The sequence below is a fragment of the Molossus molossus genome, unplaced genomic scaffold (genome assembly GCF_014108415.1).
Source record: "Molossus molossus isolate mMolMol1 unplaced genomic scaffold, mMolMol1.p scaffold_m16_p_22, whole genome shotgun sequence".
Classification (NCBI taxonomy): Eukaryota; Metazoa; Chordata; class Mammalia; order Chiroptera; family Molossidae; genus Molossus; species Molossus molossus.
Window position 1 is genome coordinate 27,308,341 of NW_023425358.1, and position 120,999 is coordinate 27,429,339.

A 120,999-nucleotide genomic window follows, 5' to 3' on the forward strand; every position below is an offset into this window, starting at 1 on the left:
TTGTACAACTGTATGTAATTTATTTTAACCAGTCTCCCATTGATGGACATTTGGGTTGTTTCCAGTTCTTTGCTCTTAAAAACAGCACTATAGCTAAGAACCCTGTACTTGAGTCTTGTCATCTTAGAAAGCTCTGTGAATGGCCTGCGATAAAAGAAAGAGGATTGGGCTGGGTGCCAGGATGCTGGGGTTCTCATCCTGACCCTCCGGCTCATTCCACAGCCCAGGCCACTCGTCTCTGTGTACCTTGGTGTCCCCAGCCTTTCATTCCTTCAAACAATATATATATATTTAAACTTTTAAAAAGAAAAACTGATTTTAGAGAGAAAGATGGAGAGAAAGAGAGAGAGAGATCAATTTTTTAAAAATACACATTTTATTTCTTTATTGATTTTAGAGAGAGAGGAAGGGAGAGGAAGAGAGAGTTAGAAACATCGATGAGCCCTGGCCGGTTTGGCTCAGTGGTTAGAGCGTCGGCCTGCGGCCCAGAGAGATCCGGGTTCGGTTCCCGCTAAGGGCATGTACCTCAGTTGCAGTTTGTCCCTGGCCCTGGTTAGTCATGCGGGTGGCGGCCACTCGATGTGTCCCTTTCACGTTGATGTTTCTCTCTCTCTCTTTCTCTCCCTCCCAGTCTATCTGAACAAAAAATGGAAAAATGTCCTTGGGTGAGTATAAAAAAAAAAGAAAAAAGAAACATCAATGAGAGAGGCCATCGATTGGCTGCTTCCTGCATGCCCCCCACTGGGGATCGGGCCTACAACCTAGTCCGGAATCAAACTGGTGACCTCTTGGTGCATGGGTCGATGCTCAATGACTGAGCCACACCAGCCGGGTGAGATAAATTTGTTGTTTCACTTATTTATGCATTCATGCTTGATTCTTTTTTTTTCTTTCTTTCCATTGGTTGATTCTTGTGTGTCCTGACCCACCCCACAGCTTTGGTGTATCAGGACAATGCTCTGGCCAGCTGAGAGCTCCCCGGCCAGGGCCGTCAAACAATATTTACTGAATGCCCTCCATTCACTGGTGAAAAGCACTGAACAAGGTAGGCAGTCTCTCACCTCAGAGTGCTGACATTGAATGGAGGAGGGAGAGACAAATAACAAATAATAATAGACTGGTAAATAAATACCAAATATAATGTCAGAAGGTGAAATTAATTTAAAAACTCAGGATAAGAGGATAGGGTCTGATGGGGGACGCGAAGAGTTTAGAGAAAATGTTCAGGACCTGCAGGGATGAAGTGTGAACTGAGACCTCAGTGATGAGCAGGAACAGCTGTGCCAAGACCTGAGCAGAGCATTTCAGAAAGGGGCTCACAGCTGCGAAGGCTCCAAAGTCAGACCGACATTGCTGTGCTCGAGGGACATGTAATGACCAGGGGAGGTTGGAAAAAGACAAAGTCCGAGGTGTGGCCTCAGAGACCCTGTGAAGAGTCTGGATTTTATTCCAAGGGCAACAGGAAACCACTGGAATGTTTAAGCAGGGGAATGAGGATGAGACTTAATATACATTTTTAAAGCATTACACATGACTCTGTCATTCTACTCCTATGTATCTAAGAGAAATGAAAGCATATGCCCAGCCAAAGACTTATATATGAATGTTCATGGCAACTTCATTCATAGTGGCCAATCCTGGAGAAATAACCTAAATATCCATCAACAGGACAATGGAGAAACAAATGGTGGTACATCCATACAAGGGAGTACTACTCATTCATGAAAAGGAGAAAATTCTTGAAACACACAACACTGATGGACCTTATGAACACACCAAGCCAAAAAAGCCATACCTCCTCATGCCCTGCAAAAAAAAAAAAAAAAGCCCTGGCCGGTTTGGCTCAGCGGTTGGAGCGTCGGCCTGCGGTACAGAGAGACCCGGGTTCGGTTCCCGCTAAGGGCACGTACCTCGGTTGTAGTTTGTCCCCGGCCCTGGTTGGTCGTGCGGGTGGCAGCCACTTGATGTGTCCCTTCACATCGATGTTTCTCCCTCTCTCTCTTCCTCTCCCTCCCTCCCGCTCTGTCTGAACAAAAAATGGAAAAATGTCCTCGGGTGAGGATAAAAAAAAAAAAAAAAGAAAAAAAAATACATGTATAATTCCATTTATATAAATGCAAACTAATCTATAGTGACAGAAAGCAAATCAGTGGTTACCTGGGCCAATGGATGGGGAGATCAACTCAAAGGGGCATGGAGGAGTGATGGAATGTTCTGGATCTTGATTAAAGTTGTAGTTATATGTGTGTATACATCTGTCAAATCTCATGGAACTAGTCTATTTGAATGGTGCATTTTACTGGGTATAAATTATACATCAATAAAGTTGATTTTTAAAAAGGATAACATTGCAGCCCTGGCCAGTTTGGCTCAGTGGTTAAAGCGTCAGCCTGCAGACCAGAGAGTCCCGGGTTCGGTTCCTGCTAAGGGCACATACCTCGGTTGCAGTTTGTCCCTGGCCCAAGTTGGGGTCGTGTGGGTGGCAATCAGTTGATGTGTCTCTCTCATGTCGATGTTTCTCTCTCTCTTCCTCCAGCTCCATCTGAAGATAAATGCAAAAATGTCCTTGGTGAGGATATAAATAAATAAATAAATAAATAAATAAATAAATAAATAAAAAAAAAAAATAACAGTGCTCCTTAGTTGATGAGATTGTTTTATCTCCCTGTAAAACTTTACCCATCCAGAATGGTCTATCATTGGCTGCCTTTAAAATCTTTTTTCTTCCTCTTTTCTTTAAATAATGGGGCTAAGTTATACCCAAAACTCGTTCTACAGACTATTTCCTCAGTACCTTGCAAAAACACCAAACAAATACCATTTCAAAAGAGGTGTATTTTTTTTCTTTTAAAATGTAAGTTTCTCAAGAGCAGGGACAATGTTTTCTTATACTGTATGTTCTATCGTGCCTAGTATACTGTGAATGATCAATAAATACGGATGATGGGAAAAAAAAAAAGGATAGCATTGGCTTCTGGTGGCAAATAGAGTCTGGGGGCCTAGTTTGGAGGTTAGTTCAGTAGTCCAGGTGGCTTGGCTGCCACTATAGAGATGACAGGAATGGTGAGCAGGACAGGCCGTGGAGGGTGAGAATAGGGAGGACTCAGAGATGACATCCAGGTGTGCACCTGGTCAACATGTGAGGGACCCTTAACTGGCCTGGGGGAGACTGAAGGGAGAGTAGCTTTGGAGGGATATCCAGCTCCCTTCACCCCCATTAGGGCTGGGTAATCTCTTGGGATCCCTTCTGACCCAACAATTCTTTATGCATAAGCTCTCCCTTACCCAGTAGGTATGGAATGTCAGTTATTGAAAAAAAATCCTCAGCATTCTCACCTCATGGACGAGAAAGCTGGGACTTCGAGGGTTCATTTATTTTCCTGGAGTCCTCTGACTGGTACCTGAGGATAGCAGGGTTCCAGCTCAGCTCTCATTTTCTGCTACATTCTTTCGTTTTTCCTGCTCCAGCTCAACTTCTTTGACTACACAATACTTTGGAGGACTGCACACATCAAGAAGTGTCGCAGAATCCAGTCATGATTTTTGCTGTAACTGAGAATCCACTGTATTATAACTTACTTAATGTTTTTCCATAAACAACCTTTTTTTTTTTTTTTTACTTAATCTCATCCTAAACTATATATTGGTTTATGTGCTGATTAAGTATTTTTCTAATATACATAAATACCAGCTATTAAAGTAAGAAATCTTTGTCTATATACCATTTACATGTCTCTCATTTCACTGGTGGCCCTTGTACCACATTTGGGGGAATTCTTCATGGGGTCACCCTAAAGTATTATATGTAAGTCAGTGTGCATGAAATGTCTAGTATATATTTATATGGATACAGTTGTTATGGACAGTGCTTTGTCAGCACCCAGCAAAAGGACCAACGACAGTGCACTTAACCTCTGATGTAGTTCTGCTTCTAGGAATTGATCTTCAGGAAACAACTAAGGATGTGCTCCAAGATTTAACTACAAGGATGTTCTTCTCAGCATTACTAATTATAGCGAAATCTTGGAAATAACTAAATTTAACAAGGAAGCTGGTAAACGCCGGTACAGTTATACAATTATTTTGCCCCCAAAAATGATGTTTTAGAAAAATATTGAATGCCCTGGTTTCAGCAGTGTGCACAAATATAAAAAGGCATATGTAAACATTTTATGTATATGGTATATTTATATGTGTGTGTATGTGTGTAAAGAAATGATCTAGAAGACTGTATAACTGAGCATTCAGTGTTTTGGATTATGGACAGTTTTAATTTTCATCTCTTAGTTCATTTATTTATTTATTTATTTTTCCTTTCTAAATATCTTCCTACAAGGAACAAGTATTGCTTTTGTAAAGAAAATTTCCTGCATGTACGCATAACCAATGGACCTGGACAACAAAGCCGGGGATGGGCCGGGGGGATGGGGAGGAAGGTGTCAATGGGGTAAAAAAGGAGAAACATCTGTAACAAAAATAAAATTAAAAAATAAAATAAAATCTGAAAAATTATTTATTAAAAAAAAAAGAGAAAATTTCCACATTTATATTCTAAGCTCTGGAATTTATTCTTCTAAATCCTTTATTTTAATATTTTTTTCTTTATTGATTTTCTTTTAGAGAGAGAGGAAGGGAGAGGGAGAAAGAGAGAGAAATATCTATGAGAGAGACATTAACTGGCCGCCTCCTGCATGCCCCCCACTGGGGATTTGGCCCACAACCTGGGCATTTGCCCTGACCGGGTATGGAACCGCTACCTTTTGGTGCATGGGTCCATGCTCTACCACTGAGCCACACTGGACTGTAGTTTTCCTTTTAATATCTACAGTGGAGTCCCTTCTGCCCCATGCAGAGTTTAGGAAGTCTCTGCTGGGGAGAGTGGACACGTGGAAGATGAGGGGATTTATAACTTCCAAAGTACTGAATCTGGCCCCAAAGGCTGGGCTGCGAGTTACACTGCCATAGGCTCACAGGGCCAGCTGAGGAGTTCCTCCAAAGGGTGCTGGCCTTGCTGGATACTGATTTAGTGTTCTCCTGGGAGGTGACGTACTGGGAGACAGGAGGACCAATCTGACTCTCCGCGGGACAGACATGTGATGAGTAAGTGACTGAGGTACGGACAGACACAGGTCAGACTGGGCTAGCAAGACAGGCGGATGGATCTGTCAGCCCGCTGGTCAGGCATGTGACTTTGAGATGGACAGAAAGACTGACAGAAGGGCCTGGAGGCCGGGGAGCCACCCACCTGCCCGCTGGGCCGCGAGGGGGCGCCGCCGCCCCGCCCAACGTCGCCCACCGTCCGGGCTGAGAGTGCGCTCGCGGGCAGCGGAGGGGGCGGGGCTGGCGTGCGCACGGGGTGGGACCAAGATGCTCGCGGGGGCGACCGTGGGCGGGGCGCGCGTGCTCGCGGGTCGGCCGGGGGCGGGGCGCGCGGCGGGCGCGGGCGCGCGCGGCGGCGGCGCGTTCCGTTCCGGGCCAAGGCTCGCGGCGGAAAAGTTGCGGGGCGGAGAGGAGCGGCCCCGGGACGGGCAGCGAGCGCGACGTCGAGCCGGTTCCCGGAGCCCACGGCCCCGCCATGGACGACCTCGGTGAGTGAGCAGGAGGCCGAGGGGGGAGGCAGCGAAGGGCGCGCGGCCCTGAGCCCGGCGGGCGCGAGCTAGCGGCGGGGGCCGCGGGATCCCACCCTTGGTGGCCGGGGTTCCCGCTCCGTCCCTGCTGGCTGGGGCTCCGCGGGGCTGGGATCTCGGGCCGGGCCTGAGTCCCGGACCAGGCGGGCCTCGTCGCTGTCCTTACAGCCGCCACCCCCAGCCTCGGGGACAACCCCTCCTCTGGACCCCGGACCTCGGGGACCCACCCCCATCTCCCAGTCCAGCCCCGGGGACCAGCGTGCACCTAAAGCACCCGCCCCGTCCACTTCAGGGGCAGAACCCTCGCTGCCTGGATCAGACCACCTCCCCAGCTGTGGGACCCTCACTTCACAGACTGCTCCCCCACCTCCACCTCACAAATCGACCACCCAATTCGTGGAGCAGCTAGTCCCTCAATTCCAGGACATGCTCTCACCCCTCCGAGGACCGCTCCCACTTCAGGGATACCCTCTGGGAGCCCACCCCTTTCATGTCACTAGCCAGATTCACAAGTTAGAGATGGGCCTCACCTCTACAAAGCCAAGCTCCCCATGTGCCTCACCAGCCCCCACTTCAGGTCTGGTCACCGTGTTTCATGGACTGGCCACTCCATTTCACTGACTGCCCTCTCTCCTCTGTGTACCAGCGGTCCCCTTGTGTCATAGACCAGCCTAATCTTAGAAGAGTAAGCGGGGGAGACAGGATTCTCACCCCACTCCCAGACGCTGGTGAAATGCCAGGGGAATAAGGAGGGAAGTGGGCCTCAAGGTATGGCCGTCTTTGAACTTGTCCTAGCTGGCAGAGTCCCTCCACCCCGCCCAGCATCAGACCTTGCTGGAAGCCACACAGGAAAGGAGGACAAGATGCCTGGAACAGAGTTGTACTGTTTTCATGTTATTGGAGCTCCCAAACTACTCTTTTCACTCCAGGCTTGATTTGCTGTTAGGGCAGGAGAAAGTGTCTCCTGGAACCAGACACTAACCCAAGGGGGTTGGTGCCAGGGTTCTAGGAATACCTTGAGTGGCCTGAATCCTGCGGTGGGAGGATTCACTCTTCTTCCCCTTCATGCCTGTAGCTGGAGGGCCTCTGAGCTGGGGAGGTGAGGAGGGGGGAAAAGTTTCTTCTCTGTAGGAGCCTTGTCTTGCCTCTGTGGACTGTGGGTGCCTTGTATGACCATTGATGCTTTCTCTGTCCCAGGCTCTGAGGAGTGGATTCATCCACTCCTGAACTGATGAGCCTCCCCAAGTGCACGGGGCACTAAGTTAAGACTGGCTGTTTGTAGGCACTGGACTTCCAAAGGGACAGGGAGGACTGGGACTTCACTGCTTCCTGGCAGCTTCTTTTGGGATCATTATCCCCCACCCCCATCCTGAAGCTGGGGGTGGTGTACAATCCTGCCTGTTTTGCGGAGTGCGATGGCTGCCAAGCATAGTTCTGCCTTTGGGTCAGGCTTGGCACCCATTTTTCCAACACACTCAAGGTTGGCATGGCTTCCAGGCAGGTATTTTTTTTTCACATAAAAATAAGTAAGCTTAAAGGAGGCTGGGGGATAGTTTTAAAATCAGGATCTGAAAGTCTCAAGGCTTTCCCAATGGGCACTGAGGAGCAGTTACAGTTTCTAAAATGCTGATGTGCTTCTGTTGCTTCTACACAGTCCTGGTGCTGTTTGAAGGACTGAGAAAGTCTGTAGAGTTTGCAGTCGAAGTCCTGAATTCCTGTCTTCTGACAGTCTTCCATGTAGGGCCAGGAAACTGAGGTAGTCTCTGAAAGGAAAGAGAGTGTACTGGCAGAAGGGATTATAGGACTTTAAATTTGCTGTTTATGGGGTTCTTCCCCATACTTCAACTTCCCATTCTCACAGCAGCCCTTTATAAGAACCCCTTAGAGCCACTGCTGTCATTACAGGTTGAGAAAATTGAGACTAAGAGAGGTTGATTCACTTGCCCAAGGCTGCACAGCCACAAAGTGACAAAACCAGGACTAGGAGCCCAGGCCTTAGCTTGTAAATCTGCAGCTCTCGTGTACCCAGAGGCCTTTCTTTCTGAGGAGGGGGTGAGCTGTCCTCGAAGGGTAGCAACAGGGTGATGGCTGCCACCTGTAACTTCTGCTGCTTTCCACCCCAGACTCCCCAGTTGTTTGGATCCTGACTGCCTGACTTCCTTGGCCTAAGCTCCCAGGGGGCCAGCCACGCCTGGCTGACCAGAGCCTGGGGTGGGAGGAATGGGGAGTGCAGGAGGGGAGAGGAATTTGCCTCTGTGCTCAGGCCCCATCAGCTGTCTGGCTGACTGCTCAGCACCCTGCCCTTCAGCTGTTTTCCTTAGTTAGGGTAGACACAAAGGCCAGGCTTCTTGTTTTTATTTTTCTTCCGAGTGCCCTCAGCTGTGAACCTCCTAGTCCCTGAAACAGGGAAGAGCTTATAGTCCATCCTGTGGCAAGCTTTGAGGGGACAAGAGTCTGTGCTGTGACTTTGTTTTTCAGTCTTAAAAAAATTGGGGAACTCTTCCTTCCCCATAGCTGCTAGCGACAGACTCTCCATGTGCTATTTAATAAGTTACAAATTTATAGCTCTTTGGGCAGAAAAACATAAACACAGCCTTTCCCTGTGTGTTCTCTCTGCTTTGTGCTTTGGGGTGGCTGCTGGTGGCTTTTCTCATTACTGTTTAGACGCTGGTTTGGCCGGGAGTTCGCCCTGTTCTCTGGCCGGAGTTTCCTGGACAGAGTTCCCACAGCACCGAGGTGCACTCTGATTACGTTTTCTGACCTGACTCCTTGCTCTCCCCTGGTTCCCATTCATAGTGTGCTTAGGGGGGAGGAGGGGGCTGTGACCACAGTTGTGGTAACCTAAGTTGATGGGAGACAGGCACCGAACTCAGCACTTTATGAGTTTCATCACAGCCATTCCGAGAGAGAGGTGTTTTATCTCTGCTTTACAGATGTGGAAACCTGAGCTCCGGGGAAAAGGTCACTGGGGGAGCTGGGATTGGAACCTAGACTGATCCGATTCTGGTCATTTTAATCATAATGAGGTAATAGTGACTGGTGACTGACCAGGGGGATGAGCCCTGGGGCCTGTTGGATGACTGCTAGTTACCTTTACAATTTCTGCCCTGGAGGCCGTCCCCAGGACATGGCCTCTATGGCAGAGGGTGGGTCTAGTTCAGGTCTTGATAGCTTTGCCTTCCCCCTCTCCCAGGGGGAGCAGCCAGCTGTTGGCAATGCCCAGTTGCCACTGGAATCTGGACATGTCTTTCAGCTTCTCAGCAGTCTTGACCCTCTGGAAAACAGTGCCTCATTGTCCTTGGAGGGGTACTGGGGGGTGGGGCAGGGGAGTTGCCTGGGGCATTTGGGGCTATGGAGCCTCCCTGTTTCCATGGAAAGTCTGGACTTTGGGCTTGCCTGTCTGTAGTGCCTCTCTGTGTTAGGCCAGGGTCAGGGCACCCAGCTGCTGGGCCTGTGGCAGAGGTACTCCTGGAGTGATGTGTGCTCCTCGTGGGCTCTGCATCAGTGCCAGAGCTGGGCCTGGGCTGTATGCTAGTGAGGGGCACGGCTGGGATTCAAACCCTGGTGTGTCTGATTCGTAGCAGGTGCCCTTTCTGCTGTGCTGTCTGTGGCCTGGGCACCTGTGGTTGGGCTTCTGGCGGCCGTAGCCCCACGACTATAGATTTGAGGTCTTCTGAGGGAACATCTCAGTCTTTCTGCCTTCCAGCCTCCCCAGTGTTCACCATGCATTGATGAGGCTGGGTGGGCCCTTAGCTAGAGGGGCCGATGGAAGGCCAGAGTTACTGCTGCTGTGCTGCGCACCCTCTTCCTCCATTGAGTCATCATGCATGGAGCATGTTAGCCCTCCAGAGATTCCCTTAGGCCTTTACCTGATTCCAAGGTCAGAGGTGTCGGAAGGACTTCCTCTCAGCTTCACTCTCATTCCAGCTCTCCCCTGGCTTGTTCTGAGCTCCTTGCCTCCATTAATGATAACAAACCCCTGCAGAACACTTCTCTTTTTTTTACAGTTTTTAAAAAATCCTCACTGGAGGATATTTTTCCATTGACTTTTTTTCAGATAGAGTGAGAGGGAGGGATGGGCATGGGAGGGGGGAGAGACAGTGACATCGATTGGTTGCCCCCGAATGACCCTGACCAGGGTGGGGGACTGAATCTGCAACCGAAGTATGTGCCCTTGACCGGGAATCAAACCTGAGACCCCTCAGTCCATGGGCCGATGCTCCAACCACTAAGTCAAAGTGGTTAGGGCTCTTTTTACAGTGTTCACAGAATTCTTTTCTATAATGTTTACTGAGCATTTACTATGTGCAAGCACTATGCTGGGCACCTTACATACATTGTTTTATTGAATCACATGGGCCACAAGAGGTGCAGATTCTATTGTTATTACTACTATCCATCTTATAGATTATGAAATAGACACAGAGAGGATGGCCCACTGCCAGGTGAGTGCCGGGGCTGGGATTAAACCCAGGCTTGGGATTTTAATGCAGAGTCGAGTTTATAACCATTCTTTACACTTCAGTTCATGGTACTGGATCTGATCATGGTTGCCTGCTGATCTGCTTGCTTTCCAGTCTCTGTTCAGTCTCCCACATCTGTCCTTTTCCTCTTCTCTGTGGCTTCTTCCTTCTCCTCCTTTGTTTGTTCTTGGGAACCCCGGATGTGACGCTGGGCCCCTGTAGCAGTGTCTCCTGCTCAGTGGAGGGCCCCACTTCTCTACCTGTCGCCAGTCCAGTCACCTGTTACCCTCAGGACAGAGCTGCGCGCTCACTGCAGAGATGTGCAGGAGAACCTGGGACTGTCCTCCAAGGAAGTTGTTGACAACTATTTCAGGTGGAGAACTGACCAAGTCCTGTGGGAAGAAGAGAGGGAGAGGAAGAATTAGGAAGCCGAGTTTTCCCAGAAATCTGGAGAAAGCAACTGAATGAAAGGGGCATCCAGGATCATCTCCTCACCTGGATGGGCCCAGAACCTCCATAGCGTCCCAGGCCTACTTTGCCTTTTTAGCTGTGGTCTTGTTGGGAGTCTTACATCTGGCCTCAAGCGTGCATTGGCGTCTCGATAAGTCTTCAGCTAACAGCGAATTGATTGCCTAACCAGTAGGGCTCAGGGATGGCCTCTCCAGGGAGGCCTGGGATGCCGGGCTAGTGTCAGGAAAACTGTGTGGTTGGCCAGGCCGGGTAGAGCCCCGGTGGCCAATTTTTCCCTTAAAGATGGCCTCTTAATGCTTATTTCTTGTGTGATTGTGGTATTGTGGTTTTATGGGAGAACATTGTTATTGTTAGGTGCATGCTGAAGTATTTGGGAGTAAAATGTCATGATGTCTACAATTTGGTTTTAAATAATGTAGTAACAAAAAGGAAGTGTGATGTGTAAAGTATATATGGGGGGGTGCACACATATTTTTTATACAAAATGGCAAAATGATAACAATTGAATCTAGATGAAGGGTATATCTGTACTTATTGTTATGTCTTTCAACTTCTGTATGTGTTTAGCTATTTCCATGATAAAAAATTGGATAAAGCAAGAAAACCTTTCTTTTCCATAGGGGGCCTAGAGTCATTTGACCAAGGGTGCCCCTAAGTGTCTACCTGTGGTTGACTTGAGCAACCCTCGGCCTGCTGTGACTCTGCTGGGGGGTGTAAAGACTGGGTGGGCAGAGACAGGAGCCAGGTGCGCCTGGTATGATAGTGACTGGTGACTGTCAGCTGGAGATAGGGCCACACAGCCACCATGACCTATGAAGCCAGAGAACTCCCAGTGTGTGGAGGCAGGCTCCGGGTTATTTGGAGTGTGGTGACCAGGATCTGAGCAGGAGAGATGCTGGGGTTTGGAAGGGGTTGCCTGGGTGGGACGTAGAACAAGGCTTGACAAAAGGCAGAGAACAGCCTCTGGGCAGCTGGAGCCTGGGGGAGGGGATGAAATGCCATTCAGTCTACGTCATGAACCTCTTATCTGTGGCCGGGGAGCACCACTGGGCTATGGGCAGAGTGGGCCAGAGTGGCCTCAGGCTCTTGCTTACAGCTGAGATCTAGCCTCCAGTTCTCCAGACTTCAGGCTGCCTCTCCTGGAATCCCCACTCCTAGGTCCCTCTTGTCTTGTTTTGTGCTGACTCAAAGCCAGGTCACTTGGGTCTCCCATCTGTTTGAGAGAAATAGCTGGATTCTGACACCAGTGGCCCCCTTGGCTCTGAGGACCCTGGTGTCTACTGGAAACATTTTGGGCAGCCAGCAGGCCCTTATCGGGAGAGTATTTCATGCAAAGGTCTCTGAGCCACACATCTGTCCGTCAGCATGCCAGGACGCAGAGGCTGGTCACTGGTAGGGATCACGGGAATCTCCTGGTATGATCTTGGAGTGGTGTGTCAGGGCCTTACTCTGCCTGTTAGAAAAGCAGCATGATGTGTGTTTCATGGGGGGAGGGGTGGTGCTGGGAGGAAGCTTTATGTAATTCTTGGCTGGGACTCAGGTAATTGTTTTAATGAAATGGAATGCAGCTTATTCAGAACTCACTTGGCAGAAGCAGCCATGTTCTGTTCTGTTTTCTCATTGGGGAGAACGAGGCACACATTTCCAGCTGTTTCAAATAGTAGAACCCTGGGTGAGCCAGAGCAAGGTGGGCGGAAGCCTCCGGGGAGCTCCTTTCAGTTAGCTCAGGGACCTCAGGCTCTCCATTCTCCTCTGGCCCTAGGTCTGTGTGTCTTTTTGAATGAGCCGTGGAGAATTGGGCCTCTTGCGACGATAGGGAAACCCTGATGAAAACAGGCAGTAACATGGGCCCAAATCCTGCTGTGTCTAGCACACAGCAGACAGACCCTCCACGAGGCCCTGTAAGTTTTTTTTTTTTTTTTCTTTATTGATTTTAGAGACAGAGGAAGGGAGAGAGAGATAGAAACATCCATGAGAGAGAACATCAATTGGCCACCTCCTGCGTGCCCCCCACTGGGGATCGGGCTCACAACCTGGGCATGTGTCCTGACCAGGAATCGAACCAGCAACCTCTTGGTGCATAGGTTGAGGCTCAACCACTCATACCGGCCGGGCTGTTCATTCCCTCTTTACTCTACCCTCACATGTCTTTGTCCACCTCAACACCTTTTATGAGTCCCAGTGCCCTCCTACCCCATATCTCCCATCCCAGCTTCTGCAGCTTTCCCTGACCCCTTTCCTTCTGGTTCTCTCTTTTTACCTTTCTGCTCTTCCTGACTTTTTTTTTTTTTTTAATATTTTTCTTTGATTTTTAGAGAGGAAGGGAGAGGGAGAGAGAGATAGAAACATCGATAAGAGAGAACATCGATCCGCTGCCTCCCGCATGCCCCCCACTGGGGATCAGCCCGAAACCTGGGCATGTGCCCTGACCGGGAATCAAACAGGGACCTCCTGGTGCATGGGTCGACGCTCAACCACCGAGCCACACTCACTGGCTGGGCTTAACTTCTTTTGTTTGCTCCTTTTCTGTTTTTAACACAGCCTGGGTTATTCTTTTTCTTTGCTGTGCAGGTAAACCACCCACTCTTTAGTGGTCATATTTCCCCCTCTCTTCCTTAAGATCTGCTTCTTTTGCATTTTCCCAAAACTTTTGCTGGGCTCCCTGTTTTTCTCCCAGATAGCTAGGTCAGTTTATCTACTCGAGTGACCTCTTCTCTCACTGTGTGTTGGCAACTCCTAAGTTTATGTTTCCACCTCTGACGTGGATGCTATTGTCCAGAGTCTTCCGGTCTGCACGCCAGCAGAGACCCAACTCATTTCCTTCTCACTCTCTCTTCATGGCCTCCTCTATTGTCTGCGCCCTCTGTCGCTGTCCCCGCTCTTCCTTGGCCTGTGTGAAATCATGGGCACTTCTAGGTTTAAGCAACATTTTCATGTGCTTTGTAATTTATTTATTTATTTTTTATTTATTTTTTAGAGAGAGAGAGAGAGAAATGTCGATGTGAGAGAGATACATCCATCGGCTGCCCCCTGCACACCCCGTACTGGGGATCAAGCCTGCAACCAGGGCTCGTGCCCTGAACAGAAATGGAACTGAGACCTCTTAGTCCATGGGACGACACTCAGTCCACTGAGCCACACAGGTTAGGCTGCTTTGTCACTTTTTATATGTTTGTGACAACAACCCTTTGGGGCAGTTGGTAGTTTTACAGATGAGGAAGGAAAACTGAAACCCAGGGACCCAGGGGAAGAGGACACACCCGCTACCACCACAGATAATGTTTCGAGAACTTGCTCTTAGATCTTGTCGCACCCAACCCATTCTCTTTGGTTCTTCATACAGGACATCTTTAGGCAGAGATGAGAAATTATAGGTTGGGTTTGGCCTGCAAGACTTGTGTTGCTTGGCCTTCATGGTATTTATAAATATTCTGAATCCATTGTCAACATTTAAAGCATCAGGAGATCGCACCTACAAAATCCATATGTCTTCTCTTTTGAAAAGCCAGAGTTGGCTGCACGGGACGCCTTTCTTCCGTGCACCACTTGGTTGACCTCATGGTTCCAGCCCTCACATTGACTGTTGCCTGCAGAGGGCCCAGCTCCCTGGAGCATATTCCTACCTGGCCCTGATAAGGGAGGTGCTAAGAATGCTCTCTTTCTGCCCTATATTTACAGCAAACACACAGTTGCCAAGTCTGGGGGTTTCTTGAACTATATCCTCTGAGTTAGACCTGACTTTTTTTTTGCATTTATCTTCAGATAGAGTGGGAGGGAGGGAGGGAAGGGGAGAGAGAGAGAGAGAGAGAGAGAGAGAGCGCGAGAAACATCAATGTGAGAGAAACACATCAAGTGGCTGCCACTCACATGACCCCAAATGGAGTTGGTGACAAACTGCAACCGAGGTATGTGCCCTTAGCGGGAACTGAACCCGGAACTCTGTGGTCCATGGGCCGACACTCTAACCACTTAGCAAACCGGCCAGGGCTAGACCTGACTTCTGACTGCTCCAGACGCTTACCTCTGCCTGGGGTCTGGGTTTCTGTCCATGTTGCAGACAGTAGCCTCCTTCCCTATCCATTTCCCCACCTCCCCTCACCCTCCACCTTTATGATCTCAGCTGCAGCCTCCTTCTGCAGAACACCCCCAACCTCTTGACTCTCTCACTTCAGTAAAACTTCACGGATTGATATAAATTGGGCTTCTTCCCTTTTTCTCTCCCTAGCGCTGTAAGCCCTTTGAAGACAGGGATCTTATCTGCTTTTCAAGTGTCTCTCTTTTTGTGTGTGTGTGTGGTATGCACCCCTAGCGGGAACCAAACCTGGGACTCTGGTCCACAGGCCGACACTCAACCGCTGAGCCAAACTGGCCAGGGCTCAAGTGTCTCTTTTTTTAAATCTTTACCTGAGGATATTTTTCCATTGCTTTTTAGATAGAGTGGAAGGGAGAGAGGGAGAAAGAAAGAGAAACATCGATTTGAGAGAGACATATCAGTTGGTTGCCTCCTGCGCAACCCCTACCAGGGCCAGGGATCAAACCTGCAACTCAGATACATGCCCTTGACCAGGAATGGAATCTTTGATCCTTCAGTCTGTGGGCTCTAGTGTCTCTTACCACCAAATATGGCTCCGTTCTCTCTGCAGTTGCTTAATAATATTTGATGGTGGTTGATGATGAAATGGGTATGAACTAGGGACTTCCACTATAATGCCTAACCTCCAGCAAACCACTTCCTCCACTGGAGAATCTGAACGAGAAACTCTCTGGGTTCCAGGTAGGGGGGGAGGCAGCATGGTGCCCCGGACAGAACACAGGCTCCGCTATCAGCCACTCCTGGGTCTGTGTCAGTGCTGCCCCTTGATGACTGTGACCTCGGCAGATCGATCACCTTACACCCTGAGACTCAGTCCCTTGATCTGTGAAACAGGTGCATTTCCTGAAATGCTCTAAGGTGCTCAGTGAAGGGTAACGGTTGTCATTATTATTCATCCTTGGAATAATCTAGATACTGCTCTGGGAGTGGGCTTTCTCTGTCACCTCTCCACTTCAGGAACCTGCTGTTTGCTGTGGCCTTGGTGGCGGCACTTAGTGCATATGAACCTGGTTGGCTGTTCAGCTGGGCCTGGGGAAGGAATCTGACCTTGGTTATCTCCAGGGAGAGTGTGGTCTGGGACTCTGCATGGTCCTGTGGGGCAGAGTGTTGGGGTTCTGCTCTGCAGGTGAAATGGTCATACCCCAGGGCCTGGGGTGTCAGTTGGGTTTTGGTTTTGTGATGTTTCATTTCCCTTGAGCCTCTTTGGTGGCTTTGAGGAGGAAGTGGCTGGGGGGGCGGTGAGGTTATTCGGTGGCTTGGTTTATAGTAATTGCTCATCGAATACTAACATGAGAGCTGCCACAGAGGACCACTCCGGACGGCTTCCAGGGCAGCTCCAGCCTCTCCAGAGCCTTGGGCCTCCTGGGGTCGAGGCAGCTTGTGAGGGCATCTGTGAAGCCTCACGGGTGGGTCTAGGCCAGTGGGGCTCCTCATAGCAGTAGGAAAAGGGAGAGACTGGTTTTCTGAACCATGAACTGTGGTTTTGTCAGTTGAGTGGGCACAGCCATTAGCTAAAAGCCCACCCAGTGATGGGCTGCCCTGACACCTCTGTACCCTTTTAGGCACAGTCAATCTGTTGGGTCGACCCTGCGCCCCGTTGGGGATTTGAAGTGGCTCAGAGTCCTGGCCAGGCTTTTCCTCGCTGTGTCCAGGAACGTTCCTCGTCCTTAGGTGGAGGTGGAAGTGGGAGTGTCCTATGGCCTGCCCTTGGCTTCCTCTGGATTTGCCATCTCCCCTTGAGTACTCCTGGCTCCGCCGTCCATCTGGGGTGCTTTCTCATCACGGGTGAGCTGCAGGATGTTGGAGTTGGGCTGGCTCCTTGAGGTGGGTGTGAAGGAGTGGCGGGCACCTGGGACACTACTGTGCCTCGGACACCCAACCTGGTTGCCCTCCCGGGCTCACTTGGCCATCTGCTGCCCATCTTGGAAAGTCCTCTGTGCTCACAAGTGGCTGTGCCGTTTCCTCATCCTCCTCACAGTGTCAGCGTGGCTGCGTCTTCGGGGCGAGGTAGCTGTTGGGACAATGGGTGGCCTCGTCTCCTCACTGCCTTACCACCTCCGATGGCCTCTTCTGCTGTGTCTTGAAGTTTCCATGAATTCCTCCTGCCCCTTCTCTCTCTTTGGAAGTCGGCCCTTGAAGCCTTTTTAGAGCCTGGTCTGCTGAGTTAGCCACACCGGAAACCAGCTGGGGGGACGAGGAGTATTACCTGGAGGTGGTTGTCATGGCTTCCTGTGGTCACTTCTGGTCATCTGCTTCCAAACATCCTGTTTGTGCCTCTAGAGCAGCAGGAACACTGACCTGGGGACAGCTATCTGTCTGAGCTCACCAGAGGTGTGGGGGCCCGGGCTGTCAGAGTCTACCTGCCCTCGGGACCCTTGGCTTCCCGGTCACTGGCTATTGATGGCATTGCTGGCAGCAGCTCCTTTTGGTGTCGCTGGTTGGGCTTCTCCCCAGCTCTGCCCTTTCTCTTCTCCCTGCTTCTACTGCCAGGGAGATGTTTCCTCCGAATATTCTGTTTAGTGTGATCAGTCAACACTTCCTTCTCTGTGGTTCTGGTCTTGCTCAGTCTTTCTTAGATTCCTACACTTGTAGAGCTTGAAGGAGCTTTAGGGTGTCCCTGCTCCTGTAATTGGGGTGGGAAGTCCAACCATCACCTTCCTCGGTCTGAGTTGCTCATGTTTTATCTGTGTGTATATTGGGCTTCCGTTGAAGATTACAGTGGCAAAAGGGGTTTTGTGGCTTTTTAAAAATCTGAAAATAAAAAATGTAAAAACGTTTGGAAATCACTTATGAGGTTCAGTTCACCTGTTTTCACCCATTTTACAGATGGACAAACTAAGGCCCTCTAAGGTGAAAGCACTTGCTCAGGACACTGAGTAGCAGAACAGGCCTGTTCTTTTCCTCTTTCTAGCCCTTTCTGGGGCATATCTGGGTCCTAGTTTTCCTCGTTTCTAGAACCTACACATCTGCCACAGTGTAGCCTCGAGCCTTATTCCCCCTCCCCCCCCCGCCTTTTTTATGTCATTTTGTATCTGATATTATTTACTTTTGTAACGTCTTTATGTCAAAGAAGATACATGCTTAGTTTAAGAAAAGAAAAAGGCACAGAAGTGAAAGTCCTTTCTTCCTTCCCCCACCAGGGGTAACTATTGTTAATTGTTCGGTGTGTATCTTTTCCAACCATTTGTTACACACTTATAAACAAAGAAGCATGCCTATGATATCCATATCCTTCATTATTTTAACTAAGATGAAATTCACATAACATACAGTGAACCATGTTAAAGTGTACAGTTCAGTGGCATTTAGTACATTCACAGTTTGTGCGGCCATCACCTCTATCTAGTTCCAGGACATTTTCATCACCACCTAAGGAGACCCTGTACCCAGTAAGCAGTCTCTTCCCCTTCCTCCTTCCCCCAGCCCCTGGCAACCACGAATCAGCTTTCTGTCTCTATGGATTTGTCTATTTTGGACATTTTATATAAATGGAATCATACAATTTGTGGACTTTTGTGACTGGCTTTCAGTTAGCATGTTTTCAAGGTTCATCCATGTTGTAGCATGTCAGTACTTCATTCCTTTTTATGGCCACATAATATTTCATTGTAGAGCTAGATCACATTTTGTTTATTCATTTATCTATTGATGGGCATTTGGGTGGTTTCTACCTTTTGGCTATTGGGACCAGTGCTACTGTGAATGTTCATGTTCAAACATTTGAGAGCCTTTTTTCAGTCCTTTTGAGTTTATCTTTTCATTGTTTATAAAGTTTATTTTTCTATATTATAAATGTCTGTTAAAAGGACTAATTGTAGTCTGGCCAGTGTGGCTCAGTGGTTGAATGTCGACTCATACACCAAGAGGTTGCCGGTTCAATTCCCGGTCAGGGCACATGCCCAGGTTGTGGGCCAAATCCTCAGTGGGGGGCATGCAGGAGGCAGCCAGTCAATGTTCTCTCTCGTCGATGTTTCTCGCTCTCTCTCCCCCTCATTTCCTCTCTCTCTAAAATCAATACAGGGAAAAAATTTTTTTTAAAAAAAAGTAACTTAAGCCCTGGCCGGTTTGGCTCAGCGGTCAGAGTGTCGGCCCATGGACCAGAGAGACCTGGGTTCGGTTCCTGCTAATGGCATGTACCTCGGTTGCAGTTTGTCCCTGGGCCTGGTTGGTCGTGTGGGTGGCAGCAACTTGATGTGTCCCTTTCATGTTGATGCCCCCCCCCCTTCCTCCTGCTCCATCTAAAGATAAATGCAAAAATGTCCTTGGGTGAGGATTAAAAAAAAAAAAGTAACTTTAAAAACAACAACACTGTTAAAAAAAAAAAAGGACTAATTATATTCATGTTCCTTTTAATATTTAACTTTTTTTTTGATTATCAATGTTAAACATGTTCATTGTAGATAATTTGAAAACTGCAGAGGTGCCCAAAGAAGGACATAATAAAAAACTCTCAGAGCTAATCACCAGTCATAGCCACAGTGAATATTTTAATGTATTTCTGTAAAATCTTTTTTGTACATATATATTTATGTAATTGGAATAATAATTACCAGCATTGTATAGTTTCCTCTGTGCTGGGCACTGTGCTAGGTGCCTCACTTGCATTATCTTTTTTAAAAAGTTAATTAATTTTACATGCAGGGAGAGAGGGAGGGAAAGAGAGAGAGAGAAAGAAACACTAGTGTGAGAGAGAAACATCTATTGGTTGCCTTCCATGTGCTCCCCGACTGGAGAGCAAACCCGCAACCCAGGTATGTGACCTGATGGGGAATTGAACTGGCAACCCTTTGGTGCATGGGATGATGCTTAATTTACTGAGCCACTCTGGCTGGGCTGCTGGGCACATTACCTTATTTTTTCCTCACAACAATCCTATGAAGTAGGTGATTTTTTTTTTTTTTATTGATTTGTGAGAGAGAAAGGCAGAGACAGAGAGACATCCATTTGTTGTTCCACTCATTTAGTTTAGTTTTTGTTTTTTTTTAAATCCTTACCAGAGGATATTTTTCTATTTATCTGCAGTTAGAGTGGGAGGGAGATAGAGGGAGAAAGGGAGAGAGAGAAAAAAACATCAAGCCCTGGCCAGTTTGGCTCAGCGGTAGAGCGTCGGCCTGTGGTCCAGAGAGACCCGGGTTCGGTTCCCGCTAAGGGCATGTACCTTGGTTACAGTTTGTCCCTGGGCCTGGTTGGTCGTGTGGGTGGCAGCCACTCGATGTGTCCCTTTCACGTCGATGTTTCTCTCTCTCTCTCTCTGTCTCTCTGTCTCTCTCTCTGTCTCTCTCTCTCTCTCTCTCTCTCTCTCCCCCCCTCCCTCCCACTCTATCTGAACAAAAAATGGAAAAAAATGTCCTTGGGTGAGGATAAAAAAATAAAAATAAAAAAAGAGAGAAACATCGACATAAGAGGGACACATTGACTGGTTGCCGCCCACATGACCCGGACCAGGGCCAGGGACGAACTGCAACCGAGGTTCATGTCCTTGGTTGGAATCAAACCCGAGACGCATTAGTCTACAGGCTGATGCTCTAACCGCTGAGCCAAACTGGCCAGGATAATGTTCCACTCTTTTATACATTCATCAGTTGATTCTTGTATGTGCCCTGATCAGGGATTGAGCCACAGCCTTGGCGTATCAGGCAACACTCTAACCAACTGAGCTGCCCGTCCAGGATCGTCTTGACCTTTTTATCATTATGAAATGTTCCTCTTTATCTCCAGTAATACTCCTGTCTAGAAGTCTACCTTGTCTGATATTAACACAATCACTCCAACTTTCTTGATATTAGTGTTAGTGTGGTCTATTTTTCTCCATCGTTTTACACATATCAAACCAGTAGGTACTCTCTTTCTGTGTCGTGATATTTAAAGTGTTTCTTATAGACAGTATTTATTGTATCTTACATTTTTATCCAGTCTGGCAATCTCTTTTTATTGGAGTATATAGACCTTCTAACATCTAGAGTCATTATCAGTATGATTGGGTGTATCTACCATCTTAAAATTTGTTTTCTATTTGTACTATATGTTCTTTATTCTTTTTTCTTTTCCTACCTTCTTTTGGATTCATTCAATATTTTTTTAGGATTCCATTTTATCTCTACTATTGGCTTATTTAGTTATACTTCATTGGTTTATCTTTTTTAGTGATTGCTATATGGTGTTTTTTTTTAAATTATTGAATTTATTGGGATGACATTGGTTAGTAAAATTATTTAGGTTTCACGTATACAATTCTATAATACATCTTCTATATACTGTATTGTGTGTTCACCACCCTGAGTGGTTGATGTATGGTTTACAGGTTTAACTTATCATTGTCTGTCTTCAAATCATATACTATTTCATGTATAACCTAAGAACCTTGCAACAGTGTACAGTCAAACCTTGATTCTCAAACGTCTTCTATCTTGAACAGTTTGGTTCTCGATCAAGTAGGTCACCAGCAAAAAATGTCTTGTTTGTTGAATGAAACTTTGGTTCTTGACCCGAAAGCCCATTTGTGCAGATACCTGTATAATCAGTCACATGTCTCTTAGGTGACAAAGGAGAGAATGTACATGTGAGTAGGAGTCAGTTTACCGCTAAACCTCGCATTGTTAACATCTCAGGAAATTGTGCTGTGAATATTTTTGTGGTTTTTTTTTTGCTGCTTATTATTATTAAATACGTACAGTAAGTCACCATGGGTCCTAAGAAGGTTAGTGATAGTAGCAAAGTGAAAAGGAAAGTTGTGAGAACAATGATAGAGCTTAAAAAGGAAATAATTACAAAGTGTGATAGAGATGTTTGTATGTCTGATCTGGCTACTAGGTATGGCATGGTCAAATCAATGATTAGCACAATTTTTAATTTTTTTTTTCTTTATTGATTTTAGAGAGAGTAAGGGGAGGGGGGAGAGAGAGAGAGAGAAAGGGAAACATCGATGTGAGAGAGAGGCATCAATTGGTTGCCTTCCACACAACCCCCTATCAGGCCTGGGGATTGATCTGCAACCAAAGTACATGCCCTTGACTGGAACTGAACCCGAGACTCTTTGGTCTGTGGGCCGAGGCTCTAACCGCTGAGCAAAACCGGCCAGGGCAATTAGCACTATTTATAAACATAAAGGGGCCATCAAGAGCGCTGATGTTGCTAAGGGTGTGAAAACAATGATCACAGGCGATTGAGAAAGGTTAAAATAGTGAATCATTTGGGGGTCTGGAACAGAATAATTCAGTTTACATTATTCCTAATGGGAAAAAATGATTCAGTTTTCGAACAAATCGCTTCTCGAACAGCCTTCCGGAATGAATTAAGTTCAAGAACCGAGGTCCCACTATATTTGCATTTACCCCTCCTGTCCTCTGTCATGTGGTCATAAATTTTATGTCTACATTTATTATAAAACCACACTACAGTTTTAGTCTTTTATATTTACCCACAAATTTACTATTTCTGGTATTCTTTGTTCCTTTGTCAAATGAGCCTTCTTAAAGTCTAAATAAATGAACAAAAAAGTTTGCAAAACATTATTTTCCCCTCTTCCTTTCCCTCTTCAGTTTCTCTTCCAAAATCTCGTTTTCCTCTTTTGTTTCATGGCTAGTTTTCCCTGCCCATGAGCTTCCCTCAGCATCACTAATCTTCAGTGCATGCCTTGTGGTTCGGTTTGTCTCATCCTCGGCTTAGTCATGATAATCAATGATGCCATCAGCCACTCCCAGCTACAGAGCCCATGGCTGGTGTTGCTAACACATTCCAGTGACGCAGCGTTCAAAAAAGTCTGCACGTTCCAGCTCATGTCTCCTGCCTCCGCTGCCCCATGTGGAGAGGTGTGACAAAACGAGATGGCAAGACTCCGGGCTTGCCATTCTCCCTGCTCTTGTTAATGCCCTGCCTCTGCCTCCTCCTCCAGCACCGAGTGAAAGTGCCGTCCAGTCCCAGGTCCTGACTCTGCCTGGGACCCAGACTCCCTCCTAGCCGCCTCACACCTGTGAGCCTAGCCCCCCCTCCCCCCATCCACAGAGGAAGCCAGACAGGCCACACAGTGAGTTTAAACCTTAAGTACCCACAAGGGGCTGCTGTGCTGTGGCCACAAAGTCTTGTGGAGTGTTCCTTTGATTTTCTTTTAAAGGCTAGGAGTGCTGCAGGCTGGGGAGGGGTGGCGGTGACTGGATCACAGCAGAGGGGAATTTCCTGGTTAGAAGAGTAGGGAGGGCTTGGGCCCTGTTCCCTCACATGTGTTGCTGTCTCCCATTGTGCTTTGCATGTGGTGAGCACTTATGGAGACCAGAGGTGACATGGGCTGGAGTGGTGGGGCAGATCTCTGCAGCACATGGGCTGGGCTGAGTCAGGTATTCAGTAGTGACCCACGGAGCACCTTTTATGTGCTAGGCACTGCCCTATGCGAAGAGGTGAAGATAGATAATAAAGCCACACTCCCTGCCCTTGCTGAGTTGTCACAGACTGGTGGGACAGACACTTAGGCAGACAATTCCTACCAGTTTGATTTGTGCTCTCAGAGGAAGTGCAGAATACTTTGCGAACTCACAGGAGAGGTGTTTTAAACCCTGTTCAGGGAATGTGGCCAGGGAGGGCTTCCTGGAGGAAATGGTACCCTAAACTGACTCTGTTGTGCATCTGTTTTTGTTTTTAAAATTTTTATCTTTCTGTATTGATTTTAGAGAGAGGTGGAAACATCAATTGGCTACTTCTTGCATGCCCCCCACTGGGGATTTGGCCCACAACCTGGGCATGTGCCCTGACCGGAAATTGAACCGATGACCTCTTAGTGCATGGGTCGATGCTCTGTTGTGCATCTTTTTTTTTTTTATCCTCACCCGAGGACATTATTCTATTTTTTGTTCAGGTAGAGTGGGAGGGAGAGAGAGGAAGAGAGAGAGAGAGAAACATCGATGTGAAAGGGACACATCGAGTGGCTGCCACCTGCATGACCAACCATGGCGGGGGACAAACTGCAACCGAGGTACATGCCCTTAGCGGGAACCGAATCCGGGTCTCTCAGGACCGCAGGTCGATGCTCTGACCGCTGAGCCAAATCGGCCAGGGCTCTGTTGTGCATCTTAATTGGAATCTTGACATTTAGAAAAAGCCCTAAACCTTCATCCTTTATATACTTAATAAGAATTTCCATACTAAGATTTGGGACTCTTACAGAAGAGGCCCCCAGCATAAAAATGACACATCCCCCTTTTTTAAGTAGGCAAAGCAGATCTTTTTATCCTTATGTTGCAGAAGAGGAGGCTGAACTGTGATGAGTCTCAAGGGATAAGAAAGGATTTGGACTGGTAAAGAGACAAGAGGGTGGTTTAGGCAAACTGGCATGTGCAAAGGCCCTGAGGGAGGAGGCTTTTGTGTGTGTTTGCTAAAAGTTCATTGGCTATGATTTGTTACCTTGTGTCTTCCTAATTGAATTTTACAGTACAGCTCAGCCTGAGCTCCAAGGCCAAGGACAGTTGCTAGCCTTTGCTTCCTCTGTGGAATGACCTTTTGAGGTGGCCTTGGTGTGACAGCTGAGGTAAAGCCAGCCTCTGGGGCTTCTGTTATCCCCCAATAGGATGTTGAGCTCTGTCTGTGCAAACTCTTCCTGGGCCCAGTGGGGCTGGGGCCCTGGGCCAGGGCATTTCCATGAGTCTGGGGCCTGAGATTGTGTCCTGGCCCTGTGGTGAGCCCTGCAGGATAATGGGCTTGGCCTAACTCCTCTTCTGGAAGGGGGTGGACTTTAGCACCTCGCTGGAGAGGGCAGAGGGAGGGAATTCATGAGAATTCCTGGAGCTGGCAGCATGCAGTATACAGCACCCCAGGGCTGGGCTGGAAGAACTTGTTTTTAGAGAAAGAGCAGACTGGAGTGGCAACCTTGTATTATTTCCCAAACCGCTGCTTTCTGGGCCCCTGAGAAATTCACAGGTGATGTGGCCAGGGGAAAAGGGAAGCATGCTCCAGCTTGTGTAGCCCGGTGGCACTCTGCCTGACCTCATTCGCTGCCCTTGCCACCCTGACCCTCCCATACACCTTCTTTCCTGTTCCCTCCACCCTCTCACAGGAAGCAGATGTGGGAGGCACCTCCCTCGTTCTCGATAGCCACTCAATTACCACGTCTTGTTGATTTTACCTGGTTTTATTTAGAGCATTGTGACTTAAAAAAATTTTTTTTCCTTTATTGATTTTAGAGAGAGAGGAAGTGAGAGGTAGAGAGAGATAGAAACATCGATGAGAGAGAACATTGATTGGCTGCCTCCCGCACGCTCCCCATTGGAGATTGGGCCCACAACCACTGAGCCACCCTGGCCGGACGAGCATTGTGACTCTTATTTTTATTTTAATCCTCACCGGAGGATATTTTCCATTGATTTTTAGATAGACATAGAGTAGAAGGGAGGGGGTGAGGTAGGGAGAGAGAGAGAGAAACATTGGCATGAGAGAGACACATTGACTGGCTGCCTTCTGCATGACCCTTACCGGGGCTGGGCATCAAACTTCAACCCTGGCCAGTTTTGCTCAGCAGTTAGACCATCGGCCTGTGGACCAGAGAGTCCTGGGTTCGATTCCTGCTAAGGGCACATACCTCGGTTGCAGTTTGTCCCCAGCCCTGGATGGGGTTATGTGGCTGGCAACCAGTCGATGTGTCTCTCTCACATCAATGTCTCTCTCTCCCTCTTTCCCCCTCTTTCCCGCTCTATCTGAGGGTAAATGCAAGAAAATGTCTTGGGTGAGGATAAAAAAAAAAACCCCAAAAACTTCAACCCAGGTACGTGCTCTTGACTGGGAATTGAACCCACTACCCTTCAGTCTGCATGCCAATGCTCTAACCACTGAGCCAGATGGGCCAGGGCGTGACTCTTGGTGTTCCTCTGGCCGAGCCCCGCCTCCCTCCAGTCTCCGGCACAAACTGCCTGAGTGATCTAACACAAGCCTGCTCCTTCCGGCTGGCCTGCCGCCCTCTGGGGCTTGCCCTTGTAAGTGCAGACTGTGCAGCAGGCCCTGGGTCCTTGACTCCTCTTCCACCAAGCTGGAACTTGTTCCCTGACTCCAGCCCCTTCTGTCTGAAGGCTACTTCTCACCTCTGCCTCTGCTCCTTCCTCTGCCCAGAAAGCCCTCCTTCCCTCCCGCTGCCCAGTTTATGACGGTCTCCCTAGTTAGTGCTTCCCAGGGAAGACACTGCTTTTGTCTCCCCCGGCCGCCACTGGCAAAGATGATGCAGCCCTAGAGAGAGAGGGCTGGAAGGACTGGAGGAGGCAGGTAGGCAGGGACAGGGACAGATATGCAGCACTTGCCCTCTTCATCAGGATTGGCCTTGGATACCCAAGTGAGGCAGTGCCCACTCGTGTGCATTCTGAGTGGTGGAGCCTTGCTGCAGAGGCGTGTGTGCTGCCTGGGTCAGTGCCCCGCAGGGCCCATTCCAGAAATTTCCATCACCGGGGATTGAGGCAGAGGTGAAGCTGCTTCAGCCCCAAGTGATCAGACTTGTCTCCAGTGGACCCAACAGTGAAATGAGAGGTGCAGGGCGGCCGCTTTAGCTGTTACCCCGGGCAGGAGTTTCATCTTTGCAGATTCCCAGTCCCTCTGGACCGTGAGTAGTATGGACTCTCCCCGCAGAGCAATGTTGGAGGGATATGTGCACACTGTTTGTTTTTTTAATATTTATTCTTTATTGATTTTTAGAGAGAGGGGAAGGGAGCAAGAGAAAGAGAGATAGAAACATGGATGAGAGATCATCAATTGGCCACCTCCTGCACACCCCCCACTGGGGACTGGGCCCACAACCTGGGCATGTGCCCTGACCGGGAATTGAGCCAGCGACCTCTTGGTGCATGGGTTGATGCTCAACCACAGAGCCACACCAGCTGGGCTACACTATTTTGTGTGACCTGTCAGGTGGCCCACACAGTCCCCAGAGGGTCATCTGTGGATGCAAGGTTGAATTCCTTTGCTCTCCGCCTCTCTTGCTCTGGAAAGGGGGATGAGGAATCCTTTTGCCCATGGGTGGGGAGCTCAACTGAGTCAGCAGAGGGAGGGGGATTGCTTGACCAGGTGCAAGTGGGAGCTTGTGTCTGACACTCAGGGTCTCTGGAGTAAGTCCAAGGTGGCCGTGCCACTGCTGCCCCGAAGGCTGAACCCTCTGGCAGAGTTTGGAGTTAGACACCTCAGACGGGCAGGTGCAGCAAGGACTACCCTGGCCACTTGCCGGACTCTATCCTTGGAGCTGGGATTGTCAGAGCAGATGGCATTGTGGGCTGGGAGGTTGGCCTTTGGACCGGACTCCCGGGAGGATCAGCAGTGCCCTTCCTCCCACTGGCTTTGTGTACTGAGCTTCCCACACCCTGAGCACAGGGGCCTCCGGATGCTTCTGCTTGGCAAGTCTTTGAACTTGGGGAAGGCTTTGAGGCAAGAGAGAGGGTTGGGTCCTGCACAAGCCTGTCAGCTTGTTACCCACAGATTCCTGCTGGGCAAAGACCAGTGATCCAGTCCTGGTACATTAACAAATGGAGCTGGGGGGCAGAGTGGCAGAGTCGGGCTGCTCGCCTGATACCTTTCAGAGTGCTCTCTGCAGTTTCTCATGGCTTATCCTGGGTACTCTTTTACACCTGCTCAGGTGGGGCAGTCAGGGAAGTCACCTGACGAGGTAGGCCCCAGTGATATGTACGGACCGTGTGCTTGTGCTATGCCAGGCCCGCTTTATGTTCATCATCTTACTTGTTCCTCTAGATGGCCTGAGCGAGGCTTGGGAATCCCACCGTCCCTTTGATGTCAGGGGCTGCTATTACACTGTTCTGAGCTCAGAGAGGTGCAGCGTCAGCAAGTTCAACTACCAAGTCCACGTTACATTTGGTTGCAAACTCTTGGACCTGCTGAGGCCAGGCTGGTGTTGTGAATAGATGAGGTGGGCCAAAAAAGAAAGGGGCCTCGATATTCTGCTACAGTCAGTGGTTGCCCTGCAGGGATTTACACCAGTATTGCTAGCTCTTCTGGCTGGTCCTGGGAAGCTAGAAATCCTGGCTTTCATGTGAAATCCCTTGATTTCTTTTTTTTTTTTTATCTTCACCCGAGGACATTTTTCCATTTTTTGTTCAGATAGAGCGGGAGGGAGAGAGAGGAAGAGAGAGAGAGAAACATCGATGTGAAGGGACACATCGAGTGGCTGCCACCCGCACAACCAACCAGGGCCGGGGACAAACTGCAACCGAGGTACGTGCCCTTAGCGGGAACCGAACCTGGGTCTCTCTGTACCGCAGGCCGACGCTCCAACCGCTGAGCCAACCAGCCAGGGCTCCCTTGATTTCTTAAGACAAACTCAGACATGTTCATGTGGGGATGGGGTTCCATCTGCAGGGCCCAGGCTGGTGACCTCTGCTTGGTGACTTCTTTCTATTGCCTCCCTTACCCTCCTCCTCTGGTCCTGCTGCCTATAGAATCAGAGTTCATTGCTGAAAGAGCTGCTGGAAGATTTATCTGGGCCAACCCATAACCATTTCAATTCCTATTTCACCAAAAAGATAGGTAGGGTGGGAAGTTAAGGAACTTTAGAACCAGGCAGAAGGGAAGATAGAAGGTGCGCTTGGCTATCGCTGCTCACGGGCCTGAGCAGTCTGGGCTCTGCCACCAGCTCCCCAGGGGCACCTCCAGAGGCCACTGGCACTTGCTTCCTGCTGTCTGCCACCCCACACTGAGCTGCCCTTGGCTCTAAGAGTGGCAAGCAGCCCCTGGGCTCTTCCCTCAGAGGACCTGGACACTAGGGGACAGTGCCGTGACCGCTCTTGTGCCTGTGTTTTGAAACTTGTCCCCAGGAGTCATTGTTCGCAGTCAGTGAGGTTTGACTCAGATTATCCCAGATCCTACCTCACCTGGGTGTGGGGTAACACAGTGGAGGGGGTCAGACATCCCGTTTGCTTGCAGGCAACCCCTCTCAAGGGACAGTGCCCTGCCCCGCCCCCGGAAGAAGACATCAGAGTTTGGGGCACAGCAGGAAGTGGTGGACAGGGACAGAGACGTCCACTTTTAAAAAGGAGAAAGAGTGGTGTCCGAGGGGGCAGTAGCTGGTGGGGTTCAATCTGACTTCTTGGTGACCACTTCCTGTCTGGATGTAGAGATAGGCAGGAGGAGAGGCAGCAGCCCCAGCTGGTACTTTTGTTCAGATCACAGATTGCCGAGGTGACCACGAGGCTCCCTGATTTTCTGTAAAGTTGTTCGGGGACAGAAGCACAGGATTTCTGGTCCTGTCCATCCTTGGGAAGTTTGGACCAGCGGTGTCCAGGGCAGCTATACCCATCAGTGCACAGCACGCTGCCAGGCACAGAGCAGGCGCTGAGTGCGGAGTGATGGGGATCAATGCTCAATGCTCCTGGCTTTGCTGGCCTGCCCCTGCCCTGGATGGCTTTCCTTGGCCCCTCAGAGAGAGAAAGCATTCCATGCGAACACTACAGAACCTAGGGTCCAGTGGAAGTCACCCAAATCTACCCCTCTGAGCACTGCTTCTATTAGAAGAGAGTCCCCACTATTCAAAATCTAACTTCCTAACAGATTTTTGGAATATTTTGTGTGTGTACATTGGGGGCTTCCTCTGATGTTTTTGGCGTTATGGCTGGGCACTGCTCTTGCCATCTGTCCTGGCTCTGCTCCGGTGAGTTCCCAGAGCTCCAGTGATTCCTCCAATAAAATGCAAACCAGGACTGAGGTGGATGCCTCCCCCCCAATCAGTCTCCTGGTGAAACCGGCAGGCTGCAGTGGAGGGAGCCTGGGGAGCCTCTGCCGCCTGAGTCCCAGGGCGGAGGCCACCCATTCATTTCCCATGGGGCTTGCCATCTGCCTGTTGCTATGCCTCAGCTCCGGGATTGCTGGGCTTCTTGCAGGTAGACCACAGGTCTTACTTCGGTTCTGGTCCCACCCTGTCTTCTGCACTGTGAGCCCCGCCAGCGACACCGACAGCTCAGGTCTCTAGATGCTTTTGTTTTAGGAAAGTCTGTCTTTCCTCCTTTTTTTTCTCTTGTGGTTTTTCCTAGTGTGACTCTGGTTAGCCAAGACCACGAGGACGGCGGCCTCCATCTGCTCCCTCCCTGTCCAGCAAGAGGCCGGCTTCCCTCTGTGGAGAATGGGCAAGGATCTGGGCTTTGGGAAAAATGTGTCCTCAGGCCCTGGCTGGTTTGGCTCAGCGGTTGGAGCATCAGCCTGTGGAACATAGAGCTCCGGGTTCAGTTCCCGCTAGGGGCATGTACCCCCCCAAAAAAATGTGTCCTCAGAACAGTGGCTATAGGCGTCCCTCCTTTGTAGGTAAGCGACACCATCCTACAGGGCCGCGGTTCAGTCAGGCCTGCCGCCTGCCAGCACAGGGAATGAACCTGGGGAGCTCGGGAGGAACTGAGAGAAGGCTTGGGCCTCTTGTCACACAACGGCCCTTCCTAGACCAGCCCCGCCCCAGGAGGTGCTGACAGTCAGTCCTGACAGCAGCCGTCATGTGGCCCAGGAGAACGGTCTTGTCCAGGACCGCGCAGACTGCTTCCAAACTGGTGAGGCCGAGAAGACCGGGGCTGGGTGGTGCCGGTGCCTTTCAGGAAACAGAAGTGTCGCTGAGCGTCAGATGCGGGGTGCAGAGGGCAGCCGGTTCCAACTTGTGGTCCATAGTGACAGACCCCACAGATGGTACTCAGGACAGGTGGGGTCATCGCTGCCCATCCTTCTTCCTGAGGGCACACCTGGGGTTCTGGACACTTCCGAGCTGTTTCTCTCACACAAAGCATGTTGGAGCACTCGTGTGGGGCTGATGGTCTTGGGGTACTCTTGAACCTGCTTCAGTCCATTTTCTAAAATTAAAAGCAAATGAATTGCAGCCTGGACGGTGTGGCTCAGTGGTTGAGCATTGACCCAAGCACCAAGAGGTCACCGGTTCGTGGTCAGGGCACATGCCCAGGTTGTGGGCCCAGTCCCCAATGGGGGGCATGCAGGAGGCAGCCGGTCGATGTTCTCTCTCATCGATGTTTCTTTTTTTCTCTCCCTCTCCCTTCCTCTCTCTCTAAAATCAAAAAAGAAAAAAAAAAAGCAAATGAATTGCAGATGTCAATACTTGTGACTGTTAGCCGAGGACGGGCGGTGGCGTACCTCACGGCTGATTGAAGGCACATGAAGGCACACCAGGCTCAGGATTCTCTGTCCCTCCCTTAGCTGGCTGTTTGGTGCTTTCATTTTTTTTTTTTTAGCAGGAGGGAGAGAGGGAGGAAGAGAGAGAGAAACATCAAAGTGAGAGAGACACATCGAGTGGTTGCCACCTACATGACCCCAGCCAGGGCGGTACATGCCCTTAGCAGGAACCGAACCTGGGACTCTCCAGTCTGCGGGCCGACGCTCTAACCGCTGAACCAAACTGGCCAGGGCTGTTTGGTGCTTTCAGTGGAGCCTTGACCTCCTGTCACCTCTGCTGGTTTCTGAGAGGGCCAAGGAGCCACTGATCTCTCTATGCCCAGGCCCCTCCCTCATCCACATTAGAAGGGTGCCTGGTAGTAAGAGGGGGTGAAGGTCAGTGCCTGCAACAGCCTCCTCTTGCATCATGCTGCCCCGATGAAGCCACTGGCCATATGACACAGGAAGGAAACACTCCTGCAAATTGACCTGCACAGCAGCGGGTTAGCCTAGAACATGGAGCTCCAGCCCTCTCTGAACTCTTGAGCTCTGCGTACCACCACTAGGGGGCTCCCCAGTGGGTCAGGGCCCTGCCTCAGGCTGAGGGTGAAGAAGAGGAGGAGGGAGAAGAGAAAAGGGCCCCTGAGGCAGGGGTGGAAAGGCCCTTTTTGGATTGCTGCAGGGACTCCGGGGACTGGTGCTTTGAAAGCTAGAGAGTGGTGACAGACAGAATGAGGGATGGCTGTTGATAGCCTCTCCCTGTGGGGTGTCATGGAGGAGACTGGATGGGCTCTGCAGCCAGGCAGGAGGACGTCCTCGAGGGGGACATCGCCTGCCTGCAGAGCGCACTCATGGGACATCCTCGAGCCTTCGTCCTTATCTATAAAGTGGAGCTGTGCGGCCAGGACCCTGTCCTGGCTGATGCTCAGTAAGGACCATTCACTGTTCTCCCCGTTACCCTGTCCGAGCTTCCTGGCCATGCAGCCCTGTCTTTGGGGCCCTTTGCAGCACTCTCCTGGGCTCTGAGCCTCCACGGCAGGAGCAGAGGCTGTTTTCTCCTGCGTTTGCTCCTCTGGGAGGCCAGAGGCTGAGAGCGCTTGTGGAACTTGGGCAACTCCTTTTATTGTTCTGATTCCAGGTTCAAAGCCACAGGGCTGTCAGACAGCCGTGACTTCCCAGAGGCAGGCAGAGAGCTGAGGTGGTGGTTGGGGCGCGCTGGGGCCCTGACACTCCTCTCTTGCCTCTGTCCTTACTCGGGAATGAGTTGGAAGCTTCTGGGCTTAGCTGATGTTCTCCGAGAAGGACTTGGAATGAACCCGAGGCAGGGAAGGGTGAGGTCAGTGGTGTGCTCAGCAAGGAGGCCTGAGTTAGTGACAGGCCTGTCACAGCTCCCAAGATTTTTGGCCTCAGTCCCTGGCTCCACTTCCTCCTGCTCCTGTCCTTAAGGGAGATGAAAACCAGTGACAGAATTTATTTACCCAGAGTCTCCTCTGTCACAGTGGGGGGCAGAGGAGGCTCTCCCCAGTTTTCTTGGTGGCTTTCAAACACCTTTTTTTTTTAATCCTCACCTGAGGACATTGTTTTTGCATTTATCTTCAGATAGAGCTGGAGGGAGAGAGGGAGGGAGAGAGAGAGAGAAACATCAGATGTGAGAGAGAGACATCAACTGGTTGCCACCCACATGACCCCAACTGGGGCTGGGGACAAACTGCAACGGAGGTACGTACCCTCAATGGGAACTGAACCTGGGACTCTCTGGTCTGCGGGCCAACACTGACCGCTGTGCCAAACCGGCCAGGGCTCAGACACCTTTTCATCGATTGCTCATTGTGTGCTCTATGAGGTGTCTGATAACGAAAGCCCAGAATGGTCTAGTAAATTGCCACCCAGGCTAGTGAGCGGTGGACTTGAACCTGTTTGCCTCACTACTGGAGGCTGGTTCTTTCCACTCTACCACACTGCCATGCAGGATGGGGGCCAGAAGGGAATACAGCTGTGTTGCTGTCCCGTTCCCAGTGCCACCAAAGCAGCCAAGTCTGTGGTATGGGTGAGGTGGCTTTTTGTGTGGGCAGTGGTGGCTTTGTGGTGCCGCTTAGAATTGTTCACCGAAGTCCCCAAGTACCTGTGCAAAAGGTTTCTTGGAAACCTCACTTCTTATCTTACAATCCATTTGCATTTTGCATTTGACTCTATAACCTTGCTTGTCTTAATTTAACAAATTTAGCCTTGCTTTAATTTAAGGCAATGGTTTAAATTACTCCTGAGTAAATTTGATCCTCAGAAGGTATTCTGGGTTTATCCTGAGGTGGTTCCTGGCCCCTGGCCTTCATCTGTCCCCTGGGGGAATGGATATGCTGGGGAGGGGGCACACTCAGTGTTGTGAATAAAGGCACACAGCTGGGAAAGGGAAAAGGAAGCCCAGTGTGGTTGGAGAGGCAGGTTGCAATGAGGGGCCCGGAGGAAGAGGTAAAGGCTAGTTTGGGGCCATATTCTGAGAAGCTCCAGACTAGAATGCCAACCCCGGGATTCCTTTCTTATCCTGTAGGCATCCAGGGCCAACAGTGGCTGAGTCTGTGCCTCCTTGCTCGGCACACGCCCATTTGCTGAATGAGAGGTCTGCGAGGGTGTTTGAGCTGGGGGGTACAGTGAAGGGGAAGGAGGTCCCGGCCGCAGAGGGCATGCAGTCTAGTGGGAGAGGCAAGAGTGATGTGTGGATGCCTGCAAGAGTTGGGCTTCCAAGACGTTCAAACTGCAGGAGTCTGCTCAAAAGGATCGAAGTGGGAGAACCCAGAGTGTGGTGCGCGGGCGATGCGAGGAAGGGCTGAGCGGGGTTCTGATGCCGGTCCAAGTTGTCAGCTGCCTGTTATGAAAAGAAAGGGAGGACAGTAATGAGGAGAGGCCTCATGAAGGAAGAATTGATGCAACTTGGTGACCAGTGAAATGTGGGAGCTATCAGGGGTGCTATAGGGGAACTGGGAAAGTTAGACAAGAAAAAGCTGAATTAGGGAAAGGACCCAGCCGCCTGAGGCTGGGGGCACTGACCTGTTGTGGCCACCTTGGGCTGTGTTCATTGGTCAGAACCTGACTGGCAGAGTGGGTGACTAGCGCCGTGAAACACAAATATCCTGAAAAGACTTCAGCTCATTTCTGGAACAGGCACTTTTGAACTCTCTTTTCCTGTCTCTGTAGGGCGATGACTCACTTCTGAGCCCCTCCAAACCTCTGTTGGTGATTAGCTGGGGTGAGAGGCCCAAGGAGCCACCCGCTTGCTCTGTAACAGACTGACTTGCTCTGAAGAGCCCAGATTGCAGGAGTGGATTGATTTGCAGGAGCTGAGAAAATTTTCAGCGCTTGAGCCTTCCGGGTTCCCGGCTGTCTATCTTTTTGTATGCAAATCTGTGCTTTACCCATTGAAGGAACTGTAGGCCGGGCCTGGAGATGCGCCCTAGACTTGACCTTAAAAAGTCTGGAGTCTCATGTGTGACCTGAAGAGGTAGAGGAAATTTGACCAATGAAATGCGTTCGTGGTGTTCTGGGACCTCAGGGGGAGGGCGGGGCCCACTGATCTTAGACTGAGAGATGAGTTATTTACAATAGAAAAGAGACTGCCGTGTGCCAGCCTGGACCTGCTCCTGTGCCTCTGGGTGGGGGAGGTGTACAGGGTAACCTCTGGAACCCCAACAGATTGGGAAGCCTGATCAGTGGGGGGCCCTGGGTGGGTGCCTGGCATGGTCGGACTTCTTCACTCAGGGTGACCTCTGGAGTTGCCTTTCTGCCTTTATTGTCGTGAGCTTGGTTACTTGTGCTCTGTGATCTTGGGTACAAGCCAGGCACCCAGTAGAGAAAGCCAACTTGCGGGCACACTCATGTGTCAGCCCTGCAAGGAAGGCTCCTGAGCAACAGGAAACCACCTTCCCGTGGCCTGTGGGAAGCCCAGGGAAGACAAGGGCCACCTCCCACCTCTCCTGGCAGCAAGTGGCAGACTTCAGCCTTCCCTGCTGGTTTCCTGTGTGTCACCGGCCCACACTTCCTTCAGGGCTGAGAGTAGAATGGCAGTTCCTGTTGAGGGAGGCATGAGTCAGCCAAGGAGAGTGGTGGCTGAGCCTTCACAATCTGCAGGCACGGCTGTTAAACATTTAGATGGCACTGCACCATCGACCGGTTCTTACCCAGCCCCGCAGGGAGAGCATTTCTGTCTGGGACAGCAGTATATTTGATTTGGGCAAACTCTGAAGAGCTCAGAGGTGCTGTCTGCAGGGGTTGGCAAAAGTAGGTTTACAGTTGTGAGTACAGGAAGCACAGAGTTTATTATTTTAAAAAAAAATTTTATTATTTAATTTTTTGGGGGTACGTGCCCCTAGCCGCTAGCGCCTAGCGGGAACTGAACCCGGGACTCTGGTCTGCAGGCCGGCGCTCCAACTGCTGAGCCAAACCAGCCAGGGCAGAGTTTATTCTTGTATTATTATTTATTTATTGTTTGTATTACAGCTGTAAACCTACTTTTGCCCACCGCTGTAAATCTCACCCAGAATTGTATTATCTCCTCCTCAGAGTTTGCTGCCAGCCATGGGGACAAATTGGGTTCTGCCCTTTTTACATATGAAGAAGGTGACCCAGAGAGGCGGTAGGACCTCTTGACAGGCACCCAGCAGGCTGGGCCTGGGCTCCTCGCCTCCTGGCCGTGGCTTGCACTGGCTGCGTGGTCAGCTCCCTGCTCCTTCCCTGTCCTCCTCCTCGTGGTCCCGGTCAGTCTGGCTCCTGGGGATATGGCATGGAGCAAGGCCCCTGCTCTCTAGAGCTGAATTCTTAGAGAGGAGACAGTTGACAAGAACCCAAATTGGCAGGCAAGGCCCCTCCAGGAGATTGAGTTCCTAGTCAGTGTCCAGGCCCTGGGTCCCCGGGCTGGGTCACGGAGAACAGAACTGGCCTAATTGTGGATTGGCCCTTGCTGGTCACAGATCTGCCTTTCCCTCCTAGGACGGTTCTAAGGATAAATATACCCAGCTCCCCATTCCTGGGGAGTTACTCACTGAGCAAAAGTACCCCACTGCTGCGGATTAGATTACCTCTGCTCTAACTGCTCTTGTGCTCAGGACTGGGGGAGGGGAGACCCGCCTTTTTGTTCTGCTCTCCTTCCTAATCTGGAAGAGTTTCAGGAAAGGGGCCGAGATGAGACTATCCGCAGGCTCTGGTCCCGCTGTTTACATAGCTCCTTCCTTAGGAAGGGCCCGGCCCTGCTCACTGCTTATCCGCAAGGAGGCTGGGCAGCTTCTCCTCTGACACTTGAGGCCACCAAGGCCCAACAGGTGCTCAGCAGGGGGACCCCAAACCTCCCTGGCCCAGAGTTCTGAGCAGAGCAAGACAGGCTATGAGGCTCGGCCTCTCCAGGACCTGTGGGGAAGGGACTTGCTGAGCTGATGCTGCCTCTCAGAGTCCAGGCCTTATACTAAATGGCAGGGATAGACAGCTGGGCCTGGGCTGTGGGAAGGCCCTGCTCTGGCAGCCCCTTGCTGTCTGCGCTGCAGCTCTCAGGACGCCGTTGCTGCTGCTTCCTTCTGCTTGTCAGCCCCTGAGGAAGCCTTGCCAACCCCTGCCTGGGGCGATGAGAGCTATGTTAAACTGGCCTGCAGAAAGAAGGTGAGTGACCGAGTCTTGAAAATATCTTGTTTTCTGCTCTGGTTGGTTTGGTTTAGCGGTTAGAGTGTCAGCCTGCAGATCAAAGAGTATCGGGTTCGATTCCCGTCAAGGGCACGTACCTCAGTTGCGGTCCGGTCCCTGGCCCTGGTCAGTTGATGTCTCTCTCATGTCGATGTTTCTCTCTCTCCCTCCCTCCCTACCTCCCACTATATCTGAAGATAAATGGAAAAATAACTTTGGGTGAGGATTAAAAAAAAAAATCTTGTTCTCACTGTGGGCAGACCTGTTGAGGTGGGGTCTTCCTCCTGGCCAGAGGACCCCATCTCTTCTAGTTCTGCCTGGGGCTGCTGGAGGGAGAAGTGCCGGGGGTCCCAGCCCTGGGGCAGGTATGGCTCTGTGGACTCTCGTACCCTGTGATGCCCCACATTTACCTGTCCCATCTGTGGAGACCTTCGGGGAGGATTCTCCAGGGTGACTTTGGTTTCCCCAGAATGGTGTCCCTAAGTACTGACCCAGGGTTGCAGCATCCTTCGCCCCCAGGAGTGGGATGAGATGGAGAGGCGTGTCCCCCCCACCCCAGGGCTAACCACCTCTCTGGGAGGGAGCTCCTGTCTGCTTACAACTCCCCAATACTGAGTGTGCACCCTAGCCCAGGACTGCGCTAAGTAAGCCAGCACTGCTTGGTCTCTTGTGACCCTCATTCATCTGAGTAAGGGGGTGCAGTTCCCATCGGACAGACAAGAAAACCAAGGCACAAGAACAGTTAAGCAGCCTGGCTGGGCACCTCAGCCACTAAGAGTCTGTGTGACTCAGAATCCATCCCCCCTCCCCGTGCTAGCTCTAACAGCTAGTGTGCTTAGAGCCTGGGAGGACAGAATGGCTCAGAGCCCCTCCACCCCCAACACACACACACTCTCGAGGGATCCTGGAGAGACCTTTATCTCACTCTCCTGTTGTCTGTTCAGCTCTAGGCCTCTTGATGGTCTTATCACATGCTGAGAGTGGCTGGGGCTCGGGTAGGAGGAAGCAGCTAGTTTTGTGAAAGAGCCCTGACTTGTTTTTATACACTAGTTGGGGTTAAAGGTGGAAAGAGTTAATTAATTCTCTAACTTTATTGGGTGCCATGTGTCAGTGGGTCAGCAGCCTAAGTCCCCAGAGCCACAGTCTGGGGGGCATCCCCTACCTTGGGAGGATGAAGGGGTTCCTGGACTCCCTCCTCTGCCCTGCACCCCTGGGCTGGTAGGCCCTGGAATGTGGGCAGACCGGCCCCTGGGTCCCCTCCCTCCAGGGGCAGCAAGCAGGGAAGGGAATCTTGTGTTTTTACTTAACCCTCTCGGGGCTGCAGATCCAGCAGCTCCCAATAGGTCCTCAGGATTATGCTCTATGGCTCAGTGGCTGGGGCTGACATTAAGGCCTCTTCCTCTCGGCCTGGTTCAGGTGCTTCATGCCACCCAGCCACCTGCCCTGGGGCAGCCTCCCAGCCCTAAGATGCTGCTGTTGTGAACATTGCTGGAGCCCAGGCACGGCCCGGGGCACCTGCCCATGGGGCGGCATCTGCAGAGGGGGCGCTGGCAGCCAAGGTGGCGTCCTGTGGATTTCCAGAGCCCCCCTGGGCTGTGTCACTCTTGGGTCGCACCTTCAAATGATAGTGTTCCTCAGGCACAGGCCCACAGGCCGGAGGGGTAGCACCCAGACCACCTCATGCTTTTCCTCGGAGCCTGCTCTGTTCCTCTAGCTCAGCCGAGCTTCCCAGGTTAGCGCTGGTTACTACTCCTGGCGGGCGGGGAGCTGGTGGGCCAATAGCGCCCTCTGGCGGGAAGCGGTGGACAGTCTGCACCCCTTCATTGCCAGGGTGTAGCTGAGTGGCCTTTGCTGGCGGGAGACTTGGCACTCAGCGCCCTTGCCCCTCTTAGCCCCCAGTTTGGAGAGGAGAACCTCCTCTTCCACACACACATTGGAAAGGAAGAGCTCCAGCTGGCCCAGAGAAGCAAAACGCTTTCAGAATCTAAGGTGGTTTCCTCCAGAAAGGGGCTGGGAAGCCCCAGGGAGAGCTTCCCTCTGCAGCGTGACTGGGGCAGTCCTGGCGGCGCTGACTTGTTGGGAGGGTCTCAGGCCCGGAGGGAGGCCTTCCTTAGCCTGAATGAGCGAGCCCCGACTCTGCACCACTGCCCCTGTGTTCCAGTCAGCCCCCTCTTCTCTGCCACCTCCTTTGGGGCATGCGTAGAAGGAATCTCTGAGCCTGTCTCTAGGTATTTAGAGCTGGGTGCCAGGACTAGCTGTAGCTGAAAACTGGGGACCCCTCCCTCTGGGGCACTGCCTGCAAGTGGACTCCTCTGTGCAGTCCTCCCTCGGCCACCTCTGTGTATTCAAGCAGGGGAGGAGTTTGCTGAACTTGCAAGGAAACTTTGGCCTGTAACCACTGTGCAGCCGGGAGAGAGCAGGCGCCTGCACCACAGGATCCACGGCGGGGTCAGAGTACTGCCGCCTGCGTTCCTGGCTCTCTTTCCTGAGGTGTTTGTAGAAAGTTTTGGGGGACAGCGACACTAAGCCCTGTCTAGTCACTGGACAAAGACGAAGGGTGGAGAGAGAGGAGGAAGCTACATGCACCACAGACCCTGTGACTATGTTTGGAAAATGATGTGCCTTCTCCCGGACATCCACACATTTCACTTTGAATGTCACTTTATTACTTTGCCTTTCTCTTCAAGGTCATCCTTTCCTTGTCTTGCCCAGATTCTACCCATAGAAGACTTGGGAGAAGTCAGTACTTTGCATCCCACCCTTATTTCCTTGCAGGAAGATGTTTTTCTGAATTTCACAAAGCAAATAAGATCCGATGTTTGCAGCTTTCCACGCGCACTGTAGCATCTGTCTGTGCCACGTAAACCACCCCCGAAGACTGGGGAAACTGAGGCTCAGGGAAGCTAAGTAATTCTGCTGTGTGGCCATGGATAATGGAAAGAGCAGCTGGGAATTGAACTCAGCTCTGGCTCAACTCCAGAACTTAAGATCTTTTGTCTCTGTACTCCGGGACCGTGCCTTCCGACCAACAGATGTATCCTTGTTGAAAGAGCCCATTGAAATAATAAACCAGAATCCAGTCCATAAACAGTAAGCCAGACTTAGAGTCGTAGCCTGAGTGACAGGGGAGGGTGTTTGATGCAGAGGGCCGTGGCATCCCTGACTCAAGGTTTGATAGGAAAGATGAACCATCTGTCTTCTTTTGAGTGTTTGGGGCTCAAGAAACCCAAGTTCACATCCCAGCTGTGTCATTTCAGTTTGGCTTTGGCAGTGTGAGGTTGTGATTCCGCCTCTGAGCCTGTTTTATCACCTGAACTAGTGTGAGGGGGGTGACACAGGTGAAGCTCCTGGCACGTAGTGGGTGTTCAGGCATGGCAGCTGCTCCTGTCACCCCGATGGGGTTGCTCTTGTCGCCTGCTGGGGGGAGCCCTGTGGGGTTTCCTGGCTGGCTCTGCCCAGGTTGAAGGAGAAACCCCACTCTTGCTGGAGTGGGCCCAGAGGAAATGGGGACTCTGGATGAAGCCAGTGCAGCAGGTGTGGCTGCGGAGAGGCCGCTGGGATTGGCCCTGGACACTGGTTTCTTTTCTGCTGTTACCTAGACACACACTGACTTGGTCTAGTTCCGGTTTGCTAGAGACAGGAAGCCAGATCTCTTCCAAAGGACCTGGAGTGGGAGGAGGCTGCAGGAACTGACCTTTCTCAGAAGTCAGGAGACCTGTCCTGGGCTTTGGAGCCTGGGATCCTGGGCCTTGGAACAAGCTTCCCCTCTGAATCACTGGGAGGGAGACAGGGGTAGGTGTGGCTGGTCTTGGGGGAAGGAGAGCAGGGCAGGCGCCTGGGAGAAGGTGTGGGCCCACAGAGGAGAGGGCCTTCCTTCCCTCTTACTTTCTCTGAGCTGGGGTGGGGTTGAGGACAGGGCCACAAGGAGGGATCAGACTGGCAGCCCTGGGAGCGTGGGCCTGTCCGGCAGGAAGTTGTACCGTTTAAGTGTGGCATTGTCTAGTGATTAGAGCAGCTTCTTGCCAGGTTTTGGGGCTTTGGGGCTTCTCAGGAGTCAGATTGTCCTGTCCCTGGCTCTGATCTGGAGCGGGTCCCACCATCTCTGGAAGCTGGTTTTCCTGTCTGCACAGGAAGAATCAGAATTCTACCTCCTGGGGTAGTAGGAGGATTAATTGTGAATGCAAAGTGCCCAGCACTGTGCCTGTCACTAGTAAATGGCAATAAATGCAGCCACTGCTTTCTCGTGATTTTACTCCAAGGGCCAGGGACTGTGTCCCCAGCAGGTCAGCAGAGAGGTGAGTGAGCAAGTCCCTGAGTGTGGCAGGAATGAGGGTGTGGCATGTGGGGCCAGGCTCTCTGGGTTGTGGGGCTGGTGAAGGTCCCTGAAGGGGAGGGATGAGGTAGGGGGAGGTCAGCAGTTCCTCCTCCTGCTTCTCCTACTGTACCCTTCTTGTCTGGGGACTGGGGAGATCCAGGGCCCCGCTGTTGTCTGCCTGGTGCCAGAGTAATGGAAGCTTGCACTCGAGGGCCAGTTCAGCTCCCTTGCTGCTGGTAAAAGCAGAATAGTGGGGCCCTGGAGCCTCTAGCGCCAGGCTGCTTGCCAGGCTTCCGCAGAAACAGCCTACGGGAGTAGTTCTGCCACCCCCCCACCCCCCACCTCGGCTTGGCCAAGGAGGTAGGGAACACCGCACCACCCTAGTCCCAGCCCCCACCTCCCCACACACCGCTCCCCATAGCCTGAAAGGAGCTCAGAGCCTGGGGTTCTGCTTCTAGCCGGTCAAGAAGACAGGTACCACCCCAGGGGCCCCTCCAATGTAGGGGCTGAGAAAGCTTTAAACTCTTGAAAATTAAGTGGGACCTGGCCCTGCCCCGGCCCCTCCCCATGACGTGGGGCCCCTCCCACTCATTCTCGCCGCCTTGCCCTGCGGAGTCAGAGCACAGAGTTCCAGGCAGGCACTTCTGACTCCCGGCCAGCCAGCAGCTCAGCCCTGCCCAGAGGGAAGGAAGGTGCTGACTCCCAGAGGTAGGAGAGCCTCAAGGGCAGCCCCAGGAGCCGCCAGAGCACTTCACTCTGGGGCTGGGATGAAGAGATCAGCTTTGAGAGCTGGTTCCTAGCCAGGCTGCGCTGAGCTGGTAACTTCCTGACCTGAGGCTAGTCACTTCTCCCATGGGTGGGGCAGGTGCTCATATCATTAACTCCTGGGTGCCGGCAGGTCACTGCTGTTGGAGAGTTAGTTCCCAGAATCCCTGCTTCCTACCCACTCCCCACGCTTCTCTCTGCAGACGCCCTGCTGGAGGACTTGGAGTCTACCACCTCTCACATCTCTAAGCGGCCTGTGTTCTTGTCGGAGGAGACTCCCTACTCCTACCCAACTGGAAACCACACATACCAGGAGATTGCTGTGCCACCCCCTGTCCCTCCACCCCCGTCCAGCGAGGCCCTCAATGGCGCACTCCTTGACCCCTTAGACCAGTGGCAGCCCAGTGCCTCCCGATTCATCCACCAGCAGGTAAGTGAAGACGGGCTGAAGCTCCCAGAGGCTTTGGGGCGAACAGAGCTCTCTGGCAGCGGCTTCTGGAGCCAGGGGAGGACTGGGCTCAGGGAAAGGGAGAGGGGCCAAGAAACGTCCCCCTCTCCCCACCAGACCCCACGTGAGGGGGGCAGTGACCAAGTGTTAATCACCTGTCTCCAGCCAGAGCGTGGAAATTCCCTGGTGAGACTGGCTGTGAGCAGCAGCTTCCTGGGGGTGACTCGGACTGTTCCTTTTCCTCTCCCTGGGAGGCTCTGAGCATTCTCCTTCCTGCAGCCCCAGCCCCTGCCGCCCGTGTACGGCTCCAGTGCCAAAACGTCCAGTGCCTCCATCCCCCAGGACGGCGGCGGCCCTCCGTGTCCCCGAGCCGGTGAGGAGGAGCACGTCTACAGGTATTGCCCCAGCTCCTGCCTGCGCGCCTTTCCTTCCTGTTTGGAAATCCGGGGGACTGGCCAGGGCTGGAGGCAGCTGAGGCCAGGGATCAGGCATGGCCGCGGCCCCACGAGGCTCTGCCTTGGGTCATTGGGCTAACCTGTGGAAGGCCCGGGGCTTGTGGCCAGCTCATAATGCCTCTTGACTGGCCTGGTGGCCTTATCACTGCCATCTCCATGTTCCCTCAGCTGTCATGTCACTCCATGGAGTTGAGGAACTGAGAGGCAGGGCTTCCTTCCTCCCCTCTTCTTACCACATCCTTTCCCCACTCTCCGTCCTCTTGCTGCGGGAGACCTCCTGTCCCCTGTGCCTTATTCTGGAGGATCAGGGTTGTCAAAGCTAGGGAGTGTCTGTCAATGTGGTCTTCTCTCTCTCTCTCTCTCAAAGCTTCCCCAACAAGCAGAAGTCGGCTGAGCCTTCACCCACTGTGATGAGCTCCTCCCTGGGCAGCAACCTTTCAGAACTTGACCGCCTGCTGCTGGAGCTGAACGCAGTGCAGCATAACCCCCCAGGCTTCCCTGCAGGTGGGACGGGGCAGGGGCCTCCCAAACCCCCCAGGGCCTACCCACTGGCTCGGGGCTGAGTAGTCCTTCTCTCTCCCTCTTCCAAGATGAGGCCAACTCAAGCCCCCCGCTGCCTGGGGCTCTGAGCCCTCACTATGGCATCCCGGAGAATAACAGCCTGCTGGGGATCAAAGCTGGGCCCCCGATGAAAGAGAAGCCCAAGCGGAACGGGGCCCGGGGCCTGGAGGACGTGCGGCCCAGCGTGGAGAGTCTCCTGGATGAACTGGAGAGCTCCGTGCCCAGCCCCGTGTGAGTGTCCGCTGGGTTCACCCAGACAGGGCGGTCTCGCTCAGTGCCCGTGCTGTATCTTCCCGCTTAGCCCCTGTGTCAGCCATTCCCTCCGTGAGTGCTTGTCTGCCAGGCCCTGCACCAGGCTCTGGGGGGAGAGTGATGAGTCACATGGACACCATTCCTGCCACCATCCACCAGAAAAGATAGACATGATGCGTGCGAGGACGCCTGCAGCTTAGTGGCTGTCAGCTCGGGTTTTGGAGCCACACAGTGGGGTTCAGACCTTGGCTGTGCCCTTATGAAGTGTCTCTCAAGCTTTAGTTTTTCCATCTGTAAAATGGGGTTAGGGGGTGTGGGATAATGGGGCCTCAGTGAGGGTAGACCCAATCATACACGAAACGCACCTGGAATGGTTTTTGGCTCATAGCAGGTGATGTACATGGGGAGTGCTTTCTAAATGTTAGCTGTTCTTGGTGTGACCGTGTTGCTGGAACAGTCGCCCTTGTACTTGCAGTGCTGTGGAGGGTGCATGGTGCTCGGGCTGGTTTAACAGGCAAGCTTGAACTTGGGCTGGCGGACTAGAGGCATCTTCCTGGGGAGATCGCTGTTTGCGTGGCCCTCTCTTCTCCCATGTCAGCTCTCAGAGCTCTGTCCCCCTGGCTGACAGCAGCCCCTCCCCAGAACAGATGGGGAGCTAGTGGGCTTCCCGGGATTGGGGGTGGTGGGACCCTGATGTCAGAGCTAACGTGTTGGTCTCCTGAGAGGGGAGGGCCGCTCTGGGGGAGCATAGGGCTGAACTTGGGGTTCCCGCTGATGTCATGCCTGCCCTGCAGCCCCGCCATCACTGTGAACCAGGGCGAGATGAGCAGCCCTCAGCGAGTCACCTCCAGCCAGCAGCAGACACGAATCTCGGCCTCCTCTGCCACCAGGGAGCTGGACGAGCTGATGGCCTCCCTGTCGGACTTTAAGGTGCCCCAAAGTCCCTCTTCCCTGTCCATGTCTCCCCCATTCTTCTCCTTCTGTACCTCAATGTGAGTAGCTGGAACTCGGCCCCTCCGTTTGGGAGCCTTGGCCTGAGCCAAGGACCTCTCAGTGCCCTGGTCTTGCCAGGATATGGGGGAGGGAGGCTCGGGCAGGCTGGGGGCTGAGCTGCCTCGAAGCCTGTGGAGGCAGAGAGTGCTCGCAGGGACATTCCTCCTCGTGGGCTCCCAGCTCCCAGCTCCCAGGGCGGGGGTCAGGAGGCTGCAACAAAGGGCCCTTTGTCCATGTGCTCTTGCGGGGGGAGGGCATTCTCTGCTGGGCCATGCGGGACTTGGGATCTTGTGCCTGAGAGGTCATTTGTCCTGGAGCCCCATCTCCCACGCTGGCTGTCCTCAACACGTCCTCTTTCTTTGTGCCTCCGGCTTCTGAATCCACACGCCTCCTTTGCCAGCCTCCTGGCCTGCCCCCTCTTCCTCCATGGGCTTCTGAATCCCCACAGATTCTGTCTGTGGAAACCTAACCTATCAGGCTACTGAGCCAGCCCTGCATCCAGTGCCCCTTCCGCTCCCCTTCTGGGCCTCCCAGGCCTCCTGAGCCAGAGGTGTACTGAGAAGATGCGGTGCCTTCACGGGGACTGGTATTGACCGAACTCTCCAATTGCTGACTGCACTTTTCCATGTGGGTTGATCTTTGGCACATGACTTAAGGAATCCGAGAAGGGGAGCAAGTGGTCCATGTGCTCCTGGCCTTGATGGTGCCTCCAAACCTCCCTTTCACTGAGGTTTTATGGTGGGGGGTGGGGATGGGGCCGGGAGGGTGGGATGAGCTGCTGGCAGTTCTGAGCAGCCGATCAGAAGCCAGTGTGTCGGACCCAGGCACTGGCCTAAGGGAGCCCTGCTCCAGCACCTCGACAGTGATGCTGCCTTCTGAGAGCCAGTGTCGTGCTGTCCCGCGGGAAGCCGAGCTGGCGGTGGCCGTGCGCCTAGAGCAAGGTCTCGGGGACAGAGGGAAGCTGGGTTTGTCTGGGAGAGACCAAGCCGAGAATTGAACTAGGTGGGAGGAGGCAGAGCAGCTGCCTGGGCTGACCTCCCTGGTCACCTGTCTCTCACGCCAGCTCCCCTTAGCTTTCCTCCCTCTTACCTGCTCTGACTGGGGTGACTCCACAGGCTTTGCTCAGAGGCCGCTTCCTGCTGCCTGGGTTCGGTGGGGGCCAAGGACTCGTTGCCCAGGAAAATCTTGTTGGGTGTCTGGGCCTCCCACCAGGGCCAGGCCTCGTGCTTCCGCTTTGCAGCCACCCCGGTCAGTGTAGGTGGCGGCTCGCAGAGCCCTGCGGTCAAGCCCCCCTTGCAGTGAGATTCTTCCTCACCTGTCCTATTTCTTTGTCTTCTCTCTACCTTTGTCTTTCTCCTCTTCCAGACCAGCTCCTCTACTGTGGCCTTGAACTCACTGTTGCCCAGCTCAGCTCCATCCTCACACCACACACTTCCTTCTCCTCCTCCTCCTCCCGGGCCCTCTGTAGTCTTGCCATCCATTATTAAACCCTCCCCTGGAGGCCATGGTCACACTCCGGAGGTCCTTTGCATAAAAAATAATGATAATGGACAGGACCTTCTACCTCCTGTGGCTCCTAGCTGGCTTGATTTGGCTGGCCTTGGGGTCACACCTGACAACCCCAACTCTTCCTCTGTGGAGGGTTCTCTGGGGCCATCTGGTGCAGAGAGCCAGGCTCGAGGTAGGAGGGATGGACTAAACCTCACGAGTGAGCTCTCCAGGGCTCCCCCAGGCCACATTCCACCCAGAGCTGGGTATGTAGGTCCCCAGGAGCCTGAAGGCCCCCAAGGGCTGTCAGCCAACCCTGTGTACCCAGAGGAGGCCTCGGCTGCCACATGGGAGCAGCCGTGGGCTTTGGAGGCGCTCAGGCCTGAGACTCCCTGCAGAGCTACACCCAACTTCCAGGAAGTAACCGAGCCAGCCGTCATGGCCGTAGACCGTCAGATCGTCTTCCCAGATACCTGGGGTCTCACGAAGGGACGTGGACAGCTGAGGGAGAGGGCCAGGCCAGAGCCAGCGGGGCCGGAGAGCAGCTGCCCTGCTCCGGGTGACCAGGAGCAGTTAGGTGGAGCGATGCCCATGAAGGGAAGCCTGGTCAGGCCATTCCGGGGGCCCGAGATACCCAGGAGGCCAGAGGGCACCACTGAAGCCACTGCTGAGACCAAGAGGGAACAGCCGGAGCTTCCACAGGCCATGGTCATGGACACGCTCAATACCACCGAACGGATTTCCACCTCTGGCCAGGCAGGCGGAAGCTCGCACGGCTGCTGGCCTGGTCCTCGCCCGGCTGAGTGTGGGCCACTCCTGGCTAACTGCATGCAGCCTCCCACTCCACGCATGTCTGCTTGGGCAGCGAATCCTGGGATATCGTGGCCTGCTACCCCGATGACCAGCTCTCGACAATGGGCTCTGTGGAGCCAGTGGAGTGCCCTGGGGCTGGCAGTCTCTCTTAGTGACAACCTGCTTCTTGCTTGTTAAAGGCTTTTTCCTTAAATGAACTCCCCTGACATCCTGAGGGGATGTCTGCGAAATGGTTAAAAGCATGAGCTTTGGGACCAGATAGAACGGAATATAAATCCTGCCTCCAACACTTGCTACTTGTGTGACTTTGGGCAACCCTCTACCAGCCTCAGTTTTCTCATCTTTAGAATGGGGGTAAAAATAGACCTTCCCCCACAGGGTTGTGCAGAGGATTAGATGAAATAATGGCTGGACTGTGCTCAGAACACAGCATATGGTCCTCAGTAAGCCATGACTGATGTTACTGTTAGTATTTGCTTTTTGCTTGACTGAAACTTCATGCCTTTTCCAAAAACAAAAAAGCAAGACTACTACAAACCAGTAGGTTATAATATAAACGAGGGAAAAAATTGGTTAGAAGATTTGGAAGGAAAGACCACATTTTTTATTACAAATCAAAAAGAAGCCTTACATACTTTCAAGAATGCCCACTCACGTTCTCTCAAATAATTCTCATAATAACCCTGTAAGGCAGCCAAGAAAGTACTAACCCCCTTTCATGGATGGAGGAGCTGAGGCCTGGAAGTGAAGTGTCTTGCCCAGGGTCCGAGCCGAAAAGGAGCTGAGCCTGGGAGTCTGCTCCGCCCCTGCCTCCGCCCCCCTCAGCTTGGCTCTTTGGCCGGTTTGTTCAGCCCTCCCTTGCCTGGGGCACCTGAGTGTGGACTGAGCAGCATTGGCAGAGCCCAGAGTGAGGCCATGACAGCTTCCTCCTCCCTCCTCAGATCCGCTCAGTGATCAGGAGGAGCCGCGAGACAGGCCACGCGCACCCCATGTCCCGGGAGCCCTCCCCTCGCCGCCGGCTGGACCCCGCCACCTTGAGCAGGACCCCATCCCAGGAGCGGCTCATCGCAGAGCTGCAGGGTCGGCTGGGCATCCAGCCGGAGGCAGAGGAGGCTGCAGGGCCAGCGGGGGCCTCCACCGAGGACTGGATGACCGAGGGCGTCGTCATTACTGTGCAGCCTCGAGGGAGGCGGGCTGAGGGGCAGCTGGTAGAGAAGGTAGCAAGGAGATGCCCAGAGCTGGGCCAGGACCAGGGCAGCAGGCATCTTGATTCTTTCCCAGCTCTGGCCAGAGGGGAGCTTGGTGTGTGTGTGGGGAGGTCCTGCATCCTGTGGCCTGGAGAGTCCAGTCAGAGTGGGAAGTTCCGGGGAAGCCTGGGGACATCACGGCTCTGTGCCCTTGCTTGCTGAGCTGATGTTTTCTCCGTCTTCCTGATCTTTCTCCTTCCTTTCTTCTCCCCAGGTTGTTTTCCCTCCTGGCTCTCCCATTCCTTTGAGAAGAACCTTCTCTGTTCTGCCTTCTCCTCCTCCTGTCCCTTTACTCCAGCATCACAGAGATGGCATGGCCACCAGCTCTTCTCCCCCACGCAGCCTGCCTGCCCACTCCACCCTGGGGCCCTCAGTTCTTCCCTGTGGGTCTCCTGGGGTCCAGAGTGCTGGGGCAGGGCTGCAGGAAGAACATGTGCAGGGGCCCACCTCTCTCCTTTCTGCGCCCCACACTGCGAGGTCGGTGGGCTGCCAGACTGACGAGGACCCGATGTTCCCCCCGATGCAGGCAGGCCCTGGGGCCCCAGCGTGAGCCCTACCCGTCCCCACTCTGCACACATACGCCCTCTGTTCTTTCATCCACAAGCCCGGCACAGTACCTCAGTCCTTCCTGACGTCCAAGTTCCCACCCTCCCTGGACATCAGCTGTCCTCTGGCTTGCCCATGGGGCTCCCTTCTGCCTGCCCCCTCCCGCTGCTCCTTGGTCCTGCCCCGGCTCCCTCTGAGAAAGGGCAGTACCAGAAAGGAGACCAAAACCTGTTCCCCACCCCGCGACCCCCAGGCCCAATACTTGGAAAGCCTCCCCTCTCTGGCCTCAGTCCCCTCCCCTTTCTGGGTCCCCTGCCTTGGCTGGCTCACCTTCTCTTCTCTCCCTGGGACACTCTAGACTTTTTCTCCTGATTTTGGTATTGCTGGGGGGGGGGGGGTGTTATTCTAAATTTCCTTCTGTGAAATGATCCAATAACAAGGTTTCTTTTTCTTTCTTAATTAAAACAATTTTTTTCTTATCCTCGTTTTCTCTCCTATTTAAGATCCAGGGCCTGGAACAAAGAGCGGACGGAGAGCTGTGCTGGGCGGCGGGCTGGCCTCCGAATGGCAGGCAGCGCAGTCCCGAAGGGCAGGACGAGGGAGGGGTCAGTGCCAAGGCTGGGGGCTCAGTGTCCTGCTTGCCGTGTTTCCCAGCCGCGGGCAGGCCTGCGGTGCCACGAGCCCCTGACACCAGATGTCCTGCGGACGTCATTCCCACCTCTGGGGCTCTTGAGGCCCCTGGAGGAGATGGCACTTCTTGCTCCATCAGCCCGTGTTCAGGAGGGGAAAAGCCTCCAGTCCTGACCTGCCCTTTCTGTTTCCACAGTTCATGGCCCAGGGGAAGCCGGGGAGCAGCTCTCCCCCTGGGGGGCCCCCAAAGCCTGGGAGCCAGCTGGACAGCATGCTGGGGAGCCTGCAGTCCGACCTGAACAAACTGGGAGTTGCCACAGTCGCCAAAGGGGTCTGCGGGGCCTGCAAGAAGCCCATCGCTGGGCAGGTGATGAGGGGTGGGGGCAGGGCAGGGAAGAGAACAGCAGGTGGGCTCAGGGACCTTGGCTCCTCTGGAAAGGATGCTCTGTGGCAGGCCAGGGCCTTGAGCCACACTTTGCCTCCCTCCTCAGGTTGTGACGGCCATGGGGAGGACATGGCACCCCGAGCACTTCGTCTGCACCCACTGCCAGGAGGAGATCGGGTCGCGGAACTTCTTTGAGCGGGACGGACAGCCCTACTGTGAAAAGGACTATCACACCCTCTTCTCCCCGCGCTGCTACTACTGCAACGGTCCCATCCTGGATGTGAGTTCCCGGCATGGTGGGGAGCAGCAGCGTTGGCTCATTTCTGCTTCACTGTCACCCTCGGAGTGTGCAGGTGGTGCCATCTGAGGCTCAAAGAGGTCCCTTCACATGCACGAGCTCACACGACTAGGAAACAGTGGGTCTGGGATTCAAACCCAGGCCCGATTCATGGCAGTCCTCTGGACCGCAGGCCGACACTCTAACCGCTGAGCCAAACCGGCCAGGGCTCGGCAGTCCTAATGTACGGCAGGCCGCCCACGTTCCATCTGCCTCCCGTCCCAGCTTCCATCTGTGGAGGCTCAGGGGTTAGGAGCCCTGCCCAGATCATTGGAGTGAAGTCCCAGCTCCTTCTCTCCCACCGTGTGACGTTAGGGAAATGCCTGGCCTCCCTGAGCCTAGGTGTCTTCCTTTATAAAATGGGAGCCACAGTAGAACCTGTGACCTCCACCGCATGTGAGCGTTAAAGGAGACTGACATGTCACCTCCTTCAGCAAACCAGATCTCGGTGGTGTTCAGAGCAGTCAGGAGAGACCCTGTTCTGGCAGCCTTTGCTCTTTCCTTGGCTGGGAGCTGTGGGTGGGGGTGGGAGGGACAACCTGGCCTGTGAGTCTGTCCAGTGGGATGTCAGCTTGGCTCTGACCCCACACTTTGCTTTCACAGAAAGTGGTGACAGCCCTGGACCGGACGTGGCACCCCGAGCACTTCTTCTGTGCCCAGTGTGGCGCCTTCTTCGGTCCTGAAGGTACTGACCAGCAGACTGTTGCTGTCCCTGGGAGTGTCGGGGAGGTGGGGGCTCCACCTCCGGAGGCCGTAACTGCCCCCCACACCCCCCGCTCCTCAGGGTTCCACGAAAAAGATGGCAAGGCCTACTGCCGGAAGGATTACTTCGACATGTTCGCGCCCAAGTGCGGCGGCTGCGCCCGGGCCATCCTGGAGAACTACATCTCAGCCCTCAACACCCTCTGGCATCCCGAGTGCTTCGTGTGCCGGGTAAGGTGCCCCTGCCCCTGCATCTGAAGGGCACTGGGCAGTGGGGAGAGAAGGGCCTCCCTCACTGTATTCTCGGCTCCAACTTGGAGGCCTTCTTTGGGGGTACACTTCGTCAAGTCCAGTGGGTCCTTCCCAGAGCTTGTATTGATGCTAGGAGACACCAAGAGCAAGGCAGATGTGTCTGTAGCCTCGTCCTGTGCGGTGGCCTATCACATTCAGGAAAAGGGCCTGTGGGGATTAAATGAGATAATGCAAGCATTTTTCAGCCTCCGAGGAATTGGCCGTTGGTTTTCACACTGTAATCTGGCGGGTCGTGGGAGTCCACAGATGTTACTGGGGGTCCAACAAGGGTTCTCTGACCCAATAAGTTTGTGAAACACTGCATTGCAGGACTTCTCAGGGCCTTTTATCCCCTAGAGTGCATGTGAATCTCTACACAGAAACTTAGGATGCAGAGTTTGACCATGGAACCCTTTTTTCAGCGCTGGGGTTTTGGGGGCACACCAGTACAGCCTCCCAGTTAAGTGCTCAGGAGTCAGACCTACATTGAAATCCAAATTGTGCAATTTAAAAAAAAATTTTTTTTTCTTTATTGATTTTAGAGAGAGAGGAAGGGAAAGGGAGAGAGAGATAGAAACATTGATGAGAAAGAACATCGATTGGCTGCCTCCCGCATGCCCCCCACTGGGGACTGGGCCCACAACCCGGGCATGTGCCCCGACCGGGAATCGAACCGGAGATCTCTTGGTGCATGGGTCTGATGCTCAACCACTGAGCCACACTGGCTGGGCAGCCAAATTGTGCAATTTAGTAGCTGTATGACCTTGGACAAGTCATTTAAGTCCACACCCTAGTTGCCTCCTCTGTTGGGATTTCAGTTGCGTTTAGCACAGCATTTGGCACGTAGGAAGTGCTCAGCAAGTGGGAGTGTGACAGCCATGCCTGTCTCCTGCCCATCACCCCTGGAGCTGCCTCAGCCCCCTGCGCCAGGCTGAGACCCTCCCCTCCACCTCACCCCCTCCGCCTGGCAGGAATGCTTCACGCCGTTCGTCAATGGCAGCTTCTTCGAGCACGACGGGCAGCCCTACTGCGAGGTGCACTACCACGAGCGGCGCGGCTCGCTGTGCTCCGGCTGCCAGAAGCCCATCACGGGCCGCTGCATCACCGCCATGGCCAAGAAGTTCCACCCAGAGCACTTCGTCTGTGCCTTCTGCCTCAAGCAGCTCAACAAGGGCACCTTCAAGGAGCAGAACGACAAGCCTTACTGTCAGAACTGCTTCCTCAAGCTCTTCTGCTAGGCGCCCTCATCCCTCCGGCTGCCCTTCCCCTGGCCCAGCCTCCCTAACTGCTACTGTGACCCAGAGGCCTCGCCCAGGGCTGAAGGGCCAAGCCCCACTGAAACTGGAACTCGTGTCCTTGGCTGTGCAGGGTGGCAAGAGGGCCTCAGAGGGTCCCGCCTGCTTTTCCGCCTCTGCCAGAGCCCCTGGGCCTCCCCTCCTCCCGCAGCGGCACCCGGGCCGCCAGCTCCTTATCCTCCCCAGAGATGGGGCTGGAGGACTCCACCCACACACCTGCCTGGCCAGGCCAGCACCCCACACTGGAGCCATCTCTTACTCATATTTTGGCAGTGGAGCCAGGGGGAGGGCAGGCAGAGTCAGATGGGGTCTCTTTTTATCTTTATTTCCGTCCGACTGAATTATCCTTGTTCCGAGAGTATTGGGGGACACCCGCTCCCTCCAGACAATGCCAGCATAAATCCATCCATCCAAAGGTTGAAGTGCCCAGGGGCCACGGAAGGCTCCTTGTGCTCCTCCTGTCCTTCCAGTCTTCCCAGGCCTGGGTGACTGCCCCCTGCCCCCATAACTGCTCTGATTCTACTGAGACAGGCCTCTCCAGCAATAATGTTTTATAGTCACTTCCTCCGTCTCCGGGGACAGCGTGAGGTGCGGCGTTTCACCTCGTGCCTGGACACTGTATCTACTTTGATAGATTTCTACACTGAGGTTTGAATTCGTATTGTCTGAGTTGCTTTTACTTCTCTATACAAAATGATTTTGAAGATATTTTAAAGACATCCCCTTTTGTACTCTCCCCTTGTCCGCCGCCACTGGTCCTGTGGGTGATAGTGGCCGTGGGACAGGGTTTGCCTTGTACTGAGGGCTTGGGGTAGGGAAGCCATTTGTATTTTATTTTTTCTTAGCCTAAGCAGGTGAAGTGGGAGCAGCTCTGAGATTCCCCTTCTTTAACTTCATGGCTCACCAGGACTGTTTTATAAACTGCTGTATTTTTAAACCCCTTCCTCATTACCCAGGCCAGCAAGCTCTTAAGCGAAATTGGCCTAAGGGTGTCTTGGCCTTTTGGGCCTAGGATTCTGAACCTCATCCATCCTATTCCCTAGGGAGGAGAAGGGGAAGTATGTTTTGGGGGTGCTGTTACCTGTCTTAGCCATTAGGAGCATCTGCTCCCCTGTGAACTCTTTGGTATCGAAAAGAACCCGCTGAACATTCTCGGCCTCCTCACTGCTTCTCTGGGGCTCCTTCTGCCTCCTCAGGAAAGCTGGTATCTGATTTTGACCATTGGTTTTATCGATTCCACTGGGCTCATCACTTTCCCAAATGTCCTGCCCTCCTTGGAAACCGGCGGTCTGAGGAAAAGGGCCCAGGTTGTTGCGAAGGAGCCTGATAGGATTCTGGCAGAGGGACAGGATCCTGCTGAAGCCATGGAAAGTCTCCAGAGCTTTCTCCCCAAGGATGAAACAGGAGCAGGCAGGCCTGGGGTTTCTGGTCAGTAAAGAGGGGCCCCAATGGGGTCTAAAGTGAGTAAGATCCAGACCACTCTGTTAGCCTCATAGCAAAGGCTGAGTGTGCTGGGGTCAGGCGGGGGTCCCTCCTTTGTGGCAGGGCTGGGAGCAGCCAGGTCTGGAGAGGTCAGCCAGGCCCCTTCAAAGGTCTGAGATCTCCACTTCCACCCATAGGCCTTATTGCTCTGTTTACAGTGACCCGCCCCAGACCCCTCCCCTAGAGGGACGGGTTTCTGGGGTCCACCCTCTGGGTCAATGGTTATTTGATGAATTGATTTTAATTTTTTTTTCTCTAAACTTTTAACCTGGCTTTTCCTCATTTCGATTCCTGTGATTTATGCCAATAAAGTTTGCCATTATTTTGACCTGTGCTACTGCCTTTTCCTTGTGGTTTGATATAACAGCTTAGTCCCAGAAGAGAGACCAAACCCTCCCAGACGCATAAGGACCACACTGAGGATAAATCATCCATGTTACCTTACTTGAGGCAAAAAGCCCTGGGGATGGGCCCCTGCCCCACAAGACATTAGTGTGTGAAGCACCAGACCTCCTGGCTCCCTGTGTGAGCTTTGTAGGCAAGGGAAGTCTGGGGAGCAGCCCAGGCAAGGCCTGCACGAAGACTTTTGCCCTGGATTCCCCACGGGCATCCTCACATGAGCCGGTGGATGGTCTTACACTCATTTGCAGATGGGGAAAGAGGTTCAGAGAGGAGAGCCAACATGCACAAGGCAGTGTGAGTCAGTGCAGACAGGATGTACGAACCCAAGGCTTGCCTCTGCCTGTGTTCCTGCATTGACCAGACACCCTCACCCCCACCTGCTGGCACAGCACCTTAGGTGTAGAACCCTCCCACCTGAAGGGGGTGGAAGTTGGCAATTGGGCTCTACTGCACCCCTAGTGGTCAGGTTCATATTTGTAGACTTCCTTTTGTCAGCCAGAACTTCAGTTCTGCTGGGGGTGGGGAGCCCACCTCGCCTCCCCAGTCCTGCCAACCCCACTCCCCCGCCTCCTCGAGAGTTTCCTGGACAGTGTTGTGCCTCCTTGAGCTGTGGCTTCAGTTGCTCTGATGCTTGGAATGGCCCTCCTAAAGCCACATGTTGAATTCTAGCGTGAACCCTACCCGTTCCATAGTAAGCTCAGAAGTGAAAATTACCTCCACCACTCACACAAAGATAATTACTTGGTTTATCCTTCCAGCCCATGTAGGTTTTATTTTATTTATAGAAATGGAGTTGGTACAATTCCTTGTAATTTGCTTTTTTACTCAAGTGCACTCTGAGTATTTTCCCATGTCAATAAATATAGATCTGCATCTTTTTTTTTTTTTATCCTTACCTGAGGACATTTTTGCATTTTTATCTTCAGATAGAGTGGGTGGGAGAGAGGGAGGAAGAGAGGGAGAGAAACATCGATGTGAGAGAGACTCATCGACTGACTGCCACCCACACAACCCCAGCCGGGGCGGGGGGCCAGGGACAAACTGCCACCGAGGTACGTGCCCTTAGCAGGAACCGAACCTGGGTCTCTCTGGTCTGTGGGCGGATGCTCTAACCACTGAGCAAAACTGGCCAGGGCAGATCTGCATCATTTTAATGTTTTCATGGTATTCCATTATATTGACGTACTACAATTGGAGATATTTATATCACCAGAGCCAGGATGTCCCTGGGAAGGTACCTGTGAGTATGTATATCCTTGGAAAAGTGTTTAGGAGGAGGCAGTCTCAGGGTTTGGAAGGAACTATAGCATAGTGAGACCCATGGACTTTGAACTTTCTCCTAGATTTCAGTTCTGATGCCATCATTAACTGGCTGAAGGGCTTGGGCAAATTATTTAACCTCTCTGAATTTTCTCATCAATAAAACGGAAATACTAAAAGTGTGCCTCCTCTGGGGATTGTTGCAAAGATTAACAGTGGTGATGTGCACAAAGTACCCAGCACAATGCTGGGCATGCAGTAATACCTTGCCATTAAAAAAGGGATCTTAGGCCTGGCCGGTTTTGCTCAGTGGTTAGAGCTTTGACCTGCAGTCCAGAGAGACCCAGGTTCAGTTCCTGCTAAGGGTGCGTACCTTGGTTGCAGATTGTCCCCGGCCCTGGTTGGTCGTGTGGGTGGCAGCCACTCGATGTGTCCCTTTCATGTCCATGATTCTCCCCTCAGGTGAGGATATAAATAAATAAATAAATAAATAGCAATCAGGGTAGGCCTGGTTGAGCAGGTGATATTTGGCCCAAGCCTTGAAGGAGGTGTTAGACGCGTGGATATTGGCAAGGAATAGTTGGTGCAGAAGCCCTCAAGCAGGCACATTGTCTGGCTGGAAGAAACTAAGTCAGTAGGAAAATAGGAGATTCGATTATAGGGGGTAGAGGTGCAGAGCGGATGATGTAGGGCCCTGTAGGCCACTTAAGTTTTAGGCTTTTTACTTTGTGGAAAATGGAAAGCCTTTGCAGAATTTTGAACAGTTGAGGAAAGGATCCCTCTGTTTTGGTAGGGGGAAGTACACACTGTCAAGGGGACAGAGACCATTCTGTTTCTAAGGCATGTACAACTATTTCTCAGCTCCACGTCATACTCTAGTTTGAGACATGACCAGGTGGCGGGGGAAACTGGGGACTGGAGTCCACACATTCTCGCGCCGGCACAAAAGCAGCTCCAGCCCAGCAGAGGGAAGCAGCCCTGAGAACCCTCCTCCAACACAAGGCAGCTCTTTCTTAACTTCCTTACTTAAAGGCGACTTCCTGTAGGTTGGAGTGGCAGCCATATCACCCAATGGCTGTCTGTGTCAGTTGCGCTTCGCCAGACAGGCGTCGGCGTCAGCCAATAGGTGGGGGCGCTGTCCGAGGCTTCTGATTGGTCGCTTTGTTCACTTATAAAAGCTGCACGCCCGCGCTCGGCCTTCCTCTGGCCAGGCGTCCTCGTGAGAGGTTGGTGGAGTTATGTCGTGGTGCCGGGGACTGGCGGCGGGAAGGATGGGCGTCTTTGCAGAAAGACTAGGAGGCCGCGGGGTCCCGACCTATGTGGCCTGGAGCTTCGGCAGCGGCTCGCACTCTCCGAGTGGTGGCGGCGGCAGTCCAGGCCAGGCCGCGGGCGCTCACGCGTGGCCCGCTCCCCATAGGCCTCTGGTTTGAGTCCGATGGGGCGGTGGGACGGGCTGTTTCAAGTTCCTTCTCTCTCCTCAGTGACATCGTCTTTAAACCCTGCGTGGCAATCCCTGACGCACCGCCGTGATGCCCAGGGAAGACAGGGCGACCTGGAAGTCCAACTACTTCCTTAAGATCATCGTAAGTGCGGGCTTGGCCCCTGCCGCCCGTCGTGCTGCCTCGGCCACCAGCTGATAGGGACCATGAGCTCCCATGTGCTGAGCTGGGCCGTTTTAGGCAAATCTCATTCAAAATTCAGAATTTCCAAAGATCTGCGTGACGCCCCCACCTGTTGCAGATAGACTGGCTCGGCCAGTTGTGGCTCCTAAGATAACTAAGTGACAATCCTTCCCAGCTCTGTGTGGACTCCAAATAGTGCCCTCTGGTTCCATCTTTGGGAAGGTGTGAGGCAGTGAGTGACTTATAAAAAGTCAAGTTGTCGCATAGTTAGGTCTTGTTAGTCAAGAAACCCAATACCCGAATGAATGTTACCTTTAGGAAGGCTTAGATTTTACACGTAAGGTGTCTTTGTATTTGCTTTACCTCCTGTTTCGAATGCTGTAAATCCAGCCTTAGGAGGCATGCTTTTTCCTTTTAAACCATTTTAGTGAATCAGAAACAAACCTCGTAATTGGGAAATGTTAAAAATGAGAGCTGAAGTGAGAATTCTTGATTGTACCCACCCGGTTTTCACTGTTCATGCTTAGCAAGCACATCTTTGACAAATCTGGCAGTGCTACAACTCAGGTGGCTCCTAGTGGGAGGAGTTGGTCCAATCTCTGAGTCACTTCAAAAGCATAGAAGAAAGGGAGTGAGGTGAAAACCAGCCATCGTGGGGTTTGGTTTCTCCTGATGTTTTTTTCCCCCCTTCTCCTCCTCTTAAACTTGGCTTCTTTCTACCTGGTTTTTGTAGCAACTTCTGGATGATTATCCAAAATGCTTCATTGTGGGAGCCGACAATGTGGGCTCCAAGCAGATGCAGCAGATCCGCATGTCCCTCCGCGGGAAGGCTGTGGTGCTGATGGGCAAGAACACCATGATGCGCAAGGCCATCCGAGGACATCTGGAAAACAACCCAGCTCTGGAGAAGTCAGTTCATTTTCTGGGCATCTTTGTCTTTCCTCCTCTGTGCCCTTCTCCCTTTTCCTAGAGAAGAATGGTGCTGAAAGGTGACCGCCTGTCTGTAAACTTCTCTTTGTAGACTGTTGCCTCATATCCGGGGGAATGTGGGCTTTGTGTTCACTAAGGAGGACCTCACTGAGATCAGGGACATGCTCCTGGCCAATAAGGTAAGAGGACAATCGGGTTGGCTCAAGAGACATTACCAATTTTGGTTTCTTAAAAGCAAAATTGACCGTCCTCTGTGGAGGGAGAACTCACATTTCTTGTTTTTGTTCAGGTGCCAGCTGCTGCCCGTGCTGGTGCCATTGCCCCATGTGAAGTCACTGTGCCAGCCCAGAACACTGGTCTGGGGCCAGAGAAGACCTCTTTTTTCCAGGCTTTAGGCATCACCACTAAAATCTCCAGGGGCACCATTGAAATCCTGGTGAGTGGACCTGGCTTGCCAGTGGTAGCCAGGCCAGTAGTGGGGGATCCCTTTGGTGGCTGTCAATCTGCTGGATGTTCCGGTGTTAACTTGTTGCCTTGTTCTGCAGAGTGATGTGCAGCTGATTAAGACTGGAGACAAAGTAGGAGCCAGCGAAGCCACACTGCTGAACATGCTGAACATCTCCCCCTTCTCCTTTGGGCTGATCATCCAGCAGGTGTTTGACAATGGCAGCATCTACAACCCGGAAGTGCTTGACATCACAGAGGAAACTCTGCATGCCCGATTCCTGGAGGTACATGTTACCTATTTCAGGCCCTTCTAACATTAATAGTTGAGAGCATGTCTAGCTTCAGACTAAGTCTTGGTTATTCACTTGAAACCAGGTGTGTAACCAAGGACAATTATTTAATCTGCCTCAGTTACCTCATCTGTGAAAAGGCACTAATGATACAAGATTGTTGAGGATGAATGAATTAGTATAAAGCCTTAGAACAGTTCTGGGTACATAGTTAGGGCTCTTCCAGGGCCTGCAATAACACATGACTAACTCTAGCTACTTTTTTGGAAGTCTCACTAGTGAATGAACAGTTCCCAACTGGCATTATTTTAACATTTTTCTCTCATGAAACTCAACAGTTTTGTTAACAGTTTATGTTTCTTTACAAAATAGTGGCTTTTGTAGTAATCTCCATCATGGTATAAGTAATACTCATGTTGAGAAAAAGGGTAAAAAGCATTTATGAATTACTGCGTCTGAATTGCCCTGCCAGAAGCATTTGGTGTGAGGTGAAGTATCCTGTGTGAGACTAAGATGCTAGCCCAGCAAGTCTTGCCTGCCATTGGGCTTTGCTTGGATTTCACTATCTGTTCTCTAAGATATCTCACCTAAAATGTAATCTTTCCCTCCCTCCACAGGGTGTGCGCAATGTTGCCAGCGTATGTCTGCAGATTGGTTACCCAACTGTTGCATCAGTACCCCATTCTATCATCAATGGGTACAAGCGGGTTCTGGCTTTGTCTGTGGAGACTGATTACACCTTCCCACTTGCTGAAAAGGTAAAAAGAACCTACTGGGACTATGGTGGGTCTGACAATAGGGGGATAAATGGCTGCCTGCTGAATGAACACTTTTATGGTAGTATTTTACATAGCAGATACATTTTTTTTAAAGTATACTTGAGAGTTTGGGGGCAAGGGAGGTGTGGCCTTGACTTTAGAAATGACAAGAGACCCTAGGAGAGCTGGGTCTAAGCTCACAAGGCCACGTTGAAGCATTGTCCTGCCTTGTCACTTTCAGGGAAGGCTTGGAAGTTGTTCATGAAGCTAGAACGCTACAAAGGCTGATGGGTTATGGGTGACTATTTTGACTGAACTTTTCCCTTGGCTTCTTCAGGTCAAGGCCTTCCTGGCTGATCCATCTGCTTTTGTGGCTGCTGCCCCTGTGGCCGCTGCCACCACTGCTGCTCCTGCGGCTGCCGCAGCCCCAGCCAAGGTTGAAGCAAAGGAAGAGTCGGAGGAGTCGGACGAGGATATGGGATTTGGTCTCTTTGACTAATCACCAAAAAGCAACCAGCTCTCAGCCAACTTTATTTGTGAAACAAGGAAATAAAGGCTTACTTCTCTTAAAAGTTTCTGGACTCTTCATTTTGTGTGTTTTGAGGATTACCGTAACGTATGGTAGAAACTAAAACCATGGTAAAACCATAGAGCTTTATTTGTAGTTGACATTTGGGAATCTTTATAACTGAAATGCTGGTCTCCTAATATCCGATGCTTTTTCTAGGCCCAGCCAGCATTAACTGTGTGTGTGTGTGTGTGTGTGTTTTAAAGGAAATTAAATTTATTGGGGCTTTTTTTTTCTTCATTGATTTTTAGAGAGAGGAAAGAGAAGGAGGGAGGGAGAGAGAGATTGATGAGAGAGAACGATTGGCCGCCTCCTGTATGCTCCCACTGGGGATTGGGCCCACAACCTGGGCATGTGTCCTGACCGCGAATCGAACCCGTGATCTCTTGGTGCATGGGTCGACGCTCAACCACTGAGCTGTACCAGTTGCCATTTTTTTTTTTTTTTATTGTACTAGAGTTACTTCCATGGTCATGAATCACTAGTCTGGGTTCCTCTAAGGATTTTGGAGTAGGTTTAATGTCAGTTAAGATAAGCAGTCATTGATTGCTAGGGTTTTTCAAACAGTGGTGACTTATTTTAATGAGATTATTGAAAGGGTAGGTGTGAATCCTATGTCCGTCTCTGGTCAAAAGTTTGAAAGCCATTGCTAAAGAGCCAATAACTAAGCTGCGCAGACCCTATTCACTAAACTGGTTTACAGAGTTGGCAGATCTGCACACAATAGAATTCAGACCCCTCTGGAACCGTGAGGCCCTAGCCTCCTGCCCGGTAGCCTTGGCTTAAGTGCCCAGCTTGGAGCTTTCAGCATTTAGCTTGGGTCGGCTCCTCTCAGCTCTTGATTCCCTCCCTGACCCCAAATGTACCTTTGTTTTCTAACCACTACGGCATTCACTTCTGGGCTACAAACAGGACAAGTCACTGGTTTCCTCTATTCCTTTTACCTAGTTCAGTTCCTGCCATTTGGGAAACTTTCTCTAAAAAATGAGACGACTCAAGTGGGTCAGAGGCTGCAGGGCGGTTTCACTGGGTCACAAATCCGCAAGAGGCTCATCTCCCACAGGCCAGGCAGAGCGGGCCCCCGGCCCCGGGCCTTGTTCATCGGTGGGCCCGGGAACCGGATTCGTCCCGACTCCCCAGGCCGCGCCGGGCAGCGACGACCGCCGTCCCGCCCGGGGGCGCCAGGCCGTGGCCCCAGCGGGCTCCCGGCCTCGCCCTGCCGCGTGGGCCCGCGCCGTGACCCGGAAGCGCTCCGGAAGCAGTTCCGGAGTCAGCGCCGGTAGGATGGCGGCGGACACGCAGGTGAGGCGGGCGGCTGCGGGGCCAACGCGGCCAGCGACTTTGCGCGGACGGCGGCCCCGGTGCGGGACCGCTCGTGTCGCTAGCCCAGGGGTCCCGGGGGAGGCGGCAGCGGAGGGCGCGGCCCCGGAGCCCCCTTAGGCCGGCTCGGCCCCCGGCCCGGGCGGCGCAGACCGAACCCGGACTCGAGGCGTTAGGGGCTCCGGCCTCGGCTTGGGCAGCTGGACCCCGGCGGGGCCCTTCCCCGACCCTTAAGTAGCAGCAGTTCACCTTTCGGGGACTCTGCTCCATTTCTCAGACGCCCCCCGGCAGTGAGCCCGGCCAATGCCAACTCTTCGTTAAACTTAACATTCAGCAAATGTTTCCGGAGCACCTACTATGTGCAGGGACTTCAGCGTAGTCTTTGGACTCATCTCAGACCGAGTCGGAGCCCCAGCTCGTCGGTGTCTGTGACACGCTGGGCAAGTGACTTAACCCCGCCAAATCTCAGTCTTTTCATCTACCAAGTGGGGTTAAAATAATACCGATCGTATAGGGTTGTTGTGAGGGCTCGGTGAGATAAAGCAGAGCTCCTTATATATCGGTTGTTGTTATTAGGTTCAGGGTTAGATGTTTTAAAAAATTATCTAGGAGGAGTCTTGTCACCCTTGAGTGTTGTCAACTGTGGGTACTTCATAGTTCAGGGAAGGACTTGGGGAAACTTTTTCGTTTCACCCCCGCCTCCTTTTAGTTGTGTTTTAGAGGGAAAAGACAATGTTAAGGTAAAAAGAAGCAGGTTTCTAAAGGACAGCTTGGCTCACTTGTGTCTCCAGGGTGAGAAAGCTGATCGATTAATGTATGGTGGCCCTGGTGCCAGAGGGTGACCACTTAACCTAAACATTCAAAAGATACTTATTGAGAGTCTCCTGTGCAAGAAGCAGGCAATTTGTTTCAAGTTGAGTTATTTTGAAAGCTTCTTAGTCTGTTGGGTACTTTTAAAGGGGTTGGGGGAACACATTGAATGTTTAACATTCTCTAAAGTGGAAAAAAAAAACCCATCTCTCCAGAGCTGTATTGTTCAGTATGGTGGCCACTGACCATGTGGCTAATTAAGAGCCAAATAGTTACTTGAGTTTGTTAAAATGAATAAAATTAAAAATTCAGTTTTTTAGTTGTACTGGGCACATTTCAGTGCATGGGTAGCCACGTGTGGCTAGTGGCTACTGCATTGGACAGTGTAAAAGAACATGTCCATCATCACAGAACGTTCTAGTGGACCGTGCCGCACTGGAGGGGAATCTGTGAACTTGAAAGCTGTTTGCATCTGATCTCACCAGCGAATGACTTTTTGAAGGATCTTAGGGTGCCTTCATCAGTTTTGTTCTGACAGGGTTTGAAGTGGGTAACATTCATTTTCTGACTAGGAAAAGGGAGAGCCTTGAACCTGAAAAGCTCTTTCGTCTTTGTGAGAGAAACTATAGCCAGGAATTTAATACTATCTTAGAAAGATTGTGTGGGAATTCTGGGGTGGTTGTGAGGATTCAGTGAGACAAAGTAGAGCTCCTTGTATTTTGGTAGAGGGTAGATTGTATATATGCATGCATTTTTTACTACTACTTCAGACCTTACTAAAACTAGTAAGGGTTTTTAAAAAAAAAAGTCCCACAAGGATTGGGGGAATGGGGAGCAGACAACAGCAGCTAACTTAGGGAAGCTAGAAAGTGATGAAAAGGATTTAGCAGACCCAAGGAAAATGAATGCTAAGCCAGTTTAGGAAAGCTGAGAAACAACCCAATTGACATTGCATTTACATTGTGGAATCTCTGACCTATAGCAATTGCGGGGGTGGGGGAGGCAGTATCAGCTAACCTCTGGAAGTGTGTTTGGGAGTGGGTGGGAGGGTCTAAATTAGGAGGATTAATTGACAGTCATTTTCAGATGCAGTCAGATACCCAGCTTTCTTTCTCCACCTTGGACAAGACTGGAAGTTTTTTCTCTCTCAAGGGTGTGAAACAGGATCACTGGGAGGACTAGTGCAGGAGGTCCAATATCCAAGGAAATCATTAAGAAAGTAATTCAAGAAACTTTCCCTGAATCAGAGGATGTGTTCCAGACCAAAAATGCTCAACACAGTGGATGAACAGACTCACAATAAAGCACATTTGTGTGAAATTTTAGAGTGTTGGACAGAAAGAGAAGATCTTGGAAGTTTCCAGGGGGCAAAACTCAGGTGTTATACAGGGCATCCAGAATCATCATGGCATTGGACTTCACAACAACACGGAAAGCTAGAACTCAGTAGAGAAGTGCCCAGTCTTCTACAGGCAATGATTTCAACCGAGAATTCTGTATCCAGGCAAACTTATATCAACTAGGAGGCTAGAACATTTTTAGACTGGCATGGGCTTCACAAAATGGAGGCTGTGCTTCACCCAGACACAAGAAAGATTACATTTTCAGGGTTCCAACTCTAGAGGATCACCTGCAAAATTGGGGCAGGTCAGAAAGCTCTGGGTGAGACTTCTTCAGGAAGATGGAATTTGGTAGAATACTTGATCTGGCCAAATGTACTGAGATTTAGGCCATTGGCAAAACCTTTGGGATAAATTAGAACAGATAAAACAAGGCAAACTGAGGTGAGGTGAGAAAGGGCAATTACAAACGAGGGTTTAGTAAGGGTTTGTAATTGCTGTGCAGGATAGTAAGCACAGTTTGTTAAATGGAAGGTAATGCCATTTACATGCAATGTTAACACTGACTACTGAACTAGCCTATATTATGAAACTGAGGAATTATATGGGGAGGCTGTGTGTGGTGGGGCTGGAGAAGAAAAGAGAGCTATGGTAGAAATGCAGTAAAACTGAAAAATCAAGAAGCAGCACAATCAAGTTGTTTAGAGATAAGGAGATAACTACCAAAATGATCAGCCAGAATTGGCGAGGTGGGCCTTGAGGGTAAGAGCAGGGGTTATCTTTATAGCAAATCTCTGAGAACTCTTCAACGTAGACTAATTATATGCATGTGTGACTATAAAGACAAAAGACAGCATTCAAACCATAAATCATGCACAAGAGAATTTCGGACATAAGTTTTTTCATTGCCAATAGAATTAAAGCAGGGATAGACATATAAGGAAAACAGCGTTATTTTATTTCTCCGCACCCTCAGTGTTATTTTGCTAATAAGGCCAGTTTGTGAAAAACACTTGAAAAGATGATGGCACCAGTGTGTTAGTTACTTGGGTATTATGCCCCACTCTGCGACCTGCCCACTTTGTCGAACATTGCTCAGGAGCATATTGAGGAATATTTGCAAACCTCCCTCCTCTCTGAGTCTTAGGCTTATGTCTCTGTGCAGGGGATACAGTTACAGTAACTAGGATGAGGGTTGAAAGCTAATAACTTGTTAGCATCAGTTTATAGACCTGTTGGTTTCAGGTTTAGTTTCAAAAATGCAGGTGCTGTGGCTTTCAACTCCAGTTGAGCAATGACTTCATTCTCGAAGTTAGTTTTGCCACCTGTAAAATGGGGATGCTGCTGCCATTTCGAAGGCTGGTTAGTAGTAGTAGCCAGCTCTTTGCTTGGGATGACAGTAAATGCTCTATGTAATCTCACATCCATTACAGTCAGGGGGTAGGTGCTATTATCTGCATTGTATAGATGGAAAAACTAAAGACCAAGGGGATGACGTCATTTAACTGAGTGTCTACAGCTAGTAAGAGGCAGAGCTGGGATTCACTCTTTTAACTTCTTCACCCTTTAGCCCTTGTGCCTACACCCCACTACTGACTTGCCAAGGTACTGACATGCCCCTTTTGGGAGGTTTACATGAGATGATATAAAGGAAACATACATGGCACATAGTAGGTCCTCACTAGAATTTGCATGATTCTGAACAGATATTTTCTGTCTTTTGTCTTGCCTCTTTTTGTTCAAGTGTAAGTAAATTATATTGACCAGTTGACTGGGTTAAAGCAGTACTTCTCAACTAGGGGTGATTTTGCTCCCCAGGAGACATTTGACAACGTCTGGAGGCAATTTGGATTGTTACAACTGGGGTGGAAGGAGTGGACTGCTGTCACTGGGGTCTAGTGGGTGGAGGCCAGGTGTGCTGATAAAGAGAGCCCCCCACCACACAGTTATCCTGCCCAAAGTGGAGGCTGAGAAACCCTGAGTTAGCTCTTCCCTGAATTCTGCACGTACACATCCACTGTTTTGTAGTCTGACTGGTGAAACGTTCTCTGTGGACTTGGTCTTCACAGGTTTCTGAGACACTAAAGCGTTTTGCAGGGAAGGTGACAACAGCCAGTGTGAAGGAACGGAGAGAAATCCTCAGTGATCTGGGGAAATGTGTTGCTGGAAAAGGTATTTATTTTCCATCCATGTGGCCTAGAGATGATTCCATTTCAAAATTGTGTTCTCTGTTTAGAACCATGACCTTCATTTCTCCCCTTGTAATAACTTCTGCTTTGACTTTCTGTATTTGCTTGTTATAATCTGCATTGAAACAGTTGGGTTGGTGGATAGTTTATCCATTTAGGTACCAAAGCTTTTTACAGTTTTAACCATTTTGATTGGAAACAGTTCTAAAAGATATCAACAATCTTTCTTAAGTAATTTACCAGATGCAAAAAATTTTCTTTATGACTTGGGTTATCATTTTTCTCAAATGGTGTTCTGTGGAACTCAGCGAGGTGGTAGCAGGTGATTGGTCAGTAAAGGATTCCAAAATCAAGTGTGGGAGATGTCACATTTTCTAGTGCCCACTGGGAGATTCACAGCATATTCCAGGAAGGTGTTTTAATTTTATGAAGCTTTCTTTGATCCTATATTTTCCTTACCCCCCCACCCCCTTTTTTTTGCAAACCTGTTCAGGGTCTGGGAAACACATTTTAGGAAATGCTAAGCACATATAGTCATCCTGATCTGTACCATAACAGAGAGCTGTCTCTGCTACCTATTGGGGTGTGTAAGACTAGTTTGCCTTCATCCAATCAATCCGAATTAGTTTTTGAGTTTCCTTTGCTGGGTTCTGCAATACAGCAGTGGTTCTCAAAGTGTGGTTCCCAGGCCAGCAGCATCAGCATCACCTCAGAACTGGTTTGAGATGCAAATTCTCAGCTCCACCCCAGCAACACCAATTCAGAAACGCTGGGTCAGGAGGGAGCTCAGCGTCTGTGTTTTAGCAAGTCCTCACTGTGACTCCTGTGTTTGTGGAGTTCGGGAACCATGGCTGTAGAGGGTTGGGTCACCTTTCTGTCAGCATTCCCCTCTTACTAGTCAAGAGCCCACTCTCTACCCCTCTTTCACCCAAGTTCTCATCTGCTGCTTTGTCTGCTGTCATCTGGTAACATACCCAAGCTTGTTAAAGTGGTGTGTAAGTGAAGTAGATTGCTATTTGTGAGCTTCTGAGAGTCTCCCATGTCTTAATGCTTCAGTGTGTGACTTTTATGGCACCTTCAAAAGTCTTTCCGGTCACTAGTTAGAAAAGGCTGTCATATGACTGCTTACTACCTGTACACACCTTCTGAACTATAGTGGTTGCCCCCACTGCTAAATGACTGCTGAAATCTACACTTCTGCCCATTCAATGGAGGAAGGAGTTTAACATGTGTGGGTGAAATTTTTGAACTTCTAAGACCTTTCGGAGATTTTACTCTTTAGTCATCCTGAAATTCTACAGTTTGGGGTGAATTATGTTTGTAAAAAATTTTTTGTTTCTTTTTCTTTTTTTGGGTACCTGCCCCTAGCAGGAACCGAACCCAGGACTCTCTGGTCCGCAGGCCGACACTCCAACTGCTGAGCCAAACCGGCCAGGGCAAATTTTTTTTTTTAATCCTTACCTGAAGATACTTTTCCATTTATCTTCAGATAGAGCAGGAGGGAGGAAGAGAGACAGACAGACAGACAGACAGACAGACATCAATGTAAGAGAGACACATTGACTGGTTACCTCCCACACAACCCCAACCAGGGCAGGGACAAACTGCAACTGAGGTACGTGCCCGTTGGCTACAGTTGAACCTGGGACTCTTTGGTCTGTGGGCCGACGCTGTAACTGCTGAGCCAAACTGGCCAGGGCTGTAAAATGTTTATAGCCTTTGATATGCAAGCTGATTGTGGGAAGTTAGCTATTCCCACCTCAACCCCCACACAAAATTGTTCCCAATTTTTAAATTTTCTGAGTCTAAGCAGGAACCATTGTATAGCGGTCATTATTCTGACCTATCCCTTTGTTAGGGTAGCAGGTAACCAAGTGAGTTAACCAAAGTTGGGGTGAGATAATGCCCAGCCAGGCTGAGGAGTTGAAAACTTTCTCAGAGCAGTGTGACCCTAGATGCAGTTGGTCAGCATGGCTCAGCTCAGTCTGGCCCCTGAGGTCTCTCTGATGCTCACTTCAGTCCTGCTTCGTGTACTTGAACTTGACACTTGCCGATGCAGCATCTCCTGTGCCTGATCTTTCCAGTCATTGGCCTCTAGTACAGCGGTCAGTGATGAAGGGCTCAGCTCTGGGGTCAGAGGAGCTCCTGTTCTAGCCATGGCTCAGCCACTTACAGGCTGTGTTACCTGGTTCAAGGTACTCAACCTGTCTGAGCCGGACTCCCTGCTTTGAGCATGGCAAGAACAGTAGAGCCTCCCTCACAGGGTTGGTGTGAGGAGTAAGTGAGAAGAACTTGTGTGGACAGTGTTTAACACAGTGTGTGGTAAGCTCCGGTGTATATTAGCTGTTATTACTGTTCTCATAGCTACAACCTGTCTCTGACCTCAGTCACTCTTTTCTTCATTTACTAAAATAGCCCAAATCCAATGGACCGATACAGTGTTCTGGGTCTGGGGGAAGTGGGTCCCTACCCTTTCTTCATTTCCCCTCCATCATGCATGTCCTTGAAGTGTGAGGCACTGTGCCAGCCCTTTGTGGGCCCTTGGTGCCTCCCGCTTTAGTCTGTCTCTTCTCAGCTTACATTCTTCTCTTGTCAGACCTTTCTTTTCGTCTGCATGCTTCAGTCTGGCATGCAGAACCTGTCACAGATTGGCTTTCCATTGCTGAGCAGTATTCTTCAACCACAATTTCTCTTTTGCTCGGCTGGCCTTGGTTTCCTGTGTTTTGGTTTCTTCATCTTAAAATGGGCTCAGTCACAGTACCCATCTCATGGGGGTTAAATGGGTTCATGTGTGGGGAGTGCTTAGAGCAGGGCCTGGCACCTCTGAGCACTAATGAAGTGTTGGGTGTGATTATTCCTCCTCCTGTGTCCTAGGCATTGTCATTCTTATCTCTGTGCTTTTGCTCATGTTAACACCACTCAGCACAGACATCCCTTCCTTTCCATTTTTTCCATAGCCTCCTAATCTATTAGGCCAAGTGTTTGTGTCCTTAAAACCTTCTGAAACCACTCCACGTTCTTCCCTCTTCTGATCCCTCATAGTACTTTAATTTTTATCCTAGGTTTTAAAATCGCTTATTAGAATACACATAAATAAAAGTGCATATAGTATAAGCGAACAGCTCACTTAATGATCACAAACTAAACACACCCGCGTAACCAGCATCCAGATTGAGAGGCAGAATAGTCCTAGCCCGCTAGCACCTCCACTCGATAGCATGGTAAATTTTGAGGCCACTTGTATTGCCTTAGTTTCATTCATTTAACAGATGTCTACCTGAGAGCTTTTCTGTACCAGGTGTTTTCCTGGGGTCCTATTTTGTCATTGCCTTTTCCTCTTGGGAATTCTCTTTCAAATAAATGGGGAGTGTCCAGTGGGCAGAGATTGTGTCTGATAGAATGCTTGGCTCAAGCAGATGCCCACGAAGTAGTTTTTAGTGACTGGTCTTTGTGTAATCTTTGGTTTCAGATCTGCCAGAGGGAGCAGTGAAAGGGCTCTGCAAGCTATTCTGCTTGACTCTGCATCGATACAGGTGAATCCCAGCCCACGGCCCAGTGTCCAGAGCACTTGGCGCAGAGAGGTAGTGGTGGAGGGTAGTGGTTAGAGCCCAGGCTTTAGAGCCTGACTGCCTGCGTCCAATCTGGGCTGTGCCACATCCAGCTGTTGGATCCTGGGCAAGTTACTTCCCTCTCTGTGCTTCAGTTTCCTCACCTGCCAACGGGATGACGCTGTTACCTACCGTGTAGGTGGTGGTTAGAAAGTGTGAAGTGCCCAGAACAGTGCCTGCCAGCCACAAGTGCATCAGTCATGCATGCAAAGCCTTGGGCGTAGCGAGGCCCATAGTGTTCCTTAAATGTAGGCATTGCCCTTACAGCCTTAATGGCTCGTTTGCCCTTATTAGCTACTTCCGGAATTCCTGGAGGAGGTAGATTTATCTAGTTATTTCCTTATCCCATCATCTGTGACCCTCTGGAATACAGTGCAGCCTGACTTTCCTGAGAAAGACCGTGCTTTGCCTAAGCTGCCTTGTTTCTGCCCCATGTCCACATGCTCACTTATCCCCTTCGTCCTTCCCCCTAGAGATGCAGCCTCCCGCAGGGCCCTGCAGGCAGCCATCCAGCAGCTGGCTGAGGCCCAGCCAGAAGCCACTGCTAAGAACCTTCTGCACTCCCTGCAGTCTTCAGGCATTGGCTCCAAAGCAGGTGTCCCCAGGTAAGTTTTAAAGTTGGTGGCCCACAGGGTTGGTGGAGTCCTGCTTGGGAGAATCTGGTGCAGGTGAGCTGCATTGAGCAGGGGTGAGCGTGTCTGTCCCTTTCCCCTTCGCAGCTCTGAATGACCCCAGCCAGCTGCCGTCTGAATGGAGGGAGGAGCCAGGATGGCAGGAGGGGAAACCAGATGCCCACCAGGCAGTGAATAGGAGAAATCATCGTTTGGTTTTGTTTTTATAGTTGTGAGTGCAAAAAGATGGTAGTTTGGCTGATGACGCCTGCACTCTTGGTCCTGGATTGTCACAGATGATTTTTGGGGAGCTGGTTTTAAGTTAGGGTTCTCCATACCAAGCAGGGCCTTGCGGTGACCACTCGTCCTAAGATGGAGGCTGCTGCTCTGCACTTACCGCTTCCTGCCCTCTTCCCTCTGCAGTAAGAGCAGCGGCTCGGCCGCCCTGCTGGCCCTGTCCTGGACCTGCCTCCTGGTGCGCATCGTCTTTCCCTCGAGAGCCAAGCGGCAGGGGGACATCTGGAACAAACTGGTAGGCTCCTTGCGTCTTTGGGGAGTGCTGGTCAGCTCTGCTCAGAGTTGGGCATATTTGCCCTGGCCGGTTTGGCTCAGCGGTTAGAGCGTCGGCCTGCGGTCCGGAGAAACCCGGGTTCGGTTCCTGCTAAGGGCACGTGCTTCGGTTGCAGTTTGTCCCCGGCCCTGGTTGGTCGTGCGGGTGGCAGCCACTCGATGTGTCGCTTTCACATCGATGTTTCTCTCTCTCTCTCTTCCTCTCTCTCCCTCCCACTCTATCTGTACAAAAGATGGAAAAATGTCCTCGGGTAAGGATTAAAAAAAAAAAAAAAAGAGTTGGGCATATTTAAGCACGTTCTCTGTGCCATGTGCTCTTCTTAGTTCTGGGTGACCAGGCACTCGGAATTGTCCTGAGGTGTGTGACTATGGTGGATGGGCATGAGAACAACATAATAACATTCATCTGTTCGTCAGCTACCTTTGAGCTGCTCTGTGTCAGGCACGGTGCTTGGCACTGGGGATATGGTAATGAGCAAGAGAAATGTGGCCCCTGCCTTTGAGGTGTTTGTGGAAGACATGTCAGGCTAGAGAGGGAAAGACAGCCAGAAAACAAGGGAAGCAGTGAACACACTGATGTAAATCATTTTGTCTTTTTCTGGCTAATCATTCCTTTCCCTGTGTTTGGATTTCCGTGTTGAACTGGCTAATGGAATGGAATTCTTGCCAAGTGTTTTGGTCTTTAATTTCTTTCCTCCTTTTCTATGACTGCTCCTTCCACTCTCCCTGCCTTGTCTTTCACTCACCAGAGGTGGCCCAGGAGGCCAGGTTGGGCGGTTCTTTTGAATGTCTAGATATGCTTAGCAGAGGGCAGGAGGAATGATTTTATGGTTTTAGTGAAAAGGAGTCTGAGGAGCATGGAGTGGATCTCGTTCTTGACCATGAGATTCAGCCAAGTACTTAACTTCTGAGCTGCAAAATGGGAAGAAGTACCACCCACCCCATCCACCTCAAAGAGTTGTCATGAAGATGGGCTCAGACCAGGTGTGAAAGGGCTGTAGAAACTTAGACAGGTCTGTGCAGGTAAATGAGGAGTGGCCTCAGAAAACCAAAAGCACCTCTCCCTGAAGCAGCCAGCTAGTAAGACATATTGATGGCTTTTTCCTTGGGAGCTTCCCAGCACAATTCTGGGGATGACCATGGAATGGCTGTTGGTAATGATTAAAGGATAAGAACACTGAAGCCTCTCGGGTAGTGGATATGCTGTTTTCATTGTTAACAAAAGGCCTCCTTGTAAGATGGTTCATCACAGGCTCCCTCCTTGGCTCAGCTGTAGTGAATTCTTATAACCTTGTCCGAGGTAAATATGCCTGTGGGATAGTCAATGGGGGTGGGGTGGGGGGGTGGTTAACAACAGAATGTTGTGTTTATGGACAGAATGCTTCAGGAGCTTGAGACCATGTTTAATTTTTCTGTCTTGAATCCTTTGCTCAGTGCTGATGTTGACAAATCGTAGTTTGTTCAGTTGCTCAGGTGCTTGTTGAGGGCCTCCTATGTGCCGGGCGCTTGGGCTGCAGCAGGGGATGTGACAGAGGGTCTTTCTCATGGAACTTCCACTTTTGTGGGAAATAAATGATGAGGCGTGAAGTCAGGCAGCAGGAAACTGGGTCGGAGGAGAGAGTTTAGTGGGGGGTGGTGGTGGGAGGAAGGCCTCTCAGAGGAGGTGTCATTTGAGCAGATAACTGAAGGCTATAAGAGAACAAACCAAGCCCAGATCATGGTTAGAACATTCCAGGAAGAGGGAACAGCAATATAGTTCTGAGTGCACTATCAGCAAGCTTATTACTTCAATTAAAAATTAAATTAAAATTGTTTCACATCAAAAAAACAGCCCTGGCTGGTTTGGCTCAGCGGTTAGAGCGTCGGCCTGCGGTCTGGAGAGACCCGGGTTCGGTTCCCACTAAGGGCACGTACTTCGGTTGCAGTTTGTCCCCGGCCCTGGTTGGTCGTGCGGGTGGCAGCCACTCGATGTGTCCCTTCACGTCGATGTTTCTCTCTCTCTTCCTCTCTCTCCCTCCCACTCTATCTGTACAAAAAATGGAAAAGTGTCCTCGGGTGAGGATAAAAAAACAAACAAACAAAAAAAACCAAACAGTTCAAAGTTCAACAGGCGTAGGATATACTGGTTTCATTCCCAGCTCTTTCCCCACCACCTAGGACCACCCCCTATGACAAGTTCCTTGTGTGCGTAGATAAAGTCACTGTGTGACCAAATTGATTTCATACCAGTGATAGTGTACTGTACATACCTTCTTCTTTCACTATTTCTTTTCTTTAACCAGTCTTGGAATTTGTTTCAGAGTAGTACACAGAGTTTTTACATAAAGAGTTTTTTGTTCTGTGTGACTGTTGACTAATCCTTTGAGTGGATATAACGAGGCCCCTCTTGAATGGGCATCGCATTGTTTACATTTTTTAAAATCTTCGCCTGAGGGCATTTTTCCATTTTTTTTGTTCAGATAGAGTGGGAGGGAGGGAGGGAGGGAAGGAGAGAGAGAGAGAGAGAGAGAGAGAGAGAGAGAGAGAGAGAGAGAGAGAAAGAGAGAAAGAAACATCAACATGAAAGGGACACATCAAGTGGCTGCCACCCGCACAACCAAACCAGGGCTGGGGACAAACGGCAACTGAGGCGCATGCCCTTAGCGGGAACCAAACCTGGGTCTCTCGAGACTGCAGGCTGACACTCTAACCGCTGATCCAAACCGGCCGGGGCTTGTTTACATTCTTTTTTTGTTACAGAAAATGTTGCAGTGACCAGCCTTGTGCTGGTGCCATTCTGTGCACAGACACACGGAGTTTGGCACACTTCTTAGGTTTCCCCTTTTTCTCAGGGTGGCAGGTTGCACTGCTCATCAGTGCCCATGACATTTGAGGCACATAAAGTCTCTGAGGGTTTTTCAGTTGCATACGTATGATGTGCTTCATTCTGGATGGGACAGTGAGCTCCACACAGGTTGGGGTCATCTTATTGGTCAGTCTCCTCTGTATCCACAGTGCCTAGCATAGTGCCTGCCGTTTAGTTCGTGTTCAGTAAGTATTTGTGGAATTAACAAAGTAGAAGTTAAGGCAGATAAACAAATATAAGAAAGAGGACACTTGTACTTTTCCTGCATGGCACTTCACCTCTCTGGAGTTATATATTCATTTGTGTGTTTATTTGTTTAATATCCTTTTCTTCCTCGACTATAAGGTACATGAAAGCAGGGACCATGCCTGTCTTGGTCTCCGTGTGTTTTCATTGTCTGACTCATAGTGGGTGCTCAGCAAATACCTTTGAAGGCAGTACTTGAGTGAACAGATGTAATTCCAGAGGGGTGGAGGGCTGGAATCGAGTGGGAGAGGCCCAGTGCAGATGAATCCAGGATTTGGCAAGCCCGACAAAGGCCTTGGCCAAGCTGTGAGGGCCACGAGACCTCCACTTCCATTTCACATCCTCACCTGAGCTTCTCCTGGTCTTGGCAGGTGGAGGTGCAGTGCCTGCTCCTGCTGGAGGTGCTGGGTGGCTCCCACAAGCATGCCGTGGATGGTGCTGTGAAGAAACTTACCAAGCTGTGGAAGGAGGTGACAGGAGGCGGCAGTGGGTGATGGGCATTGCTTATTCCATGCCACCCCTGAGTGCTTTCTGATACACCTGCTTTGCACTTTCCTCCTCAGAACCCTGGCCTGGTGGAACAGTACTTATCAGCCATTCTCAGCCTAGAACCCAACCAGAACTATGCAGGCATGCTGGGGCTGCTGGTGCAGTTCTGCACGAACCATAAGGAGTTGGACGTGGTCAACCAGCACAAGGCAAGTGGATTTACAGGAGGGGAGAAGGGGAAACTGGATATGCCCAGTGGCCCCATTTGCTGACCTCATCTGGAGCTTGTTGGTTTTCTCACTTGGAACCCTGGCCTTTTGCCATGCTATATGAACTTTGAGGAGTTGGGAAGTTTTCGCTCCACCTCTGGCTTGGTGACTCCTGGCATGGCTTTGAGATGATAGCCTGTTCATGTGGTCAGTTATTCTCCCACAGCTGAGCAGCTGCCAGATGTTGGGCATGCAGTAGTGAGCCCAGGAGCTGTGATCCCTGCCCTGATTATATCTGTGATAAGCACTACAAAGGAAAAATGCAAGGAGCTGTGATACTCTGTAACCAGGGACCTTACTTAGGTTATGGGTCAGGGAGGACATCTCTAGTGATGGAACTCAAAGGGAGAATAGGCCTTAACAAGGTCAGGATGTGAGGAAGAGCATTTTGGGCAGGGAAAGTAGCCTGTAGGAGGCAGCCAGTGGGATTGGAGTGTCTTGAGTGGGGTGGAGAGGTATGAGATGCAGCCAGCCGGGTGGCAGACAGGCCTTGGCAACCATGCCAAGGACTTTAGACTTGATCCCAGGAATGCTGGAAAGCGTGGCAGGTTTCTAAATGGGGAATGGCATGTCCAGTGGCACCTCTGTGCTTGACACTGAGATTTGGGGCACTGAGTTGTAATTTTTTGGAGACACTCCCACTAGAGGGATCTCTTAGGCCAGGGATGAGGTACTTCAGAATGTCAGGGTCTAGCCAGGTCTTTGTATTCTCTAGAGTGCCCTGCTGGATTTTTATATGAAGAACATCCTGATGAGCAAAGTGAAGCCTCAGAAGTATCTGTTGGTGAGTGAGAGGTGGGGCTTACTCACCTGGACAAGCTCAGTCCCACTTTAAATTCTGTGGTTCAGAACTGTCCTTTGTTTTTGGTTTGTGCCCATGAGGGCTGGGTGCTTGACTCCTTTCTCATTGTAGGATAGCTGTGCCCCTCTGCTCCGATATATGTCCCACTCGGAATTTAAGGATCTGATACTGCCCACCATTCAGAAGTCCTTACTGAGGAGTCCGGAGAATGTTACAGAAAGTAGGTTGCTGCCAAATGGGACAGTGGGTGGGAGACAGTTGCCTGATAAGCAGCATCCCTGAATCTTGGCAGCAGGAAGCGCTGGGGGTGGGGGTGAGGGATGCGTTTACTGTTTACCTTTGGGACTTTGGGAGAGAGATCGGGGGCCCTTTCAGAATATGTTGAAAATCCTGGGCCCTCTTCTAGAATAATGCACAAAAGTGTATCAGCTTAGAATACTGCATACAATTTTAGAGGTCCAAGAATCTTCTGGAGGCCAATTAGTTAAGAACCTCTGTTCTACATTAGCCGGTCAAGGGTACATACCTGGGTTGTGGGTTTGATCCCTGGCCCTGGTCGGGGCCATGCAGGAGGCAAGCAATCTATGTATCTCTCACATTGATGTTTCTCTCTCTCCCCCTGCCTTCCACTCTATCTGGGAATCAATGGGAAAATATTCTTGGGGAATCGATGGGAAAAAATAACAAAACCAAACAAAACTAAAAAGAACCTCTGCTCTAGATAGTTTGAACTTGGTGTAGAGGTGGCACTTGAAGCCATAGAATACGAGGGTTGAGTCTCTGTCCTTACTTATCCTGTTAAAAGGTGTAGGGGTAATGTTGGAAGGACACTCTTGCTGATTGGAATGGGGCAGTATACAGCTTTACAGCAGAGCTTTGGGACAAAGGTATAACCACTCATGTGGTCATGTAGAGATGAAGAGTGGTCATAGTTCTGTGTGTCTAGACAGCAAGCCTGATGGTATTTGTAGGGCAAAAATGGGTGTTATATCTGAGACCAACATGGTCAGTACTTTCTGTTCCCTTAGCTATTTCCAGTCTGCTGGCATCAGTGACTCTCGACCTCAGCCAGTATGCCCTGGACATCGTGAAAGGACTGGCTAGTGAGTATCCGGACCCCTCTCCAGCCCCTAGAATGGCACCTTGGGTTTTGTTTGTACTTGTCCCAGTTACTATAGAAAACGGGGAAGGCAACACTTCAGGTTAGAAATGAGGCTTTAACCTAAACTACATTTGCATGGTTCTTCCCTGAGATCCTTTATGAGAACTGGAGCTAGGATTAATGAGTTGGGAACATGCAAAAGACAAAGATAAAAGCCTGGATAGTCAGCTCTTGGCAGTTTCTGAGCAGCGGCTGTCTGTGTCCAGGTCAGCTGAAGTCCAACAGTTCCCGCCTGATGGATGAGGCCGTGCTGGCGCTGCGGAACCTGGCCCACCAGTGCAGTGACTCCTCAGTGATAGAAGCCCTGACCCGGCACCTGTTTGCTATCCTAGGAGGTGAGCAAGCCTTTGGGGCCATGGGCATGGCTGAAGTGTGGCCCCCGACGTTCCCCCTTCACTGGGACCTGCCTGGGACTTGGTGCTCTAAGTTTGCTCATGGCAAGGCTGTGTGGCCAGGAGGACGCTCGAGGTAGAATGTGAACATGTGAAGTGACCGAAGCATGTGCAGGGCAGTGCAGACGAGGGAATCTCAGTTTTATGTATTTATTTATTATTCTTTTTTAGAAACACCTCTTTATTTACTTACTTATTTTTGAGAGAGAGAGAGAGATCGACTTGTTCTTCCACTTACTGATGCGTTCATTGGTTGATTCTTGTATGTGCCCTGACTGGGATTGAACCTGCAACCTTGATGTATCAGGACGATGCTCCAACAAGCTGAGCTACCCAACCAGGGCCTCAGATTTATTTTTTTAAGTGTGTACACTATCTTTGCATGCATAATGGGAAAAAAATAGAGGGAAATATACCAAAATGTTGATAATGTCTTTGGGTAGTGTGGAACATGGGTGATTTTTAAATGTCTTTCTTGATATTTTGTCTGTTTTTCAGACTTTGTCTAAGAACATATTACCATTTTAGTCGGAAAAAAAAAAGCTAGTAAATATTATTCAAAACACAGCTTCACAATAGAAAGGCTACTTCTGGAAGCAGAAACTGTCTTGATGTCACACATGATACCCTTGGGAAATGTGGCAGATGTGAACTTTGAATCTTTACCATCTCTCCTCTCAGGCTCGGAGGGAAAACTGACTATCGTAGCCCAGAAGATCAGCGTCCTCTCAGGTACAGAATTTCTCCACAGGCCCTGGGAAGGGCGGTAGAGCTGTAACGTAACTGGTGGTGAGGCGAGTCCTCCTTTGGATCTGTACTCCTGGGACATCCTGGGACATCCCAGCCTGGCTCCCAGGACTGTGCTACCTGCCTGCTTGGCAGGCGGGCCCTAGTGAAGCCTAGTGGGAGGCCTGGCTTCTGTAAAAGGCAAGGTGTCTGGAGGGGGCATGGAGGTGGGTCAGTGAGGCCACAGAAGAGGCATGGTGCTGGGGAGGAAGACAGCTGCGGGAAGACTTGCGTGCTGGTGGCTTTATGCTGATGAGGAATTGAGCAGGGGGTCTCCTGCCTTCTAGGGATCGGGAGTGTCAGTCATCATGTGGTGTCTGGGCCTTCCAGTCAAGTCCTGAATGGGACCGTGGCTGAGCTGTTCATCCCATTCCTCCAGCAAGAAGGTAATTCTGTGCAGTATGGTGAGGATCGGCCTGGATCCATGCTCGACCCCGGTATTCACAGTTGGAGCCTGCCATGAACCCCCCCTGAAGGCACACCCGCTCCGAAGCATCACTGCCGCTCCCTGTACTCCTGCTTGCTTTCTGTGCTGCTGGCTGTGATTTGACGCAGGTCTGAGATGTTGGACTGACTGGACTTCTGCTTCTTACCCTAGTTCATGAAGGCACCTTGGTGCACGCTGTCTCTGTTCTGGCTCTTTGGTGTAATCGGTTCACCACGGAGGTGCCCAGGAAACTCACCGAATGGTTCAAGAAAGCCTTCAGCCTTAAAACCTCCACCTCCGCAGTAAGGCATGCCTACCTGCAGTGCATGCTGGCCTGCTTCCGAGGTGAGCTGCCTCCCATCCCCAAAGAGGTGACTGAGTTTTTAGGGATCATCACTGTTTCATGCTTTCTCTTTCACTTCAGCTTACATTTGCATTATTTCTTCCTGAGTCTCTGGGAGCATCAGCTTAGTCATCCATAAATCCCAGAATCAGAGCCTAGTCTTCATAACAAATTCTGGCTTCTCCCCCTTATTAGACCTTTAAAGGACAAAATTTTATTCCGAGAGGACCTAGAGCCAGAACAGGACTTAACTCTAGGTTATCTGAAATCATGGAGAAATGATTCTGATAGGACTGCTTTAAAAGGTCCAGTTTATATTAAACTTTACTCTGGACCTACAACCCCTGCCCTTGCTTCAGTGCTGATAAACCTGTCCTTTGGGCACAGGCATTACCTCCTTCCCAAACAGCTCAGGGAAACTCAGATCTGTTTAGGAGCTTGATCTCAAGGAAAAAATCTCTAATGTTGATGTCCACCTCTGAGATAGGCTTGTATTTCTTCTTTTAATAGTTTAAACTTAGGATGAGCTGTGTTTAAAGAAATGTCTGGGAGATTTCGGAGCTGTCTGTAGCGAGGGACGTCCTCTGTGCAGTCCTGTACTCTTGTCAGCTGCAGGTTACATGCTATTGATCAGCCTTGATCTCAGATTGGGTTCTAGAGAGCAGGGACTTCGTTTAACCTAGTCTCTCAGCTTGAGCTAGTTCTGCTCTATGCTTTTAAAATAAACATGATATAAAATAAGCCTTTGAAATAAATATTTCTTGGATTCCAATCCACGATATCATCTGGATGCAATACTTGTTTCATTATGAGATGTTCAGATATACCAGTTTAGTAATTACATGGGTTTAGCTATAGTTGTAACAAGGTTTTACTTTTTTTTTTAATGGGTTTAGTTCATAGGTGAACAGATCGGTTGTGGTTTTGGAATTTGGGTCCAGAGGTCGTATCATATTGGGGAAGAGCCCCAGAAACAAATTGGTAGGCTTGAGGCTCTCTCTCAGGCCTTGGACCACTCACTTAACCTCTCTCGGTCTGTTTCCTTATCCATCTAATGAAGAGCTGCACTATTGGATTAGTAAGGCTCCTCCTAGCTCTAACTTGATGGTTGTAGAGTTTGATTTCCGCCCCAGATTCTGATTCCAGTTCCTCCTGACATTTCACAAAGTAGCTGAAGGGTTTTAGTCAGCCAGTTCAAACCCGGGCGGATAGCTCCTTTCTCAAGGAGCTCCCAGGATCAGGATGTTCTGTAAGGTGCTGGTCCTCTCTCCACAGGTGACACGCTATTGCAGGCCCTGGACTTATTGCCCTTGCTCATCCAGACAGTGGAGAAGGCAGCCTCCCAAAGCACTCAGGTTCCTATAGTCACTGAAGGGGTCGCCGCAGCCTTGCTGCTCTCGAAGCTTTCGGTGGCTGACTCTCAGGCTGGTAAGAGTCAAGAGATGTCCGGGAATGTAGCAGACAAGGGCCTCTTTCTGAGGCTTTGGGAGGAGTATTTCAATATTTAGGATTTTACAGAGTCAGTTTGGCCACTTAACTGAATTGGGTCAGCCACAGGGCAGCTTGTCATCTTCTGGGATGAGCCTGAGTCACATTGGGTGATGGGAATTCAGCCAGGGCCTCTGTCACTGTCCTATCCCTGTTGCTCCAGTGCTATGGAATGGGGTCCGGTAGATAATGCACAGGCTGACCTGGTGTAGTAGTGGGACTTACTTTTTAATTGGTTATACATTTATAGGATGTATAATGAAAAGTTTCCCTTTCAGCCAGCCTGTTTTCCAGCCACTAAGTTCCCCTTCCTGGACAGTTATACCAGTTTTATCTCCAGAGATACTCAATTTATCATCAATCAAACATGCTGGGTAATATGCTATACATGCCATGTTGTGCACTGAACAGAACTTGGAAAAGATTCCAAATGACTACAACAAAAACAATCTCTCGTTCTTTTTTGTGGCTATGTGGTAGTCTATACTTTCTTTAGTCTTTTTTTTTTTTTTATCTTCACCCGAGGACATTTTTCCATTTTTTGTTCAGATAGAGTGGGAGGGAGAGAGAGAGAGAGAGAGAGAGAGAAACAGCGACGTGAAAGGGACACATTGAGTGGTTGCCACCCGCATGACCCAACCAGGGCTGGAGACAAACTGCAACTGAGGTACGTGCCCTTAGTGGGAACTGAACCTGGGTCTTTCTGGACCACAGGCTGATGCTCTAACTGCTGAACCAAACCGGCCAGGGCTCTTTAGTCTTTTCATGTAGTATTGTGTGCCATCTGTGTATATGACAAGGCACTGGGCTACCTGGGGTAGGGGTGGTTTCCTCGCTTCAGCAAATTTCAGGTTGCTTTACTCTAGTGGGAGAGACAGGATGCAAAAATATATCTGTTGTTTAAAGAAAAATGTGGTATGAATATAGTTTTTTTAAATCCTTACCTGAGGATATTTTTTCATTGGTTTTCAGATAGAGTGAAAGGGAGGGAGAGAAAAACGTCGAAGTGAGAGAGACACATCAGTTGGTTGCCTCCTGCACTACCCCAGCCAGGGCTGGGGATCAAATCACAACTGAGAGGTACATGACCTTGACTGGAATCGAACCTGAGACTCTTTGGTCTGTGGGTTGACACTCGTAACTGCTGAACTAAACTGGTCAGGGCATGAATGCAGTTTTTTTTTTTTTAAACATAGATTTTATTTTTTTTTATTTTTATTTTTGGTACGTGCCCCCAGCGGGAACTGAACCCGGGACTCTGGTCTGCAGGCCGACGCTCCAACCGCTGAGCCAAACTGGCCAGGGCATGAATGCAGTTTTGAAGGATGGATTGCTTTTAGTTTTGGGGCTGGGTATCAGGAAAGTCTTCATAAAGGAGTGAGCCCGGAAGGCCAGGAAGGATTTTACCAGCTGGAAGGGTTCAGACCAGCTCATCAGTGAAGGGCAGGGACAGCACCAGGTGTGAACCTCAAGTCTTTCAGCCTGGCACTGGACTAGGTGGGAATTCCAGATGGGAAGCAGCTTGCCTGGCCTCCTGTGGGCAGCAGGGGCTACTGAAGGTTTTTATGTGGGTGATGATACCGGAAGCACTGGTCAGTTCTCAGGCTAGGGAGGGCAGAGAGCCTCGTAGTGAGCTGTCCCTGCGGTTAGAGGGTCTGTCAGCAAAGCCAGCCCCGACAGCTTCAGGATGGAGGGACCAGCCCTGGTGGCTGTGGTGAGTTATGTCATGGGGTGACCTTTTGTTTCTGACAGAGGCCAAGCTGAGCAGTTTCTGGCAGCTGATTGTGGATGAGAAGAAGCAGATTTTCACTTCTGAGAAGTTCCTGCTCTTGGCTTCAGAGGATGGTGAGTTACTACCCCCTTAGTTGAACTCAAGGTTGGGACTAAATCTCACTGGAGGCTCTTCAGAGAAGACTCTTCCCTGACTGCCTGTTGTTTTGACCAGTCAGCTTTGCAAAAACCTGGACCAAAGTGGTCTGGCCAAGAGCTTGACTGTCATGACAATGAATTTATTCCTGTGAGGTATGGAGAGTTAGGGATATGGGGGAAGTGGGAGATCTGTAGAGACAAAGTGCTGATGGCTGTGGAACTGTGATATTAGGTGTAATTATAGCTGATTGGGTAATTGGTGCTGTCTTAGAGGTTTTCTTGTATTAAGAAGCAGCTGAGGCGGTCTGGTGGAGTGTGATTGGCTTCTCTCCCCCTCCAGCAGACACAAAAACTACCGTTTTCTATTCTGGGAGAGAGGGAACAGTTGATCTTTAAGTGTATGTTTAAAATTCTGGGTAGTCTTGGGGGGGTCTGTTGCTAACTGGTGATTTGAAAAGTTTTTTGACTCATAAATCACAACATCCTATTACTGAGTTACAATTTTTAGTCACTTCTTATTTTATTTTATTTTTATTTATTTTTTATCCTCACCTGAGGACATTTTTCCATTTTTTGTTCAGGTAGAGTGGGATGGGGAGAGAGGAACAGAGAGAGGGAGAAACATTGACATGAAAGGAACACATTGAGTGGCTGCCACCCGCACAACCGACCAGGGCCGGGGACAAACTGCAACCGAGGTACGCGCCCTTAGCGGGAACCGAACCTGGGTCTCTCAGGACCGCAGGCCGACGCTCTAACCGCTGAACCAAACCGGCCAGGGCAGTCACTTCTTATTTAAAAAAGAAAAAAGTTTTGTCTAGGAAATACATTCACATAATTAAGAAACAAAAGATCCAAGAGACACTGAAATTTATACTCCTGCTTTGCTCTCAGGCCATCCAGTTTTCTGACCATAGAGAGAACTAATTTTATTAGCTTCTGTGCATCCTTGATATATTTTCTTTTAATACTTTTTTTTTAAATCCTCACCTAAGGGTATTTTTTCATTTATCTTCAGATAGAGTGGGAGGGAGGAAGAAGAAGAGAAAGGGAGAGAGAGAAACATTGACGTGAGAGGGACTCTGTGGCTGCCTCTCGCACGACCCCGACCAGGGCTGAGGATGAACCGCAACTGAGGCACATGCCCTTGGTCGAAATTGAACCCAGGACTCCCTGGTCTGAAGACTGACGCTCTAACCACTGAGCCAAACCGGCCAGGGCAGTAATTTTTATTTAATTAAAACAAAGTGTATACTTTTCCTTATTCCACACACGTGTTCCTAGTAAGCAAAAATAAAGAAATTTTAATGAACTGTCACTCCACAGCTAATGATGATGACACATTTGAGGGTTTATTTTCCAGTTCTTTCTGGATGTGTTCTCTACTTTGAAAACAATTCTGCCTCCCAGCCGGTGTGAGTCAGTGGTTGAGTGTCAACCCATGCACCAAGATGTCGCTGGTTCGTTTCCCGGTCAGGGCACATGCCCAGGTTTTGGCCAAATCCCCAGTGGGGGGCATGCAGGAGGCCATCAGTGGATATTCTCTCCCATTGATGTTTCCATCTCTCTCTCTCCCTTCCCCTCTCTCTAAAGTCAATGAAGAAAAATAAATAAATAAAAACAATTCTGTTTCTCTCCCCCCAGCCCTGTGTACCGTGTTGCACCTGACAGAGAGACTTTTTCTTGACCACCCACACAGACTTACCAGCAGCAAAGTTCAGTACGTAAGGCTTACTTACCTTTCCCCTGGGCCAACCGAAGTGAACCTGGCAGGAGCCTGAGAAATGGGGTTGGGTCGGGGTCGGAGGGCTGGCTATGGAGAGCCTTGCACTCGACCTTCTGCCAGGACGGTCCGTCCCTGTCCTTGCAGGCAGTACCACCGGGCTCTGGTGGCGGTGCTCCTGAGCCGCACCTGGCATGTGCGCAGGCAGGCCCAGCAGACAGTTCGGAAGCTGCTGTCCTCTCTCGGGGGCATTAAGCTGGCATATGGACTTCTGGAGGAGCTGAAGACTGTCCTCAGTTCTCACAAGGTGAGGGCATTTGGACTCCAGAGCTGGGGCTTAGACCTGCTTCACCAACCTGCTTATGCCATGGATTTCGGATGCCCTGCTCTTGGGCTGTTCTCCCTCACTTACTCAGACTCTTTGATTCCAGAATCTTCTCCCTTGCCCTTAAGCTCTAGGAACACCTCGTTCGTGTATACAGTTGACTCTTGAACAGGGTGGGGGTTGGGGGCACTGACTGCCCTCACAATCAAGAATTCGAGTATAAATATAGTCGGCCCTCTGCATATGTGGATTCCCATATGCAGAGTTGGCCCTTGAATAACTGAACAGTGTGGTTTGAAGTGTCTGGGTCATTCGGACTGTTGGAGTCCAGTTGTGTAAGAGTGGACCTGTGCAGTTCAAACCCATGATCCTCAAGGGTTGACTAATTCCTTTTCCTTTTCAAAGACTCTTTCCATGCTTTTTGATATGTAGCTCAAACTTTTTATTCATTTTTTTTGAGGTTAAAAAAATAAACTGATGATTGGAGAGTGAGGAAGTGAGAGGGAGAGAGAGAATCGTTGATGTGAGAGGGAAACATCAATTGTTTGCCTCCTACACGTCCCCCTGCTGGGGATTGAGCCTGAAACCTGGGCATGTGCCCTGACCAGGCATGGAACCGGCAACCTTTCAGTGCATAGGACAATGCTCAACCAACTGAGCCACACCGACTAGGGCAACTGTTTATTCTTGAATAAATGAATAACAGTTTATATTTTTTAAGTATTTTATAATTTTTAAAGCATTTTCTATTCATTCTTTTTTTTTTGATTTTTCACAGTGTCTTTATAAGGCAGATAAGCTTGCTTGGCCTGTGTGGCTCAGTGAATTGAGCGTCGTCCCATGGACTGAGAAGTCCCAGTTTGATTCCCAGTCAGGTCATATGCCTGGGTTTCAGGCTCGATCTCCAGTGCGGGGTGTGCAGGAGGCAGCCAATTGATGTTTCTCTCAAATCAATGTTTCTGTCTCTTCCTCTCACTCTAAAAAAAATCAAGGAAAACATTTAAAAGGCAGAGGCTTACGGTCCTTCTTTTTATGAGTTGTTCAGGGTTCCAGGAGCTGACATGACTGGCATAGGGCCTCTCAGCGGGCGGGTGGCAGACCCGACTCCTACTTCAGTGCTCTGTGTGCCCTGCTTCCCTCCCTCCCCGAGCCTGCTAGAGGATGTGGGGCTGTGACAGATTTGTGGTCTCGGGTTGGGTCTCCTGGACCAATTTCTGTTGCCTTCTTCCCCCACCTCTGAGCTTTTTAGGTGCAAAGTACCAGGTGCTTCCTCCTTCCAGGCACATCTCACTGCCTGCAGGTCCCAGTGCAGGGAGCTGAGCATCAGTCTCCACTCTAGCATGGACCCCTGAGAACAACATGAGTGAGAGGCAGCTGTGTCCCTGTGTGCCAGGCCTGCACAGGGCTCCGCGCAGAGGGGCTCACATGTTGTCTTCATGCAGGTGCTGCCCTTAGAGGCTCTAGTGACTGATGCTGGGGAGGTGACTGAGGCGGGCAAGGCCTACGTACCTCCACGGGTCCTGCAGGAGGCTCTGTGCATCATCTCTGGGGTGCCGGGGCTGGAGGGTGACATCACCAACACTGAACAGCTGGCCCAGGAGATGCTGATCATCTCCCATCACCCATCCTTAGGTCTGTGGCTGGCATGAGTATGGGAGGGGCTGGGCTCTGTTGAGCAGGGTATGAGTGACTGAGCAGAAGGCCTCAAATCGCTCCCCTCCTTTTCAGTGTCAGTACAGTCTGGACTCTGGCCAGCACTTCTAGCTAGAATGAAGATTGATCCTGAAGCCTTTATCACCCGGCACCTGGATCAGATCATTCCCAGGATCACCACACAGAGTCCCCTGAATCAGGTGATTGGCGCGTGAGTTGGTTCTGACCTCAGGTCACAGTGCAGGAAGTGGAATTTAAAGAAACAGGTGAAAGTGTGATGAAATGTGGGTTTGGACCCTTGGGTTGCTACTGATGGAAAATGCAAACTGGTTTGAGCACAAAAAGGAACTTACTACCTCATTTAACTGTTATGTCCCAAGATCTGACTGGACAGGGACTCAAATGTCATTCTCAGGACTTTGTAGGTGCTGCCTCTTTTACTCTCTGTCTCTTTCATTTATGTCTTGCCTCTGCTTTCCATGATGTGGGCTCTATTTTCCAACAATTTTCCCCTTTCTGGTAGCAGGACAGCTGCTGGAGTTCCAGGCTTACAGCATGTTCTCCATCAGCTCCAGTGGAAGGGGCTTGCGTTTTCCAGTCATTTCAACTGGCATGGGGTCTCACTGCCCCAGTTGACGTGACTTGGGTCCTGTGCTCGTCCCTGGGCTGGTCCTTTTGGTCGGGGTTACATGCTCACCCCTGGAAGGTAGTAAAAGCTTGCTGAGAAGGCAGGCACTTGCTGCAGCTCCCCACTCCAGTGGGTAATGCTCAGAAATAGTGGGCAAGGGCAAGAAGAAGCGAAGTCAATTGCCAGGGGCACTTAGGCAGGTGGGACCCCTTTTCAGTGCCAGCTTTGGTGCATACTGACTGTGTCTGTGTTTGCCTGGCAGTCTTCCATGAACGCCATGGGCTCCCTCTCTGTCCTGTCCCCGGACCGGGTCCTTCCGCAGCTCGTCAGCACCATCATCGCTTCCGTGCAGAACCCCGCACTGCACCAGGTGACACGGGAGGAGTTTGCCATCATGCAGACCCCTGCTGGGGAGCTGTATGACAAGTCCATCATTCAGAGGTGAGGCACCACTTAGGCAGCAGCCTTCGTTTTCTTGTCTATAAGATGGAGACAGCACCTCCTTTGTAAGATTGTTGTGAGGAGTGAATGAAACTCTCTCTCTATTCGTGGACAAGTGCCTGCTGTTCCAGGCATGTGCTTTAGCAAGAGCGTGTTGAGCATTCAGCACTTCCCAGTGCATGCTACTGAAAAGCTAGCTGGGATGTCATAGTTGGCGGGAGGCTGACGGGACGGGTGGCTGTCTTGAAGCTGACTGATCACCTGCTCTGCTGTTTCAGTGCCCAGCAGGACAGCATTAAAAAGGCGAACATGAAGCGAGAGAATAAAGCTTATTCCTTCAAGGAGCAGATCATAGAGCTGGAGCTGAAGGAGGTGAGTGCATGCACACAGGGTGCTGGCTGAGCTTGGTGGCCTCAGGCTGGTGGCATTTCCTGTTGCTCGTATACTCTTCCCTTGGGTCACTCCGAAGCCCATGGCACACTCCTCTGATACCTCCTGCCCATTCTGGGTCCTCCTGCCCTACCCTTTCTCAGTACCTTTCTCCACTCCACACTCAAAGAAAAGAGATTTCTCTCTTCTGGGTGCCGGCAGCACTTCATACATTTTCTTCACAGAGTGGTGTTGCTTGAATTCATGCCTGTCCACACAGCTCCTTGAAGGCTGGGTCTTTACTCCTCATAGCAGGCACAGGGCCTGGCACAGTGCAGCCTCTGGGAATCGTGATTCGATGGCTGTACTCAGCGTGTGACAGGACATGCGGTGTGCTTTCCTACCTCAGAGCCTTGCTTTTCCCTTGGACTCTGGGTCTGGGTTCTTCTTGTCTTTCACATCTCAGCCCACATGTCCATATCTGCTTCTCAGAGTGGTGACCACCCTGCCCACCCTATCCAAAGTAGACCTTTCTGCTCTTCTTTGTTACTACGTGTCATTCATATTCTTTTTCTTTTCTAACATTTGCCTGATCTGAAGTCGTTTTGTTTACGTATTTGGTTACGTGTTCGTTGTCTGTCTTCACCCACTATGTTGTGCTCCGTGAGGGCAGAGACTTGGTCTTATCCCTCCCCCGCCCCCCGATATCCTCAGCATCTAGAACAGTGCCTGGCACAATGTAGGTGCCCAATCCATACTTGTTGAATGAATGAGTGCTTTGTTGGCCTTTTCCAGCCTTAAGCTCTTACTGGGGTAGAGAGGGTCTGGAGGGAGGGGTGGGGCCGGAGGGGAGGCTGAAATTTTGGTTCTGAAGCTGTGTGGACCATAATGCCCTTTTCAGCACATTGAGGGACCTTTCATTTCTCCAAGGTATGAAAAAGGCCTTCCTTGTGTTTGTCAGTAGAGAATCCAGTGAGAAATTGCTTCTCTACTGCTGTGTCTGCTGTGTAGGAACCAGGTGGCTATGGACTTTGTGGGAGGTGGGAAGACCACATGTGGGTTTGGGGGCCCAAGTCATAGACAGAGCTGACATGGTGCTGACTTCAGAACCAAGCTCGCCCTCTGGTGGGGAGGGAGGTCTGTTCTCTAGAGATGGAATTGCTTTGCTCATTGCCTTCAGGAGATAAAGAAGAAGAAAGGCATCAAAGAAGAGGTGCAGCTGACCAGCAAGCAGAAGGAGATGCTGCAGGCCCAGTTGGACAAGGAGGCGCAGATCCGGAGGCGGCTGCAGGAGGTGAGTGGCTGCTGCAACCACATGTCTGTGAGTGAGTGTGCGGACGGCCAAGGTATGCTCCTCGCTGCACTGGGGCAGGGCCCCGCTGACCTACTTCCTGGGGCGACTCTGTTTGCAGCTGGATGGTGAGCTGGAGGCCGTGCTAGGACTGCTGGACACCATCCTGGCCAAGAACCCGTCTGGCCTGACCCAGTACATCCCTGTTTTGGTCGACTCTTTCCTGCCCTTGCTGAAATCTCCCCTGGCCGCTCCCCGGATCAAGAACCCTTTTCTGTCCTTGGCTGCCTGTGTCATGCCTCCTCGGCTCAAGGCTTTGGGTCAGTACTTGTTTGCTGGCTGTGAGCAAGGTCCCAGGCAGGTTGGGAGGTGGGTGGGGGTTGCCCCTGAACACTGATGGAGAACCATGTGGTGACTTGGCTACTGACTTGTTTCCGTATGGAAGCTGCCTGGGGAACCTCTAGCTGCATACCCCTGGGAGTGACATAGTGCCTCTCTCTCCTGTTTTATGTCTGCTGTGCCTTCATTCTGAGGCCCAGGGTTTAGATGTTAGTGTGATCTTTCTATAGCAGATTTAAAACAGAAGTCAGAAATTCAGTGGCAGTAGGGGTGGTCTGGTGCCATGTGGCTGGTCAGTACAGCCCAGAGCTCCTGAGCAGCCATGGGTCAGAGATGAGAGGCCTCTGTGATTTTTAGCGTTCTGTTCACTGAAACAAAGATCAAGTAGGGTGGCTGGGAATTGAGCAGACTTACTTCCTAGCCTGAAGGGAATGTTCCCATGGGTGTGGCTGGACTCTGGGCACCATTCTGAGTGAAAATGAATTCTGGAAAAAAGAGTCTGACGGTTGCCAGAGGGGAGGTGAGTTCGGGGCCTGGGTAAAAAGGTGAAGGGGATTAAGAAGTACAAATTGGTGGTTACAAAATAGTCTCAGGGATGTAAAGAACAGCATAGGGAATACAGTCAATAACATTGCAATTACTGTGTATGGTGCCATGAGGTACTGGAAATATCAGTGGGAACGCTTTGTGAAGTATACGTGTCTAACCACTATACTGTACACCTCAAACTAATCATATTGGATGTAAACTGTAATTGGAAAAAGAAATATGTAAATGAGTCTGGAAAGCTGTTCGAGTCCGTGCAGATGGAGGCCGCCAGAACTGTAACCTCGTGGGCTGGGCTTCTTGCTTGGAAGGTGGGAGCGCCAGGCTGATAGAGCTTTGCTCTTGGCTGAATAACCCTTGGGTGGCTCATGCCTCCTCGAAGCATACTTTTTTTTAAAAATCCTCACCCAAGGATAGTTTTCCATTTATCTTCAGGTAGAGTGGGAGGGAGGGAGGGGGAGAGAGAGAGAGAGAGAAACATGGGTGTGAGAGAGACACATTGACTGGTATGTGCCCTTGATTGGAATCGAACCTGGGACTCATTGGTCTGAGGGCTGATGCTTGCTGAGCCAAACCAGCCAGGGCTCTCAGCATACTTTTAATTTTTTAGTGTCAGGACAGCTTCTTGCCTGCCTAACTTTTGGTGCTGTCATGAAGAGGAAATGAAAGTTTAGGTCAAGGATTTTTTGGCACAGCAGAATTGATTCCTATATTAAGTCAGAGGGATGTGGCATCTCTGCACTGGGCCAGATTCTTCGTGTCTGTGTGGGTCATCCCTTGCTCTTGTCTTGGGTATAGGCACCTTGGTGAGCCACGTAACGCTGCGCCTGCTGAAGCCAGAGTGTGCCCTGGATAAGTCATGGTGCCAGGAAGAGCTGTCGGTGGCTGTGAAGAGGGCAGTGACCCTGCTACACAGCCACACCATCACCAGCAGGGTGGGCAAGGGGGAGCCAGGTAAGGACTGCACAAAGGACATGAGGTAGTATGAGCTGGTACAGGGAGTGCATGAGCTACCTCACCCTCTGGGGCTTCTGGGGGCTGTGGCCATTGGCGAGTCTTCTCCTTCCTTGGCCTTGGTTTCCTCGTCTCAAAATGGTGGGGTTGAACCAGATGGAGGATTTCTGAGTCCAGTCCTGTGAGTATCCTGTGAGTCACTGCAACCCCCATTGAAGGTTTACTTTGTCACTGCAATCTACTTGTCTGTTCTAACTCTCATTCTGGAGCTGGGCAGTGTTTGGGGTGGGAACAGGATTGGCTTTAGAACTGGGCTACCAGCTGTCATCCCAGCCGTCATACCATGGGTGTCAGAAAGGGTCTCCAACCTTCCCCCCTGCCCACTCGCCCTGAGGTTGGACACTGAGGCACAGTGTCTGGTGCCCCGCCCTGCCTGCAGGACCGTATCTGCTTGTTGCTCACAGGTGCCACGCCCCTGTCCGCGCCGGCCTTTTCCTTAGTCTTCCCGTTTCTGAAGATGGTGCTGACTGAGATGCCCCACCACAGTGAGGAGGAGGAGGAGCGCATGGCTCAGATTCTTCAGATCCTCACTGTCCATGCCCAGCTGAGGGCCTCACCCAGCAACCTGCCTGGGCGCGTGGATGAGGTTGGCAGGGGACTTTAGCTGTCCCTTTGGCTGGAGGGGGGTTGGGAGGTGGGCTTTCGACACTTCCTGGCCCATTAGCAGTTCTGGTGAGACAGCGAAGCATGTTTGTTTATAAAGTAGCAGCCTTTGGTAGGAGAACCCAGATGTTCTCTACAGTGCAGTTGTCAAGGTCTGAAGAATCATACAGATCTCTTGTGTTTGGAGTTTCTAACTTGAAGAAGTTGAAGGATTTTGCATTAATTTATTGTGTTTTATTTCTAACGCAGAAGACAGTACTGGCCACTCTCTCTCTGACTTGCTTATGATTATGAGATCAGGTCTCGTTCATTGAGAGGTTTTCTCTCTAATAGATTATGTTCTAAAAATCTGCCAAAATAATGCATGTGTGTATATATATATATATATATATATATATATATACACACACACACACATACACATACATACATATATATATATATTTTTTTTATCCTCACCCGAGGACATTTTTCCCCTTTTTTTTTTGTTCTGGTAGAGTGGGAGGGAGAGACAGGAACAGAGAGAGAGAGAGAGAGAAACATCAATGTGAAAGGGACACATTGAGTGGCTGACCACCCGCACGACCAACCAGGGCCGGGGACAAACTGCAACCGAGGTACGCGCCCTTAGCGGGAACCGAACCCGGGCCTCTTGGGACCGCAGGTCGACGCTCTAACCGCTGAGCCAAACTGGCCAGGGCTGCATGTATATTTTTAAAAATTCCAACAATACAGAAGCAAAAAAGAATACAAAAAAAGAGTGGCCACTTTCTAGAGGTAACAGTTGCTAACAGCTGGGTATATATCCTTGTGGGCCTTTCTTGATGCACACACAGAACTCATACTCCCACATGCAGTGCAGCAACAATGGACTATACTGCTTCTTTCATATGGCTGTACTCTGGGTTTCCTGCCACAGTGCCTGTGGATCTACTTTACTGATTTTACAGGCTGCGTGGGATTTAGTGCTGTGGGTGCACCAAGTTTTAGGTAACTACCCTGTGATAGATATTTTTAGGTTGTTTCTAACTTTGCTTTATTTTGAACTGCGCAGTGGTATGCTCCCTTGTACATATATGCCCCTTGCACAGCCGTGTGAGCATTTCCGTAGGGACAGATTCTTAGACATGGAAGTGCTGGGTGATGTGTGTGCTGAGCTCCACCCTCACTAGGAGTTAGTTCAGCCTCAGATAGTATTCATCTTGCCAACAATGACTGAAAGAATGGTACCTCCTTTCATTGTTTGTTTCTTTATTTACTTGTAAAGTTAAGTGTCCATATGTTTATGGGTCAGTTGCATTTCATATCCTGTGAATTTCGAGGTTTCAGAATTAATTTGTTTTTGAGTCCCTGAGGATCATGATTCACTGGGGTTGGCTATGTGGGTTTAGTTGTAAACCTGATGGGGTTTCTATAGTGGAGTTGGCTATAAGACCCAGAATACTCCAGAGTGGGCAAGAGGATGCTGCTTCATGGGCTTGGTTACAGCTCTTCCCCACAGCCTCACCTGACTTATCTGCTCTTCTGTCCTAGAACGGCCCGGAGCTGTTGCCTCGTGTGGCCATGCTGCGCCTTCTGACTTGGGTGATCGGGACAAGCTCTCCCCGCCTGCAGGTGATCTGGTTTTCAGTTAATAGACTTACCTTTGAAGACCTACATGTGGCTGTTGCTGTGACTCTGTGACCCTGACCACAGGTCCCGGTATTTGGGGTTTAGGCCTAGTTCCCTTTCTCAGCCCTCGCTTTTGGACTTGAGCAGAAGGGCTGCATTTAAGAACCAGCCAGACAGCCCTGGCCGGTTTGGCTCAGCGGTTAGAGCGTCGGCCTGCGGTCCGGAGAGACCCGGGTTCGGTTCCCGCCAGGGGCGCGTACTTCGGTTGCAGTTTGTCCCCGGCCCTGGTTGGTCGTGTGGGTGGCATCCACTCGATGTGTCCCTTCACGTCGATGTTTCTCTCTCTCTCCCTTAGCTCTCTCCCTCCCACTCTATCTGTACAGGAAATGGAAAAATATCCTCGGGTGAGGATAAAAAAAAAAAATAAAAAAAAAAAAAGAACCAGCCAGACAAATCTCAGCTAGTGAAGGGTTTTGCTTGGGTCCTGCCACTGGCCTTGACCTCGAGCTGGGGTCTTAGCTCTGGCTGGGCTGTGGGGTGGGTGTTGACAGTTCAAACCCCTCTCTGGGTTCCTAGCCCATCACCTGGCCTTCTGTCTGACTATAGTAGTAAATAGTTTGCTGAACTGAGCACAATGTATTGATGTTTTTCATAGGTTCTGGCTTCAGATGCCCTGACCACCCTGTGTGCCAGCAGCAGTGGCAAGGATGGCTGTGCCTTCGCAGAGCAGGAGGAGGTGGACGTGCTGCTCTGTGCCTTGCAGTCCCCGTGTGACAGTGTACGGGACACTGCGCTTCGGGTGTGTGCTCACTTTCTTGCAGGGCCCCGTGGAGTCCCTTGTGCAGGTGTTTGAGCTGGTGGGGATGCCTCAAATTCGTACTAGTGTGTTTTGGAGGCACAGAGAAGAGGTCACATGGTGTGGGTCGGTGTTCTAGGAATCCGAGTGACTCAACAGTTTTGCTGTATGGCTGTCTATTTTTCTTCACCTAATTTGTAAGCTGCAATGTGGATCTTGGTACTTTTATATGACAGCTATAATTTATAGGATTAGTTCATTTCTTCATCCCACCACCTTCTACGTGCCTTTTCTTGGGATTTTTGAACTGGAAACTAAAGGATCCCTTTGGAGTCAGGACAGTGGTTCCTGAGTGCCAGTCTGTAGCTTCCTGCTATTGATCAGTGACAGAGTTTTCATTGGTCCTTGGTAGATTCTGGAAAACAGTGGCAGTCTGGTAAGTTTTTCTTAAAGACAAAACAGAGAGTGTCCTTTTTTTTTTGAGTTTTGTCTGTCTGAATATTTAGAGTTAAATTTTCATGTTTTACGTTAAAAGAGATTCTATCACCACATGCCATCATTTCACAAAAGAAGGGGTATTTAAAGAGACAGAGCAGCTAGTGAGTTGGGCTGATTGATGGCACTCCCTAGACCAGCGATGATGGAAATACTTAAACCCGTGCTGTCCAGTGCAGTAGCCACTAGCCCGTGTGCAACTATTGGGCACTTGAAATGTAGTGCTGAGGAATTATAGTTCACTTTAATCGATTTAACTTTGAAGACCCACATGTGGCTGGTAGCTACATCTTGGAAAGCACAGCCCTAGAGGGAGGTGAGGAGGCAATTCGGGGTCTTCTGAAAGGTTGTACCTCACCCAGTTCAATCTTACTCCCCTGCAGGGACTGATGGAACTCCACATGGTATTGCCAGTGCCTGATACCGATGAGAAGAATGGCCTGAATCTTCTGCGGAGGCTCTGGGTGGTTAAATTTGACAAGGAGGAGGAGATCCGGAAGCTGGCTGAGAGGTGAGAACCATCTTGGGAAATAACTGGACCCAGTGTGCTCAGCTTACAGTGAGAGAAGGCCTGGGTGGTCGGATTTGAAAGGGCGGGTACTATTGATGCTTGTTTGACCAGTTCCCACCCTTTGGTCTGTGGCAGGCTCTGGTCAACGATGGGCCTAGATCTGCAGCCGGACCTCTGCTCCTTGCTGATTGACGATGTCATCTATCACGAGGCAGCTGTGAGGCAGGCCGGGGCTGAAGCCCTCTCCCAGGCTGTGGCACGGTACCAGCGACAGGCGGCTGAGGTTATGGGCAGGCTCATGGAGATTTACCAGGAGAAGCTCTATGTGAGTAACCTGTGCACCCTGAGGTGGTCTGGATGGTGTCAGAGTGGATCGGACTCTGCTCAGCCTCTGACTTGCTCTAGGCAGGAGTCTTGGAGCTCATTGTGGCTCAGGGTGGCTGTGACTGGTCACAACTTCACACTTGGTTGCTGGCTTGCCCAACTTGGTCGGGAGAGTGTTGCAGTTTATTTATCAACTTGTTTGTTGCAGCGGCCGCCCCCAGTGCTGGATGCTTTGGGACGAGTTATCTCAGAATCTCCTCCAGATCAGTGGGAAGCCAGGTATAACAGCTGTTGCAATCTTGTTCCACTCAGAGCTGCCTGAGAGGTAGCAGGTTGGCTGGGCTGGGTGATGTGAGGAGGCAGCACAGATGAATTGAACGGTGGAAGGAAAGGATAAGACTCCCTTCTGAGTCAGAGAGAGTGGAATACAAGTGCTGGCTTCTGTCATGCTAGCCAGGTGGCTTTGGGCATGTCTCCTTTTCTCTAGGCCTCTATGTCTTCAGAGGTCTTTGAGGACCTTCTTACTGCTCTGTAGCTAAAAAGAATAGTAGCACTTTGCCTTTGTAGAATACGTCCATTTCCAAGTGACTTCACGTCTTCCTTTACCTCTCTTCTCCCACAACCTGCCCTGGAGGTAGAAGGGTAGGCATTGCACTCATGTGGGGAAACAGAGGCAGAGTTGGTCACTCTGTAGGAGGGAAACTTGGGCAGATGGTAGGTTTTTGTTTGACAAGTGGACTGTTCCAGACCATTGTGACCAGTGGGTAAGTACTGGCCAGTGGGATTATGCTACACTCTGCCCTAAAAAGTGGTGTTTGCAACTCTCTCCTTATGACTTATCCTAATAGATCCAGCAGCAGAGGAGGCCCCTGGCCAGTTCTCGTTCCCCTGACTCCCTCCCATTGTTTCCTAGGTGTGGCCTGGCTTTGGCCCTGAACAAGCTTTCCCAGTGTTTGGACAGCTCTCAGGTGAAGCCACTCTTTCAGTTTTTTGTCCCTGATGCCCTCAACGACCGAAACCCGGATGTCCGGAAGTGCATGTTAGATGCAGCCCTTGCCACACTCAACGCCCATGGGAAGGTAAAGATTTTAGCCACTGTGGGGCTAGCGCGAGGGTGAGCTGAACAGTGGTGACACAGGGAGGCTGAGTGCCAGAAATGCTGGCACAGCACTTACCCTGTGGAAAACTCCTTTTGCGTTTATTTTGAACCAAAAAGACCCCTAAAGGGAATTAAATTCTTGCAAGTCTGCTGCAGTCCTGCCAGAAAACTGGAAAGCTGCTGGCATTCTTGGCGGGCCTGTCAGGATAGCTGTCCCAGAGCAGATTTGGGCTTGTCCCAGAGGCAGAGACTGTCATCCCCAGACATAGCCTGTAGGGTTGATGTGAAACCCTGGGTGCACTTGCTTTTAGGAAAATGTCAACTCACTGCTGCCAGTGTTCGAGGAGTTCCTGAAGAATGCACCCAACGATGCCAGCTATGATGCCGTGCGGCAGAGCGTGGTGGTCCTGATGGGCTCTCTGGCCAAACATCTGGACAAGAGTGACCCCAAAGTGAAGCCCATTGTTGCCAAGCTCATCGCTGCCCTCTCCACCCCCTCCCAGCAGGTAACTGCCACCTGAGGCCTGACTGTAGGTAGGCAGTGGGATGCTAGGGACGGAGTTGGGTAGCAGGTCTCTGCAAGGACATGTCCCCTTTCAGGTTTATAGTCAAGAGCACCCCTGAACAGGGAGTTATTTTGTCACTTTGTTCTGGTAGACCTAGATATTTTTATTTATTTTTTACTTAATTTCTAACAGTCTTTTTTTGCATTTAGTATAAATTTGGCATTGGGGGTATCTTTGTATAACGGTTAAAAAAACAAAAACAAAAAATGGCTAGCTGCCTCTTACATCAATCTTTTTTGTGACTTTCTCTCTGTGTTTATTACATGTTTCAGGGGCCTTTTAATGCAGCCTCCAGGCCACAGTGGAAGGACTTTTTTTCTTTTTTGGAAAACACATTTACGTTTATTTTCTGTGACTTGCATTTTGGACCATCCAAAATGTCCTCATCCAAAATGTCCTCATCAATACAGATTCACAAAATTGTGGTCAAATAAGTTGTCAGAAACCCTACCTGTAAGGGGTCTTGCCTGGGCCCTGGTAGCAGGATATGTTGCTGCTCTCGAGTTGGGCTTAATGAACTGAAGCTGGAAGGCAAGATTGCCGGTGTCTTTTGGTGCCACTCAATTTGGTGCTGGCCCTGTCAGGCCCAGCCTGATATCCCAGGGACTTTGGCAAGTTTGAAAACTGGGAGATAAGGGCCATTTTTATGGAGGCACAAGTAGCATGCTTTTTTCTGGATCTTACTCTGTGAGTGGGTTTAATCTTCCTGGAGTTTCCCACCTACCCAGGCCTAGGTTCTCCCTTTAGACCAGAAATAACACTGTAATGGTCGATGTTCTTGTCATTAACAGATGTAGTGTGCACCCTGATGGGGTCCACGTCACGTGTGAGTGTGTAACATTATTTACTTTTCTGATGCCCTGTGTTGTCCAACAGGCAGTGACTGAGATGAGGCTTGGGGACATCTAGTGGGGAGGTGCTGCGTAGGACTGTGTCAGTCACCAGGAAAGGCTGTGATTCCTGATGGTGCAGGCCCTTCCCTTAGGTCCAGGAATCTGTGGCCAGTTGCTTGCCACCCCTCGTGCCAGCCATCAAGGAGGACGCAGGAGGGATGATCCAGAGGCTGATGCAGCAGCTGCTGGAGTCAGACAAGTATGCTGAGCGCAAAGGGGCTGCGTACGGGCTGGCAGGCCTGGTGAAGGGCCTGGGCATTCTGTCGCTAAAGCAGCAGGAAATGATGGCAGCACTGACTGATGCCATCCAGGATAAGAAGAACTTCCGCCGGCGAGAGGGTGAGTGTCTCTGAGCTCGGTCCCCACAGTTGCCCAATGGCAGACGCTGGCCTTTCCTTCCCCTCTGAAAGGTGGTGTCTGTGTGTGACTCATTTTATTTGGTCCTTGCTGATGTGGCCTGGACTTTCTAAGTCAGCAATATCCTTAGCTGAGTGAGGTTTTGCCTTTCTGGCTGTTAGTGCCAAGAAGTGACGCATGCTCCCCATTGTCCTCCCCTTTCTGCTCAGCCATAGCCGTGCTGGTGGGGGCGGCAGAGAGTGCTGCTCCTTCATCGGGCAGCCACTTCGGTCCCACAGCTGCCCTGAGTGTTTCCAGAGGGTGAGGAGGTGGCAGGGACATTGTCCTAGTGGTCCTGCCTTCCCCTCCCCCAGGAGCCCTCTTTGCCTTTGAGATGCTCTGCACCATGCTCGGGAAGCTCTTTGAGCCGTACGTTGTTCACGTGCTGCCCCATCTGCTGCTGTGCTTCGGGGACGGGAACCAGTATGTGCGTGAGGTAAGTCCTGAGGCTGAGTGGGAGGCCTGCTGCCGCTGGTGTGAGACTCAGCAGGCCTTCTGAGCTGGTGTAAGGGAGGACCCTGCTGCCAGAACCCCTTCCCTACCTTGGGCCCCAGTTATTGGTATGGACTCCCCCGATTTCCAGTGAAATACCTAAGCTGTAGGAAATAAGAAACCGTGTCACCCTTCCTTGGCTGTATCTTCAGGCCCCGGCGCAGGGTCTGACACAGTAGACTCCTCAATAAGTGCTGGTTGCTAGGGCAACACTCGGTCTAGAGTCAGGCCTTGACCCTTGCTTGAGCAAGGAGGCCCCTGAATGTCTTCTCTCCTCCCTTGAGGCTGCAGATGATTGTGCCAAAGCTGTGATGAGCAACCTGAGTGCTCATGGGGTGAAGCTGGTACTCCCCTCCTTACTGGCTGCCCTGGAGGAGGAATCCTGGAGGACCAAAGCCGGTAAGGCCGCTCTCTTCTGTGTTTCAACTTCTTTGTCTCAACTTCCTGTCCTGAAAACTGCCCTCAAGGTGTTCCAGGTAGCCACACCTTTGTCTTGCTCCCCAGCCAGGGATGGGGCCAAGGCTGCCATTAGGCAGCCCCATCCGTCAGTAGTTTGTGCTCTTTACTTACATGCAAAGAACAGGCCTCTGACAGAAGCCACATCCCCAAATCAGGAAATCCCAGAGCTTTAAAGCTTTAAAACTAGCCTTTAGCTAGCTTTGTGACTTTTAAAGCTTTCACCTCCATTAAACCCCTTTTAAAAGATGTAATCTTGCCCTGCTGGTGTGGCTCTGTGGTTGAGCACAGACCCATGTACCAAGTGGTTGCCGGTTTGATTCCCGGTCAGGGCACATGCCCAGGTTGTGGGCCAAATACCCAGTTGGGGGCATGCAGAAGGCAGCCAATAGATGTTCTCTCATCTATGTTTCTGTCTGTCTGTCTCTCTCTCCCTCTCCCTTCCTCTCTCTCTAAAATCCATGAAGATTAAAAAAAAAAAAAAGATGTGCCCTGGCCAGTTTGGCTCAGCAGTTGGAACGTTGGCCTGTGGACCAGAGAGTCCCGGGTTTGGTTCCTGCTAGGGGCACATACAAAAAAAAAAAAAAAAAAAATGTAACCTTGCCCAGCCAGTGTGGCGTAGTGGATTGAGCATCGACCTATGCACCTAGAAATCGCTGGTTTGATTCTCGGTCAGGGTACACGCCCAGGCTGTGGGCCAAATTCCTTGTGGAGGGCAAGCAGGAGGTGGCCAGTCGATGTTCTCTCTCATCGATGTTTCTGTCTGTCTCTCCCTCTCTCTTCCTCTCTCTCTAGGGTCAGTAAAGTAAAAAATTAAAAAAAAAATCAAAAACATATTTTTTTAAAAGGTAATCTTATTTGGAATCTTAATATGCAAAAGAGATACAAACAGAGCTATTCTGGTTTGGGGAGAGTCCAGGTCTAGGGTCCTCCCACTTGGCTTCCCCCTGGATCTTTCAGGCTTCTGGTATAGTTTGGAAAATCACATATCTAAATCAGTTTCTTCGTTTGTGGATGAGGAGACTGAGGCCAGAGTAATTGAGTAAATTGGTTTTGGGTCATATCCAGGACTAAGTCAGTTCTCCTTGCTTCTGATCTTTGCTGGAACCGGTCTGCAGAGGCTGCCTGGGCAGTTAGCCCAGGTGACCGTCAGCCTGTGCTGAGTGATTCCACACTGCATGTGTGTCTGCTATCTGCAGGGTCGGTGGAGTTGCTTGGGGCGATGGCATACTGTGCTCCCAAGCAACTGTCGTCTTGTCTGCCGAACATCGTGCCCAAGCTCACGGAGGTGCTGACTGACTCCCACGTCAAAGTACAGAAGGCTGGACAACAGGCACTCAGGCAGATTGGCTCCGTCATCAGGAACCCGGAGATCCTGGGTATGCCTCTCCCTCAGTGGGCCATGGCCCCAGTTTCTAGAACCTTCTGTTTCTGGACATTGCAGTGACCATGCATCCATTCAGTAAAGTTTGCCCTCTGAGGACAGATATGTTCACAGTAAAATAAACTCTAAATTCCGGGAAACCTTTTTTCCTAGAATAATAAAGAAAAAGTAGTTTGGAAGTAGTGGGTTTTCCTGCTGGTCTAGAGCAGTTGTCATTGACTGGACAAGTGGGGAAACGCAAGTCACTCACTGGCTCAGAAGCACCTTGATTGAGAGAGCCCTGTGCACTAAGTTGAGCCCTGAGGTCAGCAGAATTGAATGATAAGCTCTGGACCATGTCAGCATCATTCGAAGTGTTAGGGTCTTTGAGAACTTTCTGATCTCATTCCAGGAGACCTGTGATAGAGAGAAAGGTTAGGGATAGGTTAGTCCCCTTAAATGTGCTCTTTAGTATGGTTCTTTCTTGAGTGATAGGAAGAAGTTGATTTTTAGAAACAAAACCTAGCCAGCCACCTTGACTAGGACTTCACGTGTCAAATTTTAAGCTTTAGCATGGAGCCTCAGTGCCCATTCAGTGTAGTTCAGCTGGGTATTACTAGATTTTTTTTTTTTGTTAAAAAAAATGATGGGATTTTTTGTTTGTTTTTGTTTTTTAAGGGATTAATAGGTATACTTGGGTTTTTTGTTTTTGTTTTTTTTTTACAATGTCTAACAGCCCTGGGGATAGCTAAGGCCCAGAACAATCTCATCTCTTCCAAATTGGTAGAAATGCCTTCATTCTGAGAATTCAGCCTGAATTTTTTTTTTAATTGAGATATAATTTGCATAATGTAAAATTCACTTTTTCAGAATGTATAATTCAGTGGTTTTTATATGTAAGCATCACCATTCTCTAGTTACAGGTTATTTTCGTCACCCCCCTAAAGAAACCCCATACATATTAGCATTTGCTCTTCATTTCCTCCTCGACCCCTAGCCCCTGACAAATCAATTTTTGTTTGTGAGTTTGCCTATTCTGGACGTTTCATTTAAATCATACAATATGTGGCCTTTTGTATCTGGTTTCTTAGCCTAATGTTTTCAAAGTTCACCCATGTTGTAGCATGTATCAGTACTTCGTTTCTTTTTATGGTCCAGTAATATTTAATTGTACATATAGACCACATTTGGTTTGTCTGTTTATTCGTTCATGAACATTTGAATTGTTTCCTCTTTTTGGCTATTAAGAACAGTGCTGCTGTGATCGTTTATGTACAAGTTTTTATTTTTATTTTTATTTTTTAATCCTCACCCGAGGGCATTTTTCTATTTTTTTAATTCAGTCAGAGTGGGAGGGGGGGAGAGAGAGAGAGAGAGAGAGAAATATTGACATGAAAGGGACACATTGAGTGGCCGCCACCCACACAACCCAACCAGGGCCGGGGACAAACTGCAATCGAAGTACATGCCCTTAGCGGGAACCGAACCCGGGTGTCTCTGGACCGCAGGCCGACGCTCCAACCACTGAGCCAAACCGGCGAAGGCTATGTACAGTTTTTTTATAGACATGTTTTTAGTTCTCTTGGTTTAGATACCTAGGAATGGGATTGCTGGGTCCAGTGGTAACTGTTTAACTTTTTGAGTAACTGCTAAAACTGTTTTCCAAAGCAACTGTACCATTTGACATTCCCAGCAACAGTGTATAAGAATTTCATTTGCCAGCACTGTTATTGTCTGTAAAACCAGCACTGATTACAGCCACCTTAGTGGATATGAAGAGGCATCTCATTGTGGTTTTGATTTGCATTTTCCTAATGTCTAGTGATGTTGAATGTCTTGTACTTATTGGCCATTTGCATATCTTCTTTAGAGAACTGTATGTGCAAATCCTCTGTCTATTTTTAAATTGGATTATTAGGGTTTTTATTTTAGTTGTTGACCACCAGCATGGAGTTTTATTGTGGTTGAATTACATGGGCTTGTAGAAGAAATAAACCAGGTCTGGCCCTGGCTGGTTTGGCTCAGTGTTTGGAGCGTCAGCCCTCGTATCAAAGAGTTGTGGTTTTGATTCCTGGTCGAGGCCATGTACCTGGGTTGCAGGTTCTATCCCTGGCCCTGGTCTGGGTTGTGCAGGAGGCAACCAATCGATGTGTCTCTCTCCCATCGATGTTTCTCTCTCGCTCCCTCCCACTCTATCTAAAATCAATGGAAAAATAGCCTTGTATGAGGATTAACAACAACAAAAATAATAAAATAAACCAGGTTTTTCTCTTGGAATTCTTTCTTTGGGGGCTGATGGTGCTGAATTTGAGAGCTCATTTTATCTGGGCTTAGCTGCTCTGGGCATAGTACGCTTCACTGCCATCACTGGTTCAGGTGCCTTTGGTGTCTCAGATTTTTTTCACAAAACCACTTTGGGTTGCTGCTTGCAGAAGAGGGTCTGTGGTGCCTGAGCAGCTCTCCTGTGGAGGCCCAGCACTGTGACTGCAGCTCAGTGCCCATTGAAGCCAGCCCACAGGGACCCCGCCAGAGTACAGCTTCACAGTGCAAAGAGGTGACAGCTGCTGCCTTCATACCAGTTTCTCCTGTTGGAGCAAGGACTGCTCTATGTAGACAGCCTGGCTTCCTGAGCTGGTGACTTTTGAGGCTCCAGGTAGCAGTTGCCCCAGATTCCCTTCTCTTCTGATCCCTCTAGTGATGGGGACCCAGTGGCTTTGCCGTTACTTTAGACTCTCATAAACCAGCCTGTCTTCCGTTTGGACATGCAGCCATTGCGCCAGTCCTGCTGGATGCCCTGACAGACCCCTCCAGGAAGACCCAGAAGTGCTTGCAGACACTGCTAGACACCAAGTTTGTCCACTTCATTGATGCCCCATCCCTGGCCCTCATCATGCCCATCGTCCAGAGAGCCTTCCAGGACCGTTCCACCGACACGCGGAAGATGGCAGCCCAGATTATTGGCAACATGTACTCCCTGACAGACCAGAAGGTAGCAACCCCACTGGGGCGGGTGCAGCACAGACCAGTAGTTTGGGGCACAGAGTTCCTGCACAGGAGACATGGGACAGGTGTGGGCATTCACTGGGTCTCTGATTATGTTTGGGAGCAGACATGGACTATTTTGGGGTGGGGGTGGGGGGTGTAGGTCCTCTGGGCATCTTGTAGAGCAGTGTTTGAGTCCTTAACTCAGGCCCCAGGGGATGCCCCTCCCAGTGGCCCCTTTTATAGATTGAGGTGCAGGAAAGGTCCAGCCTCACCTTTGACCTTTCAGGAGTGTGGGGAAAGTGGCTGAGGCTTTGACTGTTTTCAGTGTTTTCTTGTTTTGAGCATTTGCTTCTATAAGTCTCCCAAGAAATTAGGGGACATTGGCCTTATTTGTTTAGTTCCTACCAAGGCCTTGCGTGTGTGATCTCACTATCTCAGCTCTGCTTAGCTTGCTGAGCTATGGGCACAATAAAGTGGGAAGGTATATCAATCCTCAAAAGTTTGGAAAATTGAAAAACTGGAAAAACAAAAACATTATCCATAGTCCTCCAGCACTCCCTGTTAATATTGTTTACTACACTTAAAAAATCATATTCCTGAACGTCAGTGTATTTCCAACTTAAAATGAGTTATTCTTAAAGTTTATTTTTAATAACTGTGTAATATTTCAGTAAGTTTACATACTGTAACTTATGTAATCCTATCATTGGTCATATAGTATCCAGAGTTTTTTGCTATTTTAAATGTTGCTGCTATGAACATAAGGCTATTTCTATATTTAAAACTGTTTCCCAAGGCTGAATGCTATATCAAGAGACATAAACCTTTTAAGGTGAGGAAAGTGAAGATGATAATGCAATTCTGAAGGGGAAATGCCAGAAATAGTTTCCTAAAGATTCCAGAGGCCAGGCAGGCCTTGGTCCTTAGAGAAGGGCAGGAGGGGTAAGAACATTGAACTGTGTAGCTGGTGGCTCTCTTGACCTCTTGAAGATGGGCCTCGGGTCCCATGTAGGTTTCCCTGAACAATTGCATGGGGCCTTCCAGGGACCAGCCAGACACCTTTCCCTGCTTTGTTCTGGGAGCCCCCTGCCAAGTGCTCCTCGTCAGCAGAATGGTGAGGTCAGGATCCACAGCAGAGTGGATCCCTGAGAAAGCAGGAGCCAGGCTTCCACCTGAGTCACCTCTTGTGTTGTCGCAGGACTTGGCTCCTTACCTGCCAAGCGTAACACCAGGCCTGAAAGCCTCTCTTTTGGACCCTGTACCTGAGGTGAGTTTGGGAGGAGAGAGGGCAGGCACTCCTTCTGTGAGCCCAGTCCCTAGAAAATTGATTCCTGTGAATTTTCTATAAGCAGCTTTTGTGTCTGTCTGGAAAAGGGAAGGAGACCTGAGGGGACACCTCTTTGTTTCTGCCTGATCGCCTAGTTTTGAGCCCTCAGCTTCTCCCTGTTTCTGCTGTCGGTTACCTGACAGGTGCGGACAGTGTCTGCCAAGGCCCTTGGGGCCATGGTGAAGGGCATGGGGGAGTCGTGCTTTGAGGACTTGCTGCCGTGGCTGATGGAGACGCTGACCTATGAGCAGAGCTCCGTGGATCGCTCAGGCGCTGCACAAGGTGAGGCCAGGAGGCCCAGGGTCCTGTCTGGAAATGCCCTCTAGGGGTCAGATCCAAGGGTTCATTTTGTCTTTTTGTTGCAGGGTTGGCTGAGGTCATGGCTGGCTTGGGGGTGGAGAAGTTGGAGAAGCTGATGCCAGAAATTGTGGCTACAGCCAGCAAAGTGGACATTGCACCCCATGTCCGAGATGGCTACATCATGATGTTCAACTATCTGCCCATCACCTTTGGGGACAAGTTCACTCCTTATGTGGGGCCCATCATCCCCTGTATCCTCAAAGTAGGCACCGCTGACCAGGCTGAGGAGAACATTACTGAGGAGGGCGGGATGCACGTGCTCTCGTGGTGATCTAGCCGGTTGGGGCTGGGTAACAGAGGTTCTTTTCCTGCTGTCCAGGAGTCCCATCTCCTTTAGGGTCTGGGTGCCTGCAGGAGGCAGCCCTGGCTGACCCACCCTCTGTGTGCACAGGCTCTTGCTGATGAGAACGAGTTTGTGCGTGATACCGCACTGCGTGCAGGCCAGCGAGTCATCTCCATGTATGCCGAGACAGCCATTGCCCTGCTGCTGCCCCAGCTGGAGCAAGGCCTCTTTGACGACCTCTGGAGAATAAGGTAAGAACTCTGGTGGAAAGACCCAGGGCCCCAGCTTTGGGAACTCAAAGAAATAAAGTGCAAAATGTTGCCAAGAACTTTTAACTTTCTCCAGATTCTCACTTTTAACCATTTTGTAACTTTCCAGTTTCCTATAGCAATGTCTTCATTCTTTTTTTTTTCTCTTTATTGATTTTTAAAGAGAGGAAGGGAGAGGGAGAGATAGAAACATTAATGAGAGAGAACACCGATTGGCCGCCTCCTGCATGTCCCCCACTGGGGATTGGACCTACAACCTGGGCATGTGCCCTGACTGGGAATCGAACCGGCGACCTCTTGGTGCATGAGTCGATGCTCAACCACTGAGCTACACCAGCTGGGCTCTTCATTCTGATTTTCTTTTAAAACGTCCTCTTTAGCCCTGGCTGGTTTGGCTCAGCGGTTAGAGTGTCAGCCTCCGGACCAGAGAGTCCCGGGTTCAGTTCCCGCTAAGGGCATGTACCTCGGTTGCAGTTTGTCCCCTACCCTGGTTGGGTCGTGCGGGTGGCGACCACTCGATGTGTCCCTTTCACGTTGATGTTTCTCTCTTTCTCTTCCTCTCTCTCCCTCCCTCCCGCTCTATCTGAACAAAGAATGGAAAAATGTCCTTTGGTGAGGATATTAAAAAAACAAAACAAAACAGGTCCTCTTTAGTCAGTCCTCCAATTGTATTACAATTTAAATGCAGATACTTTCTAATCTGGAAATTTTACTTCTAGGATATTATTCCAAGGACAGGTTTGGTCAAGTGCTTAAAGATGTAGATAGAAGGATGTCTGTTGCAGTATTACTTATAATTTGAGAAATTGTAGGTTGGTTTAAAAAAGTCACAATACATCTCCACTGTGTGAACTTATCAGCTGTTGCTATAAGAGGCTTTATCAGCTGACACAGAAAGCTCTTCAACTTCTAGCTGACGTCACAGTGTAGGCTGTGGCTCAGTGCATGTGGCTCACTTCCCACACTGTGTGGGGGTGGGGTGTCTTTGTAGTGTGTGTCGTGCACAATGGTGTCACCTGAGTGTCAGGGCAGTTGCCTGAGTAGTGGGCATTTAGGCAATTGTTTATACGCACTTTCTTTATATTCTTCTGTATTTTTGAAATTTTACATTTGAATATGACTTATTTTTTATGATCATTAAAAACAACAAACCTTTCTTAACTTTTTTTTTATCCTCACCCAAGGGCATTTTTTCCATTTTTTTGTTCAGATAGAGCAGGAGGGAGAGAGAGAGAAACATCCATGTGAAAGGGACACATCGAGTGGCTGCCACCTGCACGACCCAACCAGGGCCGGGGACAAATTGCAACCGAGGTACATGTCCTTAGCGGAAACCGAACCCGGGTCTCTTTGGACCGCAGGTCGACGCTCTAACCGCTGAGCAAAACCAGCCAGGACTATTCTTTTTTATTATTAAAGTTCATTAGTAGAAAACTTGTCAAGAAAATATGTGGGAAAGTGTAAAGAAATGGAAATTGCCTGTAACTTGCCTCCCAATCCAGAATAGCCACCTTGAGTTTTTCTGGTGCATTTCCTCAGTCTCTTTTCTGCCCAGTGCTTGTTTGAACTGCAAGACTGCCCCTCACAGCTATGTGACTCTGTGCTTGGCGTCCCTCTCAGGTTTAGCTCTGTTCAGCTCCTGGGGGATCTCCTGTTCCACATCTCAGGAGTCACTGGAAAGATGACCACGGAGACTGCCTCTGAAGATGATAACTTCGGGACTGCCCAGTCCAACAAGGTGTGTGCCTTGTGTCAGTTTCCTTGCTCTGTGAATGGCAGGGACATGCCCAGACACTCGTGCTGTGGGGGCTTCACCTTCCCGTGTTCTCTGTTCCTCTGTGCTGGCTGCAGGCTATCATCACTGCCCTGGGGGTGGACCGGCGGAACCGGGTGTTGGCAGGGCTGTACATGGGCCGCTCGGACACCCAGCTGGTTGTGCGGCAAGCATCCCTGCACGTCTGGAAGATTGTCGTCTCCAATACCCCCCGCACCCTGCGTGAGATCCTGCCTACTCTCTTTGGGCTGCTGCTGGGTTTCTTGGCCAGCACCTGTGCAGATAAGAGAACGGTAAGTGTCCCAGGCCTTGCTTCTGACCCAGTGGCCCCTGATGCCTCCTTTCAGAGCCTAGAAAGTTGGGTCTGCAGAGAATGAGTGAGCTCCTAGTCGTCCCCGATATAACAGGGAACATTTATCTACTTAGTCATTCAACAGATGCTTATTAAGTATCTGCTCTGTGCTAAGCAGGGGCGTAAGACCTGGGGTATAATGGAGAAGAAAGGCAGCCTATTCCTTGTCCTCAAGGAGCTGCAGTCTGGTAGAGGAGATGGATGTTAATCAAACAATCACACAAACAGATGTAGGTGCAACTGTGGCAAGTGCTGCATGGCACTGCAAATGCTGATAATGGACCTCAGCCCAGCTAGGGGGTCAGGAAAGGCTTCTCAGAAGAAATGATGCTTGGAGATAAAAGATGAGTAAGCACTAACCAGGTGAGGAGATGATGAAGGACTATCCCAAACAGGAATCGTGCTTTAGAGACAAGGACAGGATGTGTGAAGCCCCTGTGTTGGGCAGGAAAATGGCCAACAGTAGGGGCTGAGCAAAGGCCAGTGGGTCTAGAATGAGGAGCAGGAAGTGAGAAGCAGGAAGGAACAAGCATGGTGTGACATAAGGCTGATGTTTGGGGCTAGAGGGTGGTAGTCACATTGGGAGGAGGGACCCAGCCTGGGCTGATCATTTCTGCCAGTCCCTTTTGGCCCACCCTAACACCTCTATCCCTGGCTAACAAACTGAGTATTTGGCTCTAAAGAAGGGTGTGCATGAGGCCTCAGAGAAGATGGGTTTTTCCCTAAAGCATTTGATCCAAATTCAGCTCCTCTTGGGCAAGAGCACAGGGTTAAGTGACTTCTAGGCTCCAGTTTGCAATCCAGGGAAATTGGTCCTTGACCAGGCAGTATATGCTGAATTTCCTGTTCAAATGTGAGGTGCCAGTTCCTGCTCTAGGTTGTGTAGATGTATGACACACAGAGATAATTTCATTGTGCAGTATTGCAAGTACCCTGGGGGCTCTTCAGGGGTAAGAGCATTTGGGGAAGCTAAGTCAGTGACTCAGTCCAGGTGGTTCCAGGGCCCTCGTTCTGGAGTTTGCAGGGAGTTGATGTCTTGGCTCGATCTCTGCTGACAGATTGCAGCGAGGACATTAGGAGATCTCGTTCGGAAGTTAGGGGAGAAAATCCTACCCGAGATCATTCCCATCCTTGAGGAAGGCCTGAGGTCTCAGAAGAGCGACGAGAGGCAAGGCGTGTGCATTGGGCTGAGCGAGATCATGAAATCCACCAGCCGGGACGCCGTGAGTATATTCTAAGGGTCCTGAAGGCCTTGCACCTGCAGGTGACCTGACTCAGAGGCTGCTGGGGAGGTTACAGGAGAAGCTGTAGCACTAGGGACACTTCAGTTTCACTCCACTCAAGTGAGGACATGTGAGTCTCACTCCAGAGAGCACTGCTGGCCAGGGGGTGCTGGTGGGGCCACATGTAGACTGGTGTTTTCCTCCTCAGCTTTCCTATCAGATTTTCTGGCTAAGAGCTAAGTAATTTTGAGGCCTTGAGTGGCCTTTGGAAATGAGAGATTTTTTTTTCTCACAATTTTTGAGGTTGCTCTAGATTAATCCCTTTGTGTACTATATCAGTTTAGTTAGAATGTGTGGTGCCCTGAGCAGGGGACGGATGCATGCATGTCTGTCAGTGGTGGGGGCGGCGGGAGCAGGAGGGGTGTGCACTCATTCTTAGAAGGAGTAGACTAGATGAGAGTAAGTACTGGTAGGTGGAGATGTATTGTCTCCGGCAGTAGTACTGTTTCCATAGTAGCATGTGTAACCAACAATCAAGGGGTTTGGATTTAGTTTCACTGATCTTACTCTCTAAGGTAATCGATCCCTGACACATTCCTGGGGAGTAGGTTGGGTGTATACAGGCTCTCTATTGGGAGGAAAGTACCCCAGCAGCGAAGTGGGTGGCCAGTCAAAAATAGAAGCATGTGGCCAGTGGCTTGGGGCATCCTCATCAGATTTACTGGATCCTTCTCTTGTGTCTATCAGTGTAACTATTACATTTGAGATTTATATTTGCATTTGGCAGAGAATACAAATCAAGTCTGGCCATTATGGCTCAGTGGTTGAGCGTCAACCCAAGAGGTCCCTGGTTCGATTCCCGGTCAGGGCACATGCCCAGATTGTGGGTCAGATTCCCAGTGTGGGGCATGCAGGAGGCAGCCAGTTGATGTTCTTTCTCATCGATGTTTCTTTTCTCTCTCCCTCTCACTTCCTCTCTCTCTCTCAAATCAATAAAGGAAAAAAAAAAAAGAATACAAATTAATTCCGTCACCAGATAGAGCTGTGATTCATTGGCCTTGCTGGTGGCCAGGTCGATGTGTAACCAGCTCGTAGGCTCATAGTGAGCTTTGCTTTGGTGGAATCAGTTACAAGGGTAACAGAGCTGTCCTTGGTCCCATTGTAGCCCTAGGACTTCATAGAGGAGCAAGTATTTGAGTTGGACTTCAGAAACCTGGTGTTTTTTGAGAGGACAGACAAAGGAACGAGTTGGAGGAGGGGCAGGGAAGGAATTTGGAGCTCCTGTAGGAGATGGAGGAGTATCCGGAGAACTCATCTTAAAAATCAGGCTGCTGGCCCAGCTACTGTGGCTCCGTGGTTGAGCGTTGACCCATGCACCAGGAGGTCGCTGGTTCGATTCCTGGTCAGGGCACATGTCCCGATTGTGCGTCGAATCCCTGGCTGGGGGAATCCCCAGTGGGGGGCATTCAGGAGGCGGGCAATTGATGTTCTCTCTCATCGATGTTTCTCTCTCTCTTTCCCTCTTTCTCTAAAAATCAATAAAGAAAAAAAAAATCAGGCTGCTGATGGTTAAGTCCTCACAGGTAGATTACACATCCTCTTTGCCTTTGTAGACTTGTACATTTTCATAGAAAACAGATTAAGTTAAAAGAAAAGTCAAGCTATCAGAGTGGTGGTGGCCTGGCTGTCCTCCCTTGTTTGTTTCCGTTCCCTCCTTGCCTCTGCCACGTCAGGTACAGCGCCCGTGCTGTTGCAGGTGCTGTATTTCTCTGAGTCCCTTGTGCCCACGGCGAGAAAGGCTTTGTGTGACCCGCTGGAGGAGGTCAGAGAGGCGGCAGCCAAGACCTTTGAGCAGCTGCACTCCACCATCGGCCACCAGGCTCTGGAGGACATCCTCCCGTTTTTACTGAAGCAGCTGGTGAGTGGATCTGCCACACACCTACCAGTTTGGCTTTACTGTCTTTGTAGGAACGAAACGCAGGGGGTTTATTATGCCAAGGCAGCCGCAGTGTGGGCCCCGGGAAGGTGGTGCGGTAGCGGCAGATCGGGCTCTGTGCTTCTCCTTGGACAGTCAGGGAGTGTGGGTGCGGTGGGAGGAGGGAGGAGAGTGGAGAAAGAAGTTGGTGGTGGTTGGTCCAGACAGCAGAGGTGGGGACAGGAGCCAGCGCCTCAGTGTTGCCCCCAATGGCCCTCTGCAGGATGATGACAAGGTGTCCGAGTTCGCCTTGGATGGTCTGAAGCAAGTCATGGCCATCAAGAGTCGTGTTGTGCTGCCCTACCTTGTGCCCAAGGTAAATCTCATCGCGTGGCAACCCCCTCTGGCAGGTGGTGGGTGCAGGATGCCCTGAAGTGGACACTCAGCCCTGAACAGCGGGCATAGGCTCTCCCAGGGCCCAGTGCACGCAGCACGGGCAGCATTCCTAGAGTTGATGGTGTTCATCATTCTACAGCTGACAACTCCGCCCGTCAATACCCGGGTGCTGGCCTTTCTGTCATCTGTGGCAGGCGATGCCCTGACCCGTCATCTTGGTGTGATCCTCCCGGCAGTCATGGTGGCCCTGAAGGAGAAGCTCGGAACTCCAGACGAGCAGCTGGTGAGTGTCATGATTACTCCTGTTGGCTTCTGACTGCTGTCCTGTCCTGCCTTGGAGGAGCTGTGCTCAGCCCAGGTGACCCCTGTGATTTCAGGAGATGGCCAACTGTCAGGCTGTGATCCTCTCAGTAGAGGATGACATTGGACACCGGATCATCATCGAGGATCTGTTGGAAGCCACCCGAAGCCCTGAGGTGGGCATGAGGCAGGCTGCTGCCATCATCCTTAACATCTACTGTTCCCGTTCGAAAGCAGACTACACCAGCCACCTGCGGAGCCTGGTCTCAGGCCTGATCCGCCTCTTCAACGATTCCAGCCCTGTGGTCCTGGAGGAGAGCTGGGATGCCCTGAATGCCATCACTAAGGTCGGGACTGCTGACCCCACAACCAGCTTTTGACTGTAGACAGTTCTAAACGATTTTAAGACTAGACTCTTAACCCCTGTGTACCTGTCTCCTTCTTTCAATATCTGTTCATTCATGACTAATCTCCTTTATATTCCTACCCACATTCTTCCTCCTGCTAATATTTTGAAGCAGTCTTGAGAGGGCTGTACTTAGAACTCTGACAGCCTCTCTGCTTTTTTCTGGCCTCCCTCAGAAGCTGGATGCTGGCAACCAGCTGGCACTAATCGAAGAACTCCACAAAGAAATCCGGCTCATAGGGAATGAGAGCAAAGGCGAGCACGTGCCCGGGTTCTGCCTCCCAAAGAAGGTAAGTGAGGGCTCACGTGCAGGGTGCCATGGGCACACAGCCTTCCTCCACCTTCCCCCTCAGGTCCAGGTCTGCACAGGGCAGCTGGAGCAGCCAGGTGTCAGTCTTACAGTGCTCCAGGTGCTATTCTGCGCCTTCACAGACAGCGCGTTTCTTTCCCAAGGTGGCCACATGGGGACAGGGTTCATGCCACCTTCGGTTTAAGCTGTGGGGGTGAGTCACAAAGATGACAGCAGTGTGTGTACCTGTGTGTTAGGCCTGTTGGGGCCCTTATCTTCTGGGCACTATCAAATCAAGACTTCCGCAGCCCACACCCTCTCAGGCTGTGATCCAGCAGTCTGAATCAGTCTCTCCCATGGGATTTTGGAGAGGGTGGCTCACAGGAGCACTTTGCTTTGGGTGGGAGATGCTTGGGTCCCAGTGTCTGGAGATGACTCTCACATGTGATTTCTCTTGTCAGGGAGTAACCTCCATCCTTCCAGTGTTACGGGAGGGAGTCCTGACTGGTAGCCCAGAACAGAAAGAGGAAGCAGCCAAAGCTTTAGGCTTGGTGATCCGCCTGACCTCCGCCGACGCCCTGAGACCCTCTGTGGTCAGCATCACTGGCCCTCTGATTCGAATCCTGGGGGACCGGTTCAGCTGGAATGTGAAGGCAGCGCTGCTTGAGACACTCAGCCTCTTGCTGGCCAAGGTAAGTGCTGATGAGTTCATTGTCTTGATCCATTGGGATCTTAGAGAACAGATCTGTCTGCAGGAAACTGGTCCAAGGTGTCATGTGGCAGAGAGTGACAGCTTATGGAAACGGCATAACCGAGGATGTTAAGACCTTGGACTCAAACAATGCTCAATTACAGGTCCACCACTTAGTAGCTATATCCACAATGACCTTGGGAAAGTCTTGTAACCTGTGAGCCTGTTTCCTCACCCGTAATTTGAATGTACTGATACTTCCTGCCTCACATAGGCCTGTGAAATGTGGGTCTTAGATAAAATAACATTGGGCACAATGCCTGACACATTCTAAGCACTTGGTACACATTAATTGCTATTATTTTGAACTGTTGATTCAAAGAAAAAAAAATGCAGGGCCATGTAAATACAACTAAAACATTGTTTAAGTGTGTTTCACTGTTTATTATTCTTTCTTCACTCTTTCTCCTCAAAGGGTGATGCAAAGAATCTGATGAGAGAATGAAAAGGAATTCTGAGAGCAGCTGGAATAACTTCACTTTTTGCAAAAAGTGTAAGAAGCAAAGATCCGAAATATTAACTAACCATTTCTGGTATTTTTTAGGGGCAATAAATAAGCCTGTTAGATTTAAAAAAGGATAAACTGAGCTGTGATTTGTTTGTTTTTTTTTTTTTTAAAAAGAACTCTTGCCCTGGCCAGTTTGGCTCAGCGGTTAGAGCGTCAGCCTGCGGTCTGGAGAGACCCGGGTTCGGTTCCCGCTAAGGGCACGTACTTAGGTTGCAGTTTCTCCCCGGCCCTGGTTGGTCGTGCGGGTGGCAGCCACTCGATGTGTCCCTTCACGTCGATGTTTCTCTCTCTCTCTCTCTCTCTTCCTCTCTCTCCCTCCCACTCTATCTGTCCAAAAAATGGAAAAATATCCTTGGGTGAGGATAAAAAAAAAAAAAATAAAAAAAAATAAAAAAAGAACTCTTATTTGAGGCTTGAAAACAAAGGCAAGCTTAAATTTTGAGGGTTTCTTTCCTTTTTGAAGAAAGGTGTGGGGAGCAACTTCCCAGCTAAAAACGGGATTGTGAGCACTAGCCTCATTCTGTAGAAAATTGAGTCTTTTTAAAAAAATTAAGTGTCATCTTCACTTTGCTTTCTGTGCTATTCTTTTCTGTGGTGATTTTGCAACTCGGTGTACAAATGAAGCCCTTCCCTCATGGAATTTGTCCCCTACGCCATGGGTCAGATGTCACCCATAGACAGGTAGTTCCCACCTCACAGATTTACCGGCCTCACTCCGGTGTGCCTCCTAGCAGGCTGCAAACTTCCGACCTCAGTAGTTCTAGACCTCCAGACAGCTACTCTGATTTTCCCGTTCAGCAGTGAGTAAATCCTTAGTCTTGGACCTGTCTGTATTTTATCACAAGTGTGCCTGTTTTCTGTGGATGGTCAGGGATGAAATTGGATTTTTAACGGGAGGGGTGCACATGTATGCAGAGATGACTTCCTGAGGTCACTTGTCTCATAGGATTGTTCTGAGAGCTAAATGCCAAGTGCTCAGTAGATATTACCTGCCCTTTACGCACCTATGCGTATCTTATGAGATACGTTTCCCTGTCTTGGCACTAGAACAGTTCTTCAGTGGTGTTGACAGCCACCTGCCTGACTGCCTGCCTACTCTTTTTTTTTTTTTATCCTCACCTGAGGACATTTTTGCATTTATCTTCAGATAGAGCGAGAGGGAGAAAGGGAAGAAGAGAGAGAAACACCAATGTGAAAGAGACACATCGACTGGTTGCCACCCACACAACCCCAACCAGGGCTGGGGACAGACCGCAACCGAGGTACGTGCCCTTAGTGGGAACTGAACCCGGGACTCTCTGGTCCGGAGGCTGACACTCTTAACCGCTGAGCCAAACCAGCCAGGGCTACCTGTCTGCTCTTTAATGTCTCCGGAGACAGAGGTTTAGAGTCAGTTGCGCATGTGGACAGATCTCCAGTAAGCCAAGCTGACGGCTCCCTCAGTGGTGGTGCTTCTCCTCCCCCTCCCCCTTTCCCTGTGCATTGAAGGATGCTGAAAACAGGAGGAGGCTGAGCATGACCTGTCTGTGCTTCGCTGTCTTCTTTTACGAGATGTCTGTTCCTAGTCTGTGTGAGAGCTGGGGCAGCTCATGGTGGTCTGTGATGGTCTGCATTCCTGCCGGTAGTACACTTGGGCTCCACCTCAGCTATGCTTACGGGCGTGGGTTTTTCTCACAGGTTGGGATTGCCCTGAAGCCCTTCCTGCCCCAGCTGCAGACCACTTTTACCAAAGCCCTGCAGGACTCCAACCGGGGGGTGCGCCTGAAGGCTGCTGATGCGCTGGGGAAGCTCATTTCCATCCACATCAAGGTGGATCCCCTCTTTACAGAGCTGCTGAATGGAATCCGTGTCATGGAAGACCCAGGTGTCAGGTGAGGTGCTAGCAGGGAGTGCTGTGGCTGAGAGGAGGCCAGGCAGCTGCTGAAGCAGCCCCTGGCTGGGCCATGCCCGTGTGGTGGGAACAATAGTGAAGGACAGTCAGGATCTAAGTTGGGTGCATTGGTTCTTTAGGGACACCATGCTGCAGGCCCTGAGGTTTGTGATTCAGGGAGCAGGGGCCAAAGTGGACCCGGTCATTCGGAAAAACATCGTCTCTCTCCTGCTGAGCATGCTGGGACATGACGAGGTATGGCTGCAGCTGGAGGGTGGGGCTGGTGGGCTCTTTTTTGTGGTTGGCTTCTCCACTTTGTGCAAGAACTTGGTACAGCTGCCGACTGGTCAATAGTCCTAGACATTCCTGACATTTGTATCACTTTGGTTTACCTACGGTTGTGAGGGAGACAAAGCAGGTAATGTTGATTTTGATACTTTGTTTTATAGAGAAGGAAAATAAGGTTGAAAAAAACTTTCTTCTTTATTGATTTTTGGGATAGAGGGAGGGAGAGGGAGAGAGAGGTAGAAATATGGATGAGAGAGAACTTCGACTGGCCACCTCTTTTGTGCCCCCCACTGGGGATCAGGCCCACAACCCGGGCATGTGCCCTGACTGGGAATTGAACTGGTGACTTCTTGGTACATGGCTCAACGCTCAACCGCTGAGCCATACCAGGCTGGCGGAAAATAAGGTTTTTAAAGTCCCAGGTCTCTCATGAATTTGTTCTGTATTTTTAAGTAAGTCACTTTCCCTCTCTGCCCCTCATTTGTAAAGTTTTGTTTATTGGTATAGGAAATACTTGCTGAGCTGAAGGGCTGAGCCTAGAGGTGACTAAGGTGTGGTCACAGCCCTCAGGAAACGTAGTGTCTGGTGTCTGTCTCTTAGCACAGTTGGAGAGGGTGAGACTTGCCTGGTCCACACCTAGCCAGTGGTAGAGGCAGAGCAGAATCGGAACCCTGTGACTCCAGGCTCTGTTCCAGTTCCCTTAGTACACCCCTTCCTCACCCCGTCTGGGAGCAGTCGTTAGCTGTGGCAGGTCCAGTAGGCGCTGGGTCCGTGGATGAGAATTTTCCTTCCCTTATGACAGACAACCTTCTGTTGTGTGGCTAAACTTACATCTGTGGAGCTAATCTCTGGAGAGAGGCCTTTGGGGTCACTCGTCCACTGTGTGTACCCCTGCATGCGTGATCATTGTTGCACCTATGGGCTCCTCAGGTATGATCTAATCCCCAGCTGCCTGCTCTCTGACTAAAGCCCCGCCTTCTCAGATGGGAGACTACTTTCTTTTGGTCACAGTCTGTTGGGGTTTTTTTACAGGGCCAGAGACAGTGCAAGCAAAAGAGTATTGAAACCAATTTGCATTTCACCACAATGGAGCTTCAAATAGATCGTGTTGGAGAGAGTGGGCGTCAGAGAGCCATCTTTATTTAGCCTTGCTGGACACCTGGGCTTCTGCTTGGAGCTCAGAGGCCCAGAGTGCTGGCAAACCACCCATTTCCCCCCAGAACTTCCCCTGATTGAAGATGGCAATCCAGGGTGCCAGCCTAGCATTAGCTTCCCCATACCCTGGGTATTGAGTTGGTTGGTTGGTGTTTTGGGGGAGGCACATCAGGTTGACACTTACTGATAATGTAGCTCAGAACTTAAAATCCACTCGCTCAGTGTCCCGTCCTTAGCTGACAGGGAGGAGCCGTTTGTGTATCTGGCTTGGATTTCAACAGAAAATGCTTGGCCTTTATCTGTCTTCCTCGGGTTGATCAGTGGCTTCAGTGTGACTTCCGATAACAGATCCTAATATAATGTAGGTGGCAGTGGCACACCAACACAATAGAGAGCAGGGAGTCACTCTGGACACACAAAATTGGTGTGGGGAGCGGGGTAGGCAGGAGCCTCCCTCTCTGTACCCTCCCTGCCTCACAGGGCTGGTGGTAGTAATTGAAATGCTAGCGTAAAGCAGTCAGTTCCTGAGAAGAAAGTGCTGTGGGAGCACAGTCCTTAGGCTATTACGGTGCTGATTACCAGCCCACGCTGGAGGTTTCTGTGATGAAGTGGAGCGCTAGGTGTGTGGTTTTCACTCCGCATCAAGTGGCAGTTGTAGTGAATGGCAACCCCGGCCTGGAGGAAGGGCTGCAGTTTGAGTGCCTGCCCTTTTTCCTGGGCACTGTCACCCTGGTGACCATGGGGCTGGTGGGGTGGCTCGTACCATCTTTCAGTCCCCTTCTCTGCTCTGTCAGGACAACACTCGCATCTCCTCAGCCGGATGCCTGGGGGAACTGTGTGCCTTTCTGACTGAAGAGGAGCTTAGCACTGTTCTTCAGCAGTGCTTGCTGGGTAGGTCTCTTTTGTGCACTGGGACTTTCTGTTTGAGGCCACTGAGCCCGGAGGGGGGTGGAGCTGTGGGTGTCTGTCTCCCCTTCCCCTCAGAGGGTCTCTGGACGAGCCTCTCCCTGGGACTCCAGCTGTTAAAACAAAATAGAGTTTCCAGTGCTCCTGTAGCCTGAGTGTCTCTGCTCAAAGGACACAGCTGCAAGTGTAAAGGGTTTGGGAGACCCTCTCCTAAACATGCAACTTTGGACAGAGAGGCCCATGTGCAGTGTGGACTGGGGTTCCCGCCAGGATGAGTTGGCACCTTAGTCTCAGAGGTGTGGCAGACCCATGGGTTTGGGGCGGCATGCTATAAAGTGCAGGGTGACCCCAGTGTGTCCTTCCTTCTAGCGGACGTGTCCGGCATTGACTGGATGGTTCGGCACGGGCGGAGCCTGGCACTCTCCGTGGCTGTGAATGTGGCTCCCAGCAGACTCTGCGCAGGCAAATACAGCAGTGACGTTCAGGACATGATCCTCAGCAATGCCGTGGCAGACAGGGTAAGGCTTTGGGGCAGCCAAACCAGGCCTTCCCCTCTCCTAGCCAAAATTCCTCTGCCAGAGTGTCGCTGACACAGCACGGGGTAGGGAGGGACCCAGACGGGTAGTCAGAGGCATGGGTTCAGATTTTACCTTTTCTGGTAACTTTCAGTGCCCTTGGACCAGTCCTTGTTCTTCCTGGATCCCAGTTTCATCTAAACAGTGAGGAGTTTGGGTTGCAGCATCTAGAGATTCCTTCTAGGGAGAAAGTCTCTGATCCCTTTTCCCGGAACCAGTGATGCGGCCTTTGTCTGTCTGCCTCACAGCCTGGGCAGCTCGTCTGCAGGAGTGCTGCCGAAGAGTCTTGGATGTGGGCTGGGGGGCTGATGGTGCAGAGCCAGGACCCCCGAGATTCCTAGGGAATGGGGTTGTACCTGGCGCCGCTGCTCCAAGGAAGGAGCTAGATGCTGCCCTGCCTAGCTCTCTGCTCCCTCCACAGATCCCCATCGCGGTGAGCGGGGTCAGGGGCATGGGCTTCCTGATGAAGTATCACATTGAAACAGGAGGAAGACAGTTGCCTGCCAAACTCTCCAGCCTGTTCATTAAGGTGAGTGGGACCAGCCTGGCCTATGAGAAGGCCCAGGTCCAAAGAACACTGGAAGTGAGTGTTCAGGCTAGCTGTGTTCTCAATGGGGAGCTTGTGGGAGTGGTTCTGTGTGCATTTTTCTCTGGAAGAGTACACAACTTTTTGTCAGATTCTCAAATAGATCTATAACCCTAAATCAGGTTAAGAACTAGTGTTTTAAGTATTTTTTTTCCTAGGCATCTCGATTTTGTAAAATTAGGGACAGACCTGGGTTCAAATTTTAATAAATCTCTTCCCTGACTCCTTTTAGCTGGCATGGCACTTTACTGGCATGGCTGTTGTGGGGCATATAAGCTGGGAAGCCAGACAGTGGGTCCCCCCACAGCCTATGTAACGAAGCATGCTTCTCCAACATGAGTGGATGTGCAAGTCAGAACCAGAACCTGCAATAAGATATGTGGCCAAGCCTGAGACTCTGCCTTTGTGACCAGCTCCTAGGCAGTATCAGTGCTGCTGGTGCACAGACCTCGCTTTGTAGTGAGGTTCCAAAGGGCGGTGTCCCCATCCTGCAGACCCCTAGAACCCTGCTGAGAGTTCTCAGCCCCGATTAGATTGAGCCTGTGTTTGCATCACCCTGCACGCAGCTGTTCGTCAGCATCTGCTCACTGAGGACTCCTGTGCACCCTTCTGGCCTGGCCCTGGAGGTGTAGAGATAAACCAGGCAGACAAGATCTCTGGAGTTAGAGATGCACAGAAACCCTGGCGGGGGGTGGTGGGGTGGGGGGGGTCCTGACTTCAATGGGGCCGTCAGGGAAGACCTCTGAAGGCTGACTTGACCTAAGACCTGAAGGGTGGATGCAAACGAACCCACCAAGTGAGGATCCAGGGCAAGCACGTCCCAGACAGTGGGACCAGCCATTGCAGAGGCCCAAGGCAGGAAGGTGCTTGGTATGTTTGAGGAAGTGAAAGTTCTGTGTGGGCCAAGAGTAGTGAGCAGACGGGAGAGTGGCATGAGATGGAGTGGCAGTTATGCCCTGTCAACTCGAGAGCGGGAAGGTATCGAAAGGAAGCAGTGGGTCAGTTTCCACGATGAAGAGACTGTCAGGGCAGAAGTTTGGGCTTCTTTGAGAAACAGATGGGATGTGCCTGCCTAAAAAAGCTTATGTTCCTCGTCATAGTGTCTGCAGAACCCATCCAGTGACATCAGGCTGGTGGCTGAGAAGATGATTTGGTGGGCAAACAAGGACCCCCTGCCTCCCCTGGACCCCCAAGCCATCAAACCCATCCTGAAGGCTCTTCTGGACAACACCAAGGATAAAAACACCGTCGTTAGGGCCTATAGCGACCAGGCGATTGTCAACCTCCTCAAGATGAGACAGGGTGAAGAGGTGTTTCAGGTGGGAGCCCAGGACTGGGGTGCCTCCCAGTGTGTGTTCATCTTGCACGTTTTCTGCATGACAATATTAAACATCATACTCGTCCCTGCCATTCATGTATCATGAGTGTGGAGGGGCAGATTGTGATCAGAGACTGGTCTAGTGCCTGAAAACAATCCTCTCTTCCTGTAGTGTTCAGACTTCTTTTGGCAATAGAGTCCTTCCAATAAAATCTCCTGTGGCACCCAAACCTATGAAACATGCCAGTTGGGCTGCCCGTTGAAGCCCTGATTCCCTGTTTAGTCAGTCCCTACCCCCGGGCAGCCCTTACAGCACCGAAAACTCTAACCACTACCTTGTCACGTGAAAAGCTTTCCCTGGATCCCTCTGATCCTGCTTTGCCAGATTGCCCTCAGTGGTTCTAGTTCTGAGGTTAACACTCATTTTTGTCTTTGACTGGAGAAACCTGAAGCCGTATTTTCTGTCTCTGTTTCCATCTTCTCCATAGTCCCTGTCCAAGATCCTGGATGTGGCCAGTTTAGAGGTGCTGAATGAGTGCAACCGAAGGTCACTGAAGAAGCTGACCAGCCAGGCTGACTCCACGGAGCAGGTCGATGACACCATTCTGACATGATGGGCCTGGGCCCTGCCCGCGGCTCCACATTAGCATTTTGGCTCCACCTCTTTGTTCAGTGTTTTCATTTTTGAAAATATGCTTGTTCCGATGGGGAGCTGAGGAGATGGCGTTCCCAGAAAATATTTTAATATATCAACAGACCACAGCCAAAGCCTTAAATCAAACCCACACACAACTGAAGATTGCCTCCTCCATCTCTCACCCTTTGGAGAAGAGAAGAAAAAGCACATGTGTGAGCCTCACCAGATGGTAGCCAAGAGCTGATCACCCAGTTTAGCATGGCCTGTCAGACTTCTGGCTCCTCTTCTGTGCCTGAGCTCTGGTTCCAGGGCCAGCGCTTCCAACCTTTTGCCTAGATCCGAGTGGGGCACTGGACTGTGGAGGTGTGCCCGGTGTGGTGTGTTTTGGTGTGGCTTTTCAGTATGTGCGGCCTGATGAGATCTCACCCCTGTCTGGTGAAAATGATATTAATGAGTCCTTGGCAGTTCACAGGTCAGGGGAGGGGGATAGGGTTAAAGGCAGGTTGTTTGAAGGAGGAATGTTTAATAAAGGCTTTGATTTAATCTTGCTATAAGCCGATTTTTAAAACTCTCCAAACACCCGTTAAACGCGAAGCTTCCTTAATCAGGAGTGAGGCAGCGCTGGCAGCTGTTCATTAAGCACTGGCAACACTGGTTATGGGAGTCTCTCTCCAGCTCTCTGGAGTCTTGTAGGTACCTACAGACGTCTCTGTCCTGTACAGCCAGGCTTGGGCCTGCACCCCCCATGTGGAAGATGCATGGGCCAGAGGAGCCACTTCCCTGTTCCCTCCCGACTCAAGAAGGTAGGGGCTTCTGTAGTTAAAGCTTTAAAGAGCACTGCATCCCCTCTGTGGAGTGAAAACCACGTTCCTGCAGTCAGGACTCGCCAGAGGAAACCAGAGTGGCGGTTTAGCATCTGCCTCCTTTATGAGTGACTTCCTTCCTCCTGTTCTTAGAAGGCTCGTGATCCATGCGTCCTGTCTGATGGAGCACGCCCCTCTGGGCCCAGTGACGCAAGTTTTTCTGGACTGTTCCCCTGGTCACAATACGGAATAAACTTCTATCAAAATTACTGGTCAGAGTTGTAAAAAGAGGAAGAATTAAATGCGGTGGTAGCGAACTCCCTTTATAAAATGTCTAAAGTGCTATACCAAAAAAAGCAAGGCTTTGCTTATTAATAATGTGGCAGAGGCAGAAAGTAGCCTCAGCACTTGTGACTCAGCACTTCTGATGAATAAGACAAGGTAACCTCTAAGATTTCTGATGAAACCCTTGCTGTCGACGCCTGAGCCTTCTATGTCACGGGACTTACTACTTTCTTGTAGCAG

General features: G+C 50.5%; 3 protein-coding genes across 6 annotated transcripts; all 3 read left to right on the forward strand.

Moving 5' to 3' along the window:
• Positions 1 to 5,473: 5,473 nt before the first annotated feature.
• Positions 5,474 to 53,749, forward strand: PXN (paxillin). 3 transcript variants are annotated; one of them, XM_036276355.1, is made up of 15 exons: positions 5,520 to 5,588; positions 41,700 to 41,926; positions 42,224 to 42,339; positions 42,767 to 42,903; positions 42,990 to 43,191; positions 44,007 to 44,142; positions 45,571 to 46,449; positions 47,448 to 47,723; positions 47,968 to 48,279; positions 48,803 to 48,904; positions 49,126 to 49,296; positions 49,421 to 49,594; positions 50,255 to 50,336; positions 50,436 to 50,584; positions 51,616 to 53,749. In XM_036276355.1, the coding sequence occupies exons 1-15, from the start codon at positions 5,576 to 5,578 to the stop codon at positions 51,880 to 51,882; spliced, it is 3,243 nt and encodes a 1,080-aa protein (XP_036132248.1). In that variant the 5' UTR covers positions 5,520 to 5,575; the 3' UTR covers positions 51,883 to 53,749. The 3 variants fall into 3 exon arrangements, with proteins under 3 accessions (XP_036132247.1, XP_036132246.1, XP_036132248.1); XM_036276353.1 differs by lacking the exons at positions 45,571 to 46,449; positions 47,448 to 47,723; positions 47,968 to 48,279 and having other exon boundaries at positions 5,499 to 5,588; XM_036276354.1 differs by lacking the exons at positions 45,571 to 46,449; positions 47,448 to 47,723; positions 47,968 to 48,279; positions 48,803 to 48,904 and having other exon boundaries at positions 5,474 to 5,588.
• Positions 53,750 to 56,251: 2,502 nt separating this feature from the next.
• Positions 56,252 to 59,695, forward strand: RPLP0 (ribosomal protein lateral stalk subunit P0). Its single transcript, XM_036277032.1, has 8 exons — positions 56,252 to 56,309; positions 56,565 to 56,666; positions 57,439 to 57,614; positions 57,727 to 57,814; positions 57,925 to 58,071; positions 58,181 to 58,366; positions 58,990 to 59,130; positions 59,468 to 59,695. Exons 2-8 carry the CDS (start codon positions 56,613 to 56,615, stop codon positions 59,627 to 59,629), a joined length of 954 nt encoding a protein of 317 aa, XP_036132925.1. The 5' UTR covers positions 56,252 to 56,309; positions 56,565 to 56,612; the 3' UTR covers positions 59,630 to 59,695.
• Positions 59,696 to 60,970: 1,275 nt separating this feature from the next.
• On the forward strand, positions 60,971 to 120,219 carry GCN1 (GCN1 activator of EIF2AK4). Of its 2 annotated transcripts, XM_036276253.1 has the most exons (58): positions 60,971 to 61,000; positions 65,238 to 65,340; positions 68,827 to 68,890; positions 69,439 to 69,570; positions 70,000 to 70,108; positions 73,609 to 73,707; positions 73,801 to 73,935; positions 74,711 to 74,779; positions 74,909 to 75,017; positions 75,826 to 75,900; positions 76,166 to 76,294; positions 77,033 to 77,083; positions 77,425 to 77,523; positions 77,736 to 77,909; positions 79,183 to 79,335; positions 81,148 to 81,240; positions 82,909 to 82,984; positions 83,135 to 83,294; positions 84,755 to 84,944; positions 85,041 to 85,165; positions 85,856 to 86,034; positions 86,313 to 86,406; positions 87,584 to 87,697; positions 87,816 to 88,014; positions 89,378 to 89,533; positions 89,998 to 90,179; positions 91,730 to 91,810; positions 92,463 to 92,606; positions 93,482 to 93,609; positions 93,745 to 93,934; positions 94,142 to 94,212; positions 94,847 to 95,012; positions 95,344 to 95,538; positions 96,584 to 96,830; positions 97,202 to 97,323; positions 97,664 to 97,778; positions 99,035 to 99,214; positions 101,967 to 102,187; positions 103,382 to 103,450; positions 103,654 to 103,792; positions 103,876 to 104,072; positions 104,262 to 104,404; positions 106,043 to 106,160; positions 106,274 to 106,489; positions 107,607 to 107,771; positions 109,528 to 109,689; positions 109,970 to 110,062; positions 110,222 to 110,365; positions 110,460 to 110,729; positions 110,965 to 111,078; positions 111,539 to 111,769; positions 114,014 to 114,207; positions 114,347 to 114,461; positions 116,444 to 116,540; positions 116,925 to 117,073; positions 117,552 to 117,659; positions 118,817 to 119,035; positions 119,523 to 120,219. In XM_036276253.1, the coding sequence occupies exons 1-58, from the start codon at positions 60,983 to 60,985 to the stop codon at positions 119,646 to 119,648; spliced, it is 8,016 nt and encodes a 2,671-aa protein (XP_036132146.1). In that variant the 5' UTR covers positions 60,971 to 60,982; the 3' UTR covers positions 119,649 to 120,219. The 2 variants fall into 2 exon arrangements, with proteins under 2 accessions (XP_036132146.1, XP_036132147.1); XM_036276254.1 differs by lacking the exon at positions 119,523 to 120,219 and having other exon boundaries at positions 60,976 to 61,000; positions 117,616 to 117,659; positions 118,817 to 118,972.
• The last annotated feature ends 780 nt before the right edge of the window (positions 120,220 to 120,999 follow it).

Excerpts from the sequence above, each read along its gene's own strand:
- PXN (XM_036276355.1), top strand. Across the intron at positions 49,297-49,420 it reads AGAAGCCCATCGCTGGGCAG|GTTGTGACGGCCATGGGGAG; the intron begins GTGATGAGGGGT and ends CTCCCTCCTCAG. Across the intron at positions 50,585-51,615 it reads CCGAGTGCTTCGTGTGCCGG|GAATGCTTCACGCCGTTCGT; the intron begins GTAAGGTGCCCC and ends TCCGCCTGGCAG.
- RPLP0 (XM_036277032.1), top strand. The coding sequence starts at position 56,613 with ATGCCCAGGGAAGACAGGGCGACCTGGAAGTCCAACTACTTCCTTAAG. Across the intron at positions 56,667-57,438 it reads ACTACTTCCTTAAGATCATC|CAACTTCTGGATGATTATCC; the intron begins GTAAGTGCGGGC and ends TGGTTTTTGTAG. Across the intron at positions 59,131-59,467 it reads CCTTCCCACTTGCTGAAAAG|GTCAAGGCCTTCCTGGCTGA; the intron begins GTAAAAAGAACC and ends TGGCTTCTTCAG.
- GCN1 (XM_036276253.1), top strand. Across the intron at positions 76,295-77,032 it reads CCTGTTTGCTATCCTAGGAG|GCTCGGAGGGAAAACTGACT; the intron begins GTGAGCAAGCCT and ends CTCTCCTCTCAG. Across the intron at positions 114,462-116,443 it reads GCATGCTGGGACATGACGAG|GACAACACTCGCATCTCCTC; the intron begins GTATGGCTGCAG and ends CTGCTCTGTCAG.